This window comes from Phyllobates terribilis, unplaced genomic scaffold (assembly GCF_046119375.1).
Source record: "Phyllobates terribilis strain yellow unplaced genomic scaffold, ASM4611937v1 Scaffold_1__5_contigs__length_1240528914, whole genome shotgun sequence".
NCBI classification, from domain to species: Eukaryota; Metazoa; Chordata; class Amphibia; order Anura; family Dendrobatidae; genus Phyllobates; species Phyllobates terribilis.
Window position 1 is genome coordinate 1,156,073,594 of NW_027362761.1, and position 144,179 is coordinate 1,156,217,772.

At 47.4% G+C, this 144,179-nt stretch overlaps 2 protein-coding genes and 1 long non-coding RNA gene across 4 annotated transcripts; 2 read left to right on the forward strand and 1 right to left on the reverse strand.

Moving 5' to 3' along the window:
• Positions 1 to 1,256: 1,256 nt before the first annotated feature.
• On the reverse strand, positions 1,257 to 54,739 carry BOD1L1 (biorientation of chromosomes in cell division 1 like 1). 2 transcript variants are annotated; one of them, XM_073648607.1, is made up of 22 exons: positions 54,514 to 54,739; positions 49,430 to 49,554; positions 48,514 to 48,704; positions 45,599 to 46,207; positions 44,427 to 44,579; positions 42,957 to 43,123; positions 38,675 to 38,789; positions 31,929 to 32,061; positions 31,743 to 31,821; positions 24,048 to 29,978; positions 21,668 to 24,017; positions 19,280 to 19,323; positions 16,560 to 16,644; positions 16,383 to 16,465; positions 16,219 to 16,300; positions 16,099 to 16,136; positions 14,608 to 14,644; positions 13,985 to 14,031; positions 8,029 to 8,110; positions 7,364 to 7,514; positions 7,119 to 7,247; positions 1,257 to 4,094 (listed from the first exon to the last, which is right to left on the reverse strand). In XM_073648607.1, exons 1-22 carry the CDS (start codon positions 54,628 to 54,630, stop codon positions 3,977 to 3,979), a joined length of 10,866 nt encoding a protein of 3,621 aa, XP_073504708.1. In that variant the 5' UTR covers positions 54,631 to 54,739; the 3' UTR covers positions 1,257 to 3,976. The 2 variants fall into 2 exon arrangements, with proteins under 2 accessions (XP_073504708.1, XP_073504700.1); XM_073648599.1 differs by having other exon boundaries at positions 21,668 to 29,978.
• Positions 54,740 to 87,350: 32,611 nt separating this feature from the next.
• Positions 87,351 to 113,166, forward strand: LOC141192265 (microtubule-associated serine/threonine-protein kinase 3-like). The gene is made up of 6 exons (XM_073661793.1): positions 87,351 to 87,437; positions 109,603 to 109,669; positions 111,400 to 111,467; positions 112,044 to 112,129; positions 112,438 to 112,634; positions 113,024 to 113,166. Exons 1-6 carry the CDS (start codon positions 87,351 to 87,353, stop codon positions 113,164 to 113,166), a joined length of 648 nt encoding a protein of 215 aa, XP_073517894.1.
• A 1,579-nt stretch (positions 113,167 to 114,745) lies between these two features.
• On the forward strand, positions 114,746 to 115,811 carry LOC141172868 (uncharacterized). The gene is made up of 3 exons (XR_012252545.1): positions 114,746 to 114,768; positions 115,175 to 115,248; positions 115,749 to 115,811. It is a non-coding gene; the product is annotated as an uncharacterized lncRNA (long non-coding RNA).
• The last annotated feature ends 28,368 nt before the right edge of the window (positions 115,812 to 144,179 follow it).

Below are 144,179 nucleotides of genomic sequence, written 5' to 3' on the forward strand. Positions count from 1 at the left end.
AAGATCCCGAATCCTTCTTCGCAGGCCTGTGATAACAGACGGACATCAAGGACCTGGGTGCAGACCATGTGGTGGATGGACGCAGATCTTCGGACTGGTATCAAAGGGCCTGTGACCGGTAATGGATCCATCTTCCCACTGTGCATGTCTGACTCTGAGGAACGAGCGGGCCAGGTAATGGTGGCAAGAACCGTCCGCCTGTCCCAAACAGTAGTGACGCAACCCCACATTGTGCTCTCAGTCTTTAAAAGGGGACATCAGAGTGACAATTCCACTTTGCCGAATGTAGTCACAAGTTCAGCAAGCAAAACAGATCATTAAAAAACAAACCTAAAAAGGTAGAAACAGGGCCGAGTGCAGCCCCGTGTGTCTCCTACTGACACCAAGAGAAAATTGATTAGCTTTGTGCCAGTCGGTGGGTATATACTGCTGGGAGGTGCCAACTTTTTTTTGCCTAGTATCAGCCTCCTAGTGGCAGCAGCCTATACCCATGGCTTCCTTTGTCCCCCAATGAAGCGATAGAAAAAAAAATGTTATGGGCATTGAAAATATAGTCTAGCTCATCAGAATAAAGCCTATTTCATATGCAAGCAGAAAGGCCAGCCAAAGTCACTCACAGGTCCTGATATAAGTTAGTGTTATTACACCACTGTATGTAGTGGGCTATCTGATCAATACATCTTACTCAATAGGTGGGGAGGATTCTCCAAAAATTGAGGAAAGGGGCCAGACCTACTGTAGAGTCTCATCAAAGTCTGATAAACAGAAGGGGAAGGATTCTCCTAAAACTACCTTCCAAATAGTCCTGAAAGCAGGACGGAAGAACGGAAAGACCCTTTGGATGGCAAAGAAAATTAGATCCACGAGAGACAGATAGTCTGTGTATTGTGGCATTTACATTTGCCAATATTGGCTGAACACATTATCGACAGGTTTGCCCCCAAAATCTCCTCCAACAAATGATATTGTGGGAGAGAAGGATCCAACATGTCCGATTTCGGACTGCCGATCCTTTCAGAAGACGCCGCATCAGAGGTCTGTCAACGGCTTTCTCATAGAGAACACAAGAGCGCTCAGCAGGGAGAGTTGGCAGAGATAGAGGCTGAACAATCGACTGTTTAGCCGACCGTTGTCTAAAATGTATGGGGGTCTTAAGATGGATTCTTGGGTCACATGTGTCGGAAATAAAACCAGATAAGCTTCCACTTCATTCACTCACATTTCTTAGAATTATAAATAACCACATCAGAGCTCAATTTGAAACCAGTCTATAATTTATGTAAAAAATAAAAATAAAAATTGAAACATAAAACAAGTCCTTAAGAAATTATTTTTCACAGAAAATATCAACTGTACAAAAAATAAAATAAAAAAAACAGAAAAGCTAAAACGTAAAAGACAAATAACGCAGAAGGCAATGAAAACTGCTGTAACAATGCTCATCATTTGGCAAGTTGCCTATAAATGAGGTTTCCAAGACGAATAGGGATCCAACCACTGGGACTCCAAAATAAATGGTGACACTCCAGGATTGCACTTTTTGTAGGTTTATCAAGCTAAATGCAACATAACCGTAGCTGAATCTGTGCCAATCCCTGTCTTACACGCCCTTGCGTTAGTATTATGTGCTTTAGACACGTTTTCCGAGAAGCTTGGCAACAGGGCACGGCCCTTCAAAAGGGGACGGGGTGTAAATTCCTGTACACCGTAGACATTTGGAGTGACCTGGTGGACCACGGTAAGCCAAGTAATACACGGTGTGCACATAACAGTCTAAAGATGGGCCAGACTTTATTAATTAGCATGAACCACATAGACTTAAAATTCACAAAGTTTATCAAAGTGTGCACCGTCTAAAAGTTAGTTAGGATTAATAAATCAGCCCCATTGTACCTAGTACTGTAGCTCGGCTCCATGTACTTCAATAGTGCCGATCTGTAGTACATTATGCAAGATATGGGGCTTTGCCTGGCAAAAGTCCAAAAGGATCTGATGCTCTCAGACAAGTGTGGAGGTCCCTTCATTCTCATGGTCATTGGTGGTCCCAACTGTTGGAAACCCACCACTCACACACGGATGGTATACTCTTCAGACCTGCCTTCTTAAACATACCCTTTTTACATATTAAAATACTGAAACCGGGTAATTGCCTCAAAAACTACACCCTTCTGTCAACCATAAATTTACAGAAAACGTGAGAAAGAACATAAACAGTACAGGTATTAAAGGGAGAGTATCAGCCCAAGCTGACAGTAGAAACTAAGCACATATCCTTCTGGGGGGATATAGCCCCTATATAATGCTCACCTTTAGTGATCTAATTGCTGACTCCATTCTGCAGAAACTGAAGTTTAATCAAATATGCTAATTATGGTGCTTGGTGCACCCTGGGTATGAGCAAGAGGCTCAATGCACAGTTCTGGTCACTGTTTTTTTATGTCCCACCTCCCACACTGGTGATTGACAGCTAACCCGAGTTTTCTCTGTAGACCGTGCAAGTTTGTGGGAGGTGGAACATGTCAAACCAGTGGGCCAAACAGTGCACTGAGCCATGCGGCCGCACCAAGGGTGCACTGAGCCATGCGGCCGCACCAAGGGTGCACTGAGCCATGCGGCCGCACCAAGGGTGCACTAATTAAACTTCAGCTTCTGCAGAACTGAAGCAGTGATCAAAGCACTGAAGGTGGGATTATTATAAGGACTATATTTCCCCCTAAAACGCTATGTGATGTCAGTTCAGGCTGACAAACTCCCTTTAATTGGAGAGCATAGAAATCATCTTACAATGTAAATCTAGGAAGAAGAAGCATTAACTGAAGCAATTTTGGTTATATAACCATTAAAAAAAAATCTTGAATATTTCAATAAACAAACAGAGCATATTTACAATGCAGGAAAAGTGGCCGTTCTGCTTCAATATTGGGAAATAATACAGTGTCCATCACTGGAAGGTGCCCTAGAGAAGCACCATTATATGAAATTAGCAATGTAATAAGTGGGGATTGGCAGGAGAATAAATGAAATACAACTCAGAACGTGGCGTCTGGCAGATGTCCCCGTTTGCAGGTTTTTTAGTACACAGACGACTGCATGGCCACTTTATCTCAATACCACACCAATCTGATATCTGCAGGACGCAAAAAAATGTGTCCATTGTAGCAGCACAGCTCTATTCATTATATTGGAGCTGTGCAGCAATACCAGACAGCGTCCGTGAACAAGAGTGGAGCTGTTTCTCAAGAAAATCAGACATTTTTTGTTGGTTTGATCCATTAAGCATACAAAGTGGTCACACAGAGCAGCACCTACAAGCTAGATTGGAAAGAGCTTGCAAGTGCTGTGCTCCACGTTTAGGAGATAGGCCGTCACTGTTAGACTGCAGAGGTAGTCGGTAATCTAGGCAATGAGAACTACACTATCAAATTAAATGGGAGAGGGTTTTTAATTAGAAGTGAATTGCAGAGTTGCTTGCTTATCCATAACGCCTCCCTTTTAGGGCTTCCAGCAATGTAATGAAAACCCCGGCGTGTTTCTACGACAATCGAGAACTCTTTAAAGTTAGAGGATGACTTGAAAGCATATTTAGCAGCTGATGTTTGCATTATATATATAATATTTTTTTTTTTTTTTTTAATCACCAAAAGGTATGGTGACAGTCCAAGAAATAATGTTAGACAGGTGAATTCGGAGAGAACGGATGAATTTATAACCTTTATCCCATATGTTACATATTTATACACTATATTGCAGGAACACTGAGGGAGGACTGATCGCTACAATCCAGAAATCCAAATCTCTAGGAGGCCTCTACATACAACTAAAGAAAAATAGGAAAAAAAAAAAAAAGTGTGCGCCCCATAAGCCGATGCCTAGATTGTATATTCATTTACATTTCTGAGCACCTTTTCATCTATCGACTTTTTACACAGAGTATTAAATTAGAATACAATAATACAAAAACGTGAACTTTATACAGTTATTGTCGCTTTAGTCTTTTTGCCGACGTTTCGTCTGAGGATTGTGGAGCTCGGCTCGGTGTTGATGGGCTGGCTTCTCGTCGTCTTTTTGTTCCGCTTGCTTGGAGTGCGGTAGGCCTGGCACAGAGGAAAGCAAAACGTTTTCAAAAGGCTTTTTAGCATTGCACTGATGGCGGCTTCTATCGATGTGTTACTGTCCAGACTATAAAATAAGAGGCTCCAGAATACAGGGTCAGACATTTTTAAGACCAGAATCTGCATCTTCCTCACCTCACGCGGTTATCTCACCTTTTCATATCTACAGGATCTATGTTAGGCTGAATTCACAAGACCATATAGCAACCAAACCTTACTGGCTGTAAGACGGCAGCAACTCTGTCCGACCGCAGATCTCCTGTCCTGCATTGTACAACTTCTCATGCAACCTAAACAGTTTGTCTGGTGCAGCTCACTTCTTCATTGGGAGGTGAACAGCAATGACTTCACGTACACTGTATGGAGAATATTTGTACATCGAGTCTTCATCACTGAATTCAGTTTTTTTTTCTTCAGTCCCAGTGCCCCCCCCCGGTGTATGACCTCCAGCCTCTCACACCCCCCACCCCACCCCTTTCCAGAGTATGACCTCCAGCATCTCACACCCCCCACCCCACTCCCCAGACTATGACCTCCAGCCCCTCGCACCCCACTCCCCAGACTATGACCTCCAGGCCCACGCACCCCCCCCACCCAGAGTATGACCTCCAGGCCCACGCACCCCCCCCACCCAGAGTATGACCTCCAGGCCCACGCACCCCCCCCACCCAGAGTATGACCTCCAGGCCCACGCACCCCCCCCACCCAGAGTATGACCTCCAGGCCCACGCACCCCCCCCACCCAGAGTATGACCTCCAGGCCCACGCACCCCCCCCACCCAGAGTATGACCTCCAGGCCCACGCACCCCCCCCACCCAGAGTATGACCTCCAGGCCCACGCACCCCCCCCACCCAGAGTATGACCTCCAGGCCCACGCACCCCCCCCACCCAGAGTATGACCTCCAGGCCCACGCACCCCCCCCACCCAGAGTATGACCTCCAGGCCCACGCACCCCCCCCACCCAGAGTATGACCTCCAGGCCCACGCACCCCCCCCACCCAGAGTATGACCTCCAGGCCCACGCACCCCCCCCACCCAGAGTATGACCTCCAGGCCCACGCACCCCCCCCACCCAGAGTATGACCTCCAGGCCCACGCACCCCCCCCCACCCAGAGTATGACCTCCAGGCCCACGCACCCCCCCCCACCCAGAGTATGACCTCCAGGCCCACGCACCCCCCCCCACCCAGAGTATGACCTCCAGGCCCACGCACCCCCCCCACCCAGAGTATGACCTCCAGGCCCTAGCACCCCCCCCCACCCAGAGTATGACCTCCAGGCCCTAGCACCCCCCCCCACCCAGAGTATGACCTCCAGGCCCTAGCACCCCCCCCCACCCAGAGTATGACCTCCAGGCCCTAGCACCCCCCCCCACCCAGAGTATGACCTCCAGGCCCTAGCACCCCCCCCCACCCAGAGTATGACCTCCAGGCCCTAGCACCCCCCCCCACCCAGAGTATGACCTCCAGGCCCTAGCACCCCCCCCACCCAGAGTATGACCTCCAGGCCCTAGCACCCCCCCCACCCAGAGTATGACTTCCAGGCCCACGCACCCCCCCCACCCAGAGTATGACCTCCAGGCCCACGCACCCCCCCCCACCCAGAGTATGACCTCCAGGCCCACGCACCCCCCCCCACCCAGAGTATGACCTCCAGGCCCACGCACCCCCCCCCACCCAGAGTATGACCTCCAGGCCCTAGCACCCCCCCCCACCCAGAGTATGACCTCCAGGCCCTAGCACCCCCCCCCCACCCAGAGTATGACCTCCAGGCCCTAGCACCCCCCCCCACCCAGAGTATGACCTCCAGGCCCTAGCACCCCCCCCCACCCAGAGTATGACCTCCAGGCCCTAGCACCCCCCCCCACCCAGAGTATGACCTCCAGGCCCTAGCACCCCCCCCCACCCAGAGTATGACCTCCAGGCCCTAGCACCCCCCCCCACCCAGAGTATGACCTCCAGGCCCTAGCACCCCCCCCACCCAGAGTATGACCTCCAGGCCCTAGCACCCCCCCCACCCAGAGTATGACTTCCAGGCCCTAGCACCCCCCCCACCCAGAGTATGACCTCCAGGCCCTAGCACCCCCCTACCCAGAGTATGACCTCCAGGCCCTAGCACCCCCCCCACCCAGAGTATGACCTCCAGGCCCTAGCACCCCCCCACCCAGAGTATGACCTCTAGGCCCTAGCACCCCCCCACCCAGAGTATGACCTCCAGGCCCTCGCACCCCCCACCAGAGTATGACCTCCAGCCCCTCGCACTCCCCCGGAGTATGACCTCCAGCCCCTCGCACTCCCCCGGAGTATGACCTCCAGCCCCTCGCACCCCTACTCCTCCGCCCCCCGGAGTATGACATCCGGCTCCTCGCCTCCCAGAGTCCTAGCTGCAAAGGGACCAACCCCATACTAATTTAGGAACAAAAGGATACAGCAGCACTCTGTGTGCTAAGATGTGTGCAAGCAGTAGTTGTACGGCAGTCTAAAGATCAAATGTTCAGTCTTTGCATATATCTAAGGCATACATAGTGCTGACACATTCTACATATACAAACAAAAGAATACAAGTCCACAAGGGCGGGGTCCTCTTCCCTCTGTACCCGTCTATCATTGTTTATTTGTTGCTCTAAGCGATATCTGTATTTGGTATGTAACCCCTTCTCATGTACAGCACCATGGAATCAATGGTGCAATATAAATAAGTAATATAATCCAGTCATACCTCACACTAGTCCGTCAGGAAGTGCTTGTCAGTTTTTTTTGTAACCTCATTAACGCCCATGGATTTAGAATGGGGCGATATAAAAGCAGTTGTATCTGGCGGGACATGAGTACGGCCAGCAGGCATCGAGCACTTTTCCTTTACATTAAAATAGGACAGGTACATGATACCGAGAGACCGTTCATTCGTCCCATAAGGTATATATTAGACACAGGTCATCGGCGCTGCTCACCTCCCAATGTGGAAGTTGTGCTGGAGAAGCCCCCTTAAACTTTAGAAACTCACCGATTCTTTGTGGCTTTGCCAGCCTTTGATTCTGGTGATGCCGCTTTACCACGTCGCTTTGCCGGGGAAGATTTCTCAGGGCTGCTCATCTTGGATGCTGCTCGAGTTGTTGGCTTGTGCGGCAGTTTCCTACAAAGTAAGATTTAGGTTTATACCCTTCCAAAAACGCAGATAATGTATTGTCTTAAAAGTCACCGACTGACCGATGTCATTAACTGGGGAACTCCATTTTAATTTCTTTATACCTCTGTGCCTCTAAACGAGAGGCTAGCCGGGTTGTGGCTCCTTGATGACCACCTTCTTCATCGTCACTGTCATCCTCCTCTTCTCCGTCCTCGTCTTCATCCTCCTCAATAGATTCTGACTTCTTACGTTTTTTCTCTGGTTCTGAACATTCTGCGGTGATGAGAATACTTACGTTATTAACATGACATTTCACATACGGCGGAGCTCGGCCTTCTGCGTTGGTCGCACTGCTGCTTTTTTCCAAAAGGTCCCCGTGGTGCCCCACATCATTGTGTGCAAAGGCTTAGCAGAAAGCTCCTAATCAGCTGTGGTCGACTTGGCTCATTAAATCGAAAAAGAAGATTTGGGGTACTCACCATAAAATCTCTTTGTCGGAGCCTTCATTGGGGGGGAAACAGGAAACCATTTGGGGCTGTCGCTCATAGATAAAGCTGCTTTAGCTATGAGCCACAGCCCATAATAGTTTCCTGTGTCCCCCAATGAAGTGATAAGTATTCCCATCAATGGCTGCCATATAATACTACATCTCCCCTGCTAGGTTTTATTTTTAGAGGCCAGATCTGTGGCAATCAGCTGATCGTGAGGCTAGTTGGATTCATGAGAATTTTTGTCATAAGTCAACTATAAAATAGCAAAAACCACCATAAATAACCAAAACTTTTACCGGTCTCAGAAGAACTTAGTGAACGTTTGCTTTTCCTTCCTCTCCTGGACACCGGCTCTGGACTTCTGTCTGAGCTGCTCTCCTGCAAAATGACAGCACATTAGAATTCATGTCCCTCACCGTGATTTTTGCCCCCAACTCCTTCCATACATGTATGATACACATTGGGTGCATGTGTATGGAGCGTGCTCAGGAGCTGAGCCAGCACCATCGCACCTGTGGCAGGTAAGTTTTAGCATTTAGTGAAGTAAAAAAAAAAAAAAAAAAAAAAAAAACCACACAACCCAAAAAACTACTGTGGAATTGCACTTTTTTTGCAATTTCACCGCACTTGGAATTTTTTTCCCGTTTTCCTGTTCAAGATATGGTAAAACCAATGGTGTCATTCAAAAGTACAACTTGTCCCCTCAAAAAAACAAGCCCTCACATGGCCATATTGACAGAAAAATAAAAAAGTTATGGCTCTGGGAAAAAGAGGAGGAAAAAACGAAAACGTAAAAGGGCCCGGTCATTAAGGGGCACGGTCCAAAGGGGGCGCCATTCTGGGCAATCATGGGATGTCTATGACTGGGCTCCATAGGACACTGTGATTTTATCTATAGACTGAAATATTGCAGTATCAGAGGATCACAGGTTCAAGCCACCCCTATGGTACTTAAAAAAAAAAGAAAGAAAAAAAAGATTAAAAATATTAAAAAATAAAAAAAAAAACAATTACATAAGAATTCCAATCACCCAGTTCCCCTCTCCATAAAAATTAAGTCAAAAGCTAAAATTAATTAGCTGTAATGAAAATATAAAAATAAAAAGTCAAGTCAGAAAAAGTAAAAAAAAAAAAAAAAAAAAAAGTTACGACTCTTCGAATTAGGGAGATGAAAAAAAATAAAAATCAAAGAGCAAAAACAAGAAAAATGCAAACTAGGGACTAAATTAAAGGGGTTGTCCCAATTAAAGGCCAGATGTTCTGAAATTCCACATCTGAAAGGGACGGCAGCTATTCATTATTTATTAATTAGACAGCTGGAGATAGCCTTTAGGCCACATTCACACGTTCAGTATTTGGTCAGTATTTTACATCAGTATTTGTAAGCCAAAACCAGGAGTGGGTGATAAATACAGAAGTGGTGACTGGTTTCTATTATACTTTTCTTCTGATTGTTCCACTCCTGGGTTTGGCTTACAAATACTGACCAAATACTGAGGGTGTGAACGTGGCCTTATTCTCACTGCAGTATTTCAGAGCTCCATTGTCAGAATTGGTCAGACCCCCATACACCAGGACGTTACCCCCTGTCAAGTAGATAAGCAGACAGTTATCATTTTTGCATTTTTCATTGTTTCTTCTAAGAGCCAAACTTTTATTTTTGTGTCAACTTATTTTTATAAGGGCTTATTTTTTTGCGGGTTAAAAAAAAAAAAAAAACGCCTGCAATTCTGCCATTGTTATTTGGGCTTCATTTTACAGAATTCACTGGACGGGAAAACGGACCCGGCAAGAGGATTCTCTGGGTCAGTACGATTAAGATACCTGCACCGTTTTTATGATTATTTCAGTGCCTTAAAAAATTCTGAACTTAGTAAAAATCCGTAGAGGTCCCTTTTTTTTGGAAGTGCATTGAGCTGTAGGGTGCATTGGTGCAAAAGGGGGAGAAAAACAAACAAACAAAAAAAAAAAACAACACCTCTTTAAATCTTCTTCCTTAGAGAGTGTGAACGAGCTGAGTGAGACCGGAGCGTGAGTGCGAACGGAAGTGTGTGACTTGTGATTCAGTGACTTGGATTCATGGAGTTTGGAAGGGAGGAATTTGGACTGAATTGCTGTCTGTATTTAATTACTTTTTTACATTTCATTTTACTTAACATTTCTGTCTAGTGCAATCTCCATTAGGAAATGAGCTCCATTATTGACAATGCTATCCAGTGTACATCTTGCCACATGTATGCATTCCTTGAACAGCCGGTCGGGGTTGCATACTGCTGCGCGAGATGTGTGCATGTTGTGCGCTTGGAAGCCCAGGTACTGGATCTAAATGAGCAGCTGGCAACACTGAGATCCATTGACAATATGGAAAGGAGTCTGCTGCTCACTGAGCAGCAGCTCACAGGGGTAGATGCGGGGGAGGGTCGTAGTAGGGAGCTGCAGGACAGTGAGGCAGCTAGCTGGGTGACAGTTAGAAGAGGGGGTAGAGGGAAGAGTGCCAGGGAGGCTAGTCCTGATCTGGCACACCCCAATAAGTTTGCAAAGTTGGCAGATGAGGGGGAGTGACGGTACAGGGGTAGCACTGCTGCAGCAAGGCATGTCCCCTGAAAGCCGGAGGAGTGTCAGCTCCAGTAAGGAGGGAAATAGGAGAGCAGGGCAGGCCTGGCAGGTGCTGGTAGTGGGGGACTCAATTATTAGGGGAACAGATAGGGCAATCTGTCACAAAGACAGGGATCGTCGAACAGTGTGCTGCCTACCTGGCGCTCGAGTCCGGCACATCGCTGATCGGGTTGACAGATTACTGGGAGGGGCTGGTGAGGACCCAGCAGTCATGGTGCACATTGGCACAAATGACAAAGTTAGAGGTAGGTGGAAGGTCCTTAAAGATGATTTCAGGGAATTAGGCTGCAAGCTTAAAGCAAGGACCTCCAAGGTGGTATTCTCTGAAATACTACCTGTACCACGTGCCACGCCAGAAAGGAAACGGGAGATTAGGGAGATAAATAAGTGGCTCAAGAACTGGTGTAGGAAGGAGGGATTTTGGTTCCTGGAGAACTGGGCCGACTTCTCAGTTGTCTACAGACTCTACGCTAGGGACCGGCTGCACATCAATGGGGAGGGTGCAGCTGTGCTGGGGGAGAAAATGGCTAGAAGGTTGGAGGAGTGTTTAAACTAGGGATTGGGGGAGGGTATTCATTTTATAGGTGGGGAAGATAGTGCAGATAGTGACCTGGGCACAAATCAAGAAATTGGGGGTGGGGTTAGAACAGTCAATAAAGTAAGAAGGAATAGAGGTACAGAGAGATACATAAAATGCATGTACACTAATGCCAGAAGCCTCACCAACAAAATGGAGGAATTAGAATTAATTTTGTTGGAAAATAATTATGACATGGTGGGGATATCTGAGACGTGGCTGGACGAGAGCCATGACTGGGCAGTAAATTTACAGGGCTATAGTCTGTTCAGAAATGAGCGTACAAACAAGCGAGGGGGGGGGGGGGGTGTTTATATGTAAAATCATCCTTAAAACCCATCTTGCGGGAGGAAGACGGGGACAAGGGGGCATCTTCTACGTCTGGAGAAAAGAAGGTTTAATCATAATCACAGACGCGGATTCTTTACTGTAAGAGCAGTGAGACTATGGAGCTCTCTGCCGCATGATGTTGTAATGAGTGATTCACTATTAAAATTTAAGAAGGGCATGGATGCCTTTTCTGAAAAGTATAATATTACAGGTTAAATATACTAGATTCCTTGATAGGGCGTTGATCCAGGGAACTAGTCTGATTGTCGTATGGAGTCGGGATGGAATTTTTTTCCCCAATGTGGAGCTTAGTGTTTGCCACATGTTTTTTTTTTGCCTTCCTCTGGATCAACATGTTAGGCTATGGGTTGAACTAGATGGACTTAGTCTTCCTTCAACCTTAAAAACTATGTTTCTATGTTATGTCTTCGTATCCCATCGATGAAGCTGCACGACGGGCTGTTTTATGCGTGGTGAGCTGATACCATTTTGGAGTACATACGAAGTTTCAGTTTCATTTTATGTGGCTTTGGTAGCGGTGCGGTAACAAAAAAAACCTGTAATTTTGGCATTTTGCTTTTTTTTTTTTTTTTCCAGGGGGTGCATACCGCCTGGGTTAACTTTTAGATAGTAATTATTGGACATCTGATCCATGTACAGTCATGGCCAAAAGTTTTGAGAATGACACCAAAATTATATTTTCACATGATCTGCTGGCCTCTGGTTTTTATTAGTGTTTGTCTGATGTTTATATCACATACAGAAATATAATTGCAATCATATTATGAGTACCAATAGGTTATATTGACAGTTAGAATGAGTTAATGCAGCAAGTCAATATTTGCAGTGTTGCCCCTTCTTCTTCAAGACCTCTGTAATTCTCCCTGGCATGCGCTCAATCAACTTTTGGACCAAATCCTGACTGATAGCAGTCCATTCTTGCATAATCAATGCTTGCATTTTGCCAGAATTTGTTGGTTTTTGTTTGTCCACCCGTCTCTTGATGATTGACCACAAGTTCTCAATGGGATTAAGATCTGGGGAGTTTCCAGGCCATGGACCCAAAATCTCTATGTTTTGTTCCATGAGCCATTTAGTTATCACCTTTGCTTTATGGCAAGGTGCTCCATCATGCTGGAAAAGGCATTGTTGGGCGCCAAACTGCTCTTGGACGGTTGGGAGAAGTTGCTCTTGGAGGACATTCTGGTACCATTCTTTATTCATGGCTGTGTTTTTAGGCAAGACTGTGAGTGAGCAGATTCCCTTGGCTGAGAAGCAACCCCACACATGAATGGTTTCAGGATGCTTTACAGTTGGCATGAGACAAGACTGGTGGTAGCGCTCACCTCTTCTTCTCCGAATAAGCTGTTTTCCAGATGTCCCAAACAATCGAAAAGGGGATTCAGAGAAAATGACTTTGCCCCAGTCCTCAGCAGTCCACTCCCTGTACCTTTTGCAGAATATCAGTCGGTCCCTGATGTTTTTTCTGGAGAGAAGTGGCTTCTTTGCTGCCCTCCTTGAAACCAGCCCTTGCTCAAAGAGTCTCCGCCTCACAGTGCGTGCAGAAGCACTCACACCTGCCTGCTGCCATTCCTGAGCAAGCTCGGCACTGCTGGTAGACCGATCCCGCAGCTGAAACAGTTTTAAGATACGGTCCTGGCGCTTGCTGGTCTTTCTTGGGCGCCCTGGAGCCTTTTTGACAACAATGGAAGCTCTCTCCTTGAAGTTCTTGATGATGCGATAGATTGTTGACTGAGGTGCAATCTTTGTAGCTGCGATACTCTTCCCTGTTAGGCCATTTTTGTGCAGTGCAATGATGGCTGCACATGTTTCTTTAGAGATAACCATGGTTAACTGAAGAGAAACAATGATACCAAGAACCAGCCTCCTTTTAAAGTGTCCAGTGATGTCATTCTTACTTAATCATGACTGATTGATCCATTAACACAGGTGTGGGTGTTGATGAGGACAGGGCTGGCGATCAATCACTAAAACGATGTTAGCTGCTCCTTTTAAGGCAGGACTGCAATGATGTTGAAATGTGTTTTGGGGGTTAAAGTTCATTTTCTGGGCAAATATTGACTTTGCAAGTACAGTAATTGCTGTTAAGCTGATCACTCTGACATTCAGGAGTATATGCAAGTTGCAATTACAAAAAATGAAGCAGTAAACTTTGGAAAAATTACTATTTGTCTCATTCTCAATACTTTTGGCCATGACTGTATATGTATTTTTTTTTTTTTTTTTTAACTGGAGCAATGGGTTGGTTTCAAATTTATTTTTTTTTTTAAACATTACACTTAGGGTTTTTTTCAGTCCCCCTTAGGGACTTCTTTACTATATGTGGTAACAGGATTGCAGTATATAATACAAATCAGTGTCCCATGAAGCCCAGCCTGTGGTCGTGCTTCAGAAAAGTACCAAAAGGGTGGCGACAGGGGAGGGGGGGGGGGGGTCTTTAGTAGACCCCCAGCTGCCATAGGAACAAATCGGCAACCTTTGATCACGTTGCTGGAAGCTGAGGAGTGCCCGGACAGACACGCCAACAGGATGACACTGCTGCCCTCAAACACGGACAGTGGAATTTAAGACGTGAAACGGCAGCGCTTTTATAGGTAGACGCTGGCTGTATAAACACAGTCAGCATTTGTCCTGTGTCAGGTGAGCCCGCTGCATTATAAATATAGAGAGGTCAGACCAGAAAGGGGTTAAAAATCAATTTAATTTACCTCTGATTTTTTGGGTTCACTCTCGCTCTTCGTAGGACTAGGAACATCTAAGGAACAAAAAAAAAAAACATTTTTAGCCAAAGCATGGTGTATCTTTTACAGTATTCAGGTCAGATTTCAAGCCTGGGACAGAATATGTCTTTGTATGGTGGACGACTATGTGGAAAAGAGCATATAAGAAAATGAAAAATTCACGTGCTCTCCTGAGCCAGCGCCAGGTCAAGAGGGCCACGGGTAGTACTTCCTGGCGGTGTCATATTTTTTGCATTTGGAGTTTGGAGCACGACTATAAGGATTTACAACTATTCAGCCAAAATTTGGTGATAAGGTTGAGCCTGAGGTCAGACTTAACTTTATTCCAAATTATTTAAAAAAAAAAAAATATGGACGTGCACAATCAAGGATATGACAAAAATAGGGCGTTCTCAAACATCCCTTCTCCATATGACACAATTCACAAATAAAGTTGGTCTCTAGAGGTTGGGGGCCTCTCGTAGTGTGCACCTCTCTACAGAAGAAACCCCAAGATCTTTCAGATTTAGAGGTGGTAATCATCAGCCAAAGTGCTAAATGCAAAATGATTCACAGGGTTTCTAGTTCACCAGTTTTTCTAGTTTACATACCTTTATTCGCTTTGCCATTATTCTTGGGTAGTTTTTCCTGGGAAAATGGGAAAGTATAATAAAAAAAAAATAATTGCAAAACGTTGAGTGAAAAACGATTAATATATTAATAAAACAGAAAAAGTTATATATTAAGATTTTCAGTATTTTTCAGATATTCGTTTGTTTTTTTGGTTTATGTTTTTTTCTCTCCTTCTTCCAAAAGCCATAACTATTTTTTTTTATTTTTTTTATTGCCCGTACACAACTGTATGAGCTTGTTTTTTTGCGGGACGAGTTGTACTTTTGAATGGCACCATTCATTTTATCATGCAATGTACTGGAAAGTAGGGAAACAATTCCAATTGCGTCGAAAATTGCAAAAACAAAAAAGTGCAATTCCACAATTTTTTATTATTTTATTTACCATGTTCACTATATGGTAAAACTGAAACTGACTGGGCAATATGATTTTCCGGGTCAGTACGAGTACGCACATACTAAACATGTGTTTAGTTTTGTTTTTCTTTTTAATTTAGGTGGTGAATAAAAATTCAGAAAAAAAAATTAGCTTGTACCACCATTTTCCAAGACCCAAGAAGTAACATCACCACTTTTCGGGATCTGGGGCTGGTTGAGGGCTAATTTTTTGCGCTCCGAGCTGACATTTTTACTGTTTACATTTTGAGGTACATACGATGCTTGGATCGCCTATTATTGCAATGTTGCGTCGGCCAAAAAAAACTTAATTCTGGAGTTCATATTTTTGTTCTTGTTGCGCTTTTACCGATTAGATAATTTTATATTTTAATAGATCAGACTTTTATGAATGCAGAGATACAAATGTGTATTTTATTTTACTTTTTACTGTAAATTTGTTAGTCCTTTTTATGATATTTGAAGCTGCGGTCGTCCGATCATTTGTAGTACCATACGCACCAGTGCATCAGCACTGCTTGGTATAGCTAAAGCCACAGACTCCTATGAACGCCAGCTAAACGTTGGCTTTCACAGGTGAATCGTCATGACAAGCATGGAGGTCTTCAGTAGACCCCCAGATGTCATGGCAATCCATCGGTGCCCCACAATCACGTTACATATGCACCCCGATAAGCGGGTGGAATGACACGTGCTTCCCCCTACTGGCGACTGTTAAATGCCGCTATCAAAGCTTGACAGCGGCATTTAAAATGTAAACAGTTGCAGACAAAGCTAAGAGGCTAAGAGGCAGATGATGGCTTAAAAATTCAGCCATCATCTGCCGGGAAATACGCAGGCTCAGCTTGCAAACCCGCATCAAAGTCAGGGAAAGGACATATGACGTAATTGTACGTCATATGTCGTTTATGTACTATTTTTTGCTGTTTAAACCTGGGGTGTGTCATATAGTAAGGTCCAAAAAAAAAAAAAATCGATAATTTTTTTTTGTAGTTACTATGTAAAATTAGAAAAGAACCGACCATTGAGGAGATTTTTTTTTATTTTTTTTACTATTGCAGAGCCAATACATACATCTGGAGGGCGCTGTGCTTCAGACAGCATCCTTGCGGCTAATGGAAGAAGCAAAAACATTAGGATCAGTCGGTGAATAAAACATATCAGAATTAACAAGACGAGATGGACGACACTTACCAGCTTGCATGGCTAAAATAGTGCGCCTCTTTGGGGGCCTTCCCCGCTTTCTTTTTTCCGGTTGAGGCTTAGGATCCGATTCCTAAAAAAAATAAAAGAAAAATAAATCCCATAGAAACATGTTTAGAAAACCCAGGAAAACAGGTAAAAGACACAAGGCTCACCACGTTGTCAGTTTTTGGATCGGGTGGTGTCTCTCTGGCTCGCCGCTCTTCCTTTACATCCTTATTGTCACTTTCCACATTATCTATGTTATGAAAAAAACACAAAACAGATTTACCCCCGACGGCGGGTCATCAGGATATCTCAGCGCAGCCTTAAAAGCCCGGCTCCGTACTAACCTTCTTGCTTTGTGATGCCTTCGGCTTTATTTGGTTCCTCCGACTTTATTGAAAGAGACTGATCTTCCTCATCAAGTTTCTGGTCCTAAGCAATAGAAAAAAAAAAGAAAAATCCTTAATTTTAAAGGACTATTAAGACCAAGATCTTCATTTCAAATTTACAACACGGGGCCTCGGGAGTGAAATGGTGCACGGGTCTAATATTTTATGGACGAGAGGCAACATCATAAAGCTTTTGCTAGGAGAGGCACAGATTTTTGACCAATTTTTGATCAATTTCTGTCCATTCAGAGCTATCAATTTGATTTAACTGGTGTGCGTGTGGCCTTGAATTTTTGTTCACCAGCTTCCTAATAGTCTTTAAAATGTCCTATCATTGGCGACTGCAGACTTCTCCACTTAGCTGGTGTGCAAAATGTGACATAAATCCATCAGAGCGCTGCTCTTAGCTCTGACCAAGAAGAAAGTCAGAGGGGGGGGCGCATTTCAGTTTTTAGGGAGGACTGGTCACACAGCAAAGCACGTGATTCTTCATGAGCTGTAGAAAGGGAAATCACTCCAGTAATGAAGCTGTGCTGATACGTGAAAGCTATGGAACATAGCAGCATCCTGCAGACACAGACGTCACATCCAGCATGAATTACTGAGAGTAACATGTGCACCTGAGAGAAGTCTGAAACTAGGAACAGGTTGTAAATTACATGCTGTATTGGGAGTCTGAAAGGTATTGAAGGAATAAGGAGTGAAATTTGCGCTTCCGCTTTTTTTTTTACTCCCCTCCTTCCAAGAGCCAAATGTGTTTCATTTTTGCATCGATATAGCTGTATGAAAGTCTGAATTGATTTTGAATGGCAATACCAAATATGCTTATTTCTGTATTTATAACATAGAAAAGGGTGGGGTGCTTAAAATATATATATATATATATATATATATATATATATATATATATATATATATATATATTATATATATATAAAAATCCTAAAAGTATAATGCCCAGAGATTGGATGTACTATTATTCCCTACATTGGGAAGGGGTTAAAGTTACCCACGCACCTGCAATGCACGTCAATACCTGGATACTCGATGGGCCAGTTGTTAAAGGGGTATTCCCATCTCCAAGATCCTATCCCAGTATATAGTAGGTGCAATAATATTAGCAAATACCTCCAATTAGAAATGTAGTATGGTTCTTCTGATTCGCTATGTTGCTTACCCCATGTGTAGGGCATTGTAGTAGCTTAGGGATCCATGGTTGTGACCACTAATAACTAAGCAAGCAAAAAAGAGAATAGTTCTGTCACTATATTCGTGGTCGTTGCCATGGATACCCAAGCTACTACAATGCCCTGCACATGGGGTAAGCAACATAGCAAATCAGAAGAACTATACTACATTTCTAATTCAAGGTATTTGCTAATATTATTAATATACTTACTACATATTGGGATAGGACCTTAGAGATGAGAAAACCCCTTTAATTCCCCTATACACATGCATGCTCAGTTCATCGTGGAAATGCTTTGCAGGGGAAACCTGACTCCTTTGTCAGAGATATATCCCCAGCAAGAACAAAGATTCGGAAATCTGACGTGCTCGATCCTTCTTTTTTTTTCCCATCATCCTAGCCTGCCGATCTTATTAGGCTGACTTATAGCTAGTGTGCATGGGCAATGTTAAGCTCTTTATCATCCTCAGGCTAAGGCTAAGTTCACACAAATGTAAGAAAAAAAAAGCCCGTCTGATTTTCATCCAGAAAACTCAGTCAATCTTTTTCTCATCTGTCATTCGTATGGCATCTGTTTTTTATGCAGTAGCAATTAGAAAATTTACAAGATCATTAATAGTTTCCTGTGTTTGCAATGAATCCGTAAAAATCGGCCGTTATACTGCGGCTCTGCAGGTTATCTGATTTTTTTTTTTTTTTTTGAGCTCCCAGAGACTTGAATGAGTAAGGCTAGGTTCACAGATGTTGGGTTTTTCAGCGGTTTCTGCTGCAGATTTTTATGCAAATTTTCAGCTGCCTTTTGCAGCACCAGCAAAGTCTGAGAAACCAGAATTCTCTGTTCACACATCATGTTTTTTTTTTTTTTTGTTGCTTATTTTGTGCCTTGGTTGGGTTTTTGGAAAAAAGAGCATGTCACTTCTTTTCACCCATAGGAAGTAATGGGTCGTGAAAAAAAAAACAATCAAAAACTAACCAAAGTTTGCATCAGCGTTTTATGATGGCAAAATAGAATGCTTTTTTTTTTTTTTTCTTCATTAAACTTTATGTACATGCATAAACAGAGACAGAGATTTCATTTTGCTGCAGATTTGTGACGCTGAAAAATCCAACATGTGTGAACTTAGCCTCATCTGATACATGGAAGAAACTAGTGCATGCTGCAAGGTCTTTCACATGCAGATTCGGTCCCTGCAAGAAAAAAATAATTATACATACAACTAATAATAAATACATTAAAAAAAATAAAAAACAACTCGCTCATCTATACTGCCCCCAATGAATAGTGTTGGTCTGAGTGCCGTCTGATTTTGCACAGCCAGCAGGTGGACCCAGAATATGCTTGTGTGAACTTGGCCTCGCTACGATTGTAATCTGAAAACGGCTTTGGAAAGATTTTAGTGAGGGATCAAATTAGCTGCCGGTCCGCAGAAGAAACGTTAGGCTTATAAACATGAACTACAGAGTCAAAATGGACAGATTCATTACTTACATGAGATTCGGCCTCCGGCTGAGGCTGCGGCCTCTCCATGGAGTCTGTCAAGAAACACAAAATGAAAGCATTGCCTCCGAAGACGTCCAAACTCCTTATTGAGTGGCTTTTAAAATTACATCACGGAATTACATGACAATACAATCCTACAGAACGTTAAATTATTACATGGATTGGACACCTTTGGGGAGAATATTAATAAATATATATATATATTTTTTTTATTATTTTTATTAACTGCATGTATTTGGCATTTATACAATATTTTGCAATGGAGATTGTTAAAAAAACATGGCACTATTTTCTTCATATAGTCTACTTTCTATTGCTGGATGCAGAATGAGTTAACAGAGAATCCGTCAGTCAGCTCGCTATGAAAGTCTGACGGAGTTTGTAATGCTTTTATCTGCCTTCTTCTGAGCTCCTCTAAGCTGATCTACTACAAAACAGCCTGTAAAAGCCAAACTGTGCAAAACTGTCAATGAAACACAATTGCAAACATGTGTACAAATTTCTTTAAGGGCCAAGATATATCAGGAAGTAAATTAAAACAGTTTTTCCCTTCTCGGTATTTTTTTTTTTCTTTTTTTACCATCTGTACCTTGAAAAATACAATTATTGTCCACATTTTAATACGTAATATTAATAAAATAATGTCAGATTGTGGAATGTGAAATTCCAAAACATGAGCATTGATGAGGAACATGCATTCAGAACCGGAGCAGAAAAACACCTTTAGGTCAATTTCTGGCTTAGTTTATCAATCTAAGTCCATCTTCATGAACGTCTCTTGCTTCCAGGGTCACCAGTAAATTGTATACACCTCAATTTCTCCATCCAATGGTTTTCAGACTACTAAGACTATCTTGAATTCAACTAATCAAACATATCTGCTCTTCATTTGCCGCCAACTACCCCTCTGTGTGGTGGAACCTCCCTCACTCCTTCAAGACTGAAGCAAATGCCACATTTCCAGCTTAGGCCAAATTTACGCTTTAAGGGCGGTCAGATGGCCATATTACTCGTGTGAGTATCCCATCGCAATCCTCAGACTGGCGGTCTGCTCTGACCTGAGCGAGGATCCCATCGCAATCCTCGGACTGGCCGTTGGTTCTCCTGACCTAAGCGAGAATCCCATTGCAATCCTCGGATTGGCTGTCGGCTCTCCTGACCTGAGCGAGAATACCATCGCAATCCTCGGACTGGCCATCGGCTCTCCTGACCTGAGCGAGGTTCCCATCGCAATCTTCGAACTGGCCGTCGGCTCTCCTGACCTGTGCGTGATTGCATGTATTTCTATACAACTGTCAAACTAAGGTCAGGAGAGCCAACGGCCAGTCAGAGGATTGCAAGGGGATCCTCGCTCAGGTCAGGAGAGTAGATGGCTAGTCCAAGGATTGCGATAGGATCCTATAGCTTAAGTAATATGGCCATCTCACTGCACCCTAAAAGTAGTTCTTGTCCCTCGACTTTTTTCACATACCCCTTTATCTCGGTACCTGCTTATTGCCTTCGGATGGCACTCCACTGGGTTGACATCATTCCTTTTGTTTTGCCGGGAGGCATTTCCAGGATCAACAGAGCCATTCTGTATGCTCACTGATTAAAACTTGGACTGCGGCTCCCAAACCTTACTAAGTATTATCAAGTGGCCCAGTTGACCATCTGCCATGCGCAAAATAAATCACCACGATGGCCCTTTCTGAAAGCCACAAAGTGTCACCCTCACCCCCCCAAGAGCAATGGCAGCCCAACAATTATCTTGGCTATTCCCAGGGCCAATCCTTATTTCCATCTTTTTGAATGCTAAACATACTATTAATGTTCAGAAAAAACAACAAAAAAAAAAAAAACCCACAAAAAATAGGATTGGATTTCTCTTAAGTGAAGAGACATCAGTCATGGTACATGGTTAACGAGAAGTTTACAGCCCTGTTAATCGACAAAGGGCAGGTCTGGGTCCTTGGGTGGGACAACGAAGGCCCTTCTCTCCGTTTCGTCTCCCATTCTTCGTTCAGCTCCCATCTCGTCCCATTCAGAGTGACCTCCCCTTCACCCCTATCTTGGTAGTCCATCTGCCCCTTTTGCCTTCGCTCACTTAATGGAAGCCTTGCTAGCAAATGTTAGTCTATGTAGGCAAAAATGGGCAACGTTATGGTAGTTTCTGGACCTCGATCAATACAGGATGGTGGCATGCATGTGCTGTTAGCGGCATTCAGCTACCCAAGAACATGCTCGACTCTCCTGCAGCAGTCATGATTTGGTGCCGTGGTTATTTTCCCACCTTCTTATATTGTCGTGTTGGTACTTCTATGTGTGGACTATTACTATTTTGTCGGTATCATACTTTTCCAACAGAAAATTTAGTTTGAGATGAAGGAAACCTACCTGAAGTAAGTATTGGTGTTTGGTTTCTGGAGCCATCAGCTGAGGTAGTGTTCTGTCCTTCATCTGTTTGCTTACTGATGTCTTTTTGTGTCTTGGTAGTTTCCTCAAACTCTTTAAGTTTGTTGTTGGACTCCTCAGACACAAGACGGTCAATTATAGCTCCCTGGCTGCTTTGGGATGGGACGTCTACACTGGAGTGTGAGGCTTTTCCTGTGTCACATACTTGTGCAGATACAGATAAGGGAGCAGCTTCACTGTTGTCTGTAGAAAGTAAGTGCACTTTTCTGTCTTCAGGCTTTTCTTCCATATTTTCTAAGTCAGACACTTGCACTGTGCTTCCACCTAATAATGTGCTGCTTGCCTCACTGTGGCTCACTTTGAGAGAAGCCCGAGACTCCATTGAGGTACTTGCGTGAAAGTCACCGGTGCACTGGTGTTCCTCGTTTAAATCTTCAAGTTTTTCGACTTCTGCAGAATCAAGTGTAAGAGACAACAGTGTACCATCCCCAGATGTAACAGTCTGAACTGAAGGGCAAGGAGTACATTCATCTTCTGAAGGTCTATGCGATGAAATCTCTGGAACAATACTGACACTTATAACATTTTCACCTACTACTTCAACTCTTTTTACTTCAGTTTGGGCCATTGCAACTTGCTCTTGACATTTTTGCGGCACTGACTCTTCCTCAACCCTGTCCTCCACCACTGTCTTGATCTCTTGCTCCACCTCGGTCACTACATTACATCGTTCAATCACTGCCTCTTCAACCCGTTCCCGCGGTACTGCTTCTTTCTCAACCCGCTTCTCGGCAGATACCTCTTCCTCAAACCCTTCTTTAGCAACAGACTCTTCCTCGACTACTTCCTCGGCCACTGCCTCTTCCTCAAATCCTTCCTTTTCTTCGACCCCTTCCTCCACCAATGCCTCTTCCTCGACCCCTTCCTCTGCCAATTTCTCTTCTTCAATCCTTTCCGGCCCCAATGCTTCTTCCTTGACCCTCTCCTGCTGGAATGCTTCTTCCTTGATCTCTTTGTCCGGCAATTCCACCTCCTCTATTCCTTTCTCTGCCAAGGCCTCCTCCTCGATCCCTTCCTCCGCCAATTCCTCTTCAACCCCTTCCTCATCCCTTTCCTCCTCCAATGCCTCTTCCACGACCCTTTCCTGCAGGACTACATCTTCCACGACCCTTTCCTCCGCCAGTGCCTCTTCCACGACCCTGTCCTCCTCCAGTGCCTCTTCCACGACCCTGTCCTCCTCCAGTGCCTCTTCCACGACCTTGTCCTCCTCCAGTGACTCTTCCACGACCCTGTCCTCCTCCAGTGACTCTTCCACGACCCTGTCCTCCTCCAGTGTCTCTTCCACGACCCTGTCCTCCTCCAGTGTCTCTTCCACGACCCTTTCCTCCTCCAATGCCTCTTCCACGACCCTTTCCTCCTCCAATGCCTCTTCCACGACCCTTTCCTCCTCCAATGCCTCTTCCACGACCCTTTCCTCCTCCAATGCCTCTTCCACGACCCTTTCCTCCTCCAATGCCTCCTCCACGACCCTTTCCTCCTCCAATGCCTCCTCCACGACCCTTTCCTCCTCCAATGCCTCCTCCACGACCCTTTCCTCCTCCAATGCCTCCTCCACGACCCTTTCCTCCTCCAATGCCTCCTCCACGACCCTTTCCTCCTCCACGACCCTTTCCTCTTCCAATGCCTCCTCCACGACCCTTTCCTCTTCCAATGCCTCCTCCACGACCCTTTCCTCCTCCAATGCCTCCTCCACGACCCTTTCCTCCTCCAATGCCTCTTCTTTGACCCTTTGCTGCGGGACTGAGTCTTCATCGACCCCTTCCTCCGCCAATGCCTCCTCCTCGACCCCTTCCTCCACCAATGCCTCCTCGACCCCTTCCTCCGCCAATGCCTCCTCCTCGACCCCTTCCTCCGCCAATGCCTCCTCCTCGACCCCTTCCTCCGCCAATGCCTCCTCCTCGACCCCTTCCTCCGCCAATGCCTCCTCCTCGACCCCTTCCTCCGCCAATGCCTCCTCCTCGACCCCTTCCTCCGCCAATGCCTCCCCCTCGACCCCTTCCTCCGCCAATGCCTCCCCCTCGACCCCTTCCTCCGCCAATGCCTCCTCCTCGACCCCTTCCTCCGCCAATGCCTCCTCCTCGACCCCTTCCTCCGCCAATGCCTCCTCCTCGACCCCTTCCTCCGCCAATGCCTCCTCCTCGACCCCTTCCTCCGCCAATGCCTCCTCCTCGACCCCTTCCTCCTCCAAGATTCCTTCCTCCGCCAATGCCGCCTCCTCGATCCCTTCCTCCGCCAATGCCGCCTCCTCGATCCCTTCTTCCGCCAATGCCGCCTCCTCTACGATCCTTTCCTCCGCCAATGCCTCCTCTACGATCCTTTCCTCCGCCAATGCCTCCTCTACGATCCTTTCCTCCACCAATGCCTCCTCTACAATCCTTTCCTCCTTCAATGTCTCCGCCACTACCCCTTCCTCCGCCAATGCCTCCTCCTCAAACTTTTCCTCAGCTAATGTCTCCTCTTTGACTCCTTCCTCCATTTTTTCCTCCAATGCCTCTTCCATAACCCTTTCCTTCTCCAATGACTCTTCCTCGACTACTTCCACCGCCAGTGTTTCTTCCTCAACCTTCTCGTCCACCACTACTTTCTTGATCTCTCCCTCTGCCAATGAGTCTTCTTCATCACCTTCCACTCCTAACTTTTCATCGCCCTCTTCCTCCACCACTGCCTCTTTCTTGACAGCTGCATCCTCAATTGCCTCTTCAACTCGTTCCTGCATCATTGCCTTTTCTACAACTTGTACTTTCTGGACTTCCTCAACCCATTTTTCCACAACTGTCTCTTCTTCAATCTGCTCTTCCTGGGTTTCCTCAACTAGTTTATTTACCACTATCTCTTCCTCAAACTTTTCTTCTGTCACTGCTTCTTCTACCCATTCTGTCACCATATCCTCAACCAGCTGTTCCTCGACTTCCTGAAATTGTTTGTCTGCCACTTTCTGTTCTTCAACCCATTCCTCCTCTACCGTCTCTTCATCTACCCGGTCCTTCAAAACGGATTCTTCCTCGAGCTGTGCCGCCGCATCTTGCTCAACCATGCTGTTCGTGACATTCATTGGGACCTCTGCAGTATGCATCAAAAGATTGGAATTATGATCTACGGTAATTGAAAATGAAGAATCTTCGCTTGCAGTGCCAGTGCTGGTGACAAACCCTTCCCCTTCTTCTTCATCTTCCTTAGCTCCAGTACTTGTGATGGCACTTTCGTCATCCTCTGTAGTAACTCTGGAGTCTATGCTTGCGGCTCTACTCATGATATTGCTGCTCTCAGTGCTTTCTGTGGCACAGCATGCACTATTATCTTGCTTTACACCCTCAATTTCTTCAGAAATACCGGTACTTGTAACAGCACCTTCACCTTCTTCCACCACAGGTCTTGATTCTTCATGCTCGACTACTACAGGAATATCATCAAACTGTGCATCCTCAGCGGCGGCATCTCTCTCAGGATCTTCAGTGTCCCTGTTATCAGCAGACGCCTCAGACTCTTGATGTTCAGTTATATCAAGATCACTTGTGTGAGAGACAGCCTCTTCTTCAACAGGACAATAAGCTGTAATATTGCCTGCATCCAAGCTGACTGTTTTATCCGCACAAGTAACATGACCATAAGCTTCCGAACTGTCCCTACTCCCAGGTGACACTATTGCTCCAGTACCGGCACTAGTTACCACACCATCAGTTTCTCTGTCTCCAACCTGCCTAGATACAATGCAGACATGTTTTTGTTCTTCAGAGCTTGCACTGCTCACAGCATCTTCCTTTTCATAGCTTACATCATTTTCTCCATCATCAGAGTATGCCTCAATAAAACCTGGATCAATATTTGCATCTACCCCTGAAAGACCATCTACGATGTCTTCTGCAGTACCAGAAATGGCAATGTTGCTGTGGTTATCTGCAAAGCTAGACTCTACCGACATATCTAAGGTGCCACAAATGCTTTCATTGCCTGCAGCTTCATCTTTTTCCCCAAGGTCGTTTTCTCTTTCCGTGCTGGAGGATGTTGTTGCGTCGTCAACAGGTCTGCTGATGGATGCTTCGGCTTGGATATCTTTGACTAGGCCATCACTGAAGCTTGAAGAACTGGCAGCTTCGTCATTTTTGCATGGATCCAAAGCCTGTATCTCTTCTTCTAAACTACTACCCATGATGTAATCTGATGAGGTGGCGTTATTATCATTATCAAAAGATTCAAGGGCGTTACTAGAACTGGCAGCTGTAGCTTCACTGTTAACATCACGATCTATAACCGCACCGGAACCATTGCTAATGGTCGTGGACGCGGTGGAATAAGTATTGTCAGAAATACCAGGGCAAGTTTTGTCATCTTCTATGCTGCTATCCATCATATCGCTTGATGTCGCTGTCTGGTCATTGGCCTTATCTGCACTTTCTGCATTCTCTTTAGTCCTATTTGTAGCCATTGTGCTTGATGATGCAGGAACCTCATCATTTCTTATTGTGTCTTCTGTGCCCATGCCTAAAACATCGGAAGACGTTGCAGTACCTGTACCTCTATCTACGCCTGTAGCACATCTCATGGTTATATCTTCTTCTGTACTGCTGTCCATCGCGACACTAGATGATGCGGCGGGCTGAGTATTGGTGTACAAATGTAAAGTGGCGCCATTTCTAGTCGAGGTGCTGGATGAAGTTGCTGTCGTATCGGTACTATTTCCAGGAGATGATCTGTCAAAGCGATGGGTGCTGAGGTTCATGGGGATACTTGAAGATGCCGTAGCTTCTGTGTTTTCGGAGGTTATTATGGCTGGGTGATTAGTAATACTTTGCCTAAAGTAGCTTGAAGAGGATGCCGCCTCCTCAGTGGAAGCTTGTGTTCGAAGCAGAGGATCTCCACTGCTCGAAGATGCTGTATTATTTTTACTCTTTTTCATGTATTTGTTGCTTTGACCTCCTCCAGTGCTAGAACAACTCGAGGTACTTCCAGAGTACAGGTTGCTGCCGATGGACGCTTCAGTACTACTGTCCATGGCGAGATCAAATGAATTTCCCGGATATTCTTTAGGAGTTCCAGAGGAGATAAAGTTTGTACATGTGTCATTCACGCCATCTCGCTCTGTGCTTGACGTGGCTCCCGTATTTTTGCTCTCCTCAGCATTACCAAATATATAGTTATTAGGAAGACTGCTAGAAGAACTTGCTGCATTGTCACTCTCTCTTTCTAAAGAGTCATCGGCCATGCTGTTATCCATTAAATTACTGGAGGACGCAGCGACATGTTCACCATCGATTTCAGACGAAACCAGTGAGACCTCAAAGTTCAAACCTCTACTGCTGTCAATCACATTACTCGAAGAGGTGGCCGTGTGCCTTTCCGATATCCCAAGACTACCATCAATTTCTGCCGCAGTGATAGAAGAGGTTGCCGCTTGTGTAGTTATATTTTCGGAAATGGCAAGCAAGCAGTAACTTTCTGAAGAGGTTGCTATATTCCCACTTCCAGGGCCCTCTGTGGTGTCAGAAGACGTTGCTGGGTGGGTGTCGTTGAGCGATTCTGCATTGTAGGATGAAGAGGCTGCGTTCTCCTGGGTACTTTCTGAAGATTCTCTGTTAGCACTGGATGTTGCAGGCTTAAAGGTAATGATACTCACTTGTTGTGGGAGATTATTACTGGTGCTTTGAGAACAGGTTTCTGAACTTTCAGTATTGTCATGGAACAAGTTTCTATCGGTGCTTGAAGTAGTGGTGGCATCTTCAAAGCTATTTTCTGATAACATTGTGAAATCTCCATCATCTTCAACAAAGTTACCATCTGCAGAAGCCGAAGAAGTATATCCCCTGCTTGTATCAAGGTTTACAGTGTCCATGTCTATGCAGCCTTTATCGGCAGTTACATCTAATGTGGTATTTGACGATGTGGCGGTGTCGTCGCTGAGAAGCCTTAATTCATTGGTAGTGTCTATAACAGAGCTGGAAGAAGTGGCAGCATCTTCACATTCAGTTTCCTTTACACTCTGATTATCAATCTCAGAATGCACGGAGATATTGCTACCGGCCTGTCCCCGACTGGCTTCCATAAGGCTACTTCCCACATTTCTTTCTGTACAAGTCACGCTAACAGAACCAGCACCTCTTCCGACAACTGCAGAGGCGTCTTCTGAGGAGTTAGATCTCTCAAAATGTTCCATCTCGAATGTGTGAATTTCCATAGCGGAAGCTTCCCTTTCTAAACTATTTCCAGTGACTAGGTTATCATGCTCCGCCAAATCGATCTGAACGGGGATATTTCCACTTTCCTTTTTGCTAGCCTCTTTTGTGCATCTCCCATCTTCTTCCGCAAGGTCGCTTGTTGAAATCTCTCCGTCGTTGGAATCGGTAATTTCAGAGTATACTTCATCAGGAGACGAACTGGAATTATCAATATTACTGGACTCTGAGGCAAATTCACTCAGGCCCTGAGCAGAATCTTCTGGCTCTCGGGGTTGGAAGGGAGCTCTGCCGACAATGTCATAGAATGAACTCCTCGACTTCGTGGGAAAAATTCCTGTATTGCTCTCGTTTTGGATAGCAAAAGCATTCTGTGTATTTTCCATGCTCATTTTATTACGCTCGCCGCAGTCTGATGCATTTGCAGCCGTCTCCACATCGACAGCTCGGATCGGTAACAAATCTGCACTATCCTTGAAGGCACTTCTGCTATCCTTTGGATCACTGCTTCCATGTTTTGCCTTGGATTTCAGAGTAATAGATTTCTTTGAGGTAGTAGCTTCAGCAAATGAATGAGGGCTTGCGTTACCAAGGTTGGATATATATTCTGCAGACTCAATATTTGCCCTTTCTGTGCTTTCTACATTTAATCTTCCAGGCTTTTTGTTCTCTCGAGGTCGTTCCACATCTTTTGACTCCCCAGTTATGGTAAGACTTTGATTGTCACTTTCGCTTTCTGATTTAATTCCCTTTTTGTTACCGACACCTTTAAAACTTTCACTTCTATGCTCAGAGACAGGTTTCTTACTTGACTTCCGATCTGAGCTGCTCGCACGGTCTTGGGCTCTTTTTTCCTCTAGATATTTAAAGGATCTTTCCTCCATTTTGCCACCTTCACTTTTTCGACGCTCATCTTTGTGACTGTGCTTCGATTTAGAGACTTCACCAGTATATTTCTTATCCGACTTGAGAGTGTCGCGGTCCTTGCTGTCCACCCGAGCTCTCTCCTTCGTTTTATCGCTATGTTTGGACTTTTGACTAGCGTCTTTGGCTGCACTGCTGGAATTCTGAGCACCAGTATTTTCCCTTCGCTCATCTTCAGATTTGGATCTGCGATACTTCTCGGTTGACTTCTCTCTTTCACTCTTTTGGTTTGCCTCTTCTTGGTCACTTGGTTTAGGTGATTTACTACTGCTTTTAAACTTCGCCTTGGCTTGAGTCTTCTCTTCAGAAGAGCCGTGTATTTTCTTTCTGTCTTTAACACTTTCTTCTTGCCTTGAGTTATCAGAGTTGGCCGAGTCCGCTTCATTTTTATCATCCGCTAAAGGCTTGGGTTTCTTCTCTGATGAACTGTGTGACCGTTTAAGCTCTCTGTGCTGCCGGGAATCACTACTTGATCGCTTATTTCGGTTCTCAGGTCTGGACTTTTCGGTGGACTGATGTCTCTCTCTTTTACTGCTTTCTACTTTGTCAATATGATCAGACGACCGCTCATCTTTGCTGGATATAGATGACTTTCTGTCGACTTTCTGGATATTTTTCCGGTCAGTTCGCTCTTCGGAGCTGGATTTACTTTGACTGTGTTTACTTGGCTGTTCTTCATCTTTTGAAGACCTCTTAGATTTTTGAGACTCCGAGTCATCAGTCACTTGTCTATGTAAATTGTCCAACTTATGTCTGTGCTTCAAGGCTAAACGCTCCTCAGAGTATGTCCTTTCACGGTCACCTTTAAAAGATTTCATCTCCTTTCTTGGCATGCTCTTGGCATTCTGCGAATCTCCATCGTTACCATCTTTTTTTGGATGCTTTTCAGGCCTGCTGGCATTTTTAGACTTGGAATAATCCTCCGACGCAGAATCTAAACGCTCCACATGTTTTCGAGTATCTGAGGTTTCAACGTCTTGGGTCTTTTCTAAAAAGGTTTTTTTCTTTAATTCCTTTTCTCCTCTGGAATCGTTTTTACTCTGCTCTGTGGATTCTAGAAATTTCCTTGATGCTTTGTTAGAGTCACTCCTTGCAGTGATCGACTTGGGCTCTCTTATGGATGAGGAAAATCTGTCCAGAGACTAGCAAGATAAGAAGAAAAATATTAGTATTAATAAAACAATTCCATCATTTCATGTAATAAACCAGAAGAGCAGCAAAATTGAAGGGAACCTGTCAGCTCGCTTTGGTAATCTGGCTGAGAAGACACTAGTCCATCAATAAAAACCATACCATTTTAGTAGCTATCTGACCTGCCAATCATGAGAAATTTAGCGTAGAAGCCATATGTAAATCAGGTTGGAAGTGCATGGGGGCGTGTCGATGCATTTGAACGGCTATTCTCAAGTGCAATGACACGCCTCAAGGGCACTTCCCCCCCTTAATTTACACATGGTCCAGGTGAAAGAGAACATATTAGTAGGAAGCACATGCCCATTCTGCAGGAGAGCTCGTAAAGAAATGATAATTAGAAATGGAGCCGTCAGAGGGAAAACCGAACATTTCATGGGTTCCTATAGGTCCATTTAGACCACATATTGAGCACTTATCGAATAATGGCTTGTTCACATGATAAGCGATGAGGACAAAATGATCGTTAACACGATTGTTCTGTCTCCATAGCACGTCGCTTGTATAACAGGAATGTGCTGTCGATAACAATGGTTTTTATGCCGGCACAAACAATCCAATCACTTAAATGAATGGTTTGGTTGCTCGCCAGCATGTATTCAGAAGATGGGTCATCATAAGATCTGTTGATAGATGGGTGTAAAAATGTTGAACGGAGCTTCAATGCGTGGCTCCATTCAATGTGAAGTGGCCACTGCATAGCTGTGGAGTCAGTAAGCCAAACCTCCGACCCCTCAATTTCCATGACTCCGACTCCCTCATACACGGCTCATGTTTAAGTGATAAATTTACTGTAGCACAGATTCATCTCAGCTAAAAGTCTAGACCCTTAGATCAGGAATAGGACAGACATTTATAGGGCATTTCATAACTTTCCCAAATTCTTATGAAAAAATATTCCCCACAAACGGCATTGAACTACTGTACCCAATTTATTATATATTTTAGGAGTTGGAGTCGGTCCATTTTATACCGACTCCACCAAAATGGACTCAGACGCCGACTCCACAGACGTGCTGCAGGGTACAGCAGACCCCACCGATCTGATATTGAAGACCCATTCCATGGATAGGTCATCAATATCTGGACAGCAGACACCCCTTTAAGTTGATTTACAGACTTGCTTTAAAAAAAAAAGTTGTCTTGATGAGGCAACACCTCAACGTTGTGCTCGTCTTTGCAAGATCATCGCTAGCAGCAACATATTGCTGTGATTTCAGAAAAAGAAGGTAGCAAGTGTAATGTGTCAGTTCTGCCTTAAAGGGGTATTCCCATCCCAAAGATCATATCCCAGTATGTACAAGGTGCAATAATAATAATAATATTATTACTATTATCAGCAAATACATCCAATTAGAAATTTAGCATAGTTCTCCTGATAACCTATGTTGCTTACTCCATATGCAAGCAATGTCAGCAGCTTAGGTATCCATGGTTATGACAACTCATATACTGACAGTTTGTTGCTAGTGGTCGTAATCATGGATATCTAAACTGCTGAAATGCCCTGCACATGGGGTAAGCGACATAGGTTATCAGGAGAACTATACTACATTTCTAATTGGCGGTATGTACTAACATTATTATTACACCTTCTACATATAGGGATAGAATCTTGGGAGATGGGAATACCCCTTTAAGGTACTTTTCTTCTTATCTTATGACTTCATCTATTTATACTATGAAATATCACATCCATCTTTCACTCCATCTACCTCATTAGACTTTTGGGTGTCTCTTGAGTCTTCATCTTGAAGTTCGCTTTTTATCTTCAGACTGCTAGTAAGATCAGTTCTATAAAAAAAATAAAAAATAAATAAAAAAAATACACAAAACTGACAAACAGCTATCATGGAACACAAGTAACTTTTAACAGGAAACGAGGACAGTAACAATCCCACCTCAGCTCGCTCTTCTTTTTTCTGCTCATTGCAACTTTTTTTTCTAGAAACATTTGCTCTTTAAGCACTTCTTTTAAGCTGCTAGGTTTTGGATTCAGACCTATGGACGGCTTATCAGGAGCACTTGTTCCTCCTACAATTTAAAAGGGAAAAAAAAAGAAAAATCAGTTTACATGAATAACACGTGGAAACCTAATTATCATTCTGCGACAACATAAAGGGATTGTCCCACGAAGCCTACAGGTGCATACGGGTGTCAGGGTCTCTTTCAGCCAGACTGGTTCCCAATATCCATACATTACACAGAATACCATTCATCTGAATTGCCAGCATGTAATGCTATATTCCCCTGCACAGGACATGTGTGGCTTGCTCAGATATCCCTCGAAGATAGCGGAGGAGATAATCCAGATCTGTGGCGTCCAACAGATCTTTCTTAAATAGTCTCGTCTTTAAAGAAGCAGTTTTTATCCTCTTAATACATTGCAATCTTCATATTATATAGCACTGTGTACATACAATTGATCATTTAGCCTTTCTACCCAGTTAATTCTTATCTTTTATCTACTTTATGTAAAAACACCAAGGTTACTTACCGGTAGCCGGTTTTTCCTGAGCCCATGACAGCACACCTTGAGAGAGGATCCGCCCCACCAAGGACAGGAAACCGTCTGAAATAAAAGGGCGGTACCTCTCCCTCGCTTCAGTTGTTTACAGAGCATTGAGAGGACCTCCCTAAACAGGTTAGGCACATAACCAACACCACAATATACATATACACACCACCCCAAACTGCACACCAGGGTGTGAGAAACATAGAAAAAATAAGGGGGAGAAACTACGGGTGCTGTCATGGGCTCAGGAAAAACCGGCTACCGGTAAAGTAACCTTGGTATTTTCCCCTCCCCCATGACAGCACACCTTGAGAGAATTTTGGAGAATTTATGAGCACCCTAGGGAGGGACCACCGCCTGAAGTACCCTTCTCCCAAAGGTGAGATCAGAAGAGGATAGATCCAACCGATAGTGCTTAAAGAAGGTGGATGGTGTAGACCAAGTAGCAGCCCTACATATCTGCTTGATCGAGACGTCTGCTCTCTCTGCCCAGGAGGTTGCAACGGCTCTGGTGGAATGAGCCCTCACATTGTCCGGGGCTGGAACCCCTGTGGACGTATAGGCTAAGCAAATGGCCTCCCTGAGCCACCTAGAGATGGTACCCTTGGACACCCCGTGACCTTTCCTACACCCTTGAAAGGCCAGGAACAGAGAACCGTCTTTCCTCCACAGACTAGTCATATGAATGTACTGTAGCAGGGACCTCCTAACATCTAGGTTATGGAACCTGACTTCCCCTGAGTTCTTGGGATTGCTGCAGAACGAGGGTAGCACAATCTCCTGACTAAAAAAAAAGACCTAAATAAACTGGAGCAGTGGGCAGCAACCAACAGAATGGTTTTTAACAGGGAAAAATGCAAAGTACTACATCTGGGCAATAAAAATGAAAAAAGCATATACAGAATGGGAGGAATAGAGCTAAGCAACAGTACATGTGAAAAAGACTTAGGTATACTAATAGATCATAGACTGAACATGAGTCAACAGTGTGATGCAGCAGCAAAAAAGGCAAATACAATTCTGGGATGTATTAACAGAAGCATACAGTCTAGATCACGTGAAGTCATTATCGGTCTTTACTCCTCTTTGGTCAGACCTCATCTGGAATACTGTGTACAGTTTTGGGCACCACATTTTAAAAAAGACATAGACAAACTGGAGCAAGTTCAGAGAAGAGCGACCAGAATGGTGACTGGTCTGCAAACCCTGTCCTATGAGGAACGGTTGCAGGATTTGGGAATGTTTAGCTTGCAAAAAAGAAGACAGAGGAGACTTAATAGCTGTCTACAAATATGTCAAGGGCTGTCACATTGTAGAAGGATCATCTTTATTCTCATTTGCACAAGGAAAGACTAGAAGCAATGGGATGAAACTAAATGGGAGGAGACACAGATTAGATATTAGAAAAAACTTTTTGACAGTTAGGGTGATTAATGAGTGGAACAGGCTGCCACGAGAGGTGGTGAGTTCCCCTTCAATGGACGTCTTCAAACAGAGGCTGGACAGACATCTGTCTGAGATGATTTAGTGAATCCTGCTTTGAGCAGGGGGTTGGACCAGATGACCCAGGAGGTCCCCTCCAACTCTACCATTCTATGATTCTATGACTACGGTGAAATCTAGATACCACCTTGGGAAGGTATGCTGGATCTGGCCGCAAGGTGACCCTATCCTCAAAGATTTGTGTGTAAGGAGGATTAACCGAAAGGGCCTGCAGATCACCCACCCTACGGGCTGACGTTAAGGCCACTAGGAGGATGGTCTTAAGGGTGAGAATTTTTGGAGAAACCTTGTGTAGAGGTTCAAATGGTTCACTAGTAAGAGCGTTCAAGACTAAGTTCAGGTCCCAAGGAGGAACACCCAAGGATCTAACCGGTCCTGCTCTGGCACAGGACTTGATAAACCTCGAGATCCACCTATTCCCAGCCAGATTACAATTGTAGAGTGCTCCCAAAGCTGAAACTTGAACCTTAAGGGTCCCTGTAGCTAGACCCAGGTCCCGCCCCTTTTGCAGAAATTGCAGGATCCCTCTGATCGGAGGTTTGCTCGATAGCGGGATATCTATAAACTCTAGGAATTTACCCCAAACCCTGCTATAAATCTTAGTTGTAATTGGTTTTCTGCTCCCCAATAAAGTAGAAACTAAGCCTGGTGAAAACCCCTTGCTACTCAATAGCGACCTCTCAAATTCCATGCCGAAAGATGGAACCCCCTGGCCTGGGCATGGAATACTGGTCCCTGCATGAGAAGGTCCGGCCTCTCTGGTAGAATCCAGGGATCTGACACCGACATTAGCCGAAGCAGAGAGAACCAAGGCCTCTTGGGCCAAAAAGGGGCTATCAAAATCACCCTGGCGCCTTCCTCCCGGATCTTCCTCACCACTACTGGAATCATCACTAATGGCGGAAAGGCATAGGCCTTCCTGAACCCCCAAGGAATCTGGAGGGCATCTACGGCATGGGGATTTTCTGCCGGATTTAGGGAGCAAAATCTCTGCACCTTTCTGTTTGCCCTTGTGGCGAACAGGTCTATGTCTGGCTGCCCCCATAACTGGACAATCTGATGGAAGACCTCCGGGTTCAACCCCCACTCCCCCTGTCTTAGGGTATGGCGGCTTAGAAAATCTGCTTTCACGTTTTCTATCCCCTTTATGTGAAGGGCGCTGAGGGATAGGAGGTTTCGCTCTGCTAGACCAAGGATCCTGTCTGCCACCACCATCAGAGGGCGTGACCTTGTCCCTCCTTGGTGATTCACATAGGCTACTGCTGTCCGGTTGTCGGACCTGACCTGGACATGGTGATTTTGGATGTGAGGGAGGAAGCCCCTGAGGGATCTTTCTACGGCCCAAAGCTCCTTTAAGTTTGAGGATGCTCCCCCCTCGTGGTAAGCCCAGTGACCCTGTATTGCGAGTTCTGCCAGATGACCCCCCCATCCGGAACTGCTTGCGTCGGTCGTTATTACCCGATCTACTGGTCTGGACCATTGAACGCCTGCGGTTAGATTTCCCCTGACTGTCCACCACGAAAGGGAATCTACTACTTGTGGGGAGAGAGAGAGCCTGCCTTCTAAATGCCCGTTGCAGGACGTCTGTGCTGACAGGACCTCCCACTGAAGCCGCCTCATATGCCCCTGGGCCCACATTACTGCTGGGAGACAGGCCGTCATAGAACCCAGGAGGGACATTGCCTCTCTCAGAGACATCTCTGGAGCTTGAATGGCCTTCGAGACTAATGCAATCAACCTGCAGATTTTGTCCTCTGGGAGGAAGCAGGTTTGGCGACGAGAGTCTAGGATTAGACCCAGAAAGGTCTGAGTCCTGGAGGGGGTTAGTCTTGATTTTTGGAAATTTACTAACCACCCCAGCTGATGCAACACTTCCGTGACCACTAGGAGCTGACTGGAGCAGTGGGCTTCTGTTTTCCCTATTATCAAGAAGTCGTCTAAATATGGCACGATCACTACATTCTTGATCCGTAGGAAGGCTGTCACTTCTGCTATTAGTTTCGTAAATATTCTCGCGGCAATGGAGAGGCCAAAGGGTAGGGCAGCAAACTGAAAATGCCTCAGCTTCCCCTGAATAAACAGGGCTACTCTCAGATACTTCTGATACTCCGGATGGATTGGGACGTGATAATATGCGTCCTTCAAGTCTATTACAGCCATAAAGCAGTTGCGATGTAAGAGCTTCACTGCCGAGCTTACTGACTCCATCTTGAAAGTCTGGTTTTCTACTACTTGGTTCAGACTCCTGAGGTTGATGATGGTCCTTAAGGACCCGTTTGTTTTTTTTATCATGAATAGTGGGGAATAGAACCCCCTCCCTCTCTGTGTTGCTGGTACTTCGAGAAGGACCTGCTTTCCTACTAACTCTAACACTTCTGTTTCCAGGGCTAATTGTTCTTCCTGGACCTTTCATAGGGGGGTAACCACAAAGGTCCGCCAGGGGGTCTGGCTGAACCAGATCTTCAAGCCCCCACTGATAATTTTCAGAATCCAGGGGTTTGCTGTTATCGCATCCCAAGCTGGAAGAAAGTGGGAAAGCCTTCCACCCACTTCCAGCCTGGCGTCATTGGGAGGATCTCTTCGAACTCGAGGATGGTCCTCCAAACATGTAGCCCGATTCTTTTTTGGACTTGGCTTCCCATTTCTTTTTGTCTCCCGGAGGACGACCCTGCTGAGGTGGGGGGGGGTAAGCTGCTGCTGCTCCTGGCTATCTGGATCAGCCATGTCTCAGAAAAGCACCACGCTTCCAGGATAGCTCCCCCCCCTTAAATATAGGGCCATCTAGCCTCCTCCGGTCTGTGGGCCCTCCCCCTTCCTCAGGCCGGAGCTCCGTTGAAAAAAAAAATAAAAATAAAAAACCGGCCTGGGACGCTCCGATGGGCGCCGCCATCTTGGATCGGCGCCGCCTCCTGACGTCACCCAGCGCGCCGCTCCCAGCGTGCCCTGCGCCGTGACGTCAGGCGCGTCACACCCGGAAGCGTTCCACACTGCAGGGGGAGGACGGCGCCGCGGTCTCCGGGAGGACAGAGCCTGCCTCACCGCGTGCGCCCCGCTCGGCGCAGAGACCCCAGGGGAAGCTGCGGACGGCGCTTCTGGGATACTGAACCCGGTGCACAGGCCAGTGCCCGCTCTTCCACACCGGGACAGCCCCAGGTAAGTCTTCTTTCTTCCAGACAGGTTCTCCATCAAGGACAAGAAACCAACTGAAGCGAGGGAGAGGTACCGCCCTTTTATTTCAGACGGTTTCCTGTCCTTGGTGGGGCGGATCCTCTCTCAAGGTGTGCTGTCATGGGGGAGGGGAAAACAAGAAGTCTCTTGTCCCTGCATTTATCAATCCCCTCTTCAATCCTGACCCAGCTGCTCCCGCCTCCCCTCGCCATAGACTTTTGCAGTGATTCATGACTTGCGCAGAGAAAATTGACCTCCTGTTTCTACATAGAGCTTAGAAGGATTCAGCTAGTCTGTTTTTAATCACGTGATGTTTTAGACCTAATGGAAAAGAGAAGAATTATCTGGGTATAAAGGCAAAATGAGCAATTCTAAGTACACAGTGCTATATAATATGATGATTGCAATATATTAAGATAGACATTTTGATGGGAGGAGTGCTTCTTTAAAGCATTATTCCAGCTCCACTTTTCGATACAGAGATGAGGGAACAGACGGTGACGTCAAGTCTGCTTGGTGCCTGCACACCTACTACAGATTGGGATAGGATTATGGAAATGAAAATACCCCCTTAAGCCTCATTTTACATCCATGAAACATGGTCTGAGTACAAACTGCAACGCGCGGACCCAGCCATAGGTCTCCTGATCTGCAATTGACAGCCTTGTAGGAATATAGGAGGCTCTTGAGTTCGAGTCGGGAGTCCGTGCATTGCGGTCCGTACTTGGACCAAGTTTTATGGATGTCTGAATGAGGCGTTACAGAGAAGACGCCCTACTAATAACTTGGCTATTAGGTAACTGAACAGAAGATTTGGTATTAAAGCACAGAGGAAAAAAATAGGAAAAGCCTTTTATGAAAATGTGTCCATCTCTCTGCAGCGCTGCAGTGAGGGTTTATGGGATTAAAAATATTTAAAATTACAATTTTATCCTGTTCCCCAATCCTGGTATGTGTGCCCCCCCCCTCAACCCTCCCAATCCTGGTATGTATGGCACCCCTCATCCCTTTCACACAGAACATATACAAAAAAAAACCCACTTATACTCGCCTTTCTTCCCTGTGCTCCAGCGCTGCTGTGTCCTGTTCTGCCGGAGGCCGGGGCAGGAGTGCGGCGCCGGAGTACGCGAGTGCCCATACCGCGCTGTCCGGCACCATTTTTCGGAAGACACACTGCAAATGTGTCTTCAGTAGAGTGGCACCAGATAGAGCTATGCGCATGCGCCGATTCCGACGCCTTCACTCCTGCCCCAGTCTCTGGCGAGAAGAGGCGCCGCGTTCACTGTCTACACATAGCACGATCTCCGACCCCATACACTCCTCTTACCTATAACGGCTACAAGCGTTCTTCAGTCTGGAGGCAGACTGCGCGTCGCGCATGCGCAGTCTATAGAGGCTTCAGAGAGAGGGACGCTTGTACGATTATATTATAGATACCATACTGTGTATATGACTGATTACCAGGATTCTTCACTTTTGAAGTCTTGCTTCTCTCCAAAGCCTTCTGTTTGCGTCTTTCTTCCAGTCTCTCCCTCTTCAGTCGTCTCCTTAGCATCCTCTCCTCCTTCTCCTTTGCCTAAAAAAGAAAAGCGTGTGGCAAAAGAATCAACAAATAATCATCTGAACATAAGGAAGATCAAAGAGATCATCTGCAACCGAAAGAAGTTAACATAGTTGCCGTCTGACATACGCTCCTGCACTTCACATTTCACTCTTGACACTTATAGGAAAGACGAAATCATCAGTCACCCCTTTTGTTGTGAAAGTTTAGTACCGTATATTCCGGCGTATAAGACGACCTGGTGTATAAGACGACCCCCCTACTTTCCTGTTAAAATATAGAGTTTAGGATATATTCACCGTATAAGACTACCCCTTTTCCAACGCATACCAAACACCGGTAAAAATTTTAAAAAAACAGATTTGAATTTAACATGGTCCTTTTTTAATTTAAATTCTTATGACATGCAGGTATATAGCAGGAAAACTGTCACTCATAAACATATTAAAATAGGGGGGACCCCACGTTATTTTTTGGGGGGGTCCCCCATTCTAATAGCTAGTAAAGGCTAGGTATTCAGCTGGGGGCTGATATTAGTAGCCTGGGAAGCTCCGTGGGTATTACCCCCTTCCCAGACTTCAAACATCTGCCCCAGCCGTCTGCTTAACCTCCGCTAGAGACTATAATGATGGTGGATCCCACGCCAATTTTCTTTTTAAAAAATCCTTTATTTTAACACTAAATGACAATTGAGGGGTTAATAAAGATGCAGTCCCTAAATTATTATTAATTTTGTAATTAATTTTTCCCAAAAATGTTGACGTGGGCTTCGCCATATTTTTGTGTCCAGCCAGGTACAGCAGGCAGGAACGGGCTGCCCCCAACCACCAGCTGCCTATTTGTACCTGGCCGGACACAACAATATAGGGAAGCCCTTTTTTTTGTAATTATTTCATGAAATAATTAAAAAAAAAAGACGTGGGGCTTCGCCCTATTTTTGTGTCCAGCCAGGTACAACTAGGCAGCTGGGGGCTGGAATCTGCAGCGCAGGGAGACCCAAGCTTTCTGGGCCCCCCCCGCTGCAAATTGCAGTCCGCAGCCACCCCGGAAAATGGCGCGTTCATAGAAGCGCCATCTTCTGGCGCTGTACCCAACTCATCCAGGGCCCTGGTGCGGTGGCTCACTGGGTAATAAAGGGGTTAGGGCCAGCTTGGCATTATCAGCTGGCCCTAAGCCCGAAATTCATGGGGTCACGCCAATATTAGACATGACCACCATGAATTTCTAGTAAAGTAATTAAAAAAAACACAACACCCAGAATAAAGTCCTTTAATTGAAATAAAGACACAATTTTTTAATGTTCTAAATTAAACCATACTTACCATCACGCCCATTCCAGCTGAAGCCAACGATCTCCTGCAATAAAAGTAAAATAATAAAGCAACCTCATCCTTACCTTTCCATGGTTCCCAGGACCGGTCCAGCTCTGCTACATTCACATGACAGGCTGCACCGCAGCAGAACGCTGCCGTTCAGCTTGCCATGCGGCAGACACTGAGAAGCGCAGGCATGCTTGTGCTCCTCAGTGTCTGACTGTGACGGCATCCAGATGAGCCGAGATCATGTCCAATGAACTCGGCTCACCTCATGCACGTCACTGACAGCGTGGGAAAATTCTCCTGCTCCCCGCATGTGCAGTAGAAGTTTCCCACGCTGTCAGTGACGGACGTCCAGGAGGTGAGCTGAGTTCATTGTCGGCTCATCTGGATGCCGTCACAGCCAGACACTGCAGAGCGCAAGCATGCCTGCGCTTCTCAGTGTCTGCGGGATGACAGGCTGGATGGCAGCGTTCTGCTGCGGTCCAGCCTGTCATCTCGATGTAGCAGAGCTGAAGCTGTCCTGGGAACCATGGAGAGGTAAGGATGAGGTTGCTTTATTATTTTTCTTTTATTGCAGGAGATCGTTGGCTTCAGCTGGAATGGGCGTGACGGTAAGTATGGTTTAATTTAGAACAATAAAGAATTGTGTCTTTATTTCAATTAAAGGACTTTATTCTGGGTGTTGTGTTTTTTTTAACTTTGACTATGGGGTTAGTAATGGGGGTGTCTTATAGACGCCTCTCCATTACTAACCTGGGCTTGATGTCAGCTGGCATTATAAGCTGACATCAACCCCAACCCTATTACCCCCTGCCACCGCACCAGGGCAGCGTGGAAGAGCGAGGCTAAGTGCCAGAATTGGCGCATCCTATGGATGCGCCATTTCTGGGGCGGCTGACGGCTGGTGTTTCTAGCCTGGGAGGGGGCCAATATTCATGGCTCCCTTCCTGGGCTATTAATATCAGCCCCCAGCTGTCTGCCTAGCCTTTGCTAGCTATTAAATTAAGGGGGACCCCACGTCATTTTTTTTGGGGGGTCCCCCATTTTAATAGCTAGTAAAGGCTAGGTATTCAGCTGGGGGCTGATATTAGTAGCCTGGGAAGCTCCGTGGGTATTACCCCCTTCCCAGGCTTCAAACATCTGCCCCAGCTGTCTGCTTAACCTCCGCTAGAGCCTAAAATTAAGGGGAACCCCACACCAATTTTTTTTTAAATAAATCCTTTATTTTAACACTAGATGACAAGTACAGTAACCAACACTATCACTGTACTTCATATATATGTGACTGACATGTTTCTATCTATCTAATCTATGTGTGAAGCTCTATTCTGTCTGTTATAAATTGTCGGGTACAGATGCTGAATTGCCGGCCGGCTTTTTTAAAGAGACGGTGCATGAAAACACTATTATTTGTTTTAATAAATCCTTTACACTAAATGACAAGTACAGTAAGCAATACTGTCACTGTACTTCATATATATGTGACTGACATGTTTCTATCTATCTAATCTATGTGTGAAGCTCTATTCTTTCTATTCTAAATTGTCGGGTGCCGGCTTATGCCGCTGCTGAATTGCCGGCTTTTCATATATTGTCACAGAAGCGATGCGAACTTCCCTGCTCCGGACACAGCGCAGCGCTTCTGTGACAAGTGAAAGCTGTCGGCACAGAAGCCCTGCGCTGTGTCCGGAGCTGGGAATACGCAGCGATGTGTCCGTTTCAGCACAGAAGCGCTGACTGTCTGGACCTACCGCCGCCGTATTTTAACTCCCTCCACCTTATATTAACTCCGACATGGCAGGGATACGGCCACGGCAGCTTATTAACACCCCCAGAGTATCCCCGCATGTCAATTTCTGAAAGTTCAAAAGCATTACCGGCGTATAAGACGACCCCAGACTAGACAGAAGATTTTTCAGTCTTCAAAAGTCGTCTTATACGCCGGAATATACGGTAATTAAAAATTCCTCATGATACAAAAATTTTGGAAAAGCGTTTTTTCAGAAATCCACATTTTTGTCATTCCTCAGGTTATTCCTCCTGGAAATTTATGACTAAATTGATAACTGGATGTTAGAAGTTGGAGGTGTCTCTATACACAGTCTAATACTATACAAACAGTGCAGAGCATCGAACTGTAAGAAAGGAAAATGTTAACACCCAGTTGTCAATTTCTTTATAAATTGAAAGTAAAAATAAAAAGTTACAGCACAACACAGTTATAAGAAAAGATGCTCCAAAATTGTTATTGAAAGAGTAATACAAGTATTAAAGGGGTTCACATCTCCAAGATATGTAGTAGGTGTATTAATAACAATATTAGCAAATACCTTCTATTAGAAATGTAGTTTAGTTCTTCTGATTCACTGTCACTTACCCCATGTGCAAGGCATTGAAGTAGGTATCCATGGTTACTATATGAGTGTTCATAGTCATGGATACCTAAGCTACTGCAATGCCCTGCACATGGGGTAAGTGACATAGCGAATCAGAAGAACTATTCGACATTTCTAATTTGAGGTTTTTGCTAATATAATTATTAATGGGATGGGAATACCCCTTTAATTAAGATGGAGAGGTCAGGAAAGGGGACAGGTCCTATTTACAGGCTGATTGCCTGATGCTCTTAGACATGTATGTACATTGCAGGCAGGGGTAAGCCTGTATATAGCTGGTTGTCCGTCCGGAGGACCCCATCCAGCGCTAGATCCAGGAGTCACATTGGCCAAGGATGAAGAACCAGTGCTCAAAATGCTGAGACACAATGACCGGAGAGACGGGGCCAGATCTGCGGAGGTGAAATACGGAGAGCCTTGTCGATCCTTTACAATAAGGTGAAGACACATTTATGCAGGACACTCACCACAGACTGCCGGCGCTGCTCTACGGTCTGTTCGTCGTCTGAATCGCTGTAGTACTTAGAGTACAGGAATGGCTTGTGAACATATGCCTGCCGCGTGCCTTTCGTCTTGGTTTCCTGCTGTTCGCCAGACGGTTTGGACTTACTCTCTGGGTCTATTTTATCTTCTTCTAAAATAAAAAAATAAAAAAGTAATAAAAATATAATAGTCAGTTAATATAGCAAAAGAAAAAACATTCGAGTAAACATCAAGAGGTGGCACGACGTGGATGCAGAGATGTAGGTGTGCGCACTCCATTCATTTCTCCAAGGGCAGGCACCTCTATTCCGGATAAACCCTTAGTTTTGGTGTTGTGGGAAGTGTGTATCCATAGAGTCAACATTACAAGGCACTGACCCAAGGAGGAGAGCTATGTCCACATGGCTTATTCTGTCATCTGGATAACAGACAAGCCCCCCCCCTCAATGAGCCACTTACATTAGCAGCCTCTGCCCTAGCAAACTTAAAAGAGTTATTCCTAGGGGAAAAAAAAAACAGATATTATCTATGCACAGGATAAGGGAGAAATTTCTGATCAACCTCAAGTCGAACCAATGGAACCCCAAGTTTCATTGTCAATGGGAATGACAGAAAGAGCAGAGTCCAGCGCTCCGATATTTACTACAGTCCCATAGATAATGGTATGCATAATGGAGTATGAGCTTGATTCAGGATCAGCGAGTTATTCCCTATACTGTGGAAAGGGGGTTTTTTTTTTTTTGGAGGGGTGGGGGGGATAACTTTTTAAGCCTCTAGCGTATTATATTTACTTGACCATTGGTATATTATACTACATTATAGCAACAGGTACTTCGGAGCGTTTTTAGGAGCCAGTGCTTGGTGATACATTGATATACTGGGCGGCTCTCAGATTAAAGGGGTTGTCTCCGGTGAGACAACCCCTTTAAGCTTTTGCATACAACTCTCAAAAATAATACAGCGGCTAAGAAAACCATAACTAGTGTGACAGTGTCACTGGTATTATATGCGAGGGGAGGTATGTGTCACTCAGGGTGCGCTCCTGTGTGAACGGAGATCTACTGAATTTCTGACAGCTTTTAAAAGGGTGTGGTTTTATGGGAATGACGTAGAGATGGGAGTGAAGTCATTCCCAATACCTCCACCTCAGGGTGTGGCTGAGCAAGCTTTAAATGTTCAGTCCTGTTGTTTGTCTTTGTGCTGTGTTTGGAGAGGCAAGGTCTCCAGACTGGACAACCATAGCTCAGGAGGGAGCTGAATGCTGGACATAACCGCACACACACACATATGGACTGTGATATTGTTTTTCTTTTGTTTTGCCAGTAAGGCTGTGTTTATTGTTGCTGGAGTTGCAGGGCTTTATGCCATATAATAAAGCCTGCAGAGAAAACCCGATTCCTTAGTCTACTTCCGGAAGCGGCTGAGCGAGTCGACCTACCACACTAGGAACTTACCGTCAGAAGTAATTTCTCCTTCTTCTGTGCTATCAGACACTGCATCGTCGTCTTCATCACTGTCTTCTTCAAATGAGGACAGATCGCTGGTGTGCACAGAGCTGACCGTTACATCCGAGAAAGCGTCCACGTCAGAATCAGGTAAGGCACATTCTGTAAAATGGGTGACAAAAATATATACATATATCAAAGATTGGTAATGAAGCATTGTGCTTTAAAGACCATGATAAGCACAAACTTAAAAGGGACTGTTCGGGCATATGATATGGGTGACTTCTCTTTAGGATCATCATCAAATTCTTGGCTCTTTGGGACACGAGGAGGATAAAACGGAAGCAATAAAAAACAAAAATGGCAGCGACGGCAAGGAGTTAATCTCATATTCTAAGGATAACCCCTTGTACCTTTGTATAATATGATATTCGAGAGTGCAATGGGAATGATTGCTGCAGAGATTGATCACAGTATGGGAGATGGAAAACAAATATTCTTGTCCTTTCCCATCACTAACAGAGGAAGTCTATCCTTACTGCAGACGAGACTGAAATCCGCCATGGCTTCTCTACCGGTCAGCAGATTACAGGCTGTTCCCCGGCTCTAAACCCCTTCCTGACATGTGATCTACATGTATGTCAGGTGCAGATGTATGGAGCAAGCTACAGAGCTGCGCTCACTTCATACATAGCAAGAGGCAGCTGTGTTATATCAACGGCAGCTTCTTAAGTAGTCAGAAAGAGGGGCAACCTGTCACTCCCACTGACCATACAAGTTCGCTATGGCATCTGGGACTTGCAGATGATCACGGTCCCCATAGTTAACCTTGTCACAGATCACTCAACGGGACAAAATAAGTATTGCAGGATCATGTCCCCAAAAGGGACTAAAAGAAATAAGGCTTCATTGTCACGGACCGCTCCTGAAGGTGATTCGGCGGCCCCACGTCAACAGAGCAGCTCTTGCAGGCAGCTCAGTCGACGGGGCGTGACAGCCGACGTCATGATGATCGACAGCCAGCTCCCCGCAGTTAGGAAGAGCGGATGAGAAGCTGCCGCTCTGTCGACAGGATGTCAGTGGAAGCCGCTATCTCATGTTTCTCAGTAGATTACATGGTAAATTAACTATTGGCATTACAAGCTACACCTCAGTCATGTACAATGCTGAGTGCCCCCTACCTTCCTTCATAGAGTCAGCGTTTTTTTGCTTGCTGTTACTCTTTTCAGCATTACTGTATTTGGCAGCTTCGGCGTCCCCTTCTTTCTCCTTCCCGGACTTCTCTTCCTTCTGCCTGGTGCCGTCATCGCTCTTCTTCACATGCTCGTTCCTTTTTTCTGTCCTAATTTCTTTCTTCTCCTCCTTCCGGTCTGATTTCTCGTTGACCTCAATTTTCTTCTCCGCTCTCTCCACAGACTTGGGTCTCTGTTCGTCAATGTCACTCGGAGCGTCTTTGCTTGGCGTGTCGCTAATTGCTTCATTGATTGCATTTTTAATGTCTTCAGCTGGGAGTGAAATGTCATTTATATCTTCTGCCTTGACGAGAGGCTCCACGCTTTCACTTGAGACTTCAGGAGTGGGCTTGTCGTTCTCCAGAGCCTCTTCTGTGAGGACATCGCTGCTCTGCGGTGGGGGAGGTTTTCTGGACGCCTTATCTGTATATTTAAGATTGGCGTTTTCTGATAACGCCCAGGCCGCTGTCGCTTCTTGATTCAAGGAACTTATGGTTTCCAAAATGGACATTGCGTCACTAGCAACACTGGTGCTGGGTCCAACCATGGAGGCAGATCCTTAGGAAAGAGGAGAAAAATACAATTAATTCATACAGGCAAACAAAAAACAACAACCAGATAAATCAGGAAGAAAGAACTTAAGTTAACGTCATACAGTTTCCTGACACTTTGATATCCAAATCATCTGATAATTCCGATTATGTTAAAAAGGAGTATTCCCATCTCCAAGATCCTATCCCAATATGCAATATCAGTAATATTAGCAAATAATTCCTATATAGTATAGTTCTCCTGATTCACTGTCTTTTTCCTCATGTGCAGGTCATTGCAGTAGCTTAGGTATCCATGGCTACAACCACATACCTTTGACAGTTAGCTAGTCACTGGTATGTGGTTGTAACCATGGATACCTGAGCTACTGCAATGCCCTGCACATGAGGAAAGACAGTGAATCAGGAGAACTATACTACATTTCTATTTGGAGGCATTTGCTACTATTATTATAGCTACTACGTATTCGGATAGCATCTTGGGAGATGGGAATACCCCTTTAATGTCTAATAAAATGGATGCAACAATGAACAGTCTGAAAGGGGCAAGATAAGAGAAAATAACTTAGCTGAAAGTGCAGGAATTGGACTGCAGAGGACTTGGGGTAAAGTTATTTTCTCTGATGAAGCCCTCTTTAGACTGTTTGGGACTTCTGGAAGAATGATTGTCCGGAGAAGAAAAGGTGAGTCCTGTCTTCGTCAACAGGAGCTCACTCACAATTTTGCCTAAGATCACAGCCATGAATAAAGAATGGGGTACATATACCTCCTCCAAGAGGAACATCTCCCAACCACTCAGGAGCAATTTCATGATTAACAAAGCTTTGATGGAGACCATGCCACGAGGCAAAAGTGATAACTAATTGACTCGGTGAACAAAACATTGACATATTAGTGTCCACAGCCAGGAAACTCTCCAGATCCCAATTCCATTGAGAATCTGTGGTCAATCCTCAAGAAGCAGTAAGACGAACAAAACATAGAAAAAGCGATAATCTCCCAGCACTGATTAGGTAAGAAAGGGCGGTCATCAGTCAGGATTTGGCCCTGAAGCGGAGATCCAGCTGCCAAGGGAAGGGCAGAAGTCTTGAAAAATAAGGGACAACACTGTAAATATTGAGTCTTTGTATAAACTTGATGCATTTGTTAGTAAAAGTGTAAAAGCTTATGAAATGCTGATAAATGTACGTCAGTAACCAGACAAACATCCGACTAAGAGATGTAAAAACACTGAAGTAGCAAACTGTGAAATACAAAATGTGTCACTCAAAACTTTTTGCCACGACTGTGCACACATACACACAAGTGTAGAGAACAGCTAGTCCTCCCAATATGGAGGTTTTTTTTAAAGGTGGTGTCTCATTACAACAAAGCTTGTTGATATGACTTATCAGGGTATGAGGACATTATGGGAAGGCGCCTGCTCGGCAGAAGCAGCTTCAGTTCTGGCGGACTTGTGCTGTCCTGGTATGACATAAATGGCCACTTAATCTGCCTGGCCACCAAGTATGGCCTCATTCACACGTCCATGTTTAAACACGTTGGGGAAAAATTGGTACTGGTGTTATCAGTGTTTTTACCAACTGCGTACGGCGCCCCCCCCGTGTGACCGTTTTTACCAACCGCATCCTCAACGTACAGCCCCCCATATTTGCAATTTTATCAGTGTACAGCCTGTGAGTCTGTTTTTACCATCAGTCTTTATCACGGATGGATAAATAAATGACAAAACTTCTCCTACACTTTGCAATGTTACATACAGACAGGACACGGAGGGCACACGGACCCATAGACCTGCATTGGCCCTTTCCATCCGTGGTACCAGAAAAACACAGACATGTGAATAGCACCATAGAAGACGTACCCATTATAATCCGTGAAAAAAAAACGGATACAGCACAAAAGAGCAATGCGGCCGTCTGAACGAGGCCTAGCACTGCCCTTATGGTGACGTCGCTGCTGCAGGAGAGGATTGGACATCTGCTTCTCCCATAGTGCTGTCCTTTGGTGCAACTTTCCCTTCACCGACAGTAATCACTCGATTGTTGCCTTTCGATGATGATTAATGGGAAAATGTCTTGTGTGACTTTATTAACTGCGTCTCTAGTCAGGAAAAGTTGCACATCCTGAACCAGACGCAAGCCCAGCTGTGGTCGTGTCACGTCAGGGTGACCCTGTTTTCATCTGTCTCATTAGTGCCCCCGTCAGGCACTGAGCGGTGGGCGCCAGCACATGGCAGCTACCACTGCATCAATCACATATTACCCAGGTGACATAACATTCAACCATGATCTTAAGACATTAATAAATTACCGGTGACGGCCAGAGACGACTCAGACTTTTCTTCCACTTTCTCATGATTTGCATTTGCGTCTTCTTTGTTGTTTAGTGTGGCCAAAAACTCTTGGACGACTTTTTCCACTTGAGGTCTGAAGGTGTGATTTATCTTTGGGTCCACGACCTGGGAAATGATGCGGTCAATACCAGACTCCAGCATCCCGGACCTGGGGAGGGAGAGGAGAACACGACTCAATGTCTATCTCATTACCTTCACATTGCTCAGGCAGATGCTATGCCGTCACTTGTTTGGAAGAGGTCGGACCCTCGCTGGAACCTAGAATCAGGGGGCTGCGGTACTGAGCGGAGCACCGTCTGCAGCTATCGGAGGAGGCTACAGATGTACAAGATGTACACCGCTCTCTAGATAGTCTTCACACAGCACCGCAGGACGGATTTGATGTCATCTGTGCGGTATCACGATGTCCCCTTCTAAATATGCAATTTAAAGGGAATATTTTTATTACAGAATGAGTGGTACGGCTGTACAGACCTAGGACAACAGTAAAAAATGTGACACCCGTTTTATAGTAATCCGATGTGCCAGAGGTAATAAAATCGATCATTGAAGCCACATGTAAATTATCCTGGAAGTGCATTGAGGGCGAGTCAGAACTTATTAGATCTGCCCCCAATGCACTCCCAGGCTAATCTGCATGCGGCTTCGCTGCTCGATTCCTCAGCGCTGGCACATCGCATTACTAGAAGGGAGGTGTCATTTTTGTTCTTGTACTAGGACGCATACCGCCGCATCAGCAGTTTCATTAGCAAAAACAGTTTCCCATTAACAGAAAAATTGAGGAAGAAGGAAGCCGACCAGCAGTGATCATCTCTGAGCCCAGGACGCGCCGATCACTGCTGGTTTCTCCTGGTTCCCCGGCTTCTTACTCACTTGAGCACCTGCTGCCGGATGTTATTCCTCAGCTGGTTCTTGTTCAGATGAGGACTCCACGTGTGGTTTGCCAAGTGGTTAGAGACAAAATTGTCAACGCGCTGTCTCAGATTCTGGTACGCCGGCTGCAAGGAGAAAGCAACAACGCTCAGCGTAAGGCTGCCGCAGGTCACACACATTGCAAGGGTCCTGTGTCACATCATTCATTATACACAAACACCAGGGCCCCATACCATACCCCAGTCTGCCTCCAAATCAGGGGGCGTTTTCTGTATTAAAGGGAATCTGTCACCAGCATGATGTGGGGGCTGAGACACTGATTCCAGCGTTTTGTCACTTTGTCATTTTTATACAATCACTGTTTTCTCTGCTGCAGATCTGGCAGAGCTCAGAATGCTGAGCCCTGTATAACGCCGCCCCCTGATTAACCGCTCTGTGTATAACCCCGCCCACAGTGCTGATTGGCGGATTCCTGTGTATAACCCCGACCACTCCGCTGACTGGCAGCTTCCTGTGTATAAACCGCCCACACCAGTGATTGGCAGCTTCCTGTGTATAAACCGCCCACACCAGTGATTGGCAGCTTCCTGTGTATAAACCGCCCACACCAGTGATTGGCAGCTTCCTGTGTATAAACTGCCCACACCAGTGATTGGCAGCTTCCTGTGTATAAACCGCCCACACCAGTGATTGGCAGCTTCCTGTGTACACTGTATATTGACAGAAAGCTGCCAGTCAGTGGTGTGGGTGGCGTTGGACCAGGAGGCACGAGACACCTAGTCCTTTAGTGATAATCTCCTGCTGATAAAACACTGATTTAATTGACACATCACACAGCCTAATAAGTGACACCTCATTGGAATCAGGGTCTCCGGCCCTACATCATGCTGCTCTCAGATTACATACCAAAAACTTGCTGACAGATTCTTTTAAATCGATTTTGAAAAAAAAAAAAAAAAAAAAGTAGCCCAGTTTAGCCCCCCACCACACTCATACTATGTACGTGTGTGTAACTCCTGAATGACATCTTCCATACGTTCATTTTTATTACCAAGTAATAACGACATAATGGCGATTTTGAGAGTGTAAATGACATCAGCATCTAATGCGTTTCCCAAAGTTTGCCACAAAACTATCAAAAAGTGAAGAATAAAGGAAAATAGTTTTGCAATCAGAAACAAACAAAAAAAAAAAAAAAAGCTGAAAGCTCCTGGGCTTAAGTTGTGCATGATTTCAACCATAAGGGATATTATTCACCCCGTCGCTCAATCACTAAAGAGGTTGTCCACTACTTTTTCATTGATGACTTCTTAGGATAGGTCATCAATGTCTCATCGGCCGGGGTCTGATGACACCTGGCACCCCCGCCGATCAGCTGTTATTGGTAGCAGCCGCCGTCCGGAACTACTCACTTGCCGACTACTTCTAGTGGCCAGGACTTGGAACTGCACATCAGACTCCTTTTCAGATCAATAGGAGGTGGACATGCAGTACCCTGTGGCGGCCACTACAAGTAGACGGAGAAGTTCGGCAAGTGAGCACTTCCAGCCGGCGGCCACCGACACCGATAACAGCTGATCGTGGGGGTGCCGGGTGTCAGACCCCGGCCGATCAGACATTGATGACCTATCCTAAGACGTCATCAATGAAAAAGTAGTGGACAACCTCTTTACCCTACCTAATATGTGCATCCAACTGAAAACACAAGAGAGACGGACACTATTGATAGATGACACTCTTGCCACTGAGCCGACAGCCATTTCTCCCCTTTCCCTCACATCCATAATGCACGATGTGTTCGGCCAAGCATGTCATCTCAATGGTAGAGGGGAATAAGCAGGATTCCAACAATTCCCCGAGAAGGAAGAAAATATTCTCTCTTTCAACAGGATGTCGTTATACAGCAATACTGAGCAGTGCGGCTGTGAATCCAGCAATGAAATACAGGATAATCTGCCTGCGACTGCCTGGTCTCTCGCAGTGGTAATGCTCCTCACTGCTTCTCATCACCAGAGGAATAAGCTATGTAAGGCCATGTTCACAAGTCTAGTCTACATCCGTTTATACCGGATCCAGAATAATAATAATAATAATAATAATAATAATAATATTATTATTATTAATAATTAAAAAAAACAAACTTTAAATAACGGATGCATAATAAAGTTATTGTTTTTAAACAGATCCTTTTGACGGATCAATTTAAAAACGGAAGCATTAGTTATTTGCTTGTTTTGTTCCTTTTCACTACAGAAATTTCTCGAATGGTCTGCGAAGGTGCAGTGCTGAAAACCGGATCCATTAACCAGATGACACGATGGATGATCGTCTATTATGATCTGTTTTCCACTGGACTTTAGTGTTAAAAAAAACAAGGTCTGCTCCATATGTACCGTAATAAAAAAATTTTAACAGAAAAAATCTATGCAGACGATCTAGAAAATAGTAGAAGGATCGGATGGAAACACGACATTTTAGAAAAAAATAAATAAAACCCACTGAAATATAATGAGACCGAACCAAACCTTTTATTTCTGGCTATAGTCACCTGTACTAATGATTTATGCAAAGTTCGTTGAAAGAACGAAAAACCATTTAAAAGGGGTTGTCTCATGTTTCTTCCTCAGGAGAAGATAGACAGGGCTGCCGGCCCAAACGGCACGCTCTCCACTGCAGAAGACTGTTTAGATTCTGCAGCATCGGCGAGGCGATGAAGATGGCAGAACCCAGCCACTGCGCGCAAGCTGTTTAGTGAACAGTTGCTCGCTTTGTCTAGGAAACTGGCCAATGCTGATAGTCTTCAGAGGTGGCTGGTAACCTAGGCAGTAGCCTGGAAATGATTAACCCAAAATCCCTCCTTCTTGAGAACGGAAAGAATTTTTAACAAAAGGTAAATTGTAAAGTTGCTAGTTTTCACAAGCACTTTCCAATTTTAACAGTTTAAGAATATAGAAAACCCCTTTGTGGATATAGATTTATAGAGGTTGTCCGGGACTTTTTCTTTTTTTTTTCTACTATGTGCATAAAAACGAACAGGCAGGTAGTAGCTAACAAGGAAAATACCTGCCCTTTCTATCCAGTGCCAGATCAGAGCTGTCACTGACCGACCGCTCCTGCCGGTGATTCAGCTGCTCTGTGTAAACAGAGCAGCTCTTCTTCTTCCAGGCTGCTCTGTTGACAGGGCATGACTGCAGATGTCATTCTGATTGACAGCTGGATCCCCGCAGTTAAACAGCAGGGAGCCGGCTGTCAATCAGCATGACATCGGCAGTCACGCGCCATCAACAGAGCACAGAGAATGCACATCAAGAGAATGCCAAGAGTGTGCAAAGCAGTCATCAAAGCAAAAGGTGGCTACTTAGAAGAACCTAGAATATAAGACATATTTTCAGTTGTTTCACACTTTTTTGTTAAGTATATAATTCCACATGTGTTAATTCATAGTTTTGATGCCTTCAGTGTGAATGTACAATTTTCATAGTCATGAAAATACAGAAAAATCTTTAAATGACAAGGTGTGTCCAAACTTTTGGTCTGTACTAATATATAATAATCTCGGATTATATATAATTCCAGGTAACCTCTTCAACCATAAATCTTATGGTGGGCTGTTGGGGTGTGCAGGGGGCTCACCGACAGCAGCATTTAAATGACATAATTGCCGGTGATAGCGCACACCAGCTCCCATTGACCTCCACGAGAAGACGATCATGGAACACTGATAGGTTACTGCAGCAGCACTGGGCCTACTGATGGCTCGTCGCTGCCATCTTGCTTCCCCTCTGAAGTTGTATATTGAGTCTTAAGAGACTGCAATTTACACAATATGCTGCAATAATAAGGTACAGAAGGGTAAGGTAGAAACAATTGGATGATCACAGGTTCAAGTCCCTTTATGGAACTAAAAAAAAAAAACTAAACACTAAAAAAGTTAAAAAAATTCAATAAATATATAAAGAAAAAAAAAGTAATTTAAAAAAAAAACAAAACTAAAACATACATATGGTACCAGCACCTCCAAAAAACTCTGACCTATCAAAATATAATGATAAAAAACAAAACCACGAATCACCAGAAACGCATTCAGTCTCCACAACTCCCACCAGCAAAAGTGATCAAAACATTGTATGGACCCCAAAATGGTACCAATGCAAATTACCATTCACCTTGCAAAATACTCAAACTCCCTTGCGGGTCCAGCCATTATGATGTAAAAAAATTATATATATATATATTATTTTTTTTTAAAGAAAAAAAAGCAGTGTATGAAAAACGGGTGCCAAGCCTTCCAAGCATGGACCAATTCTCAGTATAATGTAGAAAAAAAAAATGAAGACTGCATTACATTTTTGAAAAAAAATATAAATCACACTTGGAGCCGAAACGTTGCTGCAGCCCTTATGGGCAATTAAATCAAGATTTATATTTTTTTAAAGAGGAATGCGATCATATATATATATATATATATATATATATATATATATATATATCATCTATTTAATAACTAATATCTATATATTTTGTTCCCTTTTTATTTATTTATTTTTTTACAAACTTCTGAAATTCTCCTTCACCTCTTAAAAGAAATAAAGCTATACAAGTTAGTTTCCGCTGTGGTCGTCGCGCCCTGGAGGAGATCATGTTACTTTTATTGCACAATGAACACTGTAAAAATAAAAATAAAATTCCCAAAAGTCACACTGGCAGAATTGCATTTTTTTTCCACCATTTTACTGTAATTGGGGTTTTTTTTCTCCGCTTTTCCAGTACATTTTGTGACAAAACGAACGACGTCGTTCAAAATTACAACTCGTCCGGCAAAAAAAAAAAAAACAACCCAAAACTGAGTCGCCGTGCGGTGACGTCTACGGGAAAATAAGAAAGGAACCTTGGAAGAAAACTGGGAAGTGCAATAGTGATAAAGTGCCCAGGAGTGAAGGAGTTAAACGTAGGGTCAGGGTGTGAGGACAGGACACCTACCACACAGGTGGTCAGGGCTGCAGCGCCCCCTGCTGACACCCAGCACTGAGGCCTCCGGCCAGTCCCAGCCCCTGCCGCCCCCCGCACAGCACGGTCCTCCTCACCTTGGTGTCCACATCAGCCAGGCAGTCTCTCCGGAACTGGTCGAACAGCCCCTGGCTCTTCAGGTGGTTGACTATCAGCGACACCAGCTTGGGGTCCCCGGGCGGCAGATTCGCCATCACGTCCCGTGTGTTCCAGCGGCAGCCCCTCCACTCATCACCCAAAACAAACGCAACCGCCGCACCCGACCCCTGATCCGGAAGTGCCGGGGGATTCTGGGAAAAGGCCATTTCCGAAAAAAAGAGGGAATCACTCTGGCGGACTGAGGTTAAGTGTTAGAAACGAGCGACATCTAGAGGTGGAGCTGGCCCACTGCTGCAGTCAGACGTTGGAGAAAAAAAACGACCTCTAGTGGTGGGAAACGGTTGTAGTATACGCATGCGCAGTAACCATGAGAGGGATTATAACATAGCTGCGGCCTCTAGTGGTAGCTGGAGGGTACAGCAGCCATGTAGTGACAGGCAATTGCTTCTCACTATTAGCTACAGCTGCAGTCCCAAGCAAGTTGTATACAGTTGTGTGGACTGCAGCTGACACGTAATACTTACATTGATTCTTTAATTAAGCTACTAATTGATATGTTATTTGCTTTCCCCTTATAAAATTTTAATTTAATAAAAAATACTTGTAAAAAAAAATTATTATTATTATTATTTATTATTATAGCGCCATTAATTCCATGGCGCTTTACATGTGAAAATGGGGCATACATAGCAAACAAGTACAATAATTTGAACAAGAACGAGCCAGCGACTGGTACAGGAGGAGCAAGGACCCTGCCCGCGAGGGCTCACAGTCTACAGGGGATGGGTGAGGATACAGTAGGTGAGGGTAGAGCAGGTTGTGCAGCGGTATGGTGGAGCGGTGGTTACTGCAGGTTGTAGGCTTGTCGGAAGAGGTGGGTCTTCAGGTTCCTTTTGAAGGTTTCCACAGTAGGCGAGAGTCTGATATGTTGGGGTAGAGAGTTCCAGAGTAGGGGGGACGCACGGGAGAAATCTTGTATACGAGTGTGGGAAGAGGAGATAAGAGGGTAGTAGAGGAGGAGATCTTGTGAGGATCGGAGGTTGCGTGCAGGTAAGTACCGGGAGACTAGGTCACAGATGTATGGAGGAGACAGGTTGTGGATGGCTTTGTATACCATAGTTAGGGTTTTGAACTGGAGTCTCTGGGCAATGGGGAGCCAGTGAAGGGATTGACAGAGAGGAGAGGCCGGGGAATAGCAGGGGGGACAGGTGAATTAGTCAGGCAACAGAGTTTAGGATAGATTGCAGGGGTGCGAGAGTGTTAGAGGGGAGGCCACAGAGCAGGAGGTTGCAGTAGTCAAGACGAAAGATGATGAGGGTGTGCACTAGTGTTTTTGCAGATTCATGGTTGAGGAATGTGAGGATCCGGGAAATATTTTTGAGTTGGAGTCAACAGGAAGCGGAAAAGGCTTGGATATGAAGTTTGAACGAGAGATCAGAGTCAGGGGTTACCCTGAGGCAGCGAGCTTGTGGGACTGGGGAGAGTGGACAGCCATTGACTTTGATAGATAGGTCAGATGGGGGGGGGGTTGAGCGAGATGGTGGAAAGATGATGAATTCAGTTTTACCTATATTAAGTTTTAGGAATCTAGCTAAGAAGAAAAAATAGTGGACAGACATTGTGGGATTCTGGTTAGTAAGTAGGTGATATCAGGTCCGGAGAGGTAGATCTGTGTGTCATCAGCATAGAGGTGATAATGAAAGCCGTGAGACTCTATGAGCTGTCCAAGGCCGAAGGTGCAGATGGAGAAGAGCAGGGGTCCTAGAGCTGAGCCTTGGGGGACACCGACAGATAGGGGGTGAGATGAGGAGGTGATGTGTGAGTGGGAGACACTGAATGTCCTGTCTGTTAAGTATGAGGAGATCCAAGATAGGGCCAAGTCTGTGATGCCGAGAGATGAGAGTCTATAGTAAGAGGGAATGGTCTCCTGCAGGGTTCCCCAACTACAGTCCGCAAGGCCCACTAACAGGTCATGTTTTCAGGATTTCCTTACTATTACACACGTGATGCAATTATCACCTGAGCACTAAGGAAATCCTGAAAACATGACCTGTTGCTGGGCCTTGAGGACTGGAGTTGGGGAACCCTGGTCTACTGTGCCAAAGGCAGATGACAGGTCCAGAAGGAGAAGGACAGAATAGTGTCTCTTGGATTTGGCAGTTAGTAGGTTGTTGATGACTTTAGTCAGGGCAGTTTCAGTAGAATGGTGCGGTCGGAAGCCAGATTGGAGGCGGTCAAAAAGGGAGCAGGAGGAGAGGTGGGAGGACAGCTCAAGATGAACGTGTTGTTCCAGTAGTTTTGAGGCATAGGGGAGAAGTGATATGGGGCGATAGCTAGACAGAGAGGATGGGTCAAGGGATGGCTTTTTGAGGATGGTTGTGATCGAGGCATGCTTGAAGCATGAGGGGAAGACACCAGTTGTTAGTGACAGGTTGAAGAGGTGGGTTAGTGTTGGGATGAAGACTGCGGTAAGGTTAGGGATGAGGTGGGACAGGATTGGGTCAAGGTCACAGGTAGTGAGATGTGACTTGAAGAGTAAAGAGGAAAGTTGATCTTCCGTGATGGCGGATAAGCTGGTTTTGGAGGAGAGTTGAGTAGTTGTGAGGAGGGACTGTGCGGACTTATGGCAAAAGCTTTGCCTTAAGTTGTCAATCTTCTGTTTGAAGAATGAGGCAAAGTCTTCAGCTGAGATGAGTGGACAGGGAGGAGGAGCTGGGGACGGAGATGAGAATTGAAAGTACTGAATAGCTGTTTAGGGTTGTGAGACAGGGAGGATATGAGAGATGAAAAGTATGTTTGTTTTGCTGCAGTGAGTGTGGACCTGAAAGTAGTGAGGGCTTGTTTGAATGCAATGAAGTGCTCGTTGGAGTGGGACCTTTTCCATCTCCGTTCAGCAACCTAGGAAGCCAGTCTCAGTTCTTTAGTCAGGCTGGTGTGCCAGGGTTGCCTGTTGATTGTGCGAGCTGTGGTATGTGTGAGGAGGGCGACCGATTCAAGAGCTGCAGCTGTTGTGGTGTTATATAAGGCGGCAGCAGCACCTGCATCATGTAAGGAATTTATGTCTGTAAGAGGGAAAAGGGATTCAGAGAAAGAGTGTAGGTTGAGGTGTTTGAGATTTCTGCTAGGGTGTGCAAGTTTCTGGATAGGGGATTGTGGACCTGGAGAGGAGAGGGGAGAGGATGTGAGTAAGTTGTGGTCAGAAAGAGGGAGAGAAGAATTAGAGAGGTTGGATAGGGAACAGAGGCGGGTGAAGATGAGGTCCAGTGTGTGGCCATCTTTGTGAGTGGGGGCTGAAGACCATTGAGCAAGGCCAAAGGAGGAAGTGAGGGATAAAAGCTTAGAGACAGATGAGTGGGAAGTGTCAATGGGGATGTTGAAATCGCCCATGATGATAGTGGGGATGTCAGCGGGAAGGAAGTGAAGTAGCCAGGTGGTGAAGTGATCTAAGACAGTGGTGGCTGGCCCTGGGGGGAGGTAAATGACAACCAGTTGAAGGTTGGAGGTGGAGTAAATGCGCACGCAGTGCACTTCAAAAGAGGGGAGGGTAACGGAGGGGGGCAGTGGGATATGTGAGAAGGAGCAGTTGTCGGACAGCAGAAAGCCAACTCCTCCACCATGCTTGCCTCTGAGGCTGGGGGTGTGGGAAAGGTGGAATCCGCCATACGAACGTGCAGCTGGAGAGGCTGTGTCAGTGGGGGTGAGCCAGGTTTTCGGTGATGGCTAGGAAGGAAAGTTTGTTAGTGATTGTCATAGAAAATATTAAGAATCTCTCTCTCTTCCTCCAAACCACTCATCCCCCCTCCTCTATAGTATTTGTCAAGGGATCAAGAGCTTACACTCTGAGAAGTGGCTAATATGCAGATGATAGTACAAAAGGAGCTACTAACCTAATTAACAGAAGAGACCTGTGATAAATAGACACCTGATCATATGGAATTGAAAGATAGTGGAAACAGCTCCTTTAAACTTCAAAGGAATGCTATCACACTCCACGCAATAGCAGGGTCACCCTCATTTGCAAAATCCTTTTGCTCAACAGAAATCTGCAGTCTCGCTGGCACCGACATGAAATATGGAATATCGGAGTTTCTCTAATTCCGATTGTGATGGGACACATATTTTTAGCGGCAGGGTTAGCTAAGGAACAATATGCTTATTTTTCCATAGCTGTATGCCCCTCCGGTGAGCTATAATGCAAAGGTACAAAAATAACAGACCGCACCTATGCCATTTGTAGTCTCTAAAGAAAGGTAAATTTGTAATAAAAAATATGGTATCACTTGCGAGCTTCTGCGATCATCCAGTGAGGAGTTATCACTGAAGTTAGAGTTTTTAATAAAAACATGAAGGGTGGAGCCCCGCCCACGTGAAGTCATCACAGGGGAGTGTGTGGGCAGGGTCCCTCTTCGGCATAAAAGATCTAGCTGAAGATAGGTCCATACTCATGCCGGGAGGTATATATTTTATAAGCATGGGTCACGTTCGATAATGGCCAAATCAATTGGAGCGCCTGCCCTCCAGCTAAACTGAATCATTTCTGCGATCTGTCTAGTAAGTCTTCTATTAATCCCTTTTATTTTGTGCAACTGTATATTCTGTATTGTATTGTCCCCCTTTGTAAAATATTTGTATATTTTTTTCATAAACACTGCCTCCCTTTTGGATTAAATATAAAATTTAATAGCCCTGTTTCTTTTGCTCTGTAATCGTTCCTTCCCCGAAGCCATATGCTACCAGAAAGCAGGCGTCCGATCAGGCCTGTATTATACTTTAAAACTGATTGGTGGTGACAGCGAATAATCGTAATTGGGCTATCGTGAAGCTGGCAGTGACCGTACAGGGGCGCATACACATATTCCATGCTTTAGAATTAGGAGGTGTGTACGCCATACGCTCACTGCTTGCTTGCCGATAGCTACGTAGTGAGTAATCGGGATCGTGTGTGCACGAATCCCTGACAAACCTGACAATCTTGACAAATACGTGGCAGCGGTGGGATATTGTATGGTCCTGCCAGTGTCATTCCTGACAGTGATGAAAAGATCATGGATGTACTAAAGTTTATTGCAGACGGAGCGAGCGTTCCATAGAACTCCTGTTAGTGGTACTGGGGAAGCGGGGGCTGGGCGGATGGGTATAAGGTTAGAGAGGTTGCGGAAATGTGTGCTAGATCTAGGATGAAAGGTAGAAGTGACTGTGGAGGAGATGTGGTGGGGGGCGCCGTGATTTGGAGAGATATTGCCGGCAGTGAGGAGGAGCAGAGAAAGTGTTAGCAGGTGGGAGCAGGAGAGGGCATGAGGTGGCTGTATGTGCTTAGAGACGCAGGATTGTATGTTGAGGAATAGTTCTGAGGAGGAGGTGAGGTGGATGGGGAGGATGGAGGAAGAGATGACCAGTTCCTTACTAGGTGTAGGGATTAAGGGGGCTTACTAGAAAGTGAAGGATTATAGAGGAGAGAGTGAAAACAAACAGGAACATTGTTTACTGTGACTGAGTATTCAGTATTACTTACAGTAATACTTAATCAGTAGCACTACAAAAAGTCACAGTGTAGCCCAGGCCTTACACAGCACTAAGTAAGGAAGTCATAGCTTGTTAGTCTTAAACCAATTTTCATCTGTGTGTGATTTTTTTCCTCCCCTTTTTCCTAGAGCCATAACTCTTTTATTTTACGATGACACAGACCTAGCAGAACGTTCAGCCATGGGCAGGTTTACATGATGTCATCATGCCGGGACTATGACGTCATCGTGCTTGCACTGGCTTGATAATATCATCTCTTCAGTCTGTTACGGTCTGTCCGCAGAGAATGTGTTCAATTTTTTATTTTAATATTGTGTGAGGGACATGATACAGTGTGGGGGCTAATAATATAATATAGGGGCTACTAAGGGGGCCATCATAGAGAGTGGGGGCTACTAAGGGGGCCATCATACAGAGTGGGGGATGCTAAGGGGGCCATCATACAGATTGGGGGCTACTAAGGGGGCCATCATACAGAGTGAAGGATACTAAGGGGGCCATCATACAGAGTGAGGGCTACTAAGGGGGCCATTATACAGATCGGGGGCTACTAAGGGGGCCATCATAGAGAGTGGGGGCTACAAAGGAGGCCATCATACAGAGGTGGGGCTACTAAGGGGGTCATCATACAGAGTGGGGGCTACTAAGTGGCGCATCATTCAGAGTGGGGGCTACTAAGTGGGGCATCATACAGAGTGGGGGCTACTAAGGAGGCCATCATGCAGAGTGGAGGATAGTTAGGGGGCCATAATACAGATTGGGGGCTACTAAGGGGGTCATCATACAGAGTGGGGGCTACTAAGGGGGCCATAATAAACAGTGGGGGCTACTAAGGGTGCTATCATAAAGAGTGGGGGCTACTAAGGAGGTCATCATACAGAGTGGGGGCTACTAAGGGGGCCATCATATAGAGTGGGGGCTACTAAGGGTTCTGTCATACAAAGGGGGCCATCATTCAGAGTGGGGGGCTACTAAGGGGCCATCATACAGAATGAGAGCTACTAAGGGGGCCATCATACAGAGTGGGGGCTACTAAGGAGACCATAATACAGAGAGAGGGCTACTAAAGGGGCCGTCATACAGAGTGGGGGCTACTAAAGGGGCCATCATACAGAGTGGGGGCTATGAAGGGGGCCATCATAAAGAGTGGGGGCTACTAAGGAGGCCATAATACAGAGTGGGGGCTACTAAGGGGGCCATAATACAGATTGGGGGCTACTAAGGGGGTCATCATACAGAGTGGGGGCTACTAAGGGGGCCATAATAAACAGTGGGGGCTACTAAGGGGGCTATCATAAAGAGTGGGAGCTACTAAGGAGGTCATCATACAGAGTGGGGGCTACTAAGGGGGCCATCATATAGAGTGGGGGCTACTAAGGGTTCTGTCATACAAAGGGGGCCATCATTCAGAGTGGGGGGCTACTAAGGGGCCATCATACAGAATGAGAGCTACTAAGGGGGCCATCATACAGAGTGGGGGCTACTAAGGAGGCCATAATACAAAGTGTGGGCTACTAAGGATACCATAATACAGAGAGGGGGCTACTAACGGGGCCGTCATACAGAGTGGGGGCTACTAAAGGGGCCATCATACAGAGTGGGGGCTATGAAGGGGGCCATCATAAAGAGTGGGGGCTACGAAGGAGGCCATAATACAGAGTGGGGGCTACTAGGGAGGCCATCATACAGTTTGAAGGAATTATACTGTATATAAGTGAGGTGTGGAGGCATCATACTGTGCATAGGGGAGCTGTACAGAGGGGAGGAGAACCCAGAGGATATTATTACACTTGTAGTGGCGTAATACCTCTGACGTTGTTGCCAGCAGTGACATGGCAGTCACAAATGCTTCCAGGGGTCTTCCCCATGCTGTTCCCATGGCATTTGAGCATTGTTCCCATCGATTTGGGCAACCACCGGGGGGAGCCGCCTGAAAAATGCTCAAGTTTCCCATAGACTTACATTGGGCTTGTTACTCGGACCTAAATAGTTCATGCATAATTTGGAGGTGTGCTTTGGGTCATTGTCCTGCTGTAGGATGAAATTAGCTCCAATCAAGCACTGTCCACAGGGTATGGCATGGCGTTGCAAAATGGAGTGATAGCCTTCCTAATTCAAAATCCCATTTACCTTGTACAAATCTCCCACTTTACAAGCACCAAAGCAACCCCAGACCATCACATTACCTCCACCATGCTTGACAGATAGCGTCAGGCACTCTTCCAGCATCTTTTCAGTTGTTCTGCGTCTCACAAATGTTCTTCTTTGTGATCCAAACACCTCAAACTTTGATTCGTCTGTCCATAAAACTTTTTTCCAATCTTCCTCTGTCCAATGTCTGTGCTCTTTTGCCCATATTAATCTTTTCCTTTTATTAGCCAGTCTCAGATATGGCTTTTTCTTTGCACTCTGCCCTGAAGGCCAGCAGCCTGGAGTCGCCTCTTTACTGTAAACGTTGACACTGGCGTTTTGCGTGTACTATTTAATGAAGCTGCCAGTTGAGGAGCTGTGAGCCGTCGATTTCTCAAACTAAAGACTCTAATGTACTTGTCTTGTTGCTCAGTTGGGCAGCGGGGCCTCCCACTTCTCTTTCTACTCTGGTTAGAGCCTGTTTTTGCTCTCCTCTGAAGGGAGTAGTACACACCGTTATAGGAAATCTTCAGTTTCTTGGCAATTTCTCGCATGGAATAACCTTCATTACTAAGAACAAGAATAGACTGTCGAATTTCACATGAAAGTTCTCTTTTTCTGGCCATTTTGAGAGTTTCATAGAACAAACAAATGTAATGCTCCAGATTCTCAACTAGGTCAACGGAAGGTCAATTTTATAGTTTCTCAAATCAGCCAAACCGTGTTAGCAAACACAATGTACCATTAAAACACTGGAGTGGTGGTTGTTGGAAATCGGCCTCTATACAACTATGTAGATATTGCAATAAAAACAAGACGTTTGCAGCTAGAATAGTCATTTGCCACATTAACAATGTATAGAGTGTATTTCTGATTCTTTTAATATTAGCTTAATTGAAAAAAAATGTGCTTTTCTTTCAAAAATAATGAAATTTCTAAATGACCCCAAACGTTTGAACGGTAGTGGCACTGTTTGCCTATGCAGTGAAGCAACAGCTGCCAAAAATTTGGAGGAACTCCAGTGCCCCTTGCAGGAGACGTAGAGGTAGGAGGGCCTCCTGAAAACAATGTTCCCATTATTAGGAAGTGTGTCTCCCACACTATTTGCCTATGCAGTGAAGCAACAGCTGCCAAAAATTTGGAGGAGCTCCAATGCCCCTTGCAAGAGACATAGAGGTCAGGGGGCCTCCTGAAAACAATGTTCCCATTATTAGGAAGTGTGTCTCCCATACTGTTTGCCTATGCAGTAAAGCAACAGCTGCCAAAAATTTGGAGGAACTCCAATGCCCCTTGCAAGAGACGTAGAAGTCGGAGGGCCTCCTGAAAACAATGTTCCCATTATTAGGAAGTGTGTCTCCCATACTGTTTGCCTATGCAGTGAAGCAACGTCTGCCAAAAATTTGGAGGAACTCCAATGCCCCTTGCAAGAGACGTAGAGGTTAGAGGGCCTCTTGCAAAAAATGCTCCCATGATTAGGAAGTGTGTCTCCCATACTGTTTGCCTATGCAGTGAAGCAATAAATTTGGAGGAACTCCAATGCCCCTTGCAAGAGACGTAGAGGTTGGAGGGCCTCCTGAAAACAATGTTCCCATTATTAGGAAGTGTGTCTCCCACACTGTTTGCCTATACAGTGAAGCAATGGCTGCCAAAAATTTGGAGGAACTCCAATGCCCCTTGTGTGGCGCCCCTGAGGGTTCAGTCGCCACAGGGGTACTGCACCTCACATAGAGGTGTGGTATCTCCTCTTCCAGGTAAGGATGGAGCATCGCCCAGGACCCCACTTCACACTCAACACTACACCACTCCTGTCCTGTAGGGGGCCTAAATGCACCAGGGTGCTGCCCCGGCCCGGGATAGAGGAGATGGGGGGAACCAAAGATAGGGGGAACCATGTAGTGGGTGAGGGTGGAGGACACACTTTTAGGAAACACTTATTGATTCATATTTAATCTACGGCCATCTTAAGTTCAAGGTCCTTTGATTGTGGTCTTCTGTCGGAGTCCAGCAAGAGTCTGCAGCTGGCTGAAGATACACGGTCCTCATACTCTGGCCTTGAGACGAGGAGCGGGTCAGAGTTAACCACTGTCTCTACCCGGTCAAGGTCCTGACCTAAGAAGGCATTGGAGGGGAGCAGAGGAGATAGGCTCCACAGGCAAAAGGATCCCAGGGGGATACGGACGGGGCGGAGTCGCCACCTGTATTCTTCACTCTGACCAAGCCAGAGGGATTCCTGCTGCAAGAGGGGTGACTGGCCCCCGATATCTGACTGTATACTTCACGTCACTGTTGGAAAAGCCCGACGGCTTAGTGGATCCCAGGGAGGAACACAAGCGGGAGGAGAAGGAGAAGGAAAGGAACACACTGACGGGGTCTTGACGGGTGCTCCTGATCTACCTGGGAAGTGCTGAACCCCCCTTCCTGGTGGCCGCAGTACGCCGTGTGTAGCAGAGGGAAGCTTTGCGGCTAAAGTTCATCTGAAGTGAGTAAAAACCATGGATGACTTCACACACCGCCTCAGCCTGTTATTTCCCGCGCGGAACTGCACCCACCATCCCTCCATACAGCTCACCAACCACTGCCCTGAGGCCTACTCCGCCTGTGGGGAGTAGCACCAACTTGGCTGCCCAAAAACACCGGCCTCAGAGGACTGTTGCAGCGCTGGTGGCCCTCACCAGAAACCACAGGTGGCGTAGTCGAGCAAACCACTCATCCTAAAAGAAGTCCATTATTTTAATGTGACAGCCCTGGGCACGGAACGGGTCCAGGCCACGACTGCATCCCCCGCAACACCTACACTGACCCGGCTCCGAGTATCCCCATTTCCCAGGGAGGGCTAGGCGTCACACTTGCAAAAGTCGTAGAGGTCAGAGGGCCTCCTTAAAACAATGTTCCCATTATTAGAAAGTGTGTCTCCCATGCTGTTTGCCTATGCAGTGAAGCAACGGCAGCCAAAAATTTGGAGGAATGCCAATGTCCCTTGCAAGAGACATAGATATGTTGATACATATGGTACATATGGTGATGATATGTTGGTGGAGGATGAGGATGCGGAGAAGGAGGAGGACAAGAGCAAATAGACAAAATCAGGAACCGTATCCATGTCTGGGTGTGAAGACAGAGGTGCATGGGAATAAAGTTAGACCTCCCAAAAAAAGACACTGGATTTGAGTTTATATTACGCTGCTATCATTCGGAGGTGTTAAGAAGTCTAGCCCAATCCAGCCCTTGTTCATTTTTATAAGAGTCAGACTGTCAGCATTTTCAGTTGACAGGCGGATGCGCCTATCGGTTATAATTCCACCGGTGACACTAAAAACCCGCTCTGACAAAACGCTAGCGGCAGGGCAGGCCAGGACCTCCAAGGCATAGAGAGACAGTTCATGCCACGTGTCCAGCTTGGATACACAATAATTATAAGGCACACAGGAATCACAGAGGACATTGGTACGGTCGGCAAGGTACTCCCTCAGCATCTTCTGCAACTTTTCCCTCCTTGAGAGAGTACCCCGCGCATCAGGGCTTGTGCGATGCAAGTGTCTGAGAAAACTGTCCCAGAACTTTGACAGTGTTCCTCTGCCTTTGCTCGACTGCATTTGTGTCTCTCTCGTCTGTACTCCTTGGTTGTCCAACGAAATGTGTACTCTGTCGCCAGTGTTTTCAGATGGGAATTTTTTTAATAATTCCACAACAAGGGCCTTCTCGTACTGCACCATTTTATTAGGCCTGTCCTGCAAGGGAATAAGAGACAGAAAATTCTTCTTCTAGTGTGGGTCTAGAAGTGTCACCAACCAGTAATGACAGTCACCCAAAATTTGGACAACGCGAGGGTTACGGAAAGGCAGCGTAACATAAACTCAGCCATGTGTACCAAACTGCAAAGAGGCAAGACTTCCGTGTCCTCACCAAGAGGATGACTGACCATGCTCTCCTTCTCATCCTCATCCTCTTCCTCCTCCTCCCTGTCCTCAGGCCATCCACACTGAACAGTCGGTATGATAGTTGTGCAGGTAGTACCGTCTATAGCTCAGGAAACTAGCTCCTGTTCTTCCTCCTCCTCCTCTTCCTCATTGTCACCCAATCCACGTTGGGATGAGATGAGGCTGGGCTGTGTGGAATCACCCTGTATGATTCCTTGCTCCATCTCATCGTGCTCCGCCTGCAATGCATCCTCTTTAATTGTGAGCAGAGAGCGTTTCAGAAGACAGAGAAGCGGGATGGTGACGCTAATTATGGCGTCGTCGCTGCTCACCATCTTGGTGGAGTCCTCAAAGTTTTGGAGGATGGTACATATGTCTGAAATCTATGTCCACTCCTGAGGTTTTATGTGGGGAGTCTGACCTGAATACTGACGGACTTGTTGATGCTGGTAGTCAACAACTGCCCTCTTCTGCTCACAAATCCTTCCCAACATCTGCAGTGTAGAGTTCCAATGGATGGGGACATCGCACATCAATTGGTGAGCTGGAAGCTGAAAATGCTGCTGAAGCACGGCAAGGGCGGCGGAAGCTGTAGGTGACTTTCTAAAATGGGCACACAGGCGGCGTACTTTGACAAGCAGATCCGGCAGATCCGAGTAGGTTTTGAGAAACCGCTGAACCACGAGGTTAAGCACATGGGCCAGGTATGGTACGTGTGTGAGCTTGACTCGCCTCAGAGCCGCCACCAGGTTCCGGCCATTGTCACACACAACTATGCCTGGCTGTAGGGTCAGACACAGATCTGCCTGTTCTTTCAGAGCTGTCCACAACTCTTCATCATTGTGCGGTTTGTCACCTAAGCATATTAGTTTCAGCACAGCCTGTTGCCGCTTGGCCAAGGCAGTGCTGCAGTGCTTCCAGCTTGCAACTGATGTTGTCATTTCAGAGATGGAGGCTGAAGAGGAGGAGGAGGTGCAGGAGCTGTAGAATGTGGGGGCAACCCTGATTGACCCAGGGCCCGCAATCCTCGGCGTCGGGAGGATGTGTTCCGTCCCAAGGTCCGACTGGGTCCCGGCTTCCACTATATTAACCCAAAGTGCCGTCAGCGAGATGTACTGTCCCTGCCCACAAGCACTTTTCCACATGTCCGTTGTTAGGTGGACTTTACCGGTAACTGCGTTATTGAGGGCACGTCTAATGTTGTGGGACACATGCTCGTGTAATGCGGGGATGGCACACCAGGAAAAAAAATGGCGGCTGGGGACCAAGTACCGAGAGACGGCCGCCGCCATCAGTTTGCAGAAAGCTTCCATCTCCACGAGCCTAAAAGGAAACATTTTGAGTGCAAGCATTTCGCATATGTGAATTTAGTAGTGTGGCCTGTGGGGCGTTGACGGCGTATTTGTGCTTGCTTTCCAAGGACTGCGGTAGGGACACCTGAACGCTGCGCTGGGACAAGGATGTGGATGTGCTTGCTGATGGTGCTAGTTGAGAGTGTGCAACGACAGGTGCAGGGTGAGAGGCATCTTGGCATGCGCCATGGACAAGGAATTGGCATGCATGCACAACAGGGGAAGAAGCAGTGGTGTCACCTGCACACACTGTTGTTGGACCCTAGGGTTCGGCCCACTTAGTCGGGTGCTTTGCTGCCATGTTCCTGATCATGCTGGTGGTGGTCAGGCTGGTAGTTTTGTTACCCTTGCTGATGCTGGCCTGGCAGGTGGCACAAATGGCCTTTTTGGGGTTATCTGCAGAGTCTTTAAAAAATAACCAGACTCAGGAAGACCTAACAGTTCTACTGGCAACTTCCGTCGTGTTGGCGTTACGAGGTGTGTGGAAACCCTTGTGTCTGCGGCCACCACACTGCTTCTTCCTGCCTGCTGTGGTGCTACGCCTCCCTCCCCCTGTGTGCTGCTGTTCTCGCTCTGTATGTCCCCCTGCCAGATTGGTACAGTTACTATATCATCCACCACCTCGTCTTCCACTTCCGCACCCTGGTCCTCCTCCTGACTCTCTGGCAATTGTGTCTCATCACCATCATCCACCTCTTGCGACAGTAATTGCACTTTCCCACCATTGCTTTCATGTGACCGTGGCTGCTCCAATATTTGGGCATCGCTACACGTGTTCTCCTCTTGACTCGCTTGAAGCTGGCTGGGCGAGAGGCCCGAATCTACAAATGGAAAAGTGAACAGCTCTTCTGAGTGTCCAAGTGTGGGATCAGTTGTCTCCGGGCACTCGTCATGGTGGGAGGAAGGAGGATCAGTGTGAGGAATATGCTGTCCAGACTCATGGCTACTGAGACTTGACCGTGTGGAAGATAGAGTGGCGGTGGTGGCGGCAAAGTGACTGGAAATATTATCTGCTATCCAACCAATAACCGTTTGACACTGCTCTGGGTTCAATAGTGGTGTACTGCGGTCCCCTAGTAATTGGGACAGCAAGGTGGAGCGACAAGATGTGGGTGTTTTTTGTGGCACAATTTTAGATTGCCCACGGCCACGTCCACGGCCTCGACCTCTGCATGCATCATGACCATCACGTCCACTTCCCTGTCCCATGCCACGCACCTTGCTCCTTTTAAATGGAGGACAATATTTTCCACGTTCACAAGAAATGGCTGATTTTGGAACGCAGTTATATGTGATACGTCTGACAGAGAACCACGGTTTTAAAAGCAGGCCTGCAATTTACTAATACTATTCTTCACAGACACCTATTGTGAATAGTTTGACAGACACACTGCAACGAAATGAAAATGGAAGAAATGGCTGATGGAACACTGTTATAGGTGTTATGTCAGACAGAGAACCACGGTTTTAAATAGCAGGCCTGTAATTTACTACTATTATTCTACACAGTGACCTAGTGTGAATAGCTTGACCGACACACTGCAACAGTATGGAAATGGAAGAAATGGCTGATTTTGGAACAGTCTTATAGGTGATATGTCTGACAGAGAACCACGGTTTTAAATAGTAGGCCTGTAATTTACTAATACTACTCTTCAAAGACAACTAATGTGAATAGCTTGACTGACACACTGCAACAGAATGGAAAAGGAGGCCAATATTTTCCACGTTCAGTTCATCTGGCTTTATTCTGCAGTGCTAAGAAGTAGTGATGAGCGAGCACTAAAATGCTTGGGTACTCGTCGCTCGGGTCAAGCAAATTGGAATACTCTGGTGCTCAACCCGAGCAACATGCCCAATGTAAGTCTATGGGAAACTCAAGCATTTTTCAGGCGGCTCCCCCCGGCGGTCTGCAGAGGGACTAAAAGTTGCCCAAATCGATAGGAACAGTTCTCAAATAACATGGGGACAGCATGGGGAAGACCCCTGTAAGCATTTCTGACTCCCAAGTCACTTCTGTCAACAACGTTGTCAGAGGTATTACGCCACTTTTATGGATTCACAATAAAACATATAAAAAGGAAACCAAAATGCATTTTCCTGGGAAATATGTTAAGGAACATCCTTTCTAGGGTAATGACTTGTATATAAAGCAAAATAAATAACCAAAAACAAGAATGCTCCTCCACACCTTGGGCTATGTTCAACCGTGACAAAAGCATTCACCAGGAAATGTAATTTTAACATTTTACAAACTTATCTGGCCATGTGGTGTGTGAGATATCATCAGACACATTGTATTTAATTTTTGAAGGAGGGACTCTGAAAGTCACAAAGCCTATTTTTATAGGGCCATCAGGCGACCCTTACTATTCTTAAAGGGCCAGCAGTTGGCCCTCACTATTCTTAGAGAGCCATCAGCCAGCTATGTTTTATTTTTCCCATTACTAAAGAGTGGGTCTCCTATACGATTATTGCATATGCAGTGAGTGGCAGGGCTGGCCAAAATTTGGACGCACCCCAATACCACTTTGAAAATTTGAATGCACCCCAATACCCCTTTGAAGAGACTTAGAGAAGGGCCTCCTGAAAACAATGTTCCCATTATTAGGAAGTAGGTCTCCCATTGTGTTTGCCTATGCAGTGAATGCAAGGGTTGCCAAAAATGTGGAGGCACTCCAATGCCCCTTGGAAGAGACGTGGAGGTCAGAGGGCCTCCTGAAAACAATGTTCCCATTATTAGGAAGTAGGTCTCCCATTGTGTTTGCCTATGTAGTGAATGCAAGGGTTGCCAAAAATTTGGAGGCACTCCAATGCCCCTTGGAAGAGACGTGGAGGAGGGCCTCATAAAAAAATGTTCCCATTAGAAAGGAGCGGGTCTCCTATACTTGTAATGCCCATGCACTAAGTGTATGGGCTGACAAACTTTTACCCCTGGGGGGTATACATGAACATACTGTATAAAAATTATTTTTACAGGCATCATAAACACTAGTGTTGAGCGAGCACTAAAATGCTCGGGTGCTCGAAGCTCGGGCCGAGCTCGCCGTGATACTCGGTGCTCGACCCGAGCAACGAGCCCAATGTTAGTCTATGGGAGACTTGAGCATTTTTGCGGTGGCACCCCCGGCAGTCTTTTAAAAGCCTAACAAGTGCCCAAAACGATAGTGACAGTGCTCAAATGACATGGGGACAGCATGGGGATCGCCCCAGGAAGCATTTCTGACCCCCAGGTCCCTGCTGTCAACAACGTGGTCAGAGGTATTAAGCCACTTTTACAGGCTCACAATAAAACGAAAGTGAAACTTTTTTCCTGTGAAATATGTTAAGGAACATCCTTTCCAGGGAAAAGACTTGTGTATAAGTTAAAATAAATGACCAAAAACAAAAATACTCCTCCACACCTTCGGCTATGTTCACAAGTAGCATTTTTTATGCGTTTTTGCACTTTTTTATTGCTTTCAACTATGACAAATGCATTCACCGGGAAATGTCATTTTAACATTTTACAACCTTATCTGGCCATGTGCTGTGTGACACATGCATAAAGTGCTGAAAAGACATGGGAACAGCATGGGGAAGACCCCTGGAAGCATCTCTGACTCCCAGGTCACTGTCTAAAAGTGTGCCCATCATAAGTGATCCTTGCCGCATCAGAAGATGCAGACTTGCAACTATCCCCATGCAAGTTCTAGTCCCAGGGCAGTGTTCAATTGTACCTCCCCCAGTCCTTGCAATACAAGCGCAAGTATGCAGCCTGCCACCCACCCACCCCCAGGCTGCAATACCATACTGCTTGCTTGCTTGAACTTGAAATTGTGCCTTTTAGGCATGTGGAGGCAGAATCTGGCCACCACATCATGGCTGCGTTGGCGGCCTGGAATCCATACTCAGTCCCCAGCCGCCCGGCGGCCGGGTGTCCATACTCAGTCCCCAGCCGCCCCGCGGCCGAGTGTCCACACGGTCCCCAGCTGCCTGGGGGCAGTCGGGTGTCCATAAACGGTCCCCAGCCGCCCCCACACACTTTTCTTAGCCCGGCCTGCTTTAGGCAGCATTGGACGAGCCCACCAGAGAACCAGACTCCTCCGGTGGGCCCTGACTTCTCCATCGGTGGAGTTGAGAGTGCCAAGGTGAGGAGCATGATGATGATGACAGAAGTTAGCATCTGCTATGTTTTCTTTTAATGCAAGTGTAAGTGTGCAGCCTGCCACCCACCCACCCCCAGACTGCAATTCATACTGCTAGCTTGCACTTGAAATGGGGCCTTTTAGTTTAGAGGAGGCCGAAGCTGGCCACTACCTCATGGCTGCTTCGGCAGCGAGGTATCCATACTCAGTCCCCAGCCGCCCCTATTTGTCCTGGTGTGCCTTATACATAAGATTAAGCGCGTATACCAAAACATTACCTGTGCCCTCCCCAGTGCATTTAGTGGGAAGGAGAGCCTATTCCGCTGTAGTGTGTGCATGCCAAACCCCTGTTCATGGTACATGCGAAGATGCCTCCCACCTTGCACCTGTCGTTGCAGACTTGCAACTATCCCCATTCAAGTCCTTGTCCCAGGGCAGTGTTCAATTGTACCTCTCCCATTCCTTGCAATGCAAGCGCAAGTATGCAGCCTGCCACCCACCCACCCCCAGGCTGCAATACCATACTGCTTGCTTGCTTGCACTTTAAATTGGGCCTTTTAGACATGTGGAGGCGGAATCTGGCCACCACGCCATGGCTGTGTCGGCGGCCTGGTATCCATACTCAGTGCCCAGCCGCCTGGTGGCCGGGTGTCCCCGCTTGCTCCCCAGCCTCCAGGGGGTGGCCGGGTGTCCATACTCGGTCCCCAGCCACCCCTATTTGTACCGGTAACCTTTCCCACACTTTTCTTAGCCTGGCCTGCTTAAGGGCAGCATTGGCCGAGCCCACCGGACTATCAGACTCCTCCGGTGGGCCCTGGCTTCTCCATCAGGGGAGTTGAGAGTGCCAAGGTGAGGAGCATGATGAGGATGATAGAAGTTAGCATCTGCTTTGTTTTGTTGTAATGCAAGCGCATGTATGTAGTAGCGGCTAGGCCTGAGGAGGTCAGCGTTTTGGCGCATATCCTACCTCCTGCGAGGATTGCTGGATGTTTTCCTGCTACTATCCAAGTTCTATGACTCCCGTTAAAACAAAGCTTCAGGTGATAAATGATGGATGAGGTAGTGGCAAAGGAGAAAGAGCAGGAGGAACAGGGACCATTCACATCAATATCAGGCCAGTCAACCAGATATGTCTTGTAGGATATGTTTCTGTAACAAAAGGAGCGGTTCGGCTACACAGTTATAGGGCATACAGTGAGTGCAATGCCTACCAAAAATTTCGAGGCACTCCAATGCCCCTTGGAAATGACATGGAGGTCAGAGGGCGTTAACTAAACCTTTTTTTCCATTTATAGCAACTGGGTCTCCTGTGCACTGTTGGCCTAAGCAGTGAATGGAATGCTTTCCAAAAATTATGAGGTACTGCAATGCCCCTTACAAGAGCCATGTGTGGCACACCAGGGGTCTGGTCACCACAGTAATAGAGATTACGTCGGAGAGCAAGTGGGAGGTTTCCTGGTCAGGATCCCTTAAACATGCAACATCCTCCTGCCCCAGTCCTGGGAGGGGAGAATTCTGCCCTTATAAACTGGATCTGGGGTGGGGTTGAGTGAGTCAGAGAACAGAGAACAGTCAGAGTCAGAGTGAGAGCAAGGGAAAGTAACAGCAAGGAGCTCTGTAGGAGCTAGGAGCTAAAGACGAGGGGCTGGAAGCTGAGCAGAGCTCGCCCTGGCAGAAGACAATAGGAACCGGACACAGGAGTCCGAAGCTGTGAGGACTTATATATCCAGCAGCAGAAACCAGCCGGCAGGGGATTTCAGGTTCTCTGGCCATAGAAGCCCGGAGGCTCAGTCACAAGCAAGGGACCAGCACCGCCGTCGTGGAGCGGAGGCTAATAGAAGGCCCCAAGTCACCAGCCATACGGGTGAGCACTACACGGTACACTCAGGGACGTGGGCTACTTCTACCCGCTTACAGCAAGGTAGCCAGGAAGAGTGCAGACAGACGGGGAGGCCTACAACTCCACCTGGCCAGGGGAACTCCTGCTTTCTCACAGACTGACCAGGCCTCTTATGCTAGCCAGTACTCCCGGGAGGGTCTACCTTATAATCATCAGTAAAGACCCTGAACTGCACTGCAAAGACTCTGAGTCATTCCTGCTGCGCTCGTGCACCATCACCCCCATCATCCACACTCACTGCCCTGAGGCTATACTCCTCCCGAGGGGAGTTATCCCATTTTATGCTGCGCAAACAACACCAGCCTCAGCGGTCTGCCTCGCAGCGGTGGTACTCCCTGACCGCAATCCACGGGTGGTGCAGTCGGACAATTAACCTCAAAACCTAAGAAAGATTGCCACTGGTTTGACCAGCCTGAGCCACGGGACCGGGTCACCGCCACGGAGACTACAGACCCCAGAGACCCGGCACCGGGTATCCCACACACGTGTACACACGGCCCAGGGGGCGCGTCACATGCAGTACAGCATATTACAAACATAAGTCCCATTATTGGGGAGTGGGTGTCCCATAGTATTTGCTTATGCCTTGCAAGCAAAAGCTGCCAAAAATTAGGACGGAGCAACTTGCAATGCCCCTTACAAGAGCCATGCAGTACAGCATATTACAAACATAAGTCCCATTATTGGGGAGTGGGTCTCCCATAGTATTTGCTTATGCTTTCCCAGCAAAAGCTGCCAAAAATTAGGACGGAGCAACTTGCAATGCCCCTTACAAGAGCCATGCAGTACAGCATATTACAAACATAAGTCCCATTATTGGGGAGTGGGTCTCCCATAGTATTTGCTTATGCTTTCCCAGCAAAAGCTGCCAAAAATTAGGATGGAGCAACTTGCAATGCCCCTTACAAGAGCCATGCAGTACAGCATATTACAAACATAAGTCCCATTATTGGGGAGTGGGTCTCCCATAGTATTTGCTTATGCTTTCCCAGCAAAAGCTGCCAAAATTAGGACGGAGCAACTTGCAATGCCCCTTACAAGAGCCATGCAGTACAGCATATTACAAACATAAGTCCCATTATTGGGGAGTGGGTATCCCATGGTATTTGCTTATGCTTTCCCAGCAAAAGCTGCCAAAAATTAGGACGGAGGAACTTGCAATGCTGGCACCCTGGTGGTATAGTGGTGGTGGAGGCTGAGGATAAGGAGAAGAAGATTAAACAGCCGAAACGAGGAAGCATATACCCATGTGTGGGTGTGAAGCGGTGCATGTGAATACACCTCCCGAAATAACACAGTGGATTTGACTTTATGTTACTCTGCTGTCATTTGGTGGTGATGAGAAGTCTGGCCCAATCCAGCCCTTGTTCATTTTGATAAGGGTCAGCTTGTCAGCATTGTCAGTTGACAGGCGAGTTCGCTTATCAGTTATAATTCCCCCAGCGGCACTAAAAACATGCTCCAATAACACGCTAGCGGCAGGGCAGGCCAGGACCTCCAAGGCGTACAGAGCGAGTTCATTCCAAGTGTCCAGCTTGGATACCCAATAATTAAAAGGCACAGAGGAATCACGGAGGACGCTGGTATGATCGGCAAGGTACTCCCTCGCCATCTTTTGAAACTTTCCACTCCTTGTGAGAGTACCCCGTGCCTCAGGGCCTGTAAGCTGGGCGGGTGTCAGAAAACTGTCCCAGAACATTGACAGTGTTCCCCTGCCTCTGCTGGATTGGAGTTGCATCTCTCTCGCCTGTACGCCTTGGTTGGGCAACGAACTGTGACCTCTGCCGCTAGCGTGTTCAGATGGGAATTTTTTTAAGAGTTCTGCAGCAAGGGCCTTCTGGTATTGCCCCATTTTTGTAGACCTCTCCACCTCAGGAATAAGAGAGTGAAAGTTCTCCTTGTAGCGGGGGTCTACAAGTGTCACCAACCAGTAATGACTGTCACCCAACATTTTGACAACGCGAGGGTCACGGTTAAGGCAGCGTAACATAAAGTCAGCCATGCGTGCCAGACTGGTAACGGGCAAGATTTCCATGTCCTCACCAAGAAGACGATTGACCATGCTCTCCTCCTCCTCCTCCTCCTCCTCTTTCTCCTCCCCCCTGTCCTCAGGCCACCCACGCTGAACCGATGGTATGACACTTGTACAGGTACTAACGTCTACAACGCATGATAACAGCTCCTGTTCTTCATCCTTCTCCTTCTCCTCCTCCTCTCCCTCATTGTCCCCCAATGCACGTTGGGATGAGATGAGGCTGGACTGTGTGTAATCGCCCGCTACGGCTTCTTGATCCATCTCATCATACTCTGGCTGCAATGCTTCCTCTTTAATTCTCTGCAGAGAGCGTTGCAAAAGACAGACAAGTGGGTTGCTGACACTAATGATGGCGTCATCGCCACTCACCATCTTGGTGGCCTCCTCAAAGTTTGTCAGGATGGTACATATGTCAGACATCCAGGTCCACTCCTGAGGTCTTATGTGTGGAGTCTGACCTGAATATCGACGGCCTTGTTGCAGCTGGTACTCCACAACTGCTCTCTTCTGCTCACAAATCCTTTGCAACATGTGGAGGGTAGAGTTCCAACGTGTGGGGACATCACACACCAGTCGGTGTGCCGGAAGCTGCAAACGCTGCTGCAACACAGCAAGGGTGGCGGAAGCTGTAGCCGACTTGCGAAAATGAGCTGACAGGCGGCATACTTTCACGAGCAGATCTGGCAACTCGGGGTACGATTTAAGAAACCGCTGAACCACGAGGTTAAGCACATGAGCCAGGCATGGTACGTGTGTGATCTCACCTCGCCTGAGAGCCGCCACCAGGTTACGGCCATTGTCACACACGACCATGCCGGGATGTAGGTTCAGCGATCTCAGCCACAGATCTGCCTGCTCTTTCACAGCTGTCCACAACTCACAAGCAGTGTGAAGTTTATCACCTAAGCTTATGAGTTTCAGCACAGCCTGTTGCCGCTTGGCGGAGGCAGTACTGCAATGCTTCCAGCTTGTAACTGATGCGGTGATATCTGAGATGGAGGCTGAACATGAGGAGGAGGAGGAGGATGCGCAGGAGCTGTACACTGTGGGGGCAACTCTGACTGACATAGGGCCCGCAATCCTCGGTGTGGGGAGGATGTGTTCCGTCCCAAGGTCCGACTGGGTCCCGGCTTCCACTATGTTTACCCAGTGTGCCGTCAGAGAGATGTACCGTCCCTGGCCACAAGCACTTGTCCACGTGTCCGTTGTCAGGTGGACTCTCCCAGTAACTGCGTTGTTGAGGGCACGGCAGATACTTTGGGACACCTGCTTGTGTAGTGCGGGGATGGCACACCGGGCAAAATAGTGTCGGCTGGGGACCGAGTACCGAGGGACGGCCACCGCCATAAGATTGCGGAAGGATTCCGTCTCCACCAGCCTAAAAGGCAGCATTTCCAATGCAAGCAGTCGTGAAATGTGCGAATTTAGGACTGTGGCCTGTGGGGCGTTAGCTGCGAATTTCCGCTTTCGTTCAAAGGTCTGGGATATGGACAATTGAACGCTGCGGTGGGACGTGGACGTTGATGCTGTTTCTTGAGAAACTGCCATAACAAGTGAAGACTGAGAGGAGGGGGCATCTTTACATGCAGTATGGACAGGGGATTGCCTTGCACACACAACAGGGGGTTCTATTGCACGCACAACAGTGGAAGAAGCAGTGGTGACACCCGCTGACACTGGTCGTGGACCCTGGGTTTCGCCCCACAAAGTCGGGTGCTTTGCTGTCATGTGCCTGATCATGCTGGTGGTGGTCAGGCTGGTAGTTTTGTCACCCCTGCTGATGCTGGCATGGCAGGTGGAACATATGGCCTTTTTGGGGTTATCAGCAGAGTCTTTAAAAAAATTCCAGACTCTGGAAGACCTACCGCTTGTACTGGCAACGTCCCTCGTGTTGGTGTTACGGGGAATGGTTGGCTGCCTTCTGTCTGCGGCCACCACACTGCTTCTTCCTGCCTGTTGGGGTACTCTGCCTCCCTCTCCCTGTGTGCTGCTGGCCTCACTCTGCATGTCCTCCTTCCACGTTGGGTCAGTTACTAGATCATCCACCACCTCCTCCTCTTCCACTTGCGCACCACGATCCTCCTCCTCACTTCCTGGCAATTGTGTCTCGTCATCGTCCACCTCTTGTGACAGATTGCCAACGTCGACTTCCTGTGGCCGTGGCTGTTCAAATATTTGGGCATCGCAATATGGGATCTCCTCTTCCACCACTTCAAGCGTATCAGGCGAGGGGCCCAAATATGGAAATGGACCAGTGAACAGCTCTTCAGAGTGTCCAAGTGTGGGATCACTTGCTGTCTGACGACACTCGGCATGGTGGGAGGAAGGAGCATCAGGGTGAGGAGGAGTATGCGGTCGAGACTCACGGCTACTAAGAGTTGACCGTGTGGAAGACAGACCGTGGGTGGTGGTGCCCAGGTAACTGGAAGTATTGTCTGCTATCCAATTAATAACTTGTTCACACTGATCAGTTCTCAATACTGGTGTTGTTCTGTGCTTCCCTAGTAATTCGGTCAAAAAGTGGGAGCGAGAAGATGTGGCTGTTGGTTGTGGCACATTTTCACCTTGGCCACGGCCCCGTCCTCTCCACAAACCATCACCAGAACGTCCACTTCCACGTCCCTTGCCACGCGCCTTTGTAAATGAAGTAAAATAGCTTACACTTGCACTATCAATGGAAAAAGGGTAATAAAGAGTAGGTTAGAACCGTGGAAGAGGAAAACCACAGTTATTGTTTACTGGGGTATACCACACTTTTTTAAATAGAGATATTTGCGGCTGAACAGTGAGCGACACACTCAAACTGGGTTTTTTTTAGATACCAAAGGCCCAAAACTGGATAGTACAGCGATTTGACCCGTGGAACTGCAAAACCACACTGGGATGTCGGGCCTACACAAGACTATTTTCAACAGATATATTTTTGTGTCACAACAGTCAGGAGACACTACTGTTTTTCTTTACGGAAAAAACTACCGAAACCTGAATAATAGAGATTTTTTACCGTGGAACAGCAAAACCACAGTTATAATTTACTGGTGTATACCAGGCTTTTTAAAATATATATATATTTGCGGCTGAACAGTGAGCGACACACTCAAACTGTTTTTTTTAGATACAAATGGCCCAAAAGTGGATAATACAGAGGTTTGTACCGTGGAACTGCAAAACCACACTTGTATTTCTCGGGCCTACACCAGACTATTTTCAACAGATATATTTGTGTCTGAAAAATCAGGGAGACACTATTTTTTTTTTTTTTTACAGCAAAAAATGCAAAAAGCAGGATAATAGAGATTTTTTACCGTGGAACAGCAAAAGCACACTTCTGTCTCTCTGGCCTACACCAGACTATTTTCAACAGATATATTTGTGTCTGAAAAATCAGGGAGACACTTATTATTTTTATACAGCAAAAAATGCCAAAAACAGGATAATAGAGATGTTTTACCGTGGAACATCAAAACCACAGTAATAATTTACTGGTGTATACCAGGCTTTTTAAAATATATATATATTTGCGGCTGAACAGTGAGCGACACACTCAAACTGTTTTTTTTAGATACAAATGGCCCATAGAACTGCAAAACCACACTTCTATTTCTCTGGCCTACACCAGACTATTTTCAACAGATTTATTTGTGTCTGAAAAATCAGAGGCACACTTTTTTTTTTTGGGGGGGGGCACCAAAAGGTTAATAAGATGGGTATTTGTACATTGTGAAGGAGGAAAAAAAAAGAGGATTTAGATAAAAAAAAAAGGATTTTTCCTGGCCCCCGGGACCTGGAGCTAAGTCCAGCAATTTCAGCAACAGGAGCAGCACACAGGACTGTAATGCAGCGTTTGCTGGTATAACCACTGCGTCTCCTATACAGCCTGCCTGCCTGCCTGATATACCTGGGATGGATATTAGTCCTGAGAAGGACTGTTTGTTTGATCTGGCAGCCTTTACAGACCCTACACTAACTATTTTGCAGGATATATCTCTCCCTAAATCAGCAGCGCTGTCCCTACACTGTCTGATCCGGAGCGACTGTGTCCAAGATGGCAGCGCCCGGTTTTAAATACTCGAGGTGACGCTGTGCGGCCAGCCAATCACTGTAATGCCCACAAACAACATGGCTGCGGCATTACAGTGACTGGCTGGCAATCCCTGCATGTTCATTGGCTCTGTAAAGAGCGCCAAACATGCAGGGCGGAGACGCGAGCTCCCGCCCGAGTAACCCGGAAATGCTCGGTGCTCACCGAACATCCCGAGTAGCGTGATGCTCGGGCGAGTACCGAGCAGTGTCGAGCATATTCGCTCAACACTAATAAACACCCTTTAAAAAAAATATGTGGGTGTTGCATCACGGACCACGGTCACCCTGGTGATATGGTGGTGGAGGATGAGGAGAAGGAGGAGGACAGGAGCAAATAGACAAAATCAGGAAGCGTATGCCCATGTGTGGGAGTGAAGAGGTGCATGAGAATACATCTCCCAAAAAAAGACACTGGATTTGAGTTTATGTTACGCTGCTATCATTCAGTGGTGTTGAGAACTCTGGCCCAATCCAGCCCTTGTTCATTTTTATAAGAGTCAGCCTGTAAGCATTTTCAGTTGACAGGTGGATGCGCTTATCAGTTATAATTCCACCAGCGGCACTAAAAACCCGCTCTGATAAAACGCTGGCGGCACTGCAGGCCAGTACCTCCAAGGCATAGCGAGCCAGTTCATTCCACGTATCCAGCTTGGATACACAATAATTATGAGGCACAGAGGAATCAAGGAGGACGTTGGTACAGTCGGCAAGGTACTCCCTCAGCATCTTCCCAAACTTTGCACTGCTTGTGAGAGTACCCCGCACCTCGGGTCTTGTGCGATGGCAGGGGCTGAGAAAATTCTCCCAGAACTTTGACAGTGTTCCCCTGCCTCTGCTGGTTTGTGTTGGTATATGCAACAGTTGTGGACTTCTTTGTTTGTGTTAAGGAGGACTTCATGCTGATCTGACAGTAGATGGTGATGTTGTGTAAAGTTTCCTTGTTTACTGTATTGTAAAAGAAAAAAAGTCTCCCTTGTACTTTGTTTTGTTTTTACTTCCTGGTGCAGTACTGTGTGACTGTGCTTTTTTTCCTTTACCTCATGTTCTGAGAAGTAAAAGCTTGTTATCCCATGTAATCTGCTCTGTGAAGGTTTCTACTGCAACTGTGGGTATCCAAAAGCTGTGCAACAGGTTAAGGGCCCAGGCACCGAGGACCCCAGACACCCAGGACACCGGAACTCTCAGCAAGACCCTGGTGAATGCAGAAGAATTCTTCAGTACAATTCTCTCCAAACAAGTAAGGCAAGTTAAAGATGACAAGTAGCACAGAGCTAAAACTCACAGTAGCTAAGCTGAATAATGAGAATTATCAGTTATGGAAGTTCAAAGTAGAAATATTATTGTCTAAAGATGATTTATGGGAAGTAATCACTACAGATAGACCTGATAAGGATAATCAGACATGGGATAAGAAAAATAGACAAGCAAGAGCTACCATCAGCCTATTAGTGGATGATGCTCAATTAATCCACATAAGGAATGAGGATACTGCAAAGGGAATGTGGGAAGCACTAAGAAAGCTACATGAAAGACCCAGCTTAAATCACAAGTTATTTCTGCTAAGAATGCTTTACAGTATGAGACTAAGTGCAGACAATGACATGCAGAAGCATATATTCTCTATTATGGAAGTGATATCACAGCTGAGATTAATTGGGGAAGATATTAAGGAAAGCCATGTAGCAGCATTATTATTGCGCAGTTTACCGGATTCATATACTGCTTTGATAAATGCACTAGAGACAAGACCTGAAACAGACATTACATTAGAGTTTGTGAAGACCAGACTCATAGATTAATATCAAAGAAGGAAAGAACAAACAAATGATTCTTCTACTGAAAAAGATAATGGAAATGCTCTTAAAGCTGCAGAATCAAAAAGACCATATAATAAAGAGACAGGAGAATGTTTCAGATGTAAGAAAAAAGGAAACATTACTATATGGAAAGCAGAACAACAGATATTACATCATAAAGAGAATAAACTTGTATAGGATGTGTTATATGTTCCAGGATTAGAAGGGGGATTGTTATCTGCAAAACGTCTAACAGCTAAAGGACTTACTGTAAAATTAAAAGATGATGAGTGTATAATCCTAGCAGGAAACAAGGTAATAACCAATGTCAAAGCAGATGAACAATTATATCATCTAGACACATTAAAGAAACAGATGAAGTTGTGTACACATGATCACAAGAATTGTATTCACATGTGGCATAGGCGTCTAGGACACAGACATCCTGAAAGTATAATGGAGCTACAAAGGAAAGAATTGACAAAGGATCTATTGATATCTGATTGCTCAATTACCGTAAGATGTGAATGTTGTATAAAATCCAAAGCCACAAGGATATCTATTCCTAAAGAAAGTGAAACGAAAAGCACAAGACCACTCGATTTGGTGCATACTGTCGTATGTGAACCCATGAAAGTGACTACATCAGGAGGCAATAGATATATGGTGAATTTTATAGATGACTACTCAAGATACACAGTCACATACTTGATCAAGAACAAAAGCGAAGTTTTCAATAAACTAGTAGACTACGTGACAAAGTCGAATAACAGGTTTCAGATGAAGCCAATTGTCATTAGAAGTGATAATGGAGGTGAATTCACAGGACACCAAATAGAAAACTACTTAAGAAAAAATGATATAGAGCATCAAAAGGACTGTTCCATACGCACCTGAACAAAATGGAGTAGCAGAAAGGAAAAACAGAACTCTGACTGAAATGATAAGGTGTATGCTGACAGATTCCTAACTATCAGACAAATATAGGGGTGAAGCAGCAATGACAGCTACATATCTACAGAACCGACTTTTTTCTAGAAAACTGAAAAAAAAACATATGAACTGTGGCAAGGTATGAAACCAAGTCTAAATTATTTAAGAGTTTTTGGTTGTAAAGTTTTTGTATTCATTCCAACAGAAAAACGTTCCAGACTTCAAAAATAGGTCCATGGAAGGAATATTTGTTGGATATAGTGAAAATTGCAAAGGATATGGAATCCTAAATCCCAAAACAGACAGAGTTATGGTGAGTAACAGTGTGACATTCATTGAGGATCTAAATGAAGGGACTATGATTTCAATGAAAACAAAAAATGAGAAAAACAGCAATGATATAGCTGAAGGAATATCTGATGAAAAAGAAGTTGAAATTCTAACTATAAACAAGCAAATCTCTCCCTAGCTCAGCAGCACCTCTCCCTACTCTGCCTGTTTCCGGGGTAGATTGTGAGGAGCACAGCGACGCCAGGTCTGATATAGACCTGATGACGCTGTGCGGCCAGCCAATCACTTTAATGCCACAACCAACATGGCTATGGCATTACAGTGCGTGGCAGGCAATCCCTGCATGTTCATTGGCTCTCTAAAGAGCGCCAAACATGCAGGGAGGAGACCCGAGTTCCCGTCCGAGCAACCCGGAAATACTCGCTGAGAGCCGAGCTTGTCGAGCACAGTGATGCTCGGGCGAGTACCGAGCAGTGGCGAGCACGCTCATCACTAATCACAAGCGATCGGATAATCGCAGCTTCAAGTCCCCTAAGAGGACTGACAAGTACAGTAGAAAGTGAAAAAAAAAAGGTTTTTAAAAATATGAATAAAATAAAAAAAAAAAAATTTCAAATCACCTGCTTTTGCCCCATTAAAAATAAACCAATTTAAAATATTTGATATTGCTGCCTTAATAACAGTCCGATCTATTAAAATATAAAATAAATCAATCCGATCAGTAAACGACAAAATAAGAAAAAGAAATCTAAAAACCAGAATTAGGGGTTTTTGGCTGTCACAACATTGCAATTGTTACGGGTCCGGGTGGTGGAACCTCTGTGCGGTGGTGCAAGGAGGGACCCAGAGGGGCGTGACTAAGTATCAACTCAGACCGACCCTGGTCGTACGGCGGCTAACGACTCCGTGACCAGGGAGGGACCGAGCCGAGGGACCAGGTGCTACTCTGGGTCGACCTTGTAAGAGAGCAGGTGGCTCCCACGGGTCAGATTGTCACGCTGTCTCTGTATACTTGAGGTAGGGAGCCTAAGCTGACCCTAAGCTGGGGCCCTGACTAATCCCTCAACCTGGAGGTACTGTTAAAGGTACAGAGGTCCAGGCCGCCAGCGTAACCCCTACCTCCTGAGGATCCCTGCACCTAAGTAATCTAGTCCTGAGAAGGACCCCGATCACACCAAAAGAGGACAAGTAATAATATGCCCACACACAGTACTTAGACGAACGAGACAGTACAAGGGAAAAACCAAAACCACCTTGCATACAAAAACTACACAACTACAACAGAGGGAACACCAACGGGAAAGGAGATAAATGATAAAGCGAGGAAGGGAAAATACACTCCAAATGCACTTATCTCAGAAACTCCAAATACAACGATCCGCTCTGTAAGTCTGTGTGAAATGCTTTCACCGACACTTCCCAAACAGACCAGCAGGCATATGAAGGAGTCTCATTACAGCAACATTGATTGCAGCTGGGCGAGGCTGGACCTAGTCTAGCACAGAGAGAGAGAGAATTAACTCCCTCACTGCCGAAAACACCAAGCACCAAAAAGTCAGCTGCGAGAAGTCAGGCTGTGTAATCGTGACGATCTTCGTGGCGACACACCCGTGACACAGATGACTGGGACTGACCGGTATAGCAGGTAGGCACGACAAGCAGGTAGAAGTCTCTGGGTTAGCAGACGGGTGGTCACGGCAAGTGACAGCAGGAGCCTCCAAGTAGGCTATCAGGTGGTCAGGGCAAGTGAAGGCCAAGCAGGCAGGAGTCTCTAGGTTTAGCCGACGGGTGGTCACGGCACGTGACGGCAGAGCAGGCTGAAGTCTCAGGATTAGCAGACGGGTGGTCACGGCAAGTGACAGCAGGAGCCTCCAGGTAGGCTAACTGGTAACAGGCAGGTAACTGTGACGCTCGCAGCCCTGCCCTGGGAAAAGATGGTGGGGGTTACTCGGAACCGGGTCAGATGTTAGGGGGGATGTTAGGGCTTTCAGGCTTGAGTGGTTTTAACGACTACGCCACCTGCGGTGTCTGGTGATGAGCCACCAGCGCTGCTAGCAGTCCTCTGAGGCCGGGTGTTGTGGCAGCTTGCGATGTTATAACTCCCCACAGGCGGAGCAGGGCCTCAGGGCAGATGGGACAGGAGGATGGGGAGAGTAGTCCTGGGCCACTCAGGTGCTGTGTGGTGCAGTGCAGAAATGAAGGGACCAGAGGCCATAGGGATAGTCTTCCAGGGTTTTTACTCACAGTTCTTCTAGCTCAGCCGCAAGGCTTCTCCCTGCTCCTGCGGCCACCAGGGATGAGGGCTCAGCGCACCCAAGGTATTTCAGGTGCCTGGATCAGGACCCTCAGAGTGTTCCTAACAGTCCCCTTTGAACCTCTCCTGTCCGTGTGCGTGCAAAGGCTGGGTCCCTCTGGACTATGCATAGATATAGGGTAAGGCGGCAATTCCGTTCCGCCTGTCACCCGACGGGATCCACTGTAGCCTACCGAGCTTCTCTGACAGAGACGTGAAGTGGCAAAGTCAGATGTCGGGGGCCGGTACCCCTCTTGCAGCAGGAGTCCCTCTGGCAGGGCCAGAATGGAGAGTACAGGTGGCGAACGCCGCTCCGTCCGTGCTCCCTGGGATTCTTTTGCTTGTGGAGCTGTCATTATAACTCCCGACCTTCTTAAGCAAGGGAACTTGACCGGGGTAGAGACACTGTTAACTCATACCCGCTCCTCGTGTCAAGGTCAGAGAACGAGGACCGTGCATCTTCAGCACACTGCAGGCTCCTACACAAGGCCGCTGCCAGCTGTGAAGATCGCAATCAAAGAACAGAATCAAGAACCTTGTGCTTAAGATGGCTGGCTATATTATATGAAATTATGTGAGCAAACTAAAAGTGTGTCCTACACCCTCCACCCACTACATGGTTCCCCTAACTTTTGGTTCCCCCACTCGTGATCCTGCTGAGGCAGCACTATGGTGCATACTTGCCTCCCATAGGTCAGGAGTGTGTAGTGTTGAATGTAGATTCAGGGTCCTGACCAGTGCACCTTCCTTACCTGGGTGAGGAGACACTACACCTGCTGACAGGCTGCAGTATCCCCCCTTGTGGCGACTGAATCCTCAGGGGCGCCACATTCTCCCCTGGTAAATCACAGCACGTCCGCGGGCTGCAAAGAGAGTAAAGCCTGGTAAAGACATTTTTATAACAACCAAAACTATCTTCCCTTTATGGGAGGTACTTTTCTTAAACGTTGCATAGATATAAAAGTGCAAAAGTACAAAAGTATAAAAATACAAAAGTATAAAATTAAGATAGGAGACATGTGGCAGTGGCAGCAGACTGTTTAAAGTGAGGTAGCAAGAGGCAGTTCAGTAGCAAGAGGGACCTGTCCTAAACCCTTACGTGGGCCCTGGGGTGGCTGCAGGGCATGAAGATCCGGTGATGAACCTCCAAACGTGCCACTCCAGACAGGTTTTGCTTCTGAGGTCTGAGGTAGAAGATAAGGCACGGTTTTGCATAAAACCAATAGGAAGCACCTAAATAGATGCATAACTTTTTACAAAGAAAGTCTGCCGCCTGCCATAGTCCACAGGGACCAATGTCTCTGGAAATGGGGAAAAACATATAAAACACAAACAATTAAACTTTCAAACTGCAACAGCAGCCGGGGGCTGCTCAGTCCATGGGTTCCCGCCGAGGGAAGGGCTCATTCCTCCCGACAGAGGCTAGCCGGTTCTCCGCAGCGGAGCGCGCAGGGGCCTCGCTCCTGGACACTTTATGGATATCCAGGGCGTACCAGCCTCGCTCTCCACGGTGGCGGGTGAAAGTCACCATATCACCCGGGGTGAGGTTCCGGCCAGGGTGTCCCTTCTTGAGCTGGGGCTCGACATCACGCCGGTTAAAGAAGACGTCCCGCTCCAGCCCGGGACTCCTTATGAAGCCCCATCCCGCCTCACGGTGGAAGCAGACCACCTGCCCTTCTTCACGGGGTCTTGGGTTGGACGCCTCCTTCTGGCGGGCCCGGGACTTGGCAGCTTTGGCCCGCACTTGAAGCTGCTCGCAGCGAAGCTCCCTTTCCTGCCACTCCCGACTCAGCTGCTGGATCTGCTGTGAGCAATACTCGCTCCTCCTCTGAGCTTCCACTCGGGTCTCCCTGGGGAAGCCCATTAGCTTGCCCCCCTGGTTTTCCCAGGCCCACTCTTCTGCCGCCGGGCAGGTAATGGAGGGGGCCGGAAGCGGCATTAGGGGTTGCTGCAGCAGGCCCGAGTATGCGGACCAGTCCGGGTTGGAGCCCGTGGACCCCCATGCAGAACCGGGTTCCTCCGGACCGGGAGGTGAGAGACCACGGAGGTCTCCGGTCATGGCGGCGGGTTGGAGCTCCGCGGAGAAGGCTTCCTCCCAGGATACCGCAACTGAGAACTGGCACTCGGACCACAGGTCCAGGAGGGGCTCGGCCTGTTCCGCAGCCGGGGTAAGGGTTTCCAACTCACCCGCTGCTAGGCCGCAGGCGCCCTCCAGGGACTCTCCTTCTGGGGCAGCTGCCTCCTGGGTCAAGGCCTCACTGTTTCGCCGCCGCTCCTCTCGCTTCCGCATAGCCGCCTCCATTTGCTTCCTGGCCAGGTTACCCGGTCCATAGCTAGGGACCGCAGGGGCTCCCAGGTAGGGAGGGGGTCTGGCTCCGTCTCTGCTAGCATCCATCGTCGCTGCTCGTGGTGACGATGCTGGAACTCGCACCACAATGGCTGCACTTCTTCGTCTCCACCTCTTTTTAGGGCGGCTCCAGGGTGGCTGGCTGACGGACCCTCCCAGGGACATCCCATCAGGGGTGATGGACACTACCCCGCGGACAGTCTCTAATGGAGGGGGTGGTCTGCTCTCTTGGCGCCATTGGGGAGCCCGGCCCACGATGGGAGGTGTTGAAGCGCTGTCCTTTCTGCACATTATGGCGTCCGTTCTTCTTGGGCGGGCGCCATTTTAAGTGAAAAACGACAGTCTGTGGAAAAAGGTGCGCAGTACCCGGTAGCAATGGGCAATCTTCTCCGTTGCTGCGGGCACGAGATCCTGCCGACTACGCCTGTGATGTGACGCTAGCAGCCCTGCCCTGGAAAAAGATGGTGAGGGTTACTCGGAACCGGGTCAGATGTTAGGGGGTATGCAGTCGTGGACCGGACCCATCCCGTGCCCAGGGCCGTCACATTAAAAATGATGTTAGGGCATTCAGGCTTGAGTGGTTTTAACGACTACGCCACCTGCGGTGTCTGGTGATGAGCCACCAGCGCTGCTAGCAGTCCTCTGAGGCCGGATGTTGTGGCAGCTTGCGATGTTATAACTCCCCACAAGCGGAGCAGGGCCTCAGGGCAGATGGGACAGGAGGATGGGGAGAGTAGTCCTGGGTCACTCAGGTGCTGTGTGGTGCAGTGCAGAAATGAAGGGACCAGAGGCCATAGGGATAGTCTTCCAGGGTTTTTACTCACAGTTCTTCTAGCTCAGCCCCAAGGCTTCTCCCTGCTCCTCACGGATCACTGCGGCCACCAGGGATGAGGGCTCAGCGCACCCAAGGTATTTCAGGTGCCTGGATCAGGACCCTCAGAGTGTTCCTAACAGTCCCCTTTGAACCTCACCTGTCCATGTGCGTGCAAAGGCTGGGTCTCCCTCTGGACTATGCACAGATATAGGGTAAGGCGGCAATTCCGTTCCGCCTGTCACCCGACGGGATCCACTGGGCCTCTCTGATAGAGACGTGAAGTGGCAAAGTCAGATGTCGGGAGCCGGTACCCCTCTAGCAGCAGGAGTCCCTCTGGCAGGGCCAGAATGGAGAGTACAGGTGGCGAACGCCGCTCCGTCTGTGCTCCCTGGGATCCTTTTGCTTGTGGAGCTGTCACTATAGCTCCCGACCTTCTTAAGCAAGGGAACTTGACCGGGGTAGAGACACTGTTAACTCATACCCGCTCCTCTTGTCAAGGCCAGAGCATGAGGACCATGCATCTTCAGCACAATGCAGGCTCCTACACAAGGCCGCTGCCAGCTGTGAAGATCGCAATCAAAGAACAGAATCAAGAACCTTGTGCTTAAGATGGCTGGCTATATTATATGAAATTATGTGTGCAAACTAAAAGTGTGTCCTACACCCTCCACCCACTACATGGTTCCCCTAACTTTTGGTTCCCCCACTCGTGATCCTGCTGAGGCAGCACTATGGTGCATACTTGCCTCCCATAGGTCAGGAGTGTGTAGTGTTGAATGTAGATTCAGAATCCACCAGTGCACCTTCCTTACCTGGGTGAGGAGACACTACACCTGCTGACAGGCTGCAGTATCCCCCCTTGTGGCGACCTAACCCTCAGGGGCGCCACATAACGGGCGAGTGCTCCCAGGTGAGCAGGCTAGCAGGCACGGCAGGTAGCAGGCAGGTAACTGGCAGGTGCTTCCTGGTAAGCAGGCGGGCTTGCCCATAGACAGACTGGCGGGTAGAGCGGAAGGCAGACTGTCGGGCTGGAGAGTAGTCAGGCTGGCGGACTGAAACAGTAGTCAGGCTGGCAACGGGACCTGAGGGCTGAAGCTGAGGTAATATACTGTGCAACAACTATTGCTCCATTTTGGAGGAGGTGCCTTATATATGGGAGGTCCTCCGGCAATTGGCCGGGGATTCCTTAGGACGGCGCGCGCGGCCCCTTTAAGAGAGAGGGACCGCGCGCGCGCCCTAAGCACAGTGCCCGGGAAGCTGCGCGCGCCGACAGCAGCAGGAAGAGGAGCGCGGGAGGACGCCGCGCGGGGAGCGGGGAAGTGAGAGGGACGGCGTCTCTGCCTGGCAGGGGGCAGAGACGCTGACGCTACAGCAATACAATGCAGTAAGAGGAGATCAAAACATCACCCCAATATGGTATCAATAAAAATGTCAGCTCAGGGCATAAGAAATTAGCTCTTATGGGTTTCGGAAAATGTTGACACAAGCAAATTTTTTATTATTTTTTTAAATTTCCGAAAAACATTTTTCACCTTTTAAATGAAAAAAAACTCTTCATGTTTAGTATCTGCGTAATTGTACTGATCTGGAGAATCATATGGGTGCATTATACTGATATGTATAACTATAGGGGCGCATTATACTAATATGTATGTCTATGGGGTGCATTATACTACTATGTATGACTATGCGCTCTGCATTATACTGATATGTATGATTATAGGGGAGCATTATACTACTATATATGACTATGGGTATGCATTACACTACTATGGATGTCTATGGGGTGCATTATACTACTATGGATGTCTATGGGGTGCATTATACTACTATGGAAGACTATGTGCGTGCATTATACTACTACAGATGTCTATGGGGTGCGTTATACTACTATATATGACTATGTGCGTGCATTATACTACTACGGATGTCTATGGGGTGCATTATACTACTATATATGACTATGTGGGTGCATTATACTATTATGTATGTATATGGGGTGCATTATACTATTATATATGACTATGGGCTCTGAATTATACTGCTATGTATGACTATGGGCTCTGCATTATACTGATATGTATGACTATAGGGGTGCATTATACTACTATGTATGATTATGGGGGTGCATTATATTACTATGTATGACTATGGGATGCATTATACTACTATGTATGATTATTGGGGTGTATTATATCACTATGTATGACTATGAGCTGTGCATTATACTGATATATACTATGGGGGTGCACTTTACTACTATGGATGATTATTGGGGTGCATTATACTACTATGCATGACTATGATAGTGCATTCTACTGCTATATATGACTACGGGGGTGCATTATACTGCTACAGATGACAATGTGGGTGCATTATACTGCTACAGATGACAATGGGGGGTGCATTATACTACTATGGATGACTATGGAGGTGCATTATACTTCTACAGATGACAATGGGGGTGCATTATACTACTATGGATGACTATGGAGGTGCATTATGCTGCTACGGATGACACTTGGGTGCATTATTGTTAGAATCTATGTTGTTTTACTATTGGCCATCTTGTTGTGGTTTGCTGGCTTCTAGTCTTTTCCTCTGGTGCTGGGTTTCTTGGTCACGTGATCTCTGCACTCTTTATTACCCAGCACCTGGCCCCCATTTCCTGCTGGACATCAGTGTGGTAACGCTCGTACTCTGGCTAAGTAGCCTGGTCTAGTTCTTCTTTCTTTTGACTATTGTTATCTTGGGACTTCTTGTTCCACCAGTTTTGTTTCCTTTAATTTTCGTTTCAGCAACTAACTTTTCTGTTAGGAGGTCTCCTGCTTTTGCTCCCAGTCCTCAGATCTTTTAGGGACCCCTTCCCCTTTCCTACAGGTCTTCGTTTGAGTTCAGTGCAGGAGTTTCGGTGGGGCTATTCATAAGGAATAGGGCACCCACCCCAGCGTAGGGTAAAGCTGAGTCTCAGTGCAGGGACAGCTTTTCCCTCCTATTCTTTAGTTCTAAGTTGCAGAACATAACAATTATACTACTATGGATGACTACGGGGGTCCATTATACTGCTACAGATGACAATGGGGGTGAATTATACTACTATGGATGACTATGGGCTATGCATTATACTATATGGAGGACTATGAGCTGTGCATTATACTACATGGATGACTATAGGCTGAGCAGTATATTATGTGGAGGACTATGGGATGCATTATACTATATGGACGTCTATGGGGAGTGTATTATACTTCTGCTATGGAGCCTCATGACTTGTATGTAAACCCAAGGTGAGTATCGTTTATTGTTTTCTATACGTTAAAGAGCAGCGGAGGAACGGGGGACATATACCAGGATGGGGACCAGGATAGAGGGCGCAATGTGAACATTACAACACTTACCATAACACCCCTGACCCCAGGATCTTATGGAACCAGACGACCAGTCCAGCAAAGGATTATGCACTTTTAACCAGGGCAACCCAAGGACGACCGGGGAAGGCAACTTAGCAAGTACAAATAAGTCAATCTGCTCCTGATGTTCCATATTTATAGTAAGTGGAAATCCAGTGACCTTTCGAAGAATGCTCCCATGCTCCAGGGGAGTATTATCAATCGCCACCACAGGAAAAGGAGACGACAAAGGTTCAGAATCAAATTTATACTTTTCAAGAAATTGTTGATCAATCAAATTAAGTGCAGAACCACAATCCACCATAACCTGAAACTCAAACGACCCTGACAGGTGGTATTACCAGGAAAAAACACCCCAGCAGAACGTAAAAACGCAATGCGAACTGGAGTGTTATTTCTACTGACCATTTTTTTTCTTTCCTTAAGCAAACCTCACATTGCTTTAAAAAATGATCAGCTTTACTGCAATACAAGCAAAGTCCCTCAGAGAACCTCCTGTCCCTCTCCCTGGAACGGGATGATATTGCCCCGACCTGCATAGATTCCCCAGTGTCGGCAGGAATATCATGAGAAACAGAATCCAACAATACAGGAAACTTCTCTTCATTCTGTCTAGCCTTCAACCTTCTATCCACACGGATAGCTAACTGCATGGCAACTTGCAGAGTATCAGGTGCAGGGAATGCAATGAGCAAATCTTTAACCTTTTCACTCAAGCCTGCCAGAAACTGAAACTTGAGTGCAGGGTCATTCCATCTGACCTCTGCAGACCAACGTCTGAAGAGGGTGCAATAACTCTCAGCATCAAGAGAACCCTGCTTGAGACATCTGAGCTCTGCCTCAGCTGATGTAACCCAATCAGGATCGTCATATAGCAAACCCATGCCATCAAAAAATGCCTCCACAGACCTCAGACAATGATCATCAGTAGACAAGGAAAATGCCCAGATTTGAGGTTCCTTACGCAACAGAGACATAATAATTCTGTAGTTCACTACCAGAAGATCTACAGTACAAACCAAAAGTTTGGACACACCTTCTCATTTAAATTTTTTTCTGTATTTTCATGACTATGAAAATTGTACATTCACACTGAAGGCATCAAAACTACGAATTAACACAAGTGGAATTATATACTTAACAAAAAAGTGTGAAACAACTGAAAATATATCTTATATTTTAGGTTCTTCAAAGTAGCCACCTTTTGCTTTGATGACTGCTTTGCACACTGTTGAGTATTTTTGAAAGAAAAGCACATTTTTTTCAATGAAGCTAACATTAAATGAATCAGAAATACACTCTATACATTGTTAATGTGGTAAATGACTATTCTAGCTGCAAACGTCTTGTTTTTATTGCAATATCTACATAGGTGTATAGAGGCCCATTTCCAACAATCACCACTCCAGTGTTTTAATGGTACATTGTGTTTGCTAACTGTGTAAGAAGGCTAATGGATGTTTAGAAAACCCTTGCACAAGTATGTTAGCTCAGCTGAAAATGGTTTGGCTGATTTGAGAAGCTATAAAATTGACCTTCCTTTGACCTAGTTGAGAATCTGGAGTATTACATTTGTTTGTTCTATGAAACTCTCAAAATGGCCAGAAAAAAAGAAGTTGCCAAGAAACTGAAGATTTCCTACAACGGTGTGTACTACTCCCTTCAAAGGAGAGCACAAACAGGCTCTAACCAAAGTAGAAAGAGAAGTGGGAGGCCCCGCTGCACAACTGAGCAACAAGACAAGTACATTAGAGTCTCTAGTTTGAGAAATCGACGCCTCACAGCTCCTCAACTGGCAACTTCATTAAATAGTACACGCAAAACGCCAGTGTCAATGTCTACAGTGAAGAGGCGACTCTGGGCTGCTGGCCTTCAGGGGAAAGTGGCAAAGAAAAAGCCATATCTGAGACTGAATAATAAAAGGAAAAGATTAATATGGGCAAAATAACACAGACATTGGACAGAAGAAGATTGGAAAAAAGTTTTATGGACAGACGAATCAAAGTTTAAGGTGTTTGGATCACAAAGAAGAACATTGGTGGAGGTAATGTGATGATCTGAGTTTGCTTTGGTGCTGGTAAAGTGGGAGATTTGTACAAGGTAAATGAGATTTTGAATAAGGAAGGCTATCACTCCATTTTGCAACGCTATGCCATACCCTGAGGACACTGCTTGATTGGAGCCAATTTCATCCCACAACAGGATAATGACCCAAAGCACACCTCCAAATTATGCATGTGTGTCACCCTGGCCTGGATGCCACAAATATAATAAAGCTGTGTCTGAGAGCAAGGGGGAGGTTCTCTGGTCAGGGGAACATTGGCATGCAATACCTCCTGTCACAGGCCAGTAGGGGGAGCAGGCTGCCCCTATAAAAGCTGGAACTGGGGGCAGGGTTAGAGAGAACCGGACGACCTGTCTCTGGATTGAGAGGTGTCCCAGAGCAGAGAGAAACAGTTGTGTTGCAGCCTAAGAGGACGTGTGGCAGTAGGAGAGCCACAAGCCAGGGACAAGAGGTGAAGTACGCCTGTCCTGGCAGACAAAGAACCAAATTTACCAGACTTTGGTGTCTGAGGCTGTGAGGATTCCACGTCCTACAGCAGATAACCAGTCCGCAGGGGACTGTATGTTCCTTGGCCTAAGAAGCCCGGAGGCTCCGCCACAGCAGAAGGGACCAGCAAAGCCGTACCAGGCTGGGAGTAAAAAGGGACCCACGTTGCAAGCCATACGGGCGAGAGGACACGGTGAGCTCGGGAACGTGGGCTGTTACCCTATAAGGAGGAGATAGCCAGAAGGAGCGCAGAGAGCACGGTAGGCCTACACCCTCACCCTGACCAGGGCCAACTTCCCATTTGCTCTCAGACATCCAGGTCCCCTCCTAGCTGGGACTGTTTGTGGGTCAGTTCACCTGTTCTAGTAAAGACCCTGGACTGCAACCTGTTGTCTGTGTGCTCCTTGCTCCTCCAGCACTAACGGTACTGGGAAGCCCTACACCATCACCCCCATCTTCCATTATACTGCCCTGGGGCCGCACTCTTCCCGTGGAGAGTCACACTACCCCAGCAAAATACATCATCAGCCCCAGCAGGCTGCCTGGCAGCGGCGGTTCGCACTGACCGCAATCCACGGTGGCGTAGTCGGATATACCAACAGCGCATAGCAGACTACCACTGGCCTGACCACCCTGAGCCACGGAACCGGGTTGCCACTACTACCCCCATCGTTTCCCTATTGCCCGGATCCGAGTGCCCCATGGCCCAGGGGGCGAGTCAGCTTTGGCGTAGTCGGCAGGATAGTAACCAACCCGCCACAAACAGGTATTGCGTGCCTGAAAAAGACTGTACACGTACCTGAGGAGGAGGTTTCCCGCCGTCCAGAGCCGTTTCCCGCCATTTTCAGCCGTCTCCAGCCATCTTCTGTCGGTTCCCGCCATCTTCAGCCGTTTTCCCGCCATCGGACGCCATCTTCGGACGCCGCGCGGGAAGAAGAGGGGCGTGGACGTCCAAACCGCGCGAGACCCGAAGCTCCGTCCCACGCACCGACGCTGCGCAAGGTCCTGGAAGGGAGAGAGAGCGACGCTGACGTCACCAGGACGCGACGCAAGGTGCTCGTCCGGAGCAGCACCAGCGGAGCCGCAGCCTACAGAAGAGGATCGTCGGAAGGTAGGCCACGCTTAACTAGGGGGGAGGAAGATGTCAGACACAGAGGCGCCCACTACCACCAGCGCAGTTGCAGTAGCGGTGATGCCATTTTCCCTGCCCTACATCCCTGGAGCGGCCTGGCTGCCTAAGTACTCAGGGGAGCCCCATGCCCTGACTGATTTTAAGGAAAGGCTGTACAGTTTGTTCCAAGTTTACCCCCTGACAGAGGAACAGAAGGTCAGCATACTGACGGGGCAGTTAACTGGCGCAGCCCAGCGGGAGATAAAGTCGTGGCCCGCTGAGTAGAAAAGGACTGTGAAGGACATTCTGGCCCGGCTGCGAGGTACCTTTGATACCCGTACCTCCGCTGAAATTAAAATGCGGTTCTATGGATGTAAGCAACGGGCACAGGACAACATCAGAGACTATGCCCTAAACTTGCAGGAAGCCTTGAGGGCCATCAAACGAACTGACCCTGGCAGCGTGCAGGAAACGGATAAGCTGCTAACAGAACAATTCATTGAAGGTCTGCTGTCTAGCGCCCACAGGGCCCAACTGCGCCTCATGTTCTTTCAGAACCCTGATCTGACCTTTGCCCAATTTAAGGACAGGGCCATAAGGGTGCTCCGTGAACCCGCAACAAGTGGTGCTATAAACCCCCGGCACCCTGCTCTCACCTACCACCAGGAGGCGGCGCCCTCCTCTATGGACTCTGTGGGGGCCGATGCACAGGCCCTGAACCAAGCCCCGCCGAAAGATCTGCATCACCAAGTCCAGGAGCTGACCAGGAGAGTCGCGGCGTTGACCAGGACCGTCCAGGCGTTACAAGTGGACCCGCCAAGACCCATCGAGTTGGCTTCAAGTCCGGAGGATGTCCCGTGGCATCGACAGAGGAGGATCCCGTCGTTCCGAGGGAGGCCCACAGGCCGCTACGCAGAGGATGGACAGCCCATTTGCCATCGATGCAACCAGCCCGGACACATTTCCAGGTACTGTAATTTAAACGGGTCCAACCTGGGGCAGAGGGCCGACCGGTTTTACCCGTGGTGCTGGACGGTATCCCCATGAGCGCCTTGCTGGATACTGGGTCGCAAGTAACCACTATCCCTTATGTACTTTTTAAGCAGTATTGGACTGATACTGATATCACACGGTATCCAGACAGTAACTTGAGCATCATCGCCAGTAATGGCTTACCCGTGCCGCAGATGGGGTTCAAGGAGATGACCATTAAAATTGGTAAAGTTGAACTACCGGCACAGGGAGTGATTATTGTGGACATTGACCGTCGTGAAAGTCACCCTAAAATAACTGTGGGTACTAACGTGATTGAAAATTGTCTTTCAGAGGTAATTGTAATTCTACAACAGGTGGCAGTGAATGCTAGTTCCAGCCAACAGAGAGTCCTCAACAAGGAGATAAAAGCCCTGATGAGACGGCAGCAGGTAGAACTATCTGGTGGTGAGATCGGTAGCGTAAGACTGAGTGACCCATTCCCCATTTCCATGCCTCCCAAAAGTGAAATGATGATCTGGTGTCGGACTGCAATCGGGTTGAGAGGTAGAGACTACAAAGCCATGGTAGAACCCGTGTACTCAGAGAGCAGGCCCACCATTTTGACAGCCCGGGGGGTGGTTGATGTCCGTCATGGGAGGGTGCCCGTTCGCATCCTCAACATTGGGGAGAGAGAGGTACACTTACCCAGGTACGCTACACTTGCCAAACTGTTTGTTGTCGTACACAAAGCTATCAGGGCCGTGGAACCCTTGCCTCCATCTCCACAGGTGGAGGGTAATGGCTCCCAGAAACAAAAGGAGGACTGGTGCCAGAAACTCCACGTGGGTGCTGACTCCACTCCCCTGCACCAAAAACAAGGAGTCTACCGGGTGATACAGGAGTACGAGAGTCTTTAGTAAACACTAAATAAACCAATAAAAGAGAGACACAGACCTGTACCCCCTGCATATTATCAGAATGCAAAGGGCATGCTTAGAGAAATGAAAGAAGCTGGGGTCATTAGAGATAGCTGTAGCCCCTGGGCAGCCCCCTTGGTTCTGGTGAAAAAGAAAGACGGCACCATGAGAATGTGCGTAGACTATAGACAAATCAACCGTATCATCCATAAAGACGCATACCCGCTGCCTAGAATAGAGGAGTCTTTAGCCGCACTAAAATCAGCTAACTTCTTTTCTACTTTGGACCTTACTAGCGGGTACTGGCAGGTTACTGTGGCAGAGGCTGACAAGGAGAAGACCGCCTTCACCACCCCGATGGGACTGAGCGAGTTCAACTGTATGCCCTTCGGGCTCTGCAACGCACCAGGGACCTTCCAGAGGCTGATGGAATGCTGTATAGGGCACCGAAACTTCGAGACGGTCCTCCTTTACCTGGACGACGTGATCGTCTATTCGAAGACCTACGAGGACCATCTGAAGCACCTGGCCGAGGTGTTCGAAGCCCTGGCAGGCTATGGCCTGAAGGTGAAACCATCGAAGTGTCACCTGTTGAAACCAAAGGTCCAGTACCTAGGGCACATGGTAAGCGCGGAAGGAGTGGCCCCCGACCCTGACAAGGTCACGGCAATCAAGAGCAGGCCAAGCCCCTCGAACATCAAAGAGGTGAGACAGTTCCTCAGGTTGGTAGGCTACTACCGAAGGTTCATCCCCGGGTTCACTAGGATGGCAGCTCCTATGCAGGACCTCCTGATAGGACAGTCTAAGTCCAGAAGTCAAAAGCCACCCTTCAAATTGGATAAACCGGAAGAGGAGTCCTTCCGCCAGTTGAAGATGGCCCTCATGGGGGATGAGATCCTGGCCTACGCTGATTATGGCCAGCCTTTTATTCTCCACACAGACGCCAGTAATGTAGGACTGGGAGCCGTACTGTCCCAAAACCAACAGGGCAGAGAAAGGGTGATCGCGTACCCCAGCCGGAAACTGAGACCCACCGAGAGGAACCTGGAGAATTACAGCTCTTTCAAGCTAGAATTCTTGGCGGTGGTGTGGGCCATGACAGAACGCTTCAAACATTACCTGGCCTCCGCAAAGTTCACGGTGTACACGGACAACAACCCGTTAACACACCTAGACAATGCAAGACTTGGTGCCCTGGAACAGCGGTGGATGGCCCGTCTCTGCAATTATGACTTCGTGATTAAGTACCGGGCAGGCAAAACCAATGCCAACGCTGATGCCCTATCAAGAATGCCTCACTTATCTGAAGGTGACGAAGACCCAGAAGAGCTGGGGGAGGTAGAACTCCCCGCATTTCACCGGTACGGAGCCGCTCAATACTCCCACCGCGTGAAGGAGGAAGATTTAACCACCGTTATGATCAATCCCCTACCTCACCACAGCTGTGCCGAGACCCAAGATAGTGACCCTGCAATCCGCCTGGTGAAAGATCTGCTGACCCGGGAAGACGCCCGCATAGATCCGGATGCTCCAGAGGAAGCCAAGCAGCTATGGAAAGAGAAGAGCAAGCTGTTCCTCTACGAAGGCAAGCTGTGCAGAAGGCTTGTCAACCACCGGACGCACGAGCTGACCTGGCAAGTCGTGGTTCCAAGGCGGGATGCAGCTATGGTCCTGCGGGCTTACCATGACAGAGCGGGGCACTTCGGTTGGAAGAAACTGGAGTTCATGCTAAGAGGACGGTTCTTTTGGGTCAGCATGAGAGGGGCTGTAGAGAAGTGGTGCAGAGACTGTGGCCCATGTAACCTAAGGAGGAAGGACCGCACCAGCCAGAAGACACCCTTGAGGCCCATCGTCACCACGCAGCCTCTTGAGCTGGTAGCTCTGGACCACGTCAAATTGGCTCCAAGCCGGTCAGGATACATCTATGCCCTGACAATCGTGGACCACTATTCCCGTTTTCTAGTGGTGGTCCCGGTAAAAGACTTGACAGCCCAAAAGGCGGCCAGAGCCTTCCAGCAATACTTCTGCCGTCCACACGGGTATCCGGAACAGGTTCTGACAGACCAGGGTCCAGCGTTCGAGGCTGAAATCTTCCAAGAGTTCTGCAACCTCTATGGCTGTAAGACGATTCGGACAACGCCTTACCATCCATAAACCAACGGGATGTGTGAGAAGATGAACAATATAGTCATTGATCTCCTGAAGACGTTGCCCCTGGAGGAACGCAGCCTGTGGTCAGAAAAACTGCCGTACCTGATAGACTTATACAACCATATCCCGGTGAATGCTACAAACTGCACCCCGGCTTACCTGATGCGAGCCAGACCAGGTAAGCTGCCCATAGACCTGGAGATGGGAGCCCTAACGCCTGAGGACACCTCCCCAGATGCAGACTGGGATACGGAAAGGCGACTGCAGTACAAGAAGGTACAGGAGAGTGTGGAGAAGAGCTTGGTCCAGGTGAGAGAAAGGCAAAAAAGACTCTTCAACCAACAAGCCCCTGCTGGTCCCCTAGAACCTGGTGAGCAGGTCCTGAAGCGAAAGAGAAGGCTACATAAGTTGGACGACCAGTGGGAAAGGGAACCCTACACTGTACTGCAGTCTGATCACGACAACTCGAAGGTGTGCGTGATCACCAAGGATGGAGGAGAAACCACTAGTACCCTCTCCAGAGACCACCTAAAAAGGTGCCCCGAGCAACTCCGCAGTGCAGAAGAGGATCAAAGTGACCTTGAACCCGCAGAGGACAAGGAAAAAATGATCAGCACCGTTCTCGGAGAGTTTCCTCAGTCCTGGACTCGAATAAACGATGCCATAGTGGTCCCCGTCCTGCATTTCCTGCAACCGGCTCAGCAACAACCTACACCAGAGCTGGTGAAGAAGAGCAAGCAGTTTCAGAGGCAGAAGAGCCTGTACCAGCAGCCCAGGAGAGTCAACCCTCTGCTGACAGTGAGCCTGCCATGCCTGTGGTGAGCCAAAGGACCAGCAGACAGCTGCCTGCCCTACCTGTACACCCAGCTGGTAGCTGTACCCCTAACGCTAGTGGGGAAAGCCAGGGCGGTCCATCACCAGACAGTGGGTTAAGGAGGTCAACCAGGAGCACAAAGGGGCAGATACCCGCTCGCTGGAGAATATAGGATGCACTAAAATTGTAAATAACCCTGTTGCCAAATGTTGAAATGTTTGCCAAGTTACCTGCGTGATTATTAATAGTGTATTTCAGTTTCTTACAGTTACCGTACGGACTCAAAGGTTATGGACTTTTAATAACCGGGACTTTGTATGGACTGCGTTCGGAGCCTAACCAAGGAATGAACTAAGACTGTGAAGGACTTGGGGCAGGACAGACCCCCACCTGGTTAAGGCTCCCCGTTGTATTGGTGATATGGACACCCGGTCACAGACCACACTGTGACCTTAAGAACTCAATCTGTGCGTCGTTTGTCTACTAATGTTTTATAGTCATGTATATTATCTTTGTTTACTGTTTAGTCCCGGAGTACTAAATTCTACTAGGGGGGAATGTGTCACCCTGGCCTGGATGCCACAAATATAATAAAGCTGTGTCTGAGAGCAAGGGGGAGGTTCTCTGGTCAGGGGAACATTAGCATGCAATACCTCCTGTCACAGGCCAGTAGGGGGAGCAGGCTGCCCCTATAAAAGCTGGAACTGGGGGCAGGGTTAGAGAGAACTGGACGACCTGTCTCTGGATTGAGAGGTGTCCCAGAGCAGAGAGAAACAGTTGTGTTGCAGCCTAAGAGGACGTGTGGCAGTAGGAGAGCCACAAGCCAGGGACAAGAGGTGAAGTACGCCTGTCCTGGCAGACAAAGAACCAAATTTACCAGACTTTGGTGTCTGAGGCTGTGAGGATTCCACATCCTACAGAAGATAACCAGTCCGCAGGGGACTGTATGTTCCTTGGCCTAAGAAGCCCGGAGGCTCCGCCACAGCAGAAGGGACCAGCAAAGCCGTACCAGGCCGGGAGTAAAAAGGGACCCACGTTGCAAGCCATACGGGCGAGAGGACACGGTGAGCTCGGGAACGTGGGGTGTTACCCTATAAGGAGGAGATAGCCAGAAGGAGCGCAGAGAGCACGGTAGGCCTACACCCTCACCCTGACCAGGGCCAACTTCCCATTTGCTCTCAGACATCCAGGTCCCCTCCTAGCTGGGACTGCTTGTGGGTCAGTTCACCTGTTCTAGTAAAGACCCTGGACTGCAACCTGTTGTCTGTGTGCTCCTTGCTCCTCCAGCACTAACGGTACTGGGACGCCCTACACCATCAACCCCATCTTCCATTATACTGCCCTGGGGCCGCACTCTTCCCGTGGGGAGTCACACTACCCTAGCTGCATACATCATCAGCCCCAGCGGTCTGCCTGGCAGCGGCGGTTCGCACTGACCGCAATCCACGGGTAGCGTAGTCGGAAATACCAACAGCGCATAGCAGACTACCACTGGCCTGACCACCCTGAGCCACGGAACCGGGTTGCCACTACTACCCCATCGTTTCCCTATTGCCCGGATCCGAGTGCCCCACGGCCCAGGGGGCGAATCACATGAACTATTTAGGGAAGAAGCAGGCAGCTGCTATTCTATCTGTAATGGAGTGGCCAGCGCAGTCACCAGATCGCAACCCCATTGAGCTGTTGTGGGAGCAGCTTGACCGTATGGTACCAAAAAAGTGCCCATCAAGCCAATCCAACTTGTGGAGGGGCTTCAGGAAGCATGGGGGGAAATTTCTCAAGAATACCTCAGCAAATTAACAGCTAGAATGCCAAAGGTCTGCAATGCTGGAATTGCTGCAAAGGGAGCATTCTGTGACGAAAGCAAAGTTTGAAGGAGAAAACTATTCTTTCTAATAAAAATCATTATATCTAACCTTGTCAATGTCTGGACTATATTTTCTAATCATTTTGCAACTCATTTGATCAATAAAAGTATGAGTTTTCATGGAAAACACAAAATTGTCTGGGAGACCCCAAACTCTTGAGCGGTAGTGTGTATATATATAAATATATATATATATATATATATATATATATATATATACGGTATATATACAGTTATATGAAAAAGTTTGGGCACCCCTATTAATCTTAAGCTTAATGTTTTATAAAAATTGGTGTTTTTGCAACAGCTATTTCAGTTTGATATATGTAATAACTGTTGGACACAGTAATGTTTCTGCCTTGAAATGAGGTTTATTGTACTAACAGAAAATGTGCAATCTGCATTCAAACGAAATTTGACAGGTGCATAAGTATGGGCACCTCACCAGAAAAGTGACATTAATATTTAGTAGATCCTCCTTTTGCAAAAATAACAGCCTCTTGTCGCTTCCTGTAGCTTTTAATGATTTCCTGGATCCTGGATGAAGGTATTTTTGACCATTCCTCTTTACAAAACAATTCCAGTTCAGTTAAGTTTGATGGTCGCCGAGCATGGACAGCCCTCTTCAAATGATCCCACAGATGTTCAATGATATTCAGGTCTGGGGACTGGGATGGCCATTCCAGAACATTGTAATTGTTCCTCTGCATGAATGCCTGAGTAGATTTGGAGCGGTGTTTTGGATCATTGTCTTGCTGAAAGATCCATCCCCTGCGTAACTTCAACTTTATCACTGATTCTTGAACATTATTGTCAAGAATCTGCTGATACTGAGTGGAATCCATGCGTCCCTCAACTTTAACAAGATTCCCGGTGCCGGCATTGGCCACACAGCCCCAAAGCATGATGGAACCTCCACCAAATTTTACTGTGGGTAGCAAGTGTTTTTCTTGGAATGCTGTGTCTTGTTTTGCCACCATGCATAATGCCTTTTTGTATGACCAAACAACTCAATCTTGGTTTCATCAGTCCACAGGACCTTCTTCCAAAAAGAAATTGGCTTCTCCAAAAGTGCTTTTGCATACCTCAGCTGACTCTGTTTGTGGCGTGCTTGCAGAAACGGCTTCTTTCGCATCACTCTCCCATACAGCTTCTCCTTGTGCAAAGTGCGTTGTATAGTTGACCGATGCACAGTGACACCATCTGCAGCAAGTTGATGCTGCAGCTCTCTGGAGGTGGTCTGAGGATTATCCTTGACTGATCTCACCATTCTTCTTCTCTGCCTTTCTGAAGTTTTTCTTGGCCTGCCACTTCTGGCCTTAACAAGAACTGTCCCTGTGTTCTTCCATTTCCTTACTATATTCCTCACAGTGGAAGCTGACAGGTTAAATCTCTGAGACAGCTTTTTGTATCCTTCCCCTGAACATCTATGTTGAATAATCTTTGTTTTCAGATCATTTGACAGTTGTTTTGAGGAGCCCATGATGCCACTCTTCAGTGGAGATTCAAACAGGAGAACAACTTGCAAGTGGCCACTTTAAGTAGCTTTTCTCATGATTGCATACACCTGGCTATGAAGTTCAAAGCTCAATGAGGTTACAAAACAAAAAAAAGTGCTTTAGTAAGTCAGTAAAAAGTAGGTAGGTGTATTTAAAACAAGAAAATGATAAGGGTGCCCATACTTATGCTCCTGTCAAATTTTGTTTGAATGCAGATTGCACATTTTCTGTTAGTACAATAAACCTCATTTCAAGGCAGAAACATTTCTGTGTCCAACAGTTATTACATATATCAAACTGAAATAGCTGTTGCAAAAACACCAATTTTTATAAAACATTAAGCTTAAGATTAATAGGGGTGCCCAAACTTTTTCATATAACTGTATATATATATATATATATATATATATATATATATATATATATATATATATATATATATATATATGAATATAAATATATGAGTATATATATTCAGGATGGGGGGGCAGTCCAAATCTTGCACTGGGGCCCATGAGACTCTAGGTATTCCACTGAGCACAGCACATCCTCTGTTAAGCATGGTGGAGGCAGTGTGATGGCGCGGGCATGCATGGCTTCCAATGGCACCGAGTCACTAGTGTTTATTGATGATGTGACTAAAGACAGAATCAGCCGGATGAATCCTGTGTGTACAGAAAGATACTTTCTGTTCAGATTCAACCAAATGCAGCAAGCATGATTGGACAGTGCTTCACACAATAGATGGATAATGACCAAAACCATAATGTGAAAGCAAAGAAGTGGAATATTGTGAATCACCAGATCTCAGCCCCATCGAGCAGAATTTCACAGGCTGAAGACTAAACTTAAAGCCAAAAGACCCACAAACAAGAAACAACTGTAGTCGGCTGCAGAAAAGGCCAGAAAAGCATCACAAAGGAGGAAACCCAGCGTTCAGTGATGTTCATGGCTTCCAGACATCAGGCCGTGATTACCTGTGAAGGATTCTCTACAAAGTATTAAAAATGAATATTTTATTCATGATAAAGTTAATTTGTCCAATTACTTTTGAGCCCCTGATATGAGAACGTTTTGTAGAAAAATGGTTGAAATTCCAAAATGTTTCACAGGATATTTTTGTTCAACTCCTTTAATTAAACCTGAAGGTCTGCACTTCAATTGTATATCAGGTGCTTCATTTTAAATCCAAAATATTGGCCTGCAGAGCTGAAATCACGAAGATTCAGTCACTGTCCAAATATTTCTGGACTTAAATGTATTTTTCCTGCTTTTTCTTTCTTTTTTTTACATTTATTTCTCACATTGTGCCCACCATAAGGCCATAAAAGAGGGTCATTTCACTATATAAATACATATTTATGCTCGCTGATTTCCCCTGTAACTAGGGCAGGATATTAGTAATTTCAGTCTTCTGCCTCTGCTGCAGAGCTGATCTGTGCCGTGTGCTTTGTATATTACAATAACAGGTATCACTTTGTATAATACATTTTTCGTCTTTTTGTGACTGATTTGATGCTCGGAGATCTTTGTAATAAACCATCTTTATAGGGAGTCTGGCCGGGTCTGACAGCCGCTCTCCGCTCCTGCAGCCGCACGATCACCACCTAAACCCACACGGGAAAGGAAGGAAGATCACAGAGAACAGCCATTAATATTAATGATGTGAATGATTTATCACAGTCACAGCTGGTAATAGGAAACTCTGCAGCCAAAGAGGTAAATGTCTATGGAGAAAAAAAGACACGTGAGGCAATAAATACACACAATATTTCCCAGAATATGGCGGAGTATATCTTTCTAAAATCTCATTCACACCCTGGGTTTTTTTCTTGCATTTTATTAAAATCTGCAGCAAGTCAGTTCTTTCGGGTTTTGCAGCGTTTTTCACCCATTCAAATAAATGAAAAAAAGAAATGCAAGTAAAAACACAGCATAAACGTGCCTATTGTATGTTTTTCCTGCCACTATTCTGGTTTTTGATGTAGAAAATGTTGCAAAAATGCACCGTGTGAACCTGCCCTCATCCTGGTTGTATTATAATTGGATATAAAAAAGAACGGCTATCAAAACATGGAGACATATGTAATTTTATGGTGTTTCCACATTAAATATCGCCAGGCAGCATCTATTTGTGCAGAGCTGCACCTTGAAGATTCCATCACAAGATTCCATGATGACATCACTGGTGATTGTCGGCCATTATGACATCACAGCTCACGGTCTCTACTTATACAATGTACACAGGGTCACAGGTGCCTTTGTTGGCTTCATAGTGACTGAGCGCATTTGCAGTTTTTCGCTATTCCATAGTGACTGATCGCACTTGTAGTTTCTCGCTAATCCATAGTTACTGATCGCACTTGCAGTTTCTCGCTATTCCCTAGTGACTGATTGCACTTGCAGTTTCTTTCTATGGCTGAATTACTTATGGACAATCTTCAGGTAGAAGCACTAAGGGAGATTCTTACCACCAATCGCCCTGACATTGAGCTTCTACCACCCGATGGCGTCCTCAGCTTCACTCACCGGCTGGTGCTGGAGCTAGTAAAGGGCTGCCTGACCAAATACCAAGAAGGTCATCTCACCTCAGAGTGTTTGACGGATTTACATCAGAACATCAGGACTTTACTACATCTGGTAAGTGGCGGATGCTCCACACAAAACTTCTCCATAATAATCCTGATGCCCATCATATAGTAATGTCCCCATCCTGGTCCCATCTTATAGTAATGTCCCCATCCTGGTCCCATCTTATAGTAATGTCCCCATCCTGGTCCCATCTTATAGTAATGTCCCCATCCTGGTCCCATCTTGTAACAGTGTCCCCCATTATGCTGCTCTTTACATATACGTAAAAAAAATTCATCTCACCTGATCTCGCTCCCTCGGTGAACAGCGTCCTCTTTCTCCTCCACAGCCGGGGCACTTAGGAATGGCGTCATGTGCAGCCGTGCCGCAACTTTGACATCCAGGGCCGGCTCCAGGTTTTTCTGGGCCCCGGGCGAAAGAGTCTCAGTGGGCCCTTTTAACACATACACGATTCATGATGCACAGATACGGCGGAGAAATAAATATATATATATATATACACATACATATATATATATATATATATATTTATTTATTACACATGGCCCAGCCTGCCCCCTCATCCTTCACATACGCAGACATATGCGCGCGCACACACGGTACGCAGACATATGCACACGCACACACGGTACGCAGACATATGCACGCGCACACACGGTACGCAGACATATGCGTGCGCACACACGGTACGCAGACATATGCGTGCGCACACACGGTACGCAGACATATGCGTGCGCACACACGGTACGCAGACATATGCGTGCGCACACACGGTACGCAGACATATGCGTGCGCACACACGGTACGCAGACATATGCGCGCGCACACACGGTATGCAGACATATGTACACATACAGACATACACATAGATAAAACAGACAAATATATATACACAGTCATAAACACTGACATTCACATACATGCACTCACACAGACCCATTACTAATATTTTTAATATGGGGATTGGGGAAGCCTCACTCACCTGTCCCCGGTCCAGTGTCCTGTCCAGCAGCTCCTCGGGTATGGGGCAGTGCAGGGCCCCCGGCGTATCACAGACTTCATGGCCCTGGAACATCAGAGGGGCCCACTTGCGGTCGGGTCCGGGCCCCTCCCGCCCATCTGTGCAGGACCTCCGCTCCGACGGTGTTTGATTGCCGGCACTCCCCCAGACATGGCCGCGCGCTGTGCGGCTGTGTCTGCTAGTAATGACGCGGCAGGAGCGACACACAAGCACAATTAAAGGTGCAGTGCCGTCGACCCTGCCGTGTCATTACTAGCAGACACAGCCGGACAGCGCGCGGCCATGTCTGGGGGAAGTGCCGGCAATCAAGCAGCGCCTGCGTCCCTGAACAGGTGCCGAGGAAGCGGCCAGGGCCCCGACAGTGAGTGGGCGGGTGGGTGTGTGGGCCCGGCCCCGACAGTGAGTGGGCGGGTGGGTGTGTGGGCCCGGCCCCGACAGTGAGTGGGCGGGTGGGTGTGTGGGCCCGGCCCCGACAGTGTGTGGGCCCGGCCCCGACAGTGAGTGGGCGGGTGGGTGTGTGGGCCCGGGCCCCGACAGTGAGTGGGCGGCTGGGCCCCTCTGATTTTCCAGGGCCCCGGCACTTGCCCGGGTACGCCGGGTGCTGACGCCGGCCCTGTTGACATCAGCTGCTGGCCTCTGATTGGCCGGTGGCTGGTATAGGTATTGTGGTACAGAGAGCCGGTCTCCGGGCTGCAATACAGTTCAAATTAATGTATGGCCGAGGGACCTGATAATAGATAATAATGGTGGGATTGAAGCCTCTTCTTTCCTCCATATAAAGCACGACGAGTCCCCAGATATGTAGTCTTGTATCTGCAGAGAGAGGAGCAGATGTCACAGACAATGGCGGCCTCCATTGTGACCTTTCTCATCTCAGAATTTTCCTTTTTGTTTCCTTTCTTCTTTATAGGCTGAAAAAAGATCTCAATATGGAGATTTGGCTTTTATTAAAGAACTGGCCGAAAAAGTCCTGTGTGTACTGGAACGTCCGGCCCGCTCATCGGAACGCCCGGTAAGGAGCCACCATCTTCTCTATCACACGTCCTTGTTTTCTGATCTTCTCCAGATCACCGGTCAGATCTCAGAAGATCTGGTTTAGTCCGTCCTGATTTATGTATTTGGTGATTTAGAGGAAGGTTCCACATATTAATCACATATATTATATCTATCAGGAAACACCAGAAGGCGACACCAAAGATGAGCAAAGTCTAATCCCGGGAATCGCTGACCCTAATATGAGTCAGCCGGAGCTGAACAGCGATCTGATTACAGGTGAGCGATCACCCGACCTTCTACAAGGAATATCCAGATATTACAGAGGACGGGGATAACGTTAGATTTACTCTCTCCTCTGTGTAATGGGAACCTGTCAGCACACGTCACACAGGGAAGTGGTGGGAATCCAATGTGTCAGTCAGGTTAAATGTAACATAGAAGTCATATACAAATCAGGATGGAAGTGCACTGGGGTGTGGAAGAAGAAATCCAAGTGCAGTGACACACCCCCAGTGCACTTCCAGGCTAATTTGCATATGGCTGCTATGTTTCAGCTCTCTTCCCATCACTCACATGTGCAGCGAGGGTGGGGGGTTCCTCATTCATGTGGTGATTGGGGTCCTCCATCATTTACATTACATTTATCTATGAATGCGCCGTACGCTGCCATATTAGAATCCCCATATAATATATTGCTGTATTATCTATGTAGGACTAATATAGTCTAATACATTTTATTTCTTCATCGTTTTATCACTATTTTGAAACAGCTGAGTTGGCGGATCCTGACAGTGTAATCTGTGAGATCCCGGAGATCCAAGAATCTGCTGATGTAAGTATCATAGGGGGAGATGTCTGTGTATCACCGGGTCATGGGGTGTGAATGATCCGTCCAGTATTATCCCCATATAACCCCAGGACATCGCTATTCTAAGAGGAGATGACACCATTGCGTTACATAATAGCATTTATATTATAGGGAATCTGTCACCAGGTTTTTGCTACTCATCTGAGAGCAGCATGATGGAGGGGCAGAGACCCTGATTCCAGTGATGTATCAATAACCTTACTGGTGGCAGCAGTTCTGATATAATCACTGTTTTCTCTGCTGCAGATCTGGCAGTGCTCTGAATGCTGAGCCCTGTATAACCCCGCCCACACCAGTGATTGGCAGATTTCTGTGTATAACCCCACCCACACCAGTGATTGGCAGTTTTCTTTATATAACCCCACACAAGTGATTGGCAGATATCTGTGTATAACCCCGCCCACACCAGTGATTGGTAGCTTTCTGTGTATAACCCCACCCACACCAGTGATTGGTAGCTTTCTGTGTACACTGTGCATGGGCAGAAAGCTGCTACTCAGAGGTGCTGGCGAGGTTGCACAGAACAATAGGACTAGATGACGTGAGACAGATAGTCCTCTAGTGATAATCTCCTGCTGATAAAACACTGATTTTATTGAAGCAACCACAAGCTGCCCTTGTTCTCAAGATGGCACGTGATTTGTGCAGTTACAATTGGTGCATCTATAAATGCAGGTTTACTCCTTCCTGATTTATGTGTTTGGTGATTTAGTGACATCTTCCACATATTAATTACATATATTATATCTATCAGGAAACAGCAGAAGACGACACCAAAGATGAACAAAATCTTATCCCGGGAATCGCTGACCCTAATATGAGTCAGCCGGAGCTGAACAGCGATCTGATTACAGGTGAGCGACCACCCGACCTTCTACAAGGAATATCCAGATATTTCCAAACACATTAGACTTCTCACATTTCCTGCCACGTCCCCATCTATTCCCAACCTGCACAAACTCCTCATCCTGCTGATACCCCAATACTGAGCCGCTGCTGCCCTATGTGTCCCTATTACTGCAGCTGCTGTGCCGCACAAAAACAGGGATCCTCTTACTGCCCCACATAGTAATGCCACCAATGTGATTCTTACAAAGTAAATTGCCCCCTTTGTTCCCTCTAGATAGTAAAATTTCCCCCTAGAAAATATCATTGCCCTGTGCAAGTGTCCTAGAAAAGTTTCCACATTTTGCCCCTATAAAAGTGATAAAGTCCACATATGGATCTTTGTCGGTCACAATACTCTGAGTGCGCCGATAATAATAATGCTCAAGTGCCCATTTAATAATGTCCCCTGAGACCCCCATGTACAGCTATTCTATACACAGTATGATGGACCCATAGCTCCCCTATACACAGTATAATGCTCCCACAGCTCCACTATATACAGTATAATGCCCCCACAGCTCCCCTATATACAGTATGATGGGCCCACAGCTCACCTATACACAGTATAATGCCCCCATAGCTCCCCTATATACAGTATGATGGACCCACAGTGACACTTTACACAGTATGATGAACACACAGCTCCCCTATACAAAGTATGATGGGCTGAAAGCTACCTTATACACAGTATAAAGGGCCCAGAGCTACCCTATACGCAGTATGATGGACCCACAGCTCCCCCATATATAGTATGATTGACCCACAGTTCCTTTATACACAGTATGATGGGTCCACAGCTCCCCTATACACATTATACACAATATGAATGGCCCACAGCTCCCCTATAGACAGTATGAATGACCCACAGCTCCGCTCTACACAGTATGATGGGCCCACAGCTACCCAATACACAGTATGATGAGCCCACAGCTCCCGTATACACAGTTTGATGGGCCAAAAGCTCCCTTATACACAGTATGATGGGCACACAGCTCTCCTATACACAGTATGATTGGCCCAGAGCTCTCCTATACACAATATGATGGGCCCACATCTCCACTATACACAGTATGATGGGCCCAGAGCTCCCTATACACAATATGATGAGCACACAGCTCCCCTATACACAGAATAGTGAGCCCACAGCTCCCGTATACACAGTTTGATGGGTCCACAGCTCCCCTATACACAGTATGATGGGCCCAAAACTCCCATATACACCGTATGATGAGCACACAGCTCCCCTATACACAGTATGGTTAGCACACAGCTCCCCTATACACAGTATGATGGGCCCACAGCTCCACTATACACAGTATGATGGGCCCACAGCTCCACTATACACAGTATGATGAGCACACAGCTACCCTATACACAGTATAGTGAGTACACAGCTCCCGTATACACAGTGTGATGTATGATGCTCCGGGTAGGACGTTTGAGCACGGCCCAGGCGACTGCACCCTCTGCCATCCCCTCCTGGTAGCGACACTACTGATGTCTATGGATGCGCCGTACGCTCCCATATTAGAATCCCCATATAACGAGTATTAATCCCATTTACAGACGTCTTGTCAGTTCTCTGTTATATTGCTGTATTATCTATGTAGGACTAATATCCTTTAATTCATTTTATTTCTTCATCATTTTTTTACTATTTTAGAAACAGCTGAGTTGGCGGATCCTGGCAGTGTAATCTTTGAGATCCCAGAGATCCAAGAATCTGCTGATGTAAGTATTATATATCTCGTCTGTGTATCACCGGATCATGGTGTGTGAATGACCTGTCCAGTATTATCCCCCATATAACCAGTTGACATCTCTATTCTAAGAGTAGATGACACCATTGCGTTAGAATTAGTATTTATATTAAAGTGAATCTGGCACCAGGTTTTTGCTACTCATCTGAGAGCAGCATGATGTAGGGGCAGAGAACCTGATTCCAACGATATATCCATTACCTAACTGGGTGCAGCAGTTGTGATACAATCACTACTTTTTCTGCTGCACATCTGGCAGAGCTCTAAGTGCGGAGCCCTGTATAACCCCGCCCACACCAGTGATTGGCAGCATCCTGTGTGCACTATGCATAGGCAGAAAGCTGCTAACCAATAGTGGGGTTACACTGAGCAATAGAACTACATGGCACGAGACAGATAGTCCTCTAGTGATAATCTCCGGTTTGTATCCTCCCTACATCGGATCAGTGCACATCCGCTGGGACATAATATAGGGGAGAAGTTTCTGTATCTGGAGCTTTTTTCCTGTATCTTCTGTATCTTAATATCATTCTTTCTTCTTTTCTAGAACTTGATGGAATCATTGATCCCGGCGAGAAAGCCGCATATCAGCGACTACGAAACATCCAAACTGATCAGCAGCGGATGTTATGGGTGAGATTTCTGTTGTATCATCCACATTTCTCAGGGTTCCCTATGACAATGCTGTGCTGCCATTCAGTGTTATCATAGGGACATGATGAGTCCACACCACTGTCCACATCTAATGATCACTATTCAGCTCAGCTATATACAGTTGAGCAATTATGTCTTGTGGCTATTTCATGTATTTCTAGATGTGGATTTCTACTGACGGCCGGACTTCTAGTATTAAACATTAGTACAGAAGATCATATAATGACTTCTATAGACGGACTATCATTAATGATTCATTATAACCCATGGATTCTCCTTCTCTCCAGGGCCGTCTACTTAGTGCACCACAAAGACTCAAAACAGATCTTTGCCATGAAGAAAATGGCCAAGCGGAACCTGGATAAACCAGCGGCCTTTCTGGAGAGGGACATCCTGACATTCTCTGATTGTCCCTTTGTGGCCTCCATGCTCTGCTCCTTCCCTACGAGATCTCACCTGTGTATGGTCATGGAGTATGTAGGAGGTAGGACACGTACATTGTATTATACTCAGCTCATGTCTGCTGACATCTTATCATTAGGATTCTCCCCGTGGACGGTTACATCCCCACAGAGCATTTACTACAGGTTATCTATTACCAAGATGCCTGGAAAGTCATTGATGTGTGTGATCTCCTTGTATGTCCGCACTGAGCACGTCAGTATCTCCAGCTGTAGACGAGATGTGACATCACTTTATGTTATTAGTGACATGGACGACGTTTCACCATGACTTCAGACTAATATTATGTGCACTATACATGATATCTGTATATATTCTCTCCTGCCCCAATGTCTCCGCTCACTTCTCATCATACATCATGGCGATCTGCTGTATAAACCCCTCACCGCTCATATTTCCTTTCTTCTACAGGTGGAGACTGTGGGACCCTCCTAAGCACCAGGGGTCCGTTATCTGTCCCCTTGGCCCGCTTGTACTTTGCAGAAGTGGTTGTTGCTATAGAATACCTCCATAGCTATGGTGTGGTGCACAGAGACCTGAAGCCGGATAAGTAAGTGCCCCCTGTAGTATAATAAAGGGGTAAAGCTATCATCTATTATCACATGGTCTGTGAGTCTAAAACCATCTTCTCTTTCACAGCCTCCTGATTACATCTGCTGGACACATAAAAGTCACCGATTTTGGAGTTTCCAAACTTGGTCTCATGATACCAAAAACCAACGTCCACAAGGATTTAGCGGTGGACATCTACAGAGAGTTCCTGGACAGCGAGGTCAGCATCACTTACAGGAACTTAGCTTGTTCTTTACAAATCTCATTACACTATTGTCTCTTCTCTACATTCTTCATTTCTAGAGAACTTTTCCACTGATATTTTGTCTTTTGTCATTGTGTTTTTATGGCGAAAACTTTTCACAATAATCATTTCATCGATTCTCATCTTGATCTTCTGTTCGTTTCCAGATCTGTGGCACCCCATATTACATCGCCCCAGAGGTCTTCCTGAACGAAGGCTACGGAAGACCTATTGACTGGTGGTCACTGGGGATCATCCTGCACGAATTCCTTGTGGGATCTGTACCATTTGATGAGAACTCACTAACTGAGCTTTATAGAACTGGCCAAATTGGTAAGTAGAATAATCCAATCATTGCTTTTACTGGTTACATTGGTTTAGTTATTTCCTTTGCTTTGTCTTACAGTTCAATGCAGAGTTTTTATTTTCTGTAATTTTCTATATAACAGGAGACATAATTTGGGATTGCGATCATGCTCCTCCTCCCGATGCTCAGGACCTCATCAATGAGCTGCTCAGAAGAAATCCTGCACCCAGACTTGGGACAGGTAATAGATAAAATAGTATTAATATTTACTTTTACACCAAGGATATATTAGTCATGTCCATAAGGATCAGCACTTCTCAGTCTGCTTGCCTATTTCTAGTTCTCCATACTATGACTTTCAGTCTATTTCCTTCATGTCAGCTTGCTTATGTCATTGGTTCAGATTAACATAAACTGTTCAGATATGGAGCCGTCTCTGACAATGTCAGAATCACTTCTGTTTTTCTTTTTCCAGGAGGAGCATTTGTGATCAAGGGCCATCCGTTCCTGAGTGACTTAGATTTTGACAACCTTCTAAGTCAAAAGCCGGAGTATGTTCCTCAGCTTGTGTCAGAGGAGGACACCACCTTATTTATCAGTAAGTAGAAGGAGACGTTATCAAGACTAAGCAGCTGTTTGTCTCATCTTCCATAAAATGTGACAATTGGTTCCCATTAATATTAGTAATTAATGGAGACTGTGTTATATTGACAACCTTTAATAATAATAACACGTCATTACCTATGTCTTGTAGATCACTCTGATGTAAACCAACATCTGGTCTCAGAGGATGAGGAGGACACAAGTGAGGACAATGAGAGCCTTGACTTACAAAATTTTATATCATCTTCTGAAAGGCTTTCTAAAGTAAGTATGTGATCAAAAAATCCAGAATATGTAAAAAAAAGACCTCTAAAAGTAAAAAAAAATAATTTCATATCTTATTTTTGCTTGTATTTAGCTCTACACCACCGCTACCAGAACAATGAATGATGAGGATCCCAAGTCCTCTCCCGAGTGTACCCAATCATCCAGTACAAACATCTCAGAAATGTAAGTAGATTATGGGGTCAATACTGGAAGATCCATGCTGATATATTACCACAACACCAAATATAGGACATAAATACGATAATATCAAATGCAGCATCCACCGCCCCATGATTAGCAGTCATTGTACTTTTGGCTTCAGAAACTGCTGGTGATAACAGTCCATAATTGCAGCTAGTCATGCATTTTCACTGCTGCCCACACTGTAGGAGAGATGTAGTATTACATGTCAGCCATTCTTCGTAGTTGTTTTCTGCTCTGATCCACAGAACATAGTTTTGAGCAGGAGACCTTCCCCACGATGACAGTCATATGTCCTATTAATCCTTATAGTCGGTGTTCTTCTAGTGAGACAATCCCTTATATCCTGCGTTTACTTGTGATTTACACATTTTCTTCTTCCAAACAGGCAGAAAGAATCTTTCTGTGAATCTGACAGAGAAGACGCTATAATCAGCTTGCCATCCTCGTCCCCATTGTCAGGTATGTACATGTCTACAGCACAAAGAATGGAAATGTTGCCATCAAGACTCAAATATTTCCACATGGTTTTTCTGTAATAGATCTACTATGTTATCCATGTTTTATGGATCCCAATGATATTGCCCATGGACCCATATTGTATCTCAGTTTCCTTACATTTTGTACAGTTTTTGCATGGATTCTGTGAGATACGTTGGAGCATCCAGTGACCTACGTCATCATAATGAGACATCGTCTCCTATAGTAGTATATCGCTCATTAGGGATGCACCATATGGCGGCACACAGGGCGCTCGCGGCTTCATATTAGTGATACTTTTAATGCCCCTCAGATAAGGTCGTGTGTGGTATATAGGACTTATTCTGCCCTATTATGTAATGCCAGATTACCAGGACTATAGGAGACAGGACTAGAACAATTCTACTATGTATAGGAAAGATACAAAGCAGATCCCATAAGAATATGTCGTTAATAAGGTTTTTTTTTTACTTTCCATTCAGAATTTCCAGCTGAGGAGGAAAGAAAATCTGCATCAAATCTGAGTATAGAAGAACAAAAACCAGAAAATGGAGAGAAGGGGAAAAAGAGACGAGGTAAGTGTGAGAGTCATCTCCATGTTGTGTGATGTCGGTCAGTGAGAATAATTCATGTGGAGCAGATGTCATCTGTCAGTGATGGGATTGTCACATGTATGATGGCTGACAATGATCCCTGACCTCTGTGTGATGAGATTCCTCTGCGTCCGGCACAGTGACCGCACAGTAGTATCATGTATTATGGAGTCCCATCACTTACATTATATTTACTTCTCTTCTCATAGGTTCCATCTTCCGCCGGATCTTATCATCCTGCCGGCGTGGATTATCCAGGGCTGCTCGTGCATTTGCATGTTGTCACTGTTGCCCTAAAACCATCTAAAAGACAGAAAACCTGAAGTCCAGCAGATCCACCATCACTGCTGGACCTGTATAGAAGTACCTTCACCATCTACCTGAGGCCGTCTGACTGTTCCATCTCTACCCGGACATGTATCACCTCTGTCACCAGGCTCCGCGGTATTCATACTGCTCGCCTGTCTGGGCTTTTACTGATCACCCGGTATCTGACCCCGGCTGTGCTCCTGACTATGATTTCACCTATTGATTCTATTCCTGATTTTCTCCCTCCCTTATCCTTCTATTCTATTATCAATAAAAAAAATTATATATATTTTGAGGAGATTTTTTTACATTCAAACTTTACTCTGCATTTTGTTAATTGACAAAAATAATATATTAACACTTCTGTTTTAAAAGCATATGTATACGCCTACAATATGGTTATGTATATACTGTATACATATATATATATATATCTTACTACATAAAGAGCTTAATGTTGAGGTGAGACCGGTTTCCTCTGGCTCTGCCGTTACCAACACGGCTTCTACTGATCTGTTCTTTTCTGATTAACACAAAACTTAATGCTACAACACAGAATCAACCTGCTTATGAAATACGTATTTAAATGTGGGGAGTCCAAAAATGTAATTAGTTTTTTTTTAATTGGAAGTGGTTTCAGAAATATGAAGCTTTATTAAGGGATTTCCATCGTACAATAATGCATGTGCTAGAAATCCAAGCGGCCAAATTAATTCTTTAGCATAAAACACAAATACAATGTTTTTAATGTAGAGAGATTTCCACACAATCTGCCCCGGACAATTCACATTTTGAATTGGCGAACGTCTCTGTAATCTTATAAATTTTATTTTTGTTTCCCGTAGTGCCATTTACTAATTTATTAATTATGACTAGTGTTGAGCATTCCGATACTGAAATATCGGGTATCGGCCGATATTCGCGGTATCGGAATTCCGATACTTAATTCCGATACTTTTACAATATCGAATACCGGAATCAGAAGTTCCCATAATGCCTGCGCTCTGCAGTGTCTCTGAACGATGACAAGCTGGGTGGCAGCGCTCAGCTGCGATCCAGCCTGTCATCAGAATGCCATCCCAGCGTGGGAGAAGTCTCCTGATTGTTTAAAAGCCGGCGGGCGGTAAAAAGCCGCCGGCTTTTAAACAATCACACAGCCCCATACTGCTTCCCCGCAGCCTCCCACCCCGATCCTCCGCTCCCCTCGCCACCTCCCATCCCGATCGTAAGTTAGGACCGGGCGGGGAGCGCAGCACCAAGGAGCGGGGAGCGAAGGACCCGGGCGGGGAAGCCGGCAGTGAAAAGACTTCACCGCCGGCTTTCCCGTTCTGTGCTGCGCTTTCCCGCCGGTTATTTCAAATGAACAGCTGAGGTATCAGGTGATGCCGATCAGCTGTTCATTTGAAGTCGCCGCGGTGCCCTCAGAGGGTTCACGTGAGTTTATGCTTCACTGCATTGCATGAACTCACATGAACTTTCCCACGGTCGTACAGGTCAGCCTCACCTCCCAGACCCGTCATGATTGGTGTGTGTGGGTGTCTGTGCGCGATGTCTGTGCGATGTGTGCGGGTGTGTGCGGTGTCTGTGCGATGTCTGCGGGTGTGCGCGGTGTCTGCGGATGTGTGCGGGTGAAAGCGGTGTGTGCGCGGTGCCTGTGCGATGTGTGCGGGTGTGCGCGGTGCCTGTGCGATGTGCGCGGGTGTGCACGGTGTCTGTGTGATGTGTGCGAGTGTGTGCGGTGTCTGTGCGATGTCTGGGGGTGTGTGCGTGCAGGCAGACATAGGCCGATGTGACACTACTACTCCCATCGGCCTATGCCTGTCCCCGGTCCACTCGTGCCAGCAGGATCAGCTCGATGGGAGCAGTAGTTCCCATCAGCCTGATCCTGCTATTTAAATTGCCCTACTGTGTCCCCAATAAATGTTAAATACATGTCATTGGTGGCCAGTGGTTACCTACAATAAATTAGTTCATACATTACCTGTCCCCGCCGATCGCCACCTAAAATAAAGTAAAAAATAAAAACTACACCTATACTCACCTAGACACCTAATTCCCCGAAGCCATCGATCTCCTGTAATAAAATATAAAATAATAAACCACAACCTTATCCTTACCCCTCCGTAGTAGTCCACGAGTGTCCCACGATGATCTCCAGTTTAGAGCAGCCACATAGAATGTGACCGCTCTGAACCGCTGCCGCCGCTAGAATGACGGGGCCGTAAAGCAGCCCCGTCATTGTATAAGCGGGTTCACCGGAGTTCAGGCAGCGCTGCTCCGGTTAGCTGCTTTACGGCCCCGCTGTATCGTGAGAAATTCCCACGGTACAGCAGTGCCGTAAAGGAGGTCTCCGGAGCTGCGCTGCCTGAATGCACTCCGGTGACCTCAGTCAGTGGCTCCCGCTGCCGGGAGCGGACGTGTTCCCGGCAGTGTGAGCTTACAGCAGCCATGCACAGCTGTCACCATCTCCAGATGTGACAGCTGTGCATGGGAGATCAGCGCAGGAACGTGGACAGGTAACTATTTTTTTTAGTAAACTAAGAATTAAATAAAATTGTGTGTTTTATTTCAAATAAATTATTTTTTTCTGGGTGTAGTGTGTTTTTTCTTTTTAACACTTTGTAGGTTAGTAATGGGGGTGTCTTATAGACGCCCATCATTACGAACCTGGGCTTCATGGCAGCTGGCGCTGACATGAACCCCAGCCCTATTACCCCCTGCCACCGCACCAGGGCAGCATGGAAGAGCGAGGCTAAGTGCCAGAATTGGTGCATCCTATGGATGCGCCATTTCTGGGGCGGCTGACGGCTGGTGTTTCTAGCCTGGGAGGGGGCCAATATTCATGGCACCCTTCCTGGGCTATTAATATCAGCCCCCAGCTGTCTGCCTAGCCTTTGCTAGCTATTAAATAGGGGGGACCCCACGTAATTTTTTTGGGGGGGTCCCCCATTTTAATAGCTAGTAAAGGCTAGGTATTCAGCTGGGGGCTGATATTAGTAGTCTGGGAAGCTCCGTGGGTATTACCCCCTTCCCAGGCTTCAAACATCTGCCCCAGCCATCTGCTTAACCTCCGCTAGAGACTAAAATTATGGGGGATCCCACGCCAATTTTTTTTTAAAATAAATCCTTTATTTTAACACTAAATGACATTTGAGGAGTTAATAAAGATGCAGTCCCTAAATGATTATTTATTTTTTAATTAATTTTTCCCAAAACTTTTGACGTGGGCTTCGCCATATTTTTGTATGCCAGCCAGGTACAGCATCCAGCTTCTATGAACGCGCCATTTTCCGGGGTGGCTGCGGACTGCAATTTGCAGCGGGGGGGGGGGGCCCAGAAAGCTTGGGTCTCCCTGCACTGCAGATTCCATCCCCCAGCTGCCTAGTTGTACCTGGCTGGACACAAAAATAGGGAGAAGCCCCACGTATTTTTTTTTTTAATTATTTCATGAAATTCATGAAATAATAAAGAAAAAAAGGGCTTCCCTATATTGTTGTGTCCGGCCAGGTACAAATAGGCATCTGGTGGTTGGGGGCAGCCCGTTCCTGCCTGCTGTACCTGGCTGGACACAAATATAATGCGAATCCCCACATCAATTTTTTTTTAATTATTTCAGGAAATTCATGAAATAATTAAAAAAAAATTGATGTGGGCTTCGCCCTATATTTGTGTCCAGCCAGGTACAGCAGGCAGGAACGGGCTGCCCCCAACCACCAGCTGCCTATTTGTACCTAGCCGGACACAACAATATAGGGAAGCCCTTTTTTTCTTAATTATTTCATGAATTTCATGAAATAATTTAAAAAAAAAATACGTGGGGCTTCGCCCTATTTTTGTGTCCAGCCAGGTACAACTAGGCAGCTGGGGGCTGGAATCCGCAGCGCAGGGAGGCCCAAGCTTTCTGGGCCCCACCCGCTGCAAATTGCAGTCCGCAGCCGCCCCGGAAAATGGCGCGTTCATAGAACCGCCATCTTCTGGCGCTGTACCCAACTCATCCAGGGCCCTGGTGCGGTGGCTCACTGGGTAATAAAGGGGTTAAGGACAGCTTGGCATTATCAGCTGGCCCTAAGCCCGAAATTCATGGGGTCACGCCAATATTAGACATGACCACCATGAATTTCTAGTAAAGTATTTAAAAAAAACACAACACCCAGAATAAAGTCCTTTAATTGAAATAAAGACACAATTCTTTATTGTTCTAAATTAAACCATACTTACCGTCACGCCCATTCCAGCTGAAGCCAACGATCTCCTGCAATAAAAGTAAAATAATAAAGCAACCTCATCCTTACCTTTCCATGGTTCCCACGATGGCTCCAGCTCTGCTACATCGAGATGACAGGCTGGACCGCAGCAGAACGCTGCCATCCAGCCTGTCATCCCGCGGACACTGAGAAGCGCAGGAATGCTTCCGCTCCTCAGCGTCTCTCTGTGACGGCATCCAGATGAGCCGACAATGAACTCGGCTCACCTCATGCACGTCACTGACAGCGTGGGAGAATTCTCCTGCACTCAGCGCTTCAGCGTGAGAATTCTCCCACGCTGTCAGTGACGTGCATGAGGTGAGCTGAGTTCATTGGACATGACCTCACCTCATGCACGTCACTGACAGCGTGGGAAAATTCTCACGCTGAAGCGCTGAGTGCAGGAGAATTCTCCCACGCTGTCAGTGACGTGCATGAGGTGAGCCGAGTTCATTGTCGGCTCATCTGGATGCCGTCACAGAGAGACGCTGAGGAGCGGAAGCATTCCTGCGCTTCTCAGTGTCCGCGGGATGACAGGCTGGATGGCAGCGTTCTGCTGCGGTCCAGCCTGTCATCTCGATGTAGCAGAGCTGGAGCCATCGTGGGAACCATGGAAAGGTAAGGATGAGGTTGCTTTATTATTTTATTTTTATTGCAGGAGATCGTTGGCTTCAGCTGGAATGGGCGTGACGGTAAGTATGGTTTAATTTAGAACAATAAAGAATTGTGTGTTTATTTCAATTAAAGGACTTTTTTCTGGGTGTTGTGGTTTTTTTTTAACTTTCACTATGGGGTTAGTAATGGGGGTGTCTTATAGACGCCTCTCCATTACTAACCTGGGCTTGATGTCAGCTGGCATTATAAGCTGACATCAACCCCAGCCCTATTACCCCCTGCCACCGCACCAGGGCAGCGTGGAAGAGCGAGGCTAAGTGCCAGAATTGGCGCATCCTATGGATGCGCCATTTCTGGGGCGGCTGACGGCTGGTGTTTCTAGCCTGGGAGGGGGCCAATATTCATGGCACCCTTCCTGGGCTATTAATATCAGCCCCCAGCTGTCTGCCTAGCCTTTGCTAGCTATTAAATTAGGGGGGACCCCACGTTATTTTTTTTTTGGGGGGGTCCCCCATTTTAATAGCTAGTAAAGGCTAGGTATTCAGCTGGGGGCTGATATTAGTAGCCTGGGAAGCTCCGTGGGTATTACCCCCTTCCCAGGCTTCAAACATCTGCCCCAGCCGTCTGCTTAACCTCCGCTAGAGACTAAAATTAAGGGGAACCCCACGCCAATTTTTTTTTAAATAAATCCTTTATTTTAACACTAAATGACAAGTACAGTAATCAACACTGTCACACTACTTATTATATATGTGACTGACATGTTTCTATCTATCTAATCTATGTGTGATTCTCTATTCCTTCTATTCTAAATTGTCGGGTACAGATGCTGAATTGCCGGCCGGCTTTCTTAAAGAGACGGTGCATGAAAACACTAATATTTTTTTAAATAAATCCTTTACACTAAATGACAAGTACAGTAACCAACACTGTCACTGTACTTCATATATATGTGACTGACTTGTTTCTATCTATCTAATCTATGTGTGAAGCTCTATTCTGTCTGTTATAAATTGTCGGGTACCGCTGCTGAATTGCCGGCCGGCTTTTTTAAAGAGACGGTGCATGAAAACACTATTATTTTTTTTAATAAATCCTTTACACTAAATGACAAGTACAGTAAGCAACAGTCACTGTACTTCATATATATGTGACTGACATGTTTCTATCTATCTAATCTATGTGTGAAGCTCTATTCTTTCTGTTGTAAATTGTCGGGGACCGGTGTATGCGCTGATGAATTGCCGGCTTTTCGCATAATACATTCTACATTATTCTTAGTTGTTTTACTTCATGTAGAATTAACCTACAAGGAAAGAAAGGGTTTATTTTCATTCCGATATTAGTGTCCCATTGACTTGCATTGGTTTCCGGTATCGGAATCGGCGATATCCGATACTTTTTGAGTATCGGTCCGATCCAATCCGATACGATATTTCCTGATATCGGAAGGTATCGCTCAACACTAATTATGACAACTTTGTTGTTTATTGTGTAAAAAGGCTGAAAGTAAATAGACCTGGGTAATTTGAGTTAGCTTTTATTATGTAGAGCACACTTTTCTAGCTTCCGAAACTTATTTGTTTCGGAACTTGGACTGCTAGTATATACAGGTATATACAGTGGGTACGGAAAGTATTCAGACCCCTTTAAATTTTTCACTCTTTGTTTCATTGCAGCCATTTGGTAAATTCTAAAAAGTTCATTTTTTTTTCTCATTAAAGTACACTCTGCACCCCATCTTGACTGAAAAAAAAAACAGAAATGTAGAAATGTTTGCAAATTTATTGCAATATTTATTTCTAAAATGAACTTTTTAGAATTTACCAAATGGCTGCAATGAAACAAAGAGTGAAAAATTTAAAGGGGTCTGATTACTTTCCGTACCCACTATATAAAGTGGTGTGAAAAAGTGTTTGCCTCCTTTCTGATATCTTATTCTTTTGAATGTTTTCCACACTTAAATGTTTCGGCTCACAAAACAAATTTAAATGTTAGATAAAGATAACACAAGTAATCACAAAATGCTGTTTTTAGATGAAGATCTTTATTATTAAGGGGAAAAAAAATCCAAACCTACAGGGCCTTGAGTGAAAAAGTGATTGCCCCCCTTAACCCTTTCATCCAGCACCTGTTTTCACATTTCTGACCAGACCAATTCTTTCAATTCTGACCAGTGTCACATTATGAGGTAATAACTCTGGAACGCTTCAACGGATCCCACCGATTCTGAGACATATTGTACTTTATGATAGTGGTAAAATGTATTTGATATGACTTGAGTTTATTTGTGAAAAAATCGGAAATTTCTCAAAAATTTTGAAAATTTACCAATTTCCAAACTTTTAATTTTTATGCCCTTAAATCAGAGAGTTATGTCAAACAAAATAGTTAATAAATAACATTTCCCACATGTCTACATTACATCAGCATAATTTTTGAAACATAATTTTCAACTCTAGTGCCACCTACAGGAAATAGCAATCCTAAAAGTCAATAGTGACCCTTTAACGAGCCTTATCACATGACTTAGGATAAAAGCCAATACCCTAAACTCAATTTGCAGACACTGTGTTTCGGGATACTGCCCCTCGTCAGTGCAAAGTGTGAGTTCTGGTTTGGCTGGATGAGAGTTTCTGGTTCGAGTTGGGTTTGGAACCTCTGTGCTGGGATGCAAGGAGGGACCAGAGGGGCGTAACTAAGTGCCTACTTGGACCGACCCTGGTCGCACGGCGGCTCAGTCGACTCCGTGAACCAAGGAGGGACCGGGCAGGTGGACCAGGTGCCACTCTGGGACCGACCTTGCATGAGAGCAGGTGACTCCCACGGGTCAGATAGCTGAAACTGACAGGTACAGCAGGAGAGCACGGCAGGTAGCCTGATGGGTGATCCGGGTTGGGAAGCAGGCGGGCACGGCAGGTAAGCAGATGGGTGATCCGGGTTGGCAAGCAGGCGGGCACGGCAGGTAGCCAGACGGGTGATCAGGGTAGGCAGGCAGGCGGACACGGCAGGTGGCCTGACAGGTGATCCGGGTAGACAGGCAGGCGGGCACGGCTGACAGACAGGCTGGCGGGTACGGCTGACAGGCTGGCGGGCACGGCTGACAGACAGGTTGCCGGGCACGGCTGACAGACAGGCTGGCGGGCACGGCTGACAGACAGGCTGGCGGGCACTGGAACCTGAGGGCTGAGGAAAGTGTTAGCACATAAACAACAACCTTGCACAGGCACCTCCATTTTGGAGGAGGTGCTTTATATAGGAGTGGCCCTCCGGCCATTGGCCGGGGACTCTTTAGGACGGTGCGCGCGGTCCCTTTAAGAGGGAGGGAGCGTGCATGCGCCCTAAGCACAGTGCCCGGGAAGCTGCGTGCAGTGCGCGCAACAGCAGTAGCAGGAGCAGGGTAGCTGGAGGACGCCGGACCGGGACTGCGGCGATGAGGGGAACGGCGTCTCTGCCCGGCAGGAGGCAGAGACGCCGATGCTACAGTACCTCCCCTTTATGCCCCCTCTTCTTTAGGCCCGCAAGAAATTTTTCAAGAAGACGAGGGGCATGAATGTTCTCCCTAGGCGGGCTCCCAAGATCTCTCTACAGGACCAAACTCCTTCCAATCCACAACAAAGAAAGTCTTTCCTCTTACCCTCTTGATGGCCAAAATGTTCTCTACCTCAAAGACATCCTCAGCAGAGACTGGAGCTGGAGCTGTACCCGGATCGTCAGAGAAAGAATAAAGGACAACAGGTTTGAGGAGAGACATGTGAAAGGAGTTGGAAATCTGTAAGGAGGCCATGAGTTTCAGCTTGTAAGCCACTGGATTTATTTGGTTCAGAATCTCGAACGGACCGATGAACCACGGACCCAACTTATATGATGGTATCTTGAGACGGACATATTTGGAGGAAAGCCAGACCTTGTCTCCCGAACGGAATTGAGGCGGTTCCAGACGTCTCTTAGCAGCATGCTTCTTCATCGGAGGACTGAAGAAGCGCAGATCTAGTGTCCTCCCAAATGTCAGAAAATTCACTGACGAGAGACTCCGCGGCAGGATTCTCCATTGAAGCGGAGACAGGAAACGGAATCCGGGGGTGTTGATTGTAGACCACAAAAAATGAAAATTTAGCAGAGGACTCACTCACATGTTTGTTATAGGAAAACTCGGCCCAGGGCAGGAGCTCAACCCAATTGCTATGGTGAGCATTGACAAAGTGCCGAAGAAAGCTGGTAAGGATCTGATTGATATGTTCCACTTGACCATTGGACTGAGGATGATAGGCAGAAGAGAAATCCAAAGAGACATCCAGCAGCTTGCATGTGGCTCTCCAAAAGCAAGAAGTGAACTGAACTCCTCGGTCCGAGACAATGTGGAGGGGTAAGCCGTGGAGACGGAAGATGTGACTGATAAAGTCCTTAGCCAGCACAGGTGCAAACGGAAGACCAGGCAGAGGAATGAAGTGAGCCATCTTGGAGAAGCGGTTGGCGACCACCCAAATGACAGTACAACCGGCCGATACAGGAAGATCCGTGATGAAATCCATTGCAATATGTTGCAACAGAGCGGAAGGCACAGGAAGAGGAAGGAGATGACCGACTGGAAGGTGCCTAGGTATCTTGTTACGGGCACAAGAGGAACAAGCCGCGACAAAATCCGCAATATCCTTGCACAGGATGGGCCACCAATAGTGTCGGGCATTGAGCAGAAGTGTCTTCCTCTGGCTGGCATGGCCAGCCAGTTTGGATGAATGGCCCCAGAGTAAGACCCTCTCCTGATCCTGAGCAGCTACAAAGGTCTTACCAGGAGGTAGATGAGACAGGTCAAACGGAGCAACAGTCATTATTCTGGAGGGATCAATCATGTGTAGAGACTCCTCCTCCAGGCCGGAAGACAGAAAAGAACGGGATAGAGCATCGGCTTTAATGTTCTTGTCTGCCGGGCAGTAATGGAGATTAAAGCAGAATCGAGCAAAGGAGAAAGACCATCTGGCCTGACGCGGGTTTAGTCTCTGGGCGGTCTGCAAATACGCAAGGTTTTTATGGTCAGTGTAGATGACCACCGGGTGCAGGGCCCCCTCAAGCAAGTAGCGCCACTCCTCCAGCGCTAATTTGATGGCCAGCAGTTACGCTATGGAGTAATTACGCTTGGCCGGAAAGAAGAGTTTGGAGAAGAAGCCGCAGGTCACCATTCGCCTGGACGAGGATTTCTGGGTGAGCACCACTCCGGCTCCGGAGGAAGAGGCATCAACCTCCAGGAAGAACTGTTTATTGCCATCAGGACGGTGTAGCACACGAGCAGAGGAGAAGGCTTGTTTAAGAGAGATAAAGGCATTCTCTGCCTCGGGAGACCACTCCCTGGGATTTGCTCCCTTACGGGTAAGAGCAGAGATGGGAGCTGTCCGGGAGGAAAAATGAGGAATGAAGAGGCGTAAATAGTTAGCAAATCCCAGAAACCGCTGAATAGCCTTCAACACCTCAGGTCGGGGCCACTTTAAGACAACACACACCTTCTAGGGACGCATCAGCAGTCCAGTCTCTGAGATGATATACCCCAGAAATGGCAGGGAGGTCTGCTCAAAGAGGCATTTCTCATACTTAGCATACAGGCGATTATTCCAGAGCCTCAGCAGTACCTGACGAATATCCCTCCAGTGAGAGGGCAGATCAGGGGAGAACACCAAGATATCGTCCAGGTACACCACTACGCAGGAATACAGGAGATCTCAAAAGATATCGTTTACCAACTCCTGGAAGATGGCTGGAGCATTACAGAGACCGAAGGGCATCATGCAGTACTCGTAGTGACTATCCCGGGTGTTGAATGCAGTCTTCCACTCATCTCCCTGGCAAATCCGGACCAGATTGTACCCCCCTCGCAGGTCGAGCTTAGTGAAGACCTTTGCGCCCTTTAGGCGGTCAAACAGCTCTGAGATAAGAGGCAGGGGGTACTTATTCTTGATGGTAATCTGGTTTAGTCCCCTATAGTCGATACAAGGACGAAGAGAATCTTCCTTTTTCTTGACGAAGAAGAATCCTGCTCCAGCCGGAGAGGTGGATTTCTGGATAAATCCCCTAGCAAGATTCTCTTCAATATATTCAGACGTGACACGGGTCTCGGCCAGCGACAAGGGGTAGATTTGCCCGCGAGGAGGTGAAGCACCAGGTATTAGGTCGATGGGGCAATCATACGGCCTATGAGGTGCTAGTGTCTCTGCCTCCTTTTTATCAAAAACATCCGCATAGGACCAGTAGAGTGCTGGCAGGTCAGGTAGATTAGCCGGAGTAGACGGGGGTTGAGCAGGACGAACAGCAACCAGACATGTCTTATGGTATTCCTGCCCCCAACGGAGCACCTCTCCCGAGCTCCAATTCAGGGTGGGCTCATGTAACCAAGGCAGGCCAAGTAAGATGGGATGAGAGAGACCGGACAGTACGTAAAAGGAGATCTTCTCCGAGTGCAGCATTCCCACCTGAAGAGTTACCGGCTCAGTGACCAACAAGATAGTTTCAGGGAGAAGCTTTCCATCCACAGAGGAAACTGCTAAAGGGTCCGCCAGATGTATGGTAGGAATCGGAAAACACTCCACAACGGCCTGTTGAATGAGATTCCCAGCGGCTCCGGAATCCAGTTGGGCAGTCTCGAAGAAGCTGGTCTCACCACTGGTTACGAAAAATGGACAGCTTTAAGGGCGGAGAGGAAGAACTCATGCCTAGAAAGACCTGTCCGAGCGGTCCTAGACACTGGAGTTTCCCAGTCTCACCGGGCAAGAGCAGATCTGATGCTCAATATTGGCACAATAGAAGCAACTCCCCTCAGTATGACAGGTCTCCTGGCGAGACTTGACCATAATGACTTGGTCAATTTGCATCAGCTCTGGAGAAGACACCCGGGGGAATGCAGGTTGCGAGATTGGACTTTGGAGGACGGGAGCGAGGCGCGGAGGTTTCCTCTCACGGGTCATCTCCTTAGCGCGTTCCAGGAAATGGATGTCAATCCGTGTAGCTAATGACACCAGGTCGTCCAGGGAGGGAGGTATGTCACAACCGGCTAGCTCATCCTTGATCCGTCCGGAAAGGCCTTCCCAAAAGGTGGACACCAGGGCCTCATTGTTCCAGGCAAGTTCAGATGCGAGGGTTCAGAAACGTATGGCATACTGGCCCACAGTGAGACTCCCTTGGCGGAGTTGGAGAAGTGAGGAGGCAGTAGAAGATTTTCGTCTGTGATCATCGAACACCTTCCAGAAGGCCGCGAGGAAAGCCTTAAGATCGGACACCAGAGGATCCCCTCTCTCCCACAGAGGATTAAGCCACGCCAACGCCTCTCCGGTGAGGTGAGACACGATGAATGTCACCTTGGCCCGGTCGGAGGTGAACTGGTGTGCCAGGAGTTCAAAGTGCAGCGTGCACTGATTTATGAAGCCCCGACATAGGATGGGGTCACCACCAAAACGTAGAAGCGAAGAGAGCCGGGGTCCAAAGCCGGGAGCCACAGAGCCACTGGGTTGAGGTGCCGCTCGGTTAGAGGCGGAAACAGTCGGGGTGGACAGCACGTCCAGGCTGGAGACTATGGCGAGAGACCTCTTGGTACAGGTCAGAGAGCGAAGGAGCCTGGGAGCCACTGGGTTCCATGGCCTGTGCAAACTATTACGGATCCGGGTGGTGGAAACTCTGTGCTGGGATGCAAGGAGGGACCAGAGAGCCGTAACTAAGTGCTTACTAGTACCGAACCTGGTCGCACGGCGGCTTAGTCGACTCAGTGAAACAAGGAAGGACCGGGCAGGTGGACCAGGTGCCACTCTGGGACAGACCTTGTGTGAGAGCAGGCGACTCCCACGGGTCAGAATTGCTACTTCCTGTAGGTGGCACTAGAGTTCTAGTCCTCTTCCTCCCTGAAGAGATAATTAGCAGATTTCCCAGAGGAACATTGCGGCTTTAAAAGTCTCCTCACCTGCCGTGCTTAACACGTCACTCTCCGCAAATAGAAATATTACCCCTAGATACCAGTCTGACGCCTCTTATCCAGCCAAACCATAACTCACACTTTGCACTGACGAGGGGCAGTACCCCGAAACACAGTGTTTGCAAATTGAGTTTCTGGTATTGGCTTTTATCCTAAGTCCTGTGATAAGGCTCGTTAAAGGGTCACTATTGATTTTTAGGATTGCAGCTTCCTGTAGGTGGCACTAGAGTTCTAGTCCTCTTCCTCTCTGAAGAGACAATTTGCATATTTCCCAGAGGAGCATTGCGGCTTTAAAAGTCTCCTCACCTGACGTGCTTAACACGTCACTCTCCGCAAGGAGAAATATTACCCCTAGATATATTTTTTTTCACAAAAATTTTACTTTAGACCCCAATTTTTCTATTTTTGCAAGGGTAACAGGAGAAAATGCACCACCATACAATTTGGTGCATGGCAGCGCTCAGAAGGGAAGGAGCGCCATTTGACTTTTTGAACGCAAAATTTGCTGGAATCATTAGCGCATGCCATGTTGCATTTGTGGATCCCCTAATGTGCCTAAAGAGTAGAAATCCCTACAAATGACCTCATTTTGGAAACTAGACCCCTCAAGAAATGTATCTAGATGTGTGGTGAGCACCTTGAACCCCCAGGTGCTTCACAGACGTTTATAACGTTGAGCTGTGGAAATAAAAATAATCATGTTTTTCCCACAAAAATATTTTTTAGCCCCAATTTTTTTATTTTCACAAGGGTAACAGGAAAAAACGCACCATACAATTTGTTGTGCAATTTCTCCTGAGAACACCGATATCCCATGCATGGAGAAAAACTACTGTTTGGACGCACCGCAGAGCTCAGAAAGGAAGGAGTGATGTTTTGGAATGCAGATTTTGATGGAATGGTCTGAGGGTGGCATGTCGTGTTTGGAGAGACCTTGATGTGCCTAAACAGTAGAAACCCCACACAAGTAACCCCATTTTTGAAACCAGACCCCTTAAGGAATTTATCTAGACATGTGGTGAGCGTCTTCAACCCACAGGTGCTTCACAGAATTTAACAACGTTGATCTGTGAAAAAGAAAAAAAACATTTTCCACAAAAATGTTGTTTTAGCCCCAAATGTTTTTATTTTCACAAGGATAGCAGGAGAAAATGGACCCCAAAATTTGTTGTGCAATTTTTCCTGAGTATGCCGATACCCCATGTAACATCCCTGGAGGCGTGCTTGCATAGTGCACCACCTCCCACTATGCAAGACCGCAATCTTACCTGTCTGTCCAGTCTGCTATTCCTGCTCCAGTTCATGCTGTGTGTATGTCCCTTGACTGACTGCTTAGGGCGGCGGCCCGGTTACTTCTTGATTCCTATAGCTGCTGTGGGCGCACTCCTTATGTGTCTCCAGCCATATTTAAACCATCTCCACCCAGTAGGAGGTGCCTGAGCAACACCTTCAGTCAGTTAGTCTTTGCTACTGTATTGCCAGGTCCTGTCCTGTTACCACTGACTTCTAGTCTGTTTCTGCCTCTCTGGGGGCTGTATTCCCAGACCTGTTATCTGTGTCTTCTAGCCTGTTTCCGCCTCTCTGGGGGCCGTATACCCAGACTTGCTCCTGTATCTCGTTGCAGTGTCAGTTCCTGTCTGAACACTCTCCTAGCCTGTTTGTCCGCCATTCTGGGGGCCGTATACCCAGACTCGCTCCTGTATCCTGTTGCAGTGTCAGTTCCTGTCTGAACACTCTCCTAGCCTGTTTGTCTCTGTGTCCGTACCTTCCCTTTTCCTGCAGTCTCTGAACCTGCACCTAACTCCTTCTCGTTGTCTCTGTACTTCTGTTGTGAGTTTAGAGTCCACTCGCTACTTCATTGCAAGTACCTTGTGTGTATCTGGTTCTGCTTGCCCCTTTCAGTCTGTTCAGTGTGAACAGAGCCCTGTCCTCTCTGCTCTGCCTTGTTCACTGCTCCGGCGGCTTCGCTCTGCTCTGCCTTGCTCACCGCTCCGGCGGTTCCTTCCTGCTCTGCCTTGCTCACCGCTCCGGCGGTTCCTCTCTGCTCTGCCTTGCTCACCGCTCCGGCGGTTCATCTCTGCTCTGCCTTGTTCACTGCTCTGGCGGTTTTGCTCTGCTCTGCCTTGCTCACCGCACCAGCGGTTTCTTCCTGCTCTGCCTTGCTCACCGCTCCAGCGGTTCCACTCTTCTCTGCCTTGCTCACCGCTCCGGCGGTTCCGCTCTGCTCTGCCTTGCTCACCACTCCGGCGGTTCCTCTCTGCTCTGCCTTCCTCACCGCTCCGGCGGTTCCTCTCTGCTCTGCCTTGCTCACCGCTCCGGCGGTTCCTCTCTGCTCTGCCTTGCTCACCGCTCCGGCGGTTCCTCCTTCTCTGCCTTGCCCAGCGCTCCGGCAGTGTCGCCCTGCTCTGCCTTGCTCACCGCTCCGGCAGTATCTCTCTGCTCTACCTTGCCCACCGCTCTAGCGGTTCCTCTCTGCTCTGCTTGTCTACCGCATCTGCAGTTCTGTTCCTGAATCCCAGTCTGTACTGGACCCTATCCAGCCAGCGCTCCAACCTGCAAGTGCCTCCCTGTCTGCACTCCAGCCGTGCTTGCCACTATCCTCCTGTCAGCACTCCAGCCGTGCCTGCCAACACCCACCTGTCTGTGTTCCAGCGTAACCTGCCCGTTCCTGCATTCCCCAGTGTGGGTCAACAGCTGTGACCGGGGTCTGACCTGGAGTAGCACCTGGTCCCTCTGCTCGGTTCCTCCTTGGTTCACAGAGTCGTTAGCCGCCGTGCGACCTTGGTCGGATCGGGTAGATACTTAGTTACGCCCCTCCGGGCACTCCTCGGTTCATGGTACAGTGGGATCACTAATCACGCTCACGCGAGTCAGTCCAGGTGCGAGCGTAACAATTTGCTCAGGCCATGGTTCCCATTGAACCCCACGGCCCTTCGCTCTCAGAGACATTTTGAATCCTTGTCTGGCGAATACGTGCACCAAGAAGAAATTTTTTCCTCTAGCTATGGCCCAGGCGATTTATGCACCAGCCCAAATGGATCTATCAGCACTCGCTCCTGCGGATTCACCACGGTACTATGGGGATCCAAAACAAAGCCGTGCATTTGTGGAGCAATGCATGCTGCATTTCAAGTTCTATGCTCACTATTTTCCTACTGATCGGGTTAAAGTAGCATTCATGCTGTCCTACCTAGCGGGTGATGCCTTGAAATGGATCACCCCCCTATGGGAAGCATGGGATCCTATTATCTTTGACCTGAAGGCCTTCCTGGTGGCCTTTCTAATGGTCTTCGATGACCCTAACCCTGAAGCCTCTGCTAAAGCTTCCCTTCCCAATATCCCGGAGCAGCCCCGATGGGTAATGTGTGTAGGTAGCCTACCAGTCCTCCAGCCCGAAGAGACTGCTGCCCACCCAGAATCCACACAGGATGACTATGCTCCACAGAATACTTCTCTTCCCAACCTCAAGAGGCAGTCCAGACGTGCTAGGCGTAGAGGTAAACCGTCACGCCAGGTTCTGTCCTCCCAAAGATCTACTGTTCCTCAGCCTGTAGAGGCAGCTTTCTGCACAGAATCCATGAAGGATGACTATGTTCGTCAGGCAAAGCAGAAGCCAGAACTCAGTCACAAAATCGGATTGCGGTCCCGCTGCGGTGGTCTGGGACCCCCTGACGCTCTTTGTCCAGCGAAGGTTGGAGAATCTCAAGACATTAGGCCTGTAGGAGAGGCTGCCCTTGGAGTTAGTGTTTCCTCTCCACAGATGACCATGACTGTCTCCGTGGCAAGTGAAGGCCTCATATTAACCGGAAGTTTCGGGCTTAAAGCTTTGAAGAGTCGGTGTCTGATTCCCGTCCGACAACTCCAGAAGCCGGTTTGGGCATTGTCAGCAAAAAGACGAGCCCTACTCAGAAACAGTCAAAATATGTCTGTACAAATTAAGCTCCAGATTGGAGCATTACACATGAAGAAGTTCACATTCCAGGTGCTGACTGGCTTACCCACAGGTCGTCCAGAGCCGAGAGATCTAGTGCCCGCTCAGGTCTGGAGATCCAGCATGGGGTATCCTGGGGGACTGCTAAGGTACAAGGGGTGTCCAGTCCCCATATCTTCAGGACAGTCAGCAGTTTCTTCTTCTTCTTCACCAGATCTACTAGTCGCTGACTTGCTGTGCGCTAAAGTCTCCGAAGGAAGAGAAGCGGAGGCGATGTCCCCACACAGTCTCGACGATTGTACCAATGATCTGGCTTCAGGTACCGTCCCGCCTTACAGACATGTCATCTCTGAAACCAGTCTGAAGATGGTCCTAAAGCAAGGACCCTCCGTCTCTAATAAATCTGGTCTTACATCCATCAAGGCGGTGAATACCCCCGAGTCTCTGCACCCCTCCAACCAGGCGAAGGACCTCCAGTTGTCTCTTGAATTCCCCGGGGTGCTACCTGTTAAACGGAGAGAGACTTTCCTGCACCCGGTACCTGGTACGCCGCCCACTTCATCCAGTAAGCTTGGCAAAGTGTACGTCAAGGCGGTTGTTACCCCCGAGTCTCTGCACCCCTTCAACCAGGCGGAGGACCTCCAGTTGTCTCCTGAATCCACCAGGGTGCTACCTGATAACAAACGGAGAGAGACTTTCCTGTGTGCTGTTCCTGGTACTTCACCCACTTCATCTGTTGCTGAGGATGGCTTGATAGGAGGAAGCATCCTAGTCACCAAGATGATGAAATCAGTTTCGTTTCCTCTAATGTACAGAAGAGGTAATCCTCTTGAAGAGAAGGATTGGCCTCCAAATTCTCTGGAGAAGACCCTTGCAGGCTTGAAGAAGAGGGGGCGTAAGGGGGGGGTACTGTAACATCCCTGGCAGCGTGCTTGCATAGTGCACCACCTTCCACTATGCAAGACCACAATCTTACCTGTCTGTCCAGTCTGCTATTCCTGCGCCAGTTCATGCTGTGTGTATGTCCCTTGACTGACTGCTTAGGGCGGCGGCCCGGTTACTTCCTGATTCTTATAGCTGCTGTGGGCGCACCCCTTATGCGTCTCCAGCCTATTGCTGTGAGTCACTGGATATTTAAACCCCCTCCACCCAGTAGGAGGTGCCTGAGCAACACCTTCACTCAGTTAGTCTTTGCTACTGTATTGCCAGGTCCTGTCCTGTTACCTCTGACTTCTAGTCTGCTTCTGCCTCTCTGGGGGCTGTATTCCCAGACCTGTTATCTGTGTCTTCTAGCCTGTTTCCGCCTCTCTGGGGGCCGTATACCCAGACTTGCTCCTGTATCTCGTTGCAGTGTCAGTTCCTGTCTGAACACTCTCCTAGCCTGTTTGCCCGCCATTCTGGGGGCCGAATACCCAGACTCGCTCCTGTATCTTGTTGCAGTGTCAGTTCTTGTCTGAACAATCTCCTAGCCTGTTTGTCTCTGTGTCCGTACCTTCCCTTTTCCTGCACTCTCTGAACCTTCACCTAATTCCTTCTCGTTGTCTCTGTACTTCGGGTGTGAGTTTAGAGTCCACTCGCTACTTCATTGCAAGTACCTTGTGTGTATCTGGTTCTGCTTGTCCCTTCCAGTCTGTTCAGTGTGAACTGAGCCCTGTCCTCTCTGCTCTGCCTTGCTCACCGCTCCGGCGGTTTCGCTCTGCTCTGCCTTGCTCACCGCTCCGGCGGTTCCTTCCTGCTCTGCCTTGCTCACCGCTCCGGCGGTTCCACTCTGCTCTGCCTTGCTCACCGCTTCGGCGGTTCCACTCTGCTCTGCCTTGCTCACCGCTCCGGCGGTTCCGCTCTGCTCTGCCTTGCTCACAGCTCCGGCGGTTCCTCTCTGCTCTGCCTTGCTCACCGCTCCAGTGGTTCCTCTCTGCTCTGCCTTCCTCACTGCTCCAGCGGTTCCTCTCTGCTCTGCCTTGTCCACCGCTCCGGCGGTTTCGCCCTGCTCTGCCTTGCTCACCGCTCCGGTGGTTCCTCCTGCTCTGCCTTGCCCACCGCTCCGGCGGTTTCGCCCTGCTCTGCCTTGCTCACCACTCCGGCGGTATCTCTCTGCTCTACTTTGCCCACCGCTCTAGCGGTTCCTCTCTGCTCTGCTTGTCTACCGCATCTGCGGTTCTGTTCCTGAATCCCTATCCAGCCTGCGCTCCAACCTGCTAGTGCCTCCCTGTCTGCACTCCAGCCGTGCTTGCCAGTACCCCCCTGTCTGCATACCAGCCGTGCTTGCCAATACCCACCTGTCTGTGTGCCAGCCTAACCTGCCTGTTCCTGCATTCCCCTGATGTGGGTCAACAGCTGTGACCGAGGTCTGACCTGGAGTAGCACCTGGTCCCTCTGCTCGGTTCCTCCTTGGTTCACGGAGTCGTTAGCCGCCGTGCAACCTTGGTCGGATCGGGTAGATACTTAGTTACGCCTCTCCAGGCACTCCTTGGTTCATGGTACAGTGGGATCACTAATCACGCTCACGCCAGTCAGTCCGGGCGCGAGCGTAACACCCCATAAGTCGAAAACTACTTTTGAGGCACAGTGCAAAGCTCAGAAGGAAAGAAGGGCCATGTTGGATTTAAGATTTTGCTGGAATTGGTTGAGGGTGCCATGTCACATTGGCATACCCCCTGAGTTGGAAGTACAGCTGAATGTCCTATAAGTGACCACATTTTATAAACTACACCTCTCAATTAATTCATCTAGCAATGCATATATCATAATGACACCACAGGTGTGTCACAGCATTTCATACCATTGGGCAATGAAAAAAAATTGAATTTTTACCACCAAAAATTTGTGTTAGCCCCAGATTTAACATTTTCACACTGGTGGCACAAAAATTCGTTCCACAATTTCTGCTGAATGTAGAAATACCCCATATGTGGCAGTACAGTACTGCTAAGCCACACGGCAAGACTTAGGAGGGAATGAGCATTACCTGCCTCCTGGTGGCATAGATTTTTCTAGAATAGTTTGTGAACTCCATATACTGAGCCCCAAAGTGCTAGAAGAGCAGAAACCCCCTCAAGTGACCCCATTTTTGAAATTATACCCTTTTGGGAACTTATCTGCAGGTGTAACAATGATTTTGACTCCATGGGTGTTTTCCAGAAATAAGCAGTATTGGATGTTGCTGAGTGAAAATTACAAACAGCCATTTTAGTGACCAGTACATTGTAGTGACCAGTGCATCGTAGTGACCAGTACGTTGTAGTGCCCAGCTCGTGCTTCTGGAGACATGCACCTGTAAATTAGGCGGGCTCTCATCGCTACAGAAATGACAAACATGTGGACGATAAATGTGGTTTAGACACACTGTGGTTCAGAAGAGAGGGAGTCATTTGGATTTGGTAGCACAGAATTTGCTGAATTTCTTTTGGGGGGCGAGGAGCCATAATGCTTTTCCAGAGCCTTTGTACTACCAGGAACGTGGAAGACTCCTATATTTCTATTGACAGATGACGGACCTGAGTGGGGTTTTTTTGTGGATTGAGTTGAAGCTTTTATTGGGAACATTTTACATAACATTTTGAATCACATTTATCCGGCGCTCTTACGCTGAGCACATACTTTGGGGTTTCCATCTAAATCTCCGAGTGACGTTGACGCACCCCTGGGCCTGTGTCGCGCAGCGTTGCGCACGCGGGAGCTTACCCGGAGCCGGATCTGTTGAGGGTTGTAGTCTCGTGGCGGTGACCCGGTCCGTGCCCAGGGAGTCAGACTAAGTGGCGCTGTATTAGCGGTAGATGTTGTACGACTACGCCACCCGTTGAATGCAGCGAAGGAGCTGCCGCTGCAGGGCAGACCGCTGAGGCCGGTGGTAGGATTGTGCAGCGTGATAGTATCACCCCCAACGGGAGGGGTATGGCCTCAGGGCAGCCGACGTGGATGATGGGGGTAGCAGGAACCACTCGGAGACGGTACGGTGTAGTTCAGGGTCTTTACTGGTGACAAAGATAGACCCTCCCGGAGTACTGGCTAGCGATTGGGGCCTGGTCAGTCCTTGAGCAGATGGGATCTCCCCTGGCCAGGCGGAGTTGTAGGCCTCCCAAACTAACTGTACTCTTCTGGCTACCTTGCTAGAGGCGGGTATAAGTAGCCCACGTCCCTGAGTGTACCGTGTGGTGCTCACCCGTATGGCCGGTGACTCGGGGCCTTCTAGTAGCTTCCGCTCCACGACGGCGGTGCTGGTCCCACGCGTGTGACCGTGCCTTCGGGTTTCTTGGCCAGAGGACCTGAAATCCCCTGCCGGTCAGTTTCTGCTGCTGGATAGGAGTTAGTCCCCACAGCCTCGGACTCCGGGTCCGGTGATAGCTTCTCAGTCAGGGCGAGCTCTGCAGCTGCCAGCCCCTGACTCCTTGTAGTACTGCTCCCACAGAGCTCCTGTTGTTTCTTCCTATGCTGCTTCTCTTCTGTGTCTCTACTTCTTCTCTACTCACTAACCCTGCCTCAGCCCTAGGTTTATATAGGGGAAGTTCTTCCCCTCCCAGGACTGGGCAGGAGGTGTGGCATGCACAGGATCCCTGACCAAGAGACCTCCCACCTGCTCTCAGACATAACATTGCTGTTACTGTGGAAACCAGACCCCTGGGGTGCCACATTACCCCCTAGTGAAATTTAGTACTCCGGGACTAAACATATTTTTAAACATAACAAGGTATAAACAATAATAGTACAATAAGAAAAACATATAAAGATGGTCACGGCGTGTCCGCAACCGGGTGCAGTTTTTGAAGAAAAGCAAGGTGTCCATTTCACCAAAACAGGGAGACGTAACCAGGTAGGGGTCTGTCCTGCCCCGAGTCCTTAACAGTCTTTAGTCCATTCCTAGGTTACGCTCCAACCATGTACAAGGATTCCCGGTAAATCCACCAAGGACTCCTATAAATAACTAGAAACACATAATTATACACAAGCAACAAGAAAAACAGGTAACCACAAATAAAACAATTTATACACTTCAAATCCTCCAACGTGCGGGTAACTGGCCTCTAGTGGCCCTAGTGGACCTACGGAGCTGACTGTCTAGCCCTGAACTACAGGGTGTAGGAGCTGTCAAGGGTAAACTGGGCAGCTGTCTACCGGCTCTTTGGCTCACTAGGGGTACGGCAGGCTCACTATAAGCAGAGGGTTGATCCTCCTGTTCTGCTTGTGTGGAGTCTTCTGCCTCCTGGACCGGCTGCTCTTCCAGCTCTACCTGTTGCTCCGTAGGCACTTGGGATGCTGGTTGGAGGAACGTGAGGACGGGTACCACAACTGCACCATTGACTTGAGTCCAGGACCGAGGGAAGTCTCCGAGCACAGTACTAACCATATCTTCCCTTTCCTCTACGGGTCGATGGTCTTCTTGTTCCTCTTCAGGGTTCCGTAGCTGTTCAGGACACTTCTTCAGGTGATCCCGGGATACAATGGCTATGGTCTCCCCTCCGTCTTTACTGATGGTACAGACTTTCGGGTTCTCGTGGCTTGAGGGCAGTACGGTGTACGGGTCCTTCTCCCACTGGTCGTCCAACTTGTGGAGCCGTCTTTTCCTCTTCAAGACCTGCTCTCCGGGTACCAGGGGAACAGCAGGAGCATACTGGTTGTAAGTTTTCTCTTGTCTTTCCCTAGCCTGACAGAGACTTCGCTCCACGCTCTCCTGTACTTTCCGGTACTGCTGCTGCATCTCTCTGTGTCCCAGTCTGCTTCTGGTGAAGTGTCCTCGGGTGTCAGGACTCCCATTTCCAGGTCAACAGGTAACTTACCAGGTCTTGCCCTCATTAGGTAAGCCGGGGTACAGTTGGTGGAACCTACCGGGATGTGGTTGTATAGGTCCACCAGATCGGGCAGCTTCTCAGGCCACAGACTGCGTTCTTCCAGGGGCAACGTTTTCAGGAGATCCATTACCACCTGGTTCATTTTCTCACAAAGTCCATTAGTTTGCGGATGATAGGGTGTCGTCCTTATCTTCCGGCAGCCATACAGATTGCAGAATTCCTGGAAGACCTCCGCTTCAAAGGCAGGTCCTTGGTCCGTCAGCACTTGGTCCGGGTACCCGTGTGGGCGGCAGAAGTGCTGCTGGAAGGCTCTAGCTGCTGTTTGAGCCGTTAAGTCCTTAACGGGGACGACAACCAAGAACCGGGAGTAATGATCCACAATGGTTAACGCGTAGACGTAGCCACTTCTGCTTGGGGTCAGTTTTACATGATCCAAGGCTACCAGTTCCAACGGCTGCCGGGTGACGATGGACTGCAGGGGAGTCTTCTGGCTGGCACGGTCCTTCCTTCTTAGGTTGCACGGGCCACAGTCTCTGCACCACCTCTCGATGGTTCCCCTCATGCCTACCCAGTGGAACCGCCCACGCAGCAGGAACTCCAGCTTCTTCCATCCGAAGTGTCCAGCCCCGTCGTGGTATGCTTCCATCACCATGGCTGCGTCTCTCCGTGGCACCACTACTTGCCAGATTAGTTCATGCGTCCGGGAGTTAAAGGAACAGTCGACTCTTCTCAGCCCACAGTTGCTTGGCTTCCTCCGGAGCGTCTGGGTCAAGGCGAGCCTCTGGCCGAGTCAGCATCTCCTTCACCAGCCGGACGGCAGGGTCACTGTCTTTGGTTTCCTCCCAGTTGTAGTGAGGCAAGGGGTTAAACGTAGCGGCTTGCTTACTCCTTACCCGATGGGAATACTGGATAGTCCGATGACGGTGGAACGCGGGGAGTTCGACTTCTTCCAGTCCCTCTGGATCTTCTCCTACGTCCGGTAGGTTTGGCATCCTGGACAGGGCGTCCGCGTTGGTATTGGAGCGTCCTGCCCGGTATTTGATTGTGAACTCGTAGATGGACAGACGGGCCATCCATCTCTGCTCTAGGGCACCGAGTCTTGCCGTGTCCAGGTGTGTCAACGGGTTGTTATCCGTGTACACGGTAAACCGGGAAGAAGCGAGGTAGTGCTTAAAGCGTTCGGTGACTGCCCACACCACTGCCAGGAACTCTAGCTTAAATGAGCTGTAATTCTCAGGGTTTCTTTCGGTGGGTCGCAGTTTTCGGCTAGCGCAAGCGATTACTCGTTCTTTCCCCTGCTGGATCTGGGACAGTACGGCTCCTAGCCCGATGTTACTTGCGTCGGTGTAGAGGATAAAGGGCTGGCTGTAATCAGGGTACGCCAGGATTTCATCCCCCGTGAGGGCCATCTTCAGCTGGCGGAAGGACTCTTCTTCTAACTTCTCCCATTTGAAGGGCGGCTTCTGGTTCTTGACCTTCCGGGACTGGCCTATCAGGAGGTCCTGCATAGGAGCTGCCTTTTTGGTGAAACCGGGGATGAATCTGCGGTAATAGCCTACCAACCGGAGGAACTGCCACACTTCCTTTACACTGGAGGGACTTGGCCATTCCTTAATTGCGGTGATCTTATCAGGGTCGGGAGCCACTCCGTCAGCGCTCACCACGTGTCCCAGGTACTGCACCTTTGGTTTCAAGAGGTGACACTTGGAGGGTTTTACCTTTAAGCCGTAGCTTGCCAGAGCTTCGAACACTTCCGCCAGGTGTTTCAGGTGGTCCTCATAAGTCTTGGAATATACGATGACATCGTCCAGGTACAACAGGACCGTCTCGAAGTTTCTGTGGCCCAGACAGCACTCCATTAATCGTTGGAAGGTTCACGGTGCGTTGCAGAGTCCGAACGGCATACAGGTAAACTCGCTAAGTCCCATCGGGGTGGTGAATGCGGTCTTCTCCCGGTCCGCCTCTGCTACAGGAACCTGCCAGTACCCGCTAGTGAGATCCAAGGTAGAGAAGAAGTTAGCAGATCTTAAAGCAGCCAAAGACTCCTCTATCCTTGGTAAGGGGTACGCATCCTTGTGTGTGATACGGTTAATTTTCCGGTAATCTACACACATCCTCATGGTGTTGTCTTTCTTTTTGACTAAGACTAGTGGAGCTGCCCAGGGGCTACAGCTATCCCTGATCACCCCAGCCTCCTTCATGTCCCTAAGCATCCCCTTGGCGTGTTGGTAGTGTGCAGGGGGTACGGGTCGATACCTCTCTTTTATGGGAAGATGGTCTCCCGTGGGGATGTGGTGTTCTACCCCCTTGACTCGCCCGAAGTCTAACGGGTGTTTACTAAACACTCTCTCGTACTCTTGAACCACCCGATAGACTCCCTGTTTCTGGTGTGAGGGAGTGGAGTCAGTACCCAAATGTAGTTGCTGACACCAGTCCTCCATGGTTTCTTTAGAGCCGTTACCTTCCTCCGGGGAAGATGGAGGCAAGGGTTCTACGGACTGTATGGAATTTTGATTGATGGTATACAATTTGGCTAGCGTGGCATACCGGGGCAGGTACACTTCCCTCTTCCCGATATTTATTATGCGAACGGGCACCCTCCCATGGCGTACATTGACCACCCCCCGTGCTGTCAAAATGGTGGGCCTACTGTCTGAGTAAACTGGTTCTACCATTGCCTGGTAATCTCTACCTCTCAGACCAATAGCTGCCCGGCACCAAATCATCATTTCACTTTTTGGGGGCATGGCAATAGGGAAAGGGTCACACATTCTTACGCTACCAATCTCACCACCGGAGAGTTCTATCTGTTGCCGTCGCATCAGTGCCCGGATCTCTTTCTGGAGCACTCGCTGCTGGCCGGAGCTGGCGTTCTTGGCAACCTGTTGTAAAAGGAAAATCACCTCTGCAAGACAATTTTCAATTACATTAGTTCCTAGAGTTATCTTTGGGTGACTCTCGTGTTTGTCAATGTCTACAAAGATCAGTCCCTGTGCTGCCAGTTCGACTCTACCGATTTTAATAGTCACCTCTTTAAATCCAATCTGTGGCACGGGCTGACCATTGCTGGCGATGATACTCAAGTCGTCGTCAGGGTAGCGGGTGATATCCGAGTCATTCCAGTACTGCTTGAAGAGCACGTACGGGATAGTGGTGACCTGTGACCCGGTGTCCAATAGGGCACTCATAGGGATGCCATCCAGTACCACAGGCAAGACTGGACGTCCTCCCACATATCTGTCGCGCCAGTTCGATGGGCCTGATGATCTTTTTCCTGGGGTTTGGCCCTCTACCCCAGGTTGTGCCAGTTTAAAGGACAGTACCTTGCCATGTGTCCGGGTTGATTGCAGCGGCGGCAGATGGGTTGTCCGTCCTCGTTGTATCGGTCGCTGGGTCTTCCTCTGGCCGGTGGGGTCCTCCTTGGTCGACGCCACGGGATGTCCTCCGGTCCGGATGCCAGCTGGATCTTCCCTGGAGTGGAAACCTGTAAAGACTGCACAGTTCGGGTTAGCGCGGCAACGCTTTTAGCTAGCTCTTGGACCTGATGGTGCAGGTCTGGAGCCGGGTCATTGTTCAAAGCCTGCGCATCAGCTCCCACAGGCTCTGCCGACAAGGGTGCCGCCTCCTGGTGGTAAGTGGTAGTGGGGCGTCTGTGGGTCACAACGCCACCTGGTGCCGGTTCTCGGAGCACCCGGATGGCTCTGTCCTTGAACTGTGCAAATCCCAGATGAGGGTCCTGTAAGGCCATTGCCCGCAACTGGGTTCGGTGGTCATTGCAATATAAACCCTCTATAAATTGTTCAGTCAACAGCCTGTCCTCGTCTCCCACGCCGTCAGGGTCGGTCTGCTTAATGGCTCTCAGGGCCTCTTGTAGGTTCAGGGCATAGTCTCTTATACTCTCATGTGCCCGCTGTTTGCACCCGTAGAATCTAAGCTTGATCTCGGCTGAGGTGCGGGTATCAAAGGTGTCCCTCAGCCAGGTTAGTATCTCTGCGACAGTCCTCCTCCCAGGTGGCCAGGACTTTACCTCCCTTTGGGCTGCCCCGGTTAATTGGGCCACCAGGATGCTCACTTTTTGCTCCTCTGTGAGGGGATACACCTGGAAGAGGCTATCCAGCTTTTCTCTAAAGTCATGCAGGGTATGTGACTCCCCTGAGTACTGGGGTAGCCAGGCTGCCCCCGGGATATAGGGCATGGTGAAAGGCATGACCGCAACGGCGGTGGCGCTGGCGGGGGTTGAAGCGGTGAAGCTCTCCTCCGTATCCGACATCCTTCTCCCCCCTAGTGGACCGTGGCCTACCTTGCGATGATCCTCTTCCGTAGGCCGTGGCTCCGCAGTGGATCGTCAGGGTTGAGGACCTTCCATCGCGCTCCTGTGACGTCAGCGTCTGCTGGGCTCCTTCCAGGACCTTACGCGACGTCTGGACATGAGGCGGGGCTTCAGTTCTCGCGCGCTTTTGGAGTCCACGCCCCTCTTCTTCCCGCGCGGCGTCTTCAAGATGGCGTCCAACGGCGGGAAAACTCCACGGAAGGCGGGAAGAAGGCTGAAAATGGCGCCGGATGGCGGGAATCTTCACCGATGGCGGGAAGAAGGCTGAAGATGGCGCCGGATGGCGGGAATCTTCACCACTGGTAAGTTTGAACAGTCTTTTTCAGGCACGCAGTACCCGGTAGTTGCGGGCACGAAATCCTGCCGACTACGCCAAAAGTTGACGCACCCCTGGGCCTGTGTCGCGCAGCGTTGCGCACGCGGGAGCTTACCCGGAGCCGGATCTGTTGAGGGTTGTAGTCTCGTGACGGTGACCCGGTCCGTGCCCAGGGAGTCAGACTAAGTGGCGCTGTATTAGCGGTAGATGTTGTACGACTACGCCACCTGTTGAATGCAGCGAAGGAGCTGCCGCTGCAGGGCAGACCGCTGAGGCCGGTGGTAGGATTGTGCAGCGTGATAGTATCACCCCCAACGGGAGGGGTATGGCCTCAGGGCAGCCGACGTGGATGATGGGGGTAGCAGGAACCACTCGGAGACGGTACGGTGTAGTTCAGGGTCTTTACTGGTGACAAAGATAGACCCTCCCGGAGTACTGGCTAGCGATTGGGGCCTGGTCAGTCCTTGAGCAGATGGGATCTCCCCTGGCCAGGCGGAGTTGTAGGCCTCCCAAACTAACTGTACTCTTCTGGCTACCTTGCTAGAGGCGGGTATAAGTAGCCCACGTCCCTGAGTGTACCGTGTGGTGCTCACCCGTATGGCCGGTGACTCGGGGCCTTCTAGTAGCTTCCGCTCCACGACGGCGGTGCTGGTCCCACGCGTGTGACCGTGCCTTCGGGTTTCTTGGCCAGAGGACCTGAAATCCCCTGCCGGTCAGTTTCTGCTGCTGGATAGGAGTTAGTCCCCACAGCCTCGGACTCCGGGTCCGGTGATAGCTTCTCAGTCAGGGCGAGCTCTGCAGCTGCCAGCCCCTGACTCCTTGTAGTACTGCTCCCACAGAGCTC

What these genes read in the sequence shown, in the direction of transcription:
- LOC141192265 (XM_073661793.1), top strand. Translation starts at nt 87,351, where the DNA reads ATGGCTGCACTTCTTCGTCTCCACCTCTTTTTAGGGCGGCTCCAGGGT. An exon ending in AGATCCAAGAATCTGCTGAT is followed by an intron (nt 111,468 to 112,043) that starts GTAAGTATTATA and finishes CTTCTTTTCTAG; the next exon opens with AACTTGATGGAATCATTGAT. An exon ending in ATCAGCAGCGGATGTTATGG is followed by an intron (nt 112,130 to 112,437) that starts GTGAGATTTCTG and finishes CCTTCTCTCCAG; the next exon opens with GGCCGTCTACTTAGTGCACC.
- BOD1L1 (XM_073648599.1), bottom strand. Translation starts at nt 54,630, where the DNA reads ATGGCGAATCTGCCGCCCGGGGACCCCAAGCTGGTGTCGCTGATAGTC. An exon ending in TGGCTGATGTGGACACCAAG is followed by an intron (nt 49,555 to 54,513) that starts GTGAGGAGGACC and finishes TTCTCCTTGCAG; the next exon opens with CCGGCGTACCAGAATCTGAG. An exon ending in GTGAACCCAAAAAATCAGAG is followed by an intron (nt 8,111 to 13,984) that starts GTAAATTAAATT and finishes GTCATTTTGCAG; the next exon opens with GAGAGCAGCTCAGACAGAAG.